General features: G+C 47.9%; 4 protein-coding genes across 4 annotated transcripts; 3 read left to right on the forward strand and 1 right to left on the reverse strand.

Annotated features, from left to right (window-relative positions):
- Positions 1-914: 914 nt before the first annotated feature.
- AFAP1L1 (actin filament associated protein 1 like 1) lies at positions 915-74,200 on the forward strand (the record flags this gene model as incomplete). Its single annotated transcript, XM_082651317.1, is given in 20 exon segments — positions 915-1,120; positions 1,122-1,201; positions 26,976-27,104; positions 28,136-28,219; positions 29,022-29,119; positions 29,773-29,881; positions 33,777-33,875; positions 34,554-34,765; positions 36,675-36,854; positions 38,796-38,888; positions 42,003-42,108; positions 42,354-42,506; positions 43,623-43,834; positions 45,694-45,839; positions 46,513-46,585; positions 48,163-48,274; positions 65,337-65,501; positions 67,917-68,095; positions 70,344-70,472; positions 72,462-74,200. Coding segments are annotated over 20 exon segments (2,589 nt in total). The 3' UTR covers positions 72,486-74,200.
- Positions 74,201-76,744: 2,544 nt separating this feature from the next.
- On the forward strand, positions 76,745-86,907 carry GRPEL2 (GrpE like 2, mitochondrial). Its single transcript, XM_082650021.1, has 4 exons — positions 76,745-76,830; positions 79,094-79,247; positions 80,199-80,280; positions 83,642-86,907. The coding sequence occupies exons 1-4, from the start codon at positions 76,754-76,756 to the stop codon at positions 84,004-84,006; spliced, it is 678 nt and encodes a 225-aa protein (XP_082506147.1). The 5' UTR covers positions 76,745-76,753; the 3' UTR covers positions 84,007-86,907.
- A 2,430-nt stretch (positions 86,908-89,337) lies between these two features.
- On the forward strand, positions 89,338-100,863 carry PCYOX1L (prenylcysteine oxidase 1 like). Its single transcript, XM_082651051.1, has 6 exons — positions 89,338-89,476; positions 92,975-93,181; positions 95,026-95,200; positions 96,913-97,124; positions 99,326-99,466; positions 99,934-100,863. The coding sequence occupies exons 1-6, from the start codon at positions 89,392-89,394 to the stop codon at positions 100,590-100,592; spliced, it is 1,479 nt and encodes a 492-aa protein (XP_082507177.1). The 5' UTR covers positions 89,338-89,391; the 3' UTR covers positions 100,593-100,863.
- Positions 100,864-105,252: 4,389 nt separating this feature from the next.
- Positions 105,253-109,364, reverse strand: IL17B (interleukin 17B; the record flags this gene model as incomplete). The annotated part of the gene is made up of 3 exons (XM_082651318.1): positions 109,329-109,364; positions 106,737-107,026; positions 105,253-105,484 (listed from the first exon to the last, which is right to left on the reverse strand). The coding sequence occupies exons 1-3, from the start codon at positions 109,347-109,349 to the stop codon at positions 105,253-105,255; spliced, it is 543 nt and encodes a 180-aa protein (XP_082507444.1). The 5' UTR covers positions 109,350-109,364.
- Positions 109,365-143,672: the final 34,308 nt, after the last annotated feature.

Raw genomic sequence — 143,672 nt, forward strand, 5'->3', positions numbered from 1 at the left:
GCAGGATGCTTTTTCCCAAGTCCTCCCTTGTGCCTTTGCACAAGATGGTCCCAATGCCAGAATGTTCTAAGTAAAGGAGTGGCCTAGCCAAAACTTCAAACTGTGACCTGGCCTATCTTGGGGAGGAGGAGTGTCTAGAAGGAGAACTAGGCCTGGACTTCACTTTATGAAGGGTCTTAAATTTAGACATTTCATATTATCTATAAACGGTTCGGACCTACTTTCACAGAGACACACTAATAGGATGAAAGATGTTGACATTCTTCATACAACTTTAAACTTAAATCCCATTCCTGACCACACTGGCCATAGCAATATTTTTTCTACATCCTGTAATTATTTTGGGAAGAGCACACGTAACATTGCACTGCATTTGTATGCTAAAAAAGTGTTCATTTCCACAATTTTTATCACTCCGTGTTGGCATTCTTCACGTTTTAGTGCACAGGGAACCTCGAAAGTTGGATGTGTCCCAAGCCATTGCCCACCTTTTAGCAATCCTCTCTTTCTCTCCTTTTCCTAGGTGGTTTTATTTTTTAAAGATCTTTATTACTTCACTCCTCTTTTACACCATTATTGACACTGTACCAGCATAGAGTTTGGTCCACTGTCTCGCACTAGAAGGTGCCCAGGAAAGACCTGTTTAATGGAGAAGATAAACCAAAAGCCAGGAAATGGGTGGCAGCTGCAGGCAAAGAGATTTTGATTCCACTGTTGAAAAACAGGTTCTAACAGTCTGTACAATCTGAAAATGGACCGGGCTGGGAAGTGCAGTAGTAAGCCCCTCGTCACTAGCGTAATGCAAGCAGAGCTGAACAACGCCTTGGTCTGGACTGGGGTGGGAAGCACGGGCGCGGGAACGAAAGAAAGCGTGTGAACTGGGATGTGGGTCCTCTAGCCCCTCACGGAGGGGCATGAGGACTTGCGAAAGGCAGGGCGTGGCGCGGAGCGTGTGCGGGACCAGGGACACCGCGGCCCAGGGGGCGAGGCGGGCTCCGGGTCTATTCCGGGAGCGGCGTGCAGGGGCAGGCGAGGGCGGGCGGAGGCGCTGGGCGAGCATCCTGTCGGGGGAGGGGACGCGCGGAGGGCGCTCCAGCGGGCGGGACTGGAGAGCGCCGCACGCCCGCAGCCGCCGGCCCCGCCGGAGGCACCGCGCCCTGCTCCGCGCGATCGATCGCTGGCGCCATGGACCGAAGCCGCGGTAAGAAGAAAAGTGGTGCCCACACTTGTTGCTTGGTGGGGAGGGGAAAACCGAACGATTTAGAGGCCAGAGAGGAGAAGGGAGAGACGGGCGGTGGAGCCGGGGTGAGAAGCGTGGGCGCGTGGGCGCGTGGAGCGGGTAGGGGGGGTCGAAGGCCGGGCGCTGTGGGTACAGGTGCCTCCTGGGCCAGGGCAGCTACGGGTCTGTTAGGGACTCGTGTGTTAGGGACTCGTCCCGGAGCTGAGTCGCCTCCTGTTTGTGAAACCAACGTTTTCATACACTTGGAGTCTTAACTTCATAACAGAATGCCCCACAGGATTCCTGAGGACGGCGAGCTCCTCTGACCCCATCCCACCTCCCCCCAACCCCCACCGAAAGTAAAATAGGGCTAACGAGTCACACTCTTGAAAACCGCCGGACATGTGAAGCCCCTACTGTTCGCACGCTGAGAAGCCCCAGGAGACGAAGTGTGCAGCTACCCAGGGTATCGGGAGGAGGAGCTGCAGGAGTGTGTGTGGGTGGCACATGGGTGTCCGAGCCCTGGCTCTGTTCCTGACAAGCTGTGTGACCTTAACCTACCCTTTTTCTCTCTGGGCTAGTGACGAGGTTAGACCACATGGTCTCTGAGACCCTTTTTTGCTTGGACTCTTTTTCAGGAGACGAGAGTATTTGATAAAGTTTCACAGACATGGTGGGGGCTTGTTGAAACTGCAATTGACAGGAGCAAAGAGAGGGCATTTATGGGGGGCATTCATTGGGGCCTGTGCTTAAGTAAAGGCCTGGACACCTCAATGGGCTCATGTCTGTAAAAAAGGTGGCCTGCTTGAACATGGGGGCAGTGTCAAAGGCTGACAACCAGAACACCAGTGTCATAACTTCCCACCTCTGGAATCCAAAGAGATCACAGGTGTGAATGCACTTGGTAAACTGGAGTGCTGTGCCAACATGAGAAGCATTATTATTCTTGTTATTATTATTATTATTAATGGAAAATTCCTCCCCTTCCCTACAATAATCTTACACCCTTCCTCCATCTGCCTGTTTGCTGTGCTAAGGCCTCCAAGGGGAAAAAAAGGAGTGGCCAGGGGTGTGGAAGCAATTAGGAAGGGCAGTGGGGGCAGGGATGAGAAGAAGAGCAGGTGTCGGGGTACCCTCCCTGCACCCCTGTTATGGGTAAAGCCAGAGTTCAGAGGGCTACAGGGGACCCCAGACTTCCAGGTCAAGGTGCTGGGGACAACTTCCCCACCCACCCCATCTCCAACACACAAAATGCTGCATCCACCCTCTATTAGGAGCTGGAAGGGCAGGCAAAAAATGGAGGGGGGCTTCTGTTTGGCTCTTTGGGGACCAAGGCTGTGATTTGTAAAGCAGTTCTCACCTGTTAACTGACTCCTGGACAAGTCTGCAAAGAGCAGACGCACTCGCCAGGGAGGAAAAAGAAAAGAGAGAAGAGGCACCGCTAATATTCCTCAGTCCCCCATCCCCATTTCCCACATTGTACATTTAAAGCAAAGAGCACTGCCCTTCACCGCATCACACCCCAAAAGTTGCCAAATACCACCCTGTCCCCAGTACAAAATCCCCATAACTAGCCTACCTGGAGCTGTGGAAAACAGACCACCCAGAGCTTTGACAGACCATGAGTGATAATAATTCACTCAGTTTAAAATGCTTAATAACTGATGCCTCACTCAAGAAGGCTGCTTCCAGACCACTCTTCCTAGGAAGCCAGACTTCCCGGGAATCTATTAGTACTCAGAATGCTCTAGGGCTCTGACCTTCTCCCCGCTACGGGCTTTCCTAGCCTACTTTCCTTCTCCTTCATAGCCCTTGTCACTATGTGCTATTACTCTAAGAGTTAGTTATCCGACTATGTGTTTGGTGTCGACCTACCCTGCCAGAATGTAAGCTTCCGGAAGGTTGGGAGTGGATCTGAGTAGTCACCCTGCTGACACCAATGCCTGGCACACAGTAGGAGCTCACTAACAGTGGTTCAAGTAGTTCATTAGTAATATGAAACACACTTTATAGTGTATCCCAAGTTGATTAATTGTAATGCTGATTTTTAAAAATACATACCACAAAATCCTCACATCAGAACAATTCTTTGTGACTTGCAAAGGCCTGCGCAAATGCGAGTGAAGTGGATGAGGCACACAGGACCAGGTCATGTGTCTAGATCCTCAGCTGTCTACCCTGAGAAACTACTGCAAACACTGTATGAATTAAAACTATATATGAACTATAATGCAAAATCTGTGTGGGTTTTTAAGATAAAATGTGAGAGACTTCACAGATCATTCCAGTGGAAATTCCTTCTTGTGCCCATATCCCCAGGAGGGTGTGAGCACTCTCTTCTTTTGCCAGGGAAATTTTAAGAAGCACAGGTCTCATTTCAGCCCCATACCGACCACGTGGGGAGTGGGACTGTCATGCCCAGGGAAGGAAACCACACTTCACTATTAATAACAGTAACAACTGAAATCATCAAGGTCTTATCATGAGCCAGGCAACATGCTCAGCTTTTTACATGGCTTCTCTTGGAAAAAGCGATGGGATGGGGCTATGACTAGGTACTGTCATTAATCCCTACCTCACAGGAAAGCAGGCTTGGCAGTGTATTAGTCAGCTAGGGCTGCCATAACAAAATACCACAGACTGGGTGGCTCAAACAACAAATTATATCCTTACAGTTCAGGAAGCTAGAAGTCCAAGATCAAGGTGCCATCTGGGTTGATTTCTGGTGAAGCCTCTCTTCTAGGCTTGTATATGGCTGCCTTCTCACTGTGTCCTCACATGGCCTCTTCCCTGTGCACAGAGAGAGAGAAAAAGAGAGAGAGATCTCTGGTGTCTCTTCCTCTTCTTGGAAGGGCATCAGTCCTGTTAGATTAGGGCCCACCTTTATGACCTCATTTAACCTTAATTACCTCCTTAAAGGTCCTATCTCCAAATGCAGTCACACTGGGGGTTAGGGCTTCAATGTATGGATTGGGGTGGGGGGGTGGGGGACACAATTCAGTCCGTAACAGCAGGATTAGATCACTGACTTTAACTTATACAGTCACTTGCCATGTGAGAGACAGAGCTGGGTTTGAACCAAAGTCCTGATCTTAAGCTTGCTGCTGGCTGCCTCTAGAGTAGGGCTTGGATGCCAAATCTTCCTGCTGCAGGTCCAGGCACCTCCATTACACCACAACTATACTGTTCAGATCTTCAGTAGCAATTACAGCATAGAAGCTCGTCATCAAAGTCAACTGACTTGAGAATGAAAACAAACCTGGGAAGTAGGATTTCTAGTCTAACAGGATATGTGTCTTCCCATGAGTAAAGCAGGATTCATATAGTAACAGACACAGAAACCACTTACATTATAATGAAATTCCTTCCAGCAGGACTTCCCAATTCATGAATATCATTCAAAGAGAATCAGCCATTGGTGAAGATACCACCTTCACTACAGACTAATGATTATGGCCACCACCTTCTACAGGACCAGTAACTTAACTCTTTATCTTCTAATGAGGATAAAATATGGACACTGATGATGTCTACTTCTTGGGGTTGTTATAAATATTAAGTATATGGAAAATACTTCAAATAATGCCTAGCATATGAGAACCAACAATAAATGCTGGCTATTGTAATAATTACAGTCTTTTGTTAATCAGATTCAACATAATAAAATTCTATTGGCCCCAAGCTGGTCTGACTCTGAGGACACTTTTTGAGTCCCTACTCCTTTTTAAGAACTGGGCTAGACAACTCTGTATACAACTCAAAGACAGGGACCACGTCATAATTTCTGTATCCGTGGAGCTCCTTCATGGTGCGTGTCTCTCGGAAATCCATCTCTGACGTGCAATAACTGAACCATTTGATGAGAGTTTCTGAGTGACTGACAAAATATTAATATATAAGGCCAATGTGTCTATTTTCTCTTATTTATTCTATTTATTCCTGCCTGCTGACTATGGTTGTGTCTTTTTGCTTTTGTGAACTTTCTAGTCTTCTCGAGTTCTTTGCTTTAAAGCCTTTGGTCTAAATTTTCTCTAATTTTTAATACACCTTCTTAATGTCCAAGGTTGTATCTGATATGCCTAGCTCATATGAAACAATCAATTTCCCCAAATTTCCTTTCCTTTCTACTTTACAACTAGTTCTTTTTCAACTAGTTGCATTCAACCCAAGATGGGAGTTTCTTCTGCTGAATTATATTCTCTGGGAGATCATATTGTCTCCTGGGCAACTCAAGACATAATCTGAAGCTCTGCTTTTCATTAAGTGATATTTTTATTATTTAAGAGATGCTAGAAGAACCTACTCGTGTCTTGCCTTTGTTGGACCAGCTTTGAAATCTATATTACGGAAGCCACATCTTCCCTATCTGTGGCTTCCATTGGCCAAGTAGCCCATAGCCATTCCTATGATGAGCTCCCATCCATGACTCATTGCCCAACATCTGTCCCCAAGGCTGTGAATTCCCATACCTCTTCCCTGACATCTGAGTTCATTCTCTACTCCTATCAATTACTGTTCTTCCAAAAGGAACATGCACCCATATTCATGTTTTCCCTCCAAACATGTTCCATAAGGTCATCTTTGTCGGCCTGGAGACTCAGTAGAGCTGAGTCATTCAGAGAATGGACAAATTTAGGCTTTGACCACGACTTCCTAGCTGTATGATCTTGTATGAATTGGATAAATTACTTAATTTCTCTGAATGTCAGTTTCATTTCATTTGGAGTGTCATGGGAAAAGATAATGCATGTAAGGTAGCACTTAGGAAACATTCAGTAGATGATAGATGTTACATTTATCAAATATAATTACTTGGATTTTAGCCACACTCTGCAATGGTTGTATGTATAGGATTTAACCTTACTCTCTTCCCTGAAGAGGCTTCTGCTGGCACTAGACATCACTTCCACTGCCTTGTCCCACACAGGGTTTATTCTGCCTCTCCCTCAACTATCAGTTTCAAACCCCACTTCTCACATGGGTGAGTACCCTGCCGAGTAAGTTCTTCCCTCTCCACTCTCTGCCAAGAGCCTATCATTATTTCATTCTGATGTTTGGTTCGGAAAAACAACCCTGTTTTTGGATACCATTAGCTTCTCATACCCTTCTTACCCTTCTGCAAAAACCTTGCAATTGAACAGAAAAATAAAACCCCACTACCATACACACCAACAGCAGCTTCCTGTTTCTTCCCACACACTTCTTTCCCTCCCTGCAGTCTCACTTCCAGTCACACCTTCTGCTGAAAGCCCACATCTAAGGGTCACAAACGGCTTCCATTTTGTCTAATTTTTCACCCTTCCCAGTCCCATCTTCTGGGCCTCTCTGTAGCTCTGACCCTCTACGCTTTTCTAAATGGATTCTCCTATTTGCAAAGATGGAGAAAGCATGAATTTTGCAATCTGATAAACCTAGGTTAACCACTGCTCCATCCCTCTGCCAGAAGGCTTTTCTGCCTCTCCTTCTCCCACCTCCAATCCCACTGTTATAGGTGCTCATAGCCTCTGGGCTTCTCTTGCCCTAAGGCAAGTGACCCAACTAAGTCTTATTCTGCTAGTCTGAAAAGCAGGAATAATGACACCCAAAATTGGGAGACTGCAATGTGGTAATATTTGCCCAGCACCCAGCACCTGGCCCATGATAAGTGCTTACTAACTGTTATTTCCCATCTTTTCTCTAGCTCACTTTTTCTTCTTTGATGGCTCTTGCCCCTCTCTCTCCACCACCTCAGCCCTCTCTCTAAACTCACACCTGTAGACAACCAAGCCCCATTATGACATCTACTCTTAATGTCCATTTTCAGCCATGAGTTGAGCTCCACTCTCCTGCACTGGCTCCTGCCTGTGGAAGTTTCCATTTGGAAGTCAACTCAACCTCCAAGTGACCCAATTTTGAACTCATCTTATTCACCACCAAATCAGATCACCCTTCCTGTTTCTCTTTTTCTGTTAACAACACAATCACGTGAGGAGCTATTGAAGGAAATGGGGCTGTTTGTGAATAAGACTAAATTTGAAGGGGGTACATGAGATCAGTTCTCAAACTAGCTGTCCTGTAGAAGAGGTAATAGAAAGACTCTCCAGAAGGCTATACAAGAGGTTAAACACAGACCAACTGGGGCACAATCTGGGAGAAGCATACAAATGAAAAGAGCTATTCAATGACAGAGTAGGAGGTACCCAGGAACATAATGAAGCAGAGGCTGAGTGGCCACAGATCAGGGAGCCCCAGAGTGGCTCCTATCACAGTAATAGGGATCACAGTAATATATAAGTTAAAACAACTGTCACTCAATTCAAGAGGTTTCTATAGGCATGACCCTTTTGCAAACTATAGAGAACAGGACTTGTAGGAGTATATACTTCAACCTGAAGCATTCATCTTTTTTTTTTTTTGCGGTACGCGGGCCTCTCACTGTTGTGGCCTCTCCCGTTGCGGAGCACAGGCTCCGGACGCGCAGGCTCAGCGGCCATGGCTCACGGGCCCAGCCGCTTCGCGGCATGTGGGATCTTCCCGGACCGGGGCACGAACCCATGTCCCCTGCATCGGCAGGCGGACTCTCAACCACTACGCCACCAGGGAAGCCCTGAAGCATTCATCTTTTATTCAAATGTGCAATATATCATAGCTTTTAATGGGACTTACGAATTATCTATGCTTGTGGATAGAATTTGGGAAGAAGAGGATGCAATTAAAGACAGTTACTTAAAGCTGTAGATCTGATTGTACTTAACCTCTTTAACGGTTTCTCATTGTTCTTAAGATATAGACTACAGTCCTGGTGGTGGCCCTCAAGGACCCACCCTGCCTGTCACCAACTCACTTTGGGCCCCTGCCCATCTCTTACTATGGGCTCTCCTCACACTGGCCTTTGTACCTTCACCAGGTTAACTCCTTCCTGCTCATCCTTAGTGATCTGCTCAAACATTACTTCCTCAAGACAATCTTTCCCTGTCTCCCAAGCTACATCCCCCATTACAGGTAACCCTAGCACTCTGTACATCTCATTGGTTACCATCTTTGCAGTTATGATTAATTATGGTAATGAATTAGCTGTTAATGTGAGCTCTGTGAGGGCAGGGTCCTTCTTACCTCGTTCACATTTCTTTTCCTAGCACCCAATGTAGTAATTTGCATGTAGTATATTCGCAAAACATGTCTGTTGAGATGATGAATAAATAAAAGAAAAAATACAAAATTCACAGAGTAGAGCTGGATACGGCCACTTTCAGCTCCAGGATTTTCCATTTCAATGATTCCTATTTTGGGGACAGAAACACAGACTTCGTCATTATTCATCGTTTCCTTTGCTTTCATCGTTTTTGCAATCACACCCCTAATTCTGTGGACTGTTACTGAAAAACGTATTCTGGATGGCTTCTTCTCCTATATCCTGTCATCTCCTACAGGAGCTTCCTGTTTCTACTCTTGCATGTCTAACCTCCCTTCAGGACCACTCTCTATTGTCTAAAGCAGTGGTTCTCGAATCCAGCTGGGCCCAGAATCATCTCCTAGGGAGCCTACTGAAACTATACCCCCAGAGGTCTGATCAGTGGGTCTGGAGTGAGGTTTGGGAATGTGTACTTCTTGCAAAGCTTCAGGTGAGTCTGATATGCTCACTGTTCTAGTGCACTGGTTTATCATAACCCTTGTCCTTGCTCAAACACCTTGCTTGATTCCATTACTTGCTCTAGCACTGCCTTTCACACTTTTCAACCAAGTGAAACTCTAGGGTTTGGGTCTGTTACCCAAAGTGTCTTCCAAAAGCTTGAAATGTCTCATTTGATCTAAAGTCAAACAAATTTCTATTATCGTCCATAACATAACTGAACAAACACCCCCAAAAAATCTTTGTGCAGTGGACTTCCAGAGACACACTGTATTTTTCTCGGGGTTTCTTCCCTAACCCCACCCTGCCCTCTGCCATGGACTCCCAGGGTCTGTGAACTCTAGCCTGAGAAGACAAACCTCCAATAAATGTGCCAGCACACAGGGCCAGCTGGGGAATGGATCTGGACACAGAAGCAGAAATCCCACATCCTAGCGCTGGCTCAGCCACTCACTTCTGCAATATCAGTACATACATTTTTATAAAGCTTTTAAGTTCTAGAAACCTTTTCACATTCATCAGTCGTGTCCATTTCCACGTAGTGTCAGCGGTGTTGATCACGGAGTTCTTCCTTTGGAGCTTGGGCAACCTCTGGTAATCATGCATGCTCTCACTCGGCAGTCGTCCACAGGGGGGTCACTCTGGGCCAGAAGGAACCTGTGTAATAGCAGGGATATTCAAACAGAGAATTGACCACTAAAATCCTTTCTCTGGAACCCTTTCAGCCTTGAGTTTCTCTTCTTTTCTTAACTCTGGCAAAAGCCTTGTGAAGGGGTCAGCTGAGACATTCTCCCCATTGGACAGATGTAAAAACTGAGGTTCAAAAAGATGACTCTGCTATTCCCTCTCCCTGAAAGAGACCACCCAGCATCATCTCCATGAAAACTACCTGCCACATCCTCCCTCGACCTTCCCACTGACTTTGGGTTAGCACCACGCTCCTCAGTCTCAGCTTTTAGAAGACTGTATTGTACTAACTTAAATGCCTCCTCTGTGTGTATATGAACCTGTGCTCTGAGACTGTCTCTACATCTCAGTTCCAGTGCCTAGCACATAGAAGATGTTTAATAATAGCCAACTGAGCGCTCACCATGAGTCAGGCAGTTTACATATGGACATTGAGCCATTTAATTCTCTCAACAATCATGAAGTTGGTGCAGTTTGACTTTCATGTACATAAAATATGCCATTAATTTTACTGGGGGAGAAATGCCATCCAAAAATGTTGCCAGCAGTTGTGAGTGGACAGTGTCTGTACAGAGTACAGCTTTTATTTTCTAAAATCACGGCTAGGACATGTATATCAATTATAAAGATATAAATACAACTTGGTATTAAAAATTTTGTAGTTTATGGCAAAATCTGGTTCTGTGATAGACTAATAAGTACAGTTCTTGTGAAGGCATGTTTGTGGCCCATGTCAGTGTGTGAATGCATAGGTAATTTGAAGTTTTGGATACATTTGTGATATTTATCTTCCCTGAGCCCTGCAGTCTCACCACCACCACCTCCCAACAGAATTCGATGGGAATATTCATCATGACTTTGACATCTGATGCATTTTAAGTTTATTTACTGTAATTTATTTTCAGCACCTACTTTAAAATGTGTTGTATATGTATTTTTTAAAATATCGCCATTTTACAGATGAAGAAACTGAGGCTTAGGTCGATTTATTCACTCAGCCCTGCCCACCTCCAAACGTAAATTCTTTACCATTGCTTCTCCAGTGGAGAGGGGCATTCCCAGGTCAATTATGTGAAGGACTTGCCAGATAAGCCACAAGGACTTACTAGGTAAAGATTTCAAGGTGGGAAGCATGGGAGGGAAAGGGGATCTAAACAATTCCAGGATAGACACCCTCCATCAATGAATGGTATGGCCAGGCAGCTGGTGTGAGATTTTTGTTTCTTACCCTTTACACTCTTCCCACTGTGGCCCTTGGAGTTTTGGTGTTTAGAATTCAAGAAACACTCATCCTCCTGGAACTGGCAAAGAGCCTGCCCCAGGAGGGCCCAGGCAGGGTTTGTCCTCCATCTAAAATTCCACTTGGGGAATCCCAGCCACACCCCAAGTGGGAGTGGAGAGGCAGAGCCTGCCAGGCCTGATTCTTCTCCCTGCACAGCTGTCAGGCTGCAGAGGGGGCAGAATGTGGCACCACATTGCAGTCATTCCAGCTCTGGGGAATTTACCGACAGCACGTCCCACAGGAGGCAAGCTCAGAGGCTTTTTATAGCCCTCTAAGAACCTAGGAGAAAACTGATATCCTGAGAGGGAGAAGTGGGGCACATGTCTTTTCCAGGCACCATTCCCTCAACCATGTAATCTCAGATGCCCACAATCCAAATCAGGGTAAGGGTCATGGCTAAGTGAGCAGTGTGGAGTGGTGGAAGCATGCTCGCTGTCCGGGGGACGGGGGTTCCAACCAAATCCAGTTCCTTGAATCCCCTCCTTGGGCTTCAATTTCTTCACCTGTCAGGCTGAAGTATTTATTATAGCCCAGGTATCAGCACACCTCAGCTGGTAGACCAAATCCAGTCCACCACGTCTTTTTTTTTTTTTTTTAAATATTTATTTATTTGGCCATGCCAGGTCTTAGTTGTGGCATGCAGGATCTTTTAGTTGCAGCATGTGGGATCTAGTTCCCTGAACAGGGATCGAACCCCGGGCCCCCTGCACTGGGAGTGAAGAGTCTTACCCACTGGACCATCAGGGAAGTCCCACACCACGTCTTTTTTAAATAAAGTTTTATTGGCACACAGCCATGGGCATTCATTATGTATTGTCTATGGCTGCTTTCTTGCTATTGAGTGCAACAGAGGCCCCGCCCACATGTGGCCTGAAAAGCCTAAAGTAGCTACTATCTGGTCCTTTACACAAAAAGCTTGCCAACCCCTTGATTAAACTGCAGTGAGTCTGGGAGTGTCTGTGGTGAGAAGGATTCTGAGGGTGTGTCCAGGCTGAGAAATGAAGCACTGCCCTTAGATCATACAAGAGTATATATTCAAGACTAATGTTGGAAAGACCCCAGAATGCCATTTACCAGTGTTTTTCAAACTACTTTTTGCAAACAAAATCTTAAGCAAAGACTTGCTCTGGGGGAAGTGGGAATGAAAATACTGAGTACAGTCCATTCCATCTTCCTACTCCCAAGGCAGCCCCTAAAGAAGCCTCCCAGATCCCAAAGCTCCATCTGAAGAACATTTGAAAACCGCCTATCTAACCTTATGCCTCTCACTTTACAACTGGGAAAACTGAGGCTCAAGCGGCGGTGTCTTGCCTAAGATCACATGATGGACTCCTAGTCAGCTTTCCCCAGAACCACTAACATGGTCATGAGGTGTCAGCAGAGCATGGACATAGATCTGCTGGGGAGAAAACCTGTCTACTGGCCTTGGGGGCCTCAGGGCTGCCATTGGTGTATGATTGGTCTGCCATGCCCTTGTTGACCCAGCAACCCCCAGGGGTTCAGGGCTGGGACATGGCTGACACCTGCCCATGCTTCACAGTGATTTAGTCAAGGCTTGGAGCCTTCTTTTTGAGACCACCAGAATCAAAAGAAAAAAATCAAAATTGAATTGGATCATATTTTAAAAAATATTTCATTGATACCAAGACATATTTTTAAAATCAGAACGTATCTTAAATTTGATATATTAATTTGTTCATTTTTCTGATTTTTTTTTCAAAAAGCTATTATTTAGCAGATAAAATATCTTTAAATCAGTGAAATCTTAGAACGGAGAAATTATGATAATTTATACTAGGCTTTCTTTTGAAGATGGAATCAGATTTATTCATTTGTAGAATAAATATTTATTCTTCCTGCTCATTCTTGTTGAAGGGTTTGCAAAGAGCAGATCCAGCTGATATGAAACCAAGGGGGATTTTATTTTAGCTTTACTTGAACCAAGAAGAAAAATGATCTAGGAGTGTGCTGGGAAGCTGGAGGGACCAATCGCATTTCCTCACCTCCAGCCAGCAATCAGCTGTAGCTCTAAGGAGTAACAGAGGGGAAGCGTAGGGTCCCTGCACCTCCAAATCTCCTAGTGAGGCAGAGAAACTAAGACTGTCACCAATTCCTGTGACATGAGGTCATATCTGGCCAGTGTCCATCAAACAGAATAAATAAAGGCCCAGAAGACTCAAGGGACACTTTCTAGCCAGGAACCTCAGAAACACTGGGGGAACAGCATTCCAGGTGGAGAAAATGGCAGAGTAGAAAGAAGAGAGGCACAGAAGCCATGCTCAGGGCACAAAATGGTCAGCATGCTTACAGCCCAGAGAAGCAGGTAGAGGTAAAATGGAGCCTCAAGTAGGGCCTTATCATCCAGGTCCATAACTGAGAGTGTGATTGGTAACTAATAATAGAGGCAGCATGATGTGGGAGCTGAGTGCACTGGCTGCAGTGTCAGGTTGCCAGGGTTTGAATCCCAGCTCTACTTCTTCCACTTAATCCCAAGTCTCAGTTTCTTCAACTAAAAATGGAGATAACAATCTCCTGTCTACTATGGGGAATAATTGGATTTGTGCAAGAAAAGCACTCAGCATGCAGGAAGCATACAATTAAAAAAAAAAGTTAATGCTTAAACTACAGGTCTACAAATGATCGCCTTTCTTAAAAAATCAGAATGGATTCCAAGTTCTCTCTCTGATGCTTTCCCTTTCACTTCTTGCCTGCCCATCCTGGGAAGGGATGGAATTACAGAGGGAATGATGATAAACCACAGCGAGTACAGGGAGCATGTGAAGATCTTTCATCATCTGAGTCACAAAGGAAACTGGTGTCTGGGCCCTGGGGAGCTATTGACAAGGTACAAGCAAGAGGGGGTTATGCTGTATTGCCATTTGGGGGCAATGAAAGCTCACATCAGAGTAGAAAGGGAGAGATTGAAGAGAAGAGACCAGTTAGGAACTACAGCAAATACTGCAGGTGAGCAGCAAATTGTGTAAGATTAACTCACCTTCAAGTTTAAGTTAAGAACAGGGAAACATAAAACTTCACACTCTGTCCATTTTCAAATAGAGTTAAGTGTATAGAATTGTTGATCTAATGGGAGAGCAAAGGAGACATCTGTCTGGGGTTCTTTAAGACTCAAGACATTCTTTCCCAGGACCTTCAACCATCATTTTCTTGATCCCACCCCCAGCCCTAGAGGCAGGAATCACCCTAGGCATCTCCCAAAGCCTGCCCGGGGTGGCTGGGCTCTCTGTGGGCTGCATTCACAGGGACCTGGCCCAGAACATAATCCAAGGTTACCACTGGAAGGCTTTTGCAGGCAAGGCGAAGGAAGGAAGAGAGGGAAGAGGGTGGACCTTCCACCTGGGCAGCAGTCAGGGTGGCCATTCTGAGCCTAACATTTAGCCTCCCATCTAGAATGTCTAGACTAACCTCTGGGTAATGCCTGAATCCCCTGTGATTACTAGCAACAGCAACAACATTAATAGTAATAACCAACCTTTGCAAAAGGTTTCATATGTGCTTGGCACAGAGCTTAACACTTTTCATACATTATCTCCCTTTCTGCTCACCACAACCTTCTGACATGACTGCTCTCCTTACCTCTGCTTCACAGATGAGAAAACTGACGTCACCTGCCTCAGGTCGCTGGGCTAGGGAGGACAAATCCCAGGTGTGATTCTGCATGTTTCTCACCCCAGTCACCCAGTGTCACAGTTACCCACTGACTAACACACCCCCACATTCCTGCCAAGGCACCGTCTACCTGGGCTTAGCCCACCTGGCTCTCTTCTTAGTTCAGAATTCTGGAGAGTTCCTATATACAGTGAACCTAATAATATGGTCTTAAGCAGCCACCACTGTTCCAGGACCGCCCTCCAGAGCCCCAGAGAACAAGTCTGCCCCACCTTCCCTCTTCCCCCATCCCCATGAGCCCTTCTGCTCTTGGAGATGGTTGTCATAGACAGGATTAATAGCCCCCTCCTTCATCTGTGGTTGTTCCTCTGAATTCAGGCTGTTAGTTAATCCCTCTGCAGTGCACCTGCTGTGTGCCCATTACGGTACTGGGCACTGGGCAGCGGTGGCAGATATTAAATCAGGCATCATCTCTACTCTCACTGTTCACACTTTAATGGAGGAAGATGAACAAATTGTCTGCTCTGGAGGCTATAACAGGGTGACCTTACCTGTGCAGGAAGGCAGGACGGGCCTCCTGGAGGAAGTGGCCTCTAAACCAATTGTCAAAACATAAGTGGGCACTCTCGGGGGAGTAGGGGAGATTTTAAATAATAACAATAGTCAATTCTGTATGTGTCAGGAACTGTTCTAAACAGTCCATATAACACCTCACTGGATCTTCATGGCAGCCCTGTAAGGTGTAGGTATTGTTATTATCCCCATTATGCAGATGAGGTGACACAGAGAAGTGAAGTAATTTGCCCAGGGACACACAGCTAATAGGGGATAGTGGTTGGAGAACAAGCCATGCAGAGGAAACACCACAAGCAAAGAGTAATGGGGTAGGGCCTCAGATATTGAAAATAGGTAAGAAATAGTAAAAAAAAAAAAAAAAAAAAAGTAATATTTTTTTAAACTCCATTGAACAGAACAAAGATAAATACATACTCCGTTCCCATTAGTGCAGCCTGAGGCCTCTACTGACGATTTTCTGATTCTTGAATCACACTAAGACTTCTGTGGGCTGATTGTCAACCTAATCCTTGCCTTTCTGAATAGGGATGCTGTTCAGTCTCATCTCTTGAATCCTACACAGGTTATTTTTGTTTGACTGGTGGGGAGGGGAGCAGATGGCACATAGATCATTAATCACAATGTACTGATTTACAAAACTTCAGTTTACAGAGTGCTGTCACTTTTCACAGACATTGTAAGATTTGAGTCTCACAACAGGCCTGAGAGGTAGATAGGGCAGTTACCATCACCCCACTTCAATGTTGAGGAAATTGAGGCTCAGAGGCATGAGGCAACTTGCCCAAGGCCACACAGCCAGTAAGTGTGGAGCTGGACCTTGAGCCCAGGGCTTTTGGCTCTAGTTCCTGTGCTTTCTCCTCTACACCAAAACACAGCATACAGTGGGGGCCAGAAAGATGCAAACCTGGCACCTATGACCTCCAGCAAGTTCTTTAGACTCTCTAGGGCTCAGAGTTTCTTGTCAGTAAAACTGTGATAAGAAGAGCTCCTACCACGTGGGGTTGTTGCAAAGATTAAATGACGTAATAGGCACAGAGTGTTAGTCATGGAGAATCTTCCCGCAGTGGAATATCATATAGCACAATGAATGAACACAGTGACAGGCAATGCTATGGATAAACCTTAGCAGTATCATGGTAAAGAAAAAAGTCACAAAAGATTACCTACAGCATTATGCCCTTTTAATAAAGTTTAAAGCAACTAAAATTTTGTATGGGTATATCTAGTTGCAATCTACAAGGGAAAGCAAGGATGTGTTGAATACAGCATTCAGGATGGCAGTTAGGTTGGAGGGGGAAGCAGAAGCATGGGATCATAGTTAGATGTATGATATCATCTGGATTCAGGCTTTTGCTTTGCATGGTAGATTTGTGGGTACTTACTACATTAGCAAAAATAACTGATTACATAAATAAATAACTAAATAAAAGTGGAGCATGCATGGACCAATGATGAGTGTCTCATGAAGCAAGGATTAGGATTAACCCAAGTTTTGTCCACATGAAGTCCTAATTTATAAAAAGAAATAAAAGTGGTAGGCCCAGAGCCCAGATTGTAAGAAGTGTTCAATAAATGTTCACTGCCATCCTTGGATATCTTTATTATTATGTGCATTATTTGCAAACCCCTAGCCAGACATCTTCAATGTCTGTCCCAGGCTATTGGTGAGATGGGTCCTCAAACTCAAACTTCTCAGAAGCAGAAAGCCCAGCCCCATCTAGGCTTCAGACCAGGCACCCATCCTAGGAATGGGCACCAGTGGGGAATGGTTGTGAGGGACTCACTGCTGGTTCCATCAAGCTTTGGAGGTAGGGAACCTCTGTTAGAAGAAGGCGGCAAGAAGGAATTATGATGCAGCAACTGGACGTTTAGGCCTTAGACTTAGGTCTAGGTTTGAATCTTGGTTCTGCTTGCCATGTGCCTTTAGACAAACAACTGTGCCTCTCTGAGCCTCATTTGGTTCATGTGTAAAACAGAGGGTGAAGAACAGCAACTACCTCACAGGGCCATTATGAGAATTAAATGAAGCAGTCCATGCAAAATGCTTAGCATAACATCTGGAACATCACTTAAGAGCTCAAAAACACGACCTGCCTTTATCGTTGGGTATCCCAGGCCACTCCTTTTAGTAAAGGAGATGATAGGGACTGCCGCAAATGGAAACAGCTGCCATCTTGTGTGTGAGGCCTGAGCATGTGTGTCACAGTTTTCCACTTCCTCCTGGAACCATTTCCTTTGTGAGCTAAACAGGGAGGAATCTGCACACAAAGGAACAATTCTGGGAGAGCCCAGTCCCACAGCCAAAAGTTATTTCCTCGGAAGTCGGTGGCTTGCCCCACCCCCTCCTGTCTGGAAATGTCTTGATGAGAGGGAGCTACCGCTTCCCTGGCCGCCCAGGGCTGAGAAACAAGGTGTCCAGAACGAGAGGTGTCCTGGTGGATGACAAGACCTGGGCAGAGCTGCTGCTCAAAAGGCCATTAAGATGCAGGGTGTTTCCCTGAGCCTGTCACCCTGGCCTGACTCCCAGGAAGTGAGTCACCCCAAAACATCCCCACAACCTGCTTCCCCACTGACCTGCAACCTCCCTGACCTCTTGCCTCCCTGTCTTCCTGAAACGAGTACATCAGAGAATTGTGCTACAGAGGAACGTGTCCATCCCCAGTAAAAATCCCTACGGTTTACAAACTCTTACCCCACCATTCCCCGTTTCCCCTCCCACAAACCTGCACGTGGGGATTCTAAATCCCTTCTTAACAGAAGAGGAAAATGATGCTCAGAGGGGCTGACTTACCCCAGATTCCACACTAGCAAGTAGGAGGAGTCAGAACCCAAACCAGATACTCTCCTACCAAATCCCAAATCTTCCACTCTTCTTTACCACTTCCCTCAGGATTTGGGTTTCTCTCCCAGGGAGTCAAACTGTACTATTTTCTTCAGCATGAACGATATTCAGTTTCCTGCATAAGCTGTAATTAACACACACAAAAGCCTTTCAAGGTGACCTCGCCACCCCCTCTGCCTCCCTCACACAGGAGCTATATTTAACTCCTGGAAAGCAGTCAGCACAAGGCAGTGGCTTTGCAGCTGGGTTTCTTTGCTGCTCCTTTTTCATTCTTTTCCAGCCCACATGAACCATGGTCTTCCCTGTATGCTCGGGACAACAGGAAGTGTTTGTTTTAGTGATCAACAATGCTAGTCCAACCAGTGAGGTCCCCTCCAACGTCCTGCCCACTGTTTGGCCTTCATTTGGACTCAGAGAAGTGCTTGTAAATTCAGAGGAAGGAAGTGAAATATCTCCATGGCCCCAGATGGGTAGATCTGCAGTAACTTGGAAGAGACTGTGGGCAGGGGAAGGAGAGATTTCTGTACCCACGAAGTGAAGGGGCAATTCCACCAGCCTCACCTGTGTGACTGGGGGCCTCTCTGCAGAGTTAACTCAGGGCTTAACATAGATGGAAGCAGCATCCTGAAGGAGCACTGGGAGAGGCATCTCTAAGTAGCCTCAGTAGTCTTCCCATTCTGCACTCCTCAGTTCCCACACCTGTAAGAATTATGGATTTCATTAATAATTAAATTATGTAAATAACACATGTAAATCTCTTAAAGCAAGGTATGACATATAATAGTAAAGGAAGAGTAATGCAAATACCTAATATTTATTCAGTACTTACTATGTGCCAGACACTGTTTAAGGCCCATTCTCACGTACTAGGGCCCATTCCCACTGCTGAGGTAGATATGCTCGTAGGTCACCAACGATGTGCATCGGGTGGTTATATACGTGTCCCAAAGGTGCACACCTAGAAAATGGGGAACAAGACTTGAACTCAAGTAGTTCATATATTAATGTTAATTATTATCATTTATTTGTTAGGGTTAAAATCCACCAATTACAAAATACCCATCAGTAAACCAACTGGCAGCCATATTCACACAAGGGATACAAGTTCAACCAAATAGGGTTTGAGGAGCTTAGCCACGTGAGAAATTGGGCTTCTGCTCCCTTTTGTACCCTGGGGCTTTTTGTTACCTGTGGGTTTTTTTGGTTTTTTTCGAGCATCTTCTTACTATCCTGAGTCACTATGAGGACAGACATGGTTTTAAAATCACATTAACTAGCTGTTAGACTTTATCAAGTCTTCGGAAAACTTTGCTTCAAGAATTCACTCATTCCACAAATACTTAAGCACTTATTCTGTGTCAGCCACCAGAAAACGCTGGCACTATTCCTACCCTCAAGGAGTTAAGGCTCAAGTGGCAGAAACTGACGTTAATCAGAGAAATACATACTTAAATACAGCCATCCTTTGGTATCTGCAGGGAACTGGTTCCAGGACTCTCGCAGCTACCAAAATCCTGGGATGCTCAAGTCCCTCACAGTCAGTCCCATGGGTCCTGCATCCATGGGTTTTGCATCCAGGGATCCGGAGGACCAGTGAAAAGTATAACATTTCACCATGATAAGTACCACAGGGAGAGTGATGCTATGTCAACATAAAATAGAGGGAATGTATGTGGTCAAGAGGACAGGGAAGGTTTCCATGAGGAAGTCATGAGTGAGTAGAGGACTGAAGGGGGCCATTACTGGTTAGCAGAAGGGAATTCTGACAGGAAGAGGGAACAGCATATGCAAAGACCTGGGGTTAAGAGGCTGAGGAACATAGCATAAAGCAGCCTGGAGGGAGGTCTGTCTGGAAGGGCCTGCAGGGTTGGAAGCCACAGAAAAGGCTCCTCTTTCCTTCCTTCCTCCTACCCAACTATTGAGACCACACACTGCTTTCCTTTCCAAGGTGAGTTACCGCCCCAGTGCTATAATAGGTCATACCTCATTAATGTGCTAGCTTGTTTAAACAGTATACTAAAAGTCATCTCTAAAATCATTATCAAAAATTTTTTAAGTAATGCACTGGTTCTTTCTCCAGGTAAGGAGCCCTTATGAGATGGAAACTGGGTTATTTTGCGGTTGGGAAATGAGAAAGGAAATTTGAGTGAACCAAAAGGAAAATTGCATATCCTTCATAAAACCATATTCTGACAACTCTTCCTATTTCCATTTTTAAATCATGCTGGTTGCATTTTCTCTGACTTTGATAACAAAGAAGGATGAGTTATCTTTGTCCTAAAGAGGCTTGTCAAGTAGTGAAATGGGGAAAAGAGAAATTGGTTTCCTCCTACTGCTTTGCATTTAATGAAATTGTAACTTGCGGGCTTCCCTGGTGGCGCAGTGGTTGAGAGTCCACCTGCCGATGCAGGGGACACGGGTTCGTGCTCTGGTCCGGGAAGATCCCACATGCCGCGGAGCGGCTGGGCCCGTGAGCCATGGCCGATGAAGCTGTGCTCCACAATGGGAGAGGCCACAACAGTGAGAGGCCCATGTACCGCAAAAAAAAAAAAAAAAATTGTAACTTGCAAGCTGTTTCCAAGAATTTTTGTGAATTCCAGAGACTAAAAGGTGCCCAGGAATGAGATCACAAGTCAAAGTGCCCACAGGCTAGCTTGGTAGGAGCCCAAACAGGGTTTATTATTTTTGTGGTTTGCTGAAGATGAATTATTCACTTGACTTTTGTCATGGAAATTAGACTTATTACCTTTGAGATCTCGCAATAAATCTGACCTTCCCTGCACTAGAACCCATACTGGCTGTGATGAAGGCCTTTTGCTTAAAGGTTTCACTTAGGCGGCACCAGGGATGCGATCCTGAGAACAAGTGGCAGTGCTTTTTGTCTATGGCTTAAATTTCTGCTCTCTACCACCTCATGTTGATTTCACTTAGGTGGGGAGGGTGGGGGAGCAGAGAGAAAACTGATCTTAGTCTTAAGCTGGGTATTCACCAGGAACAATACGCACAGAGTGGTCTAATCTTAGATATATTTTTAAGTAGGTTTCTAATTTTATTTGGCAAACTTTTTTGCATCCCAGAGAACAACTATCACCCCGCTTGGGTTTCTGTCTATCCCAGTTGGTAAAAGAGTGAAGACTTATAAACAGTGATTAGACCATTTCTTCCTGGTTTTTCCTCACTGGAATTCACTGTACCTCCCTAAGGCTCAACTAAACTAAACAAGATCCGTGAAATGTATTCATGGTTCTAAATAAAATCTAGTCATAACAGGCAGCCCTGTCCTGATGCCCTTATCTGCCCGCAGAGAGCAGAGATGACCTGGACCAGGAGCAAAGGTGGGAGGGAGGTGGGGTAGGAATTGGTGAAGGAGATTTTTCCTGACTGGGGACAGCAGGGACAGGATTCTGGGTTGCATTATTGCCCCTCCAACTGAAAGATGCTGTCCCTCCACGTGGCATGGAGGGGGCCCCTGGGATGGGAGCACTCTGAGGAAGAGGGCCCTACCACCTCCAACCACCATAACCACCTGTGCTCAGTGTCAGGCCCAGGGCTGAGAACAGTCCACGTGGTGGGGCTTATAGAGTCCCACCACGTGTCCTCTTGCCCCAGGAACCCCCCTCCCTTGTGCCTAGCACCACACCTGAATCTGCTGGGGGATTACATACAAATGAAGGGAACACGGTTGAGTGCGCTGAGCACCATATGTATCTTTTTATTTCACCTCTCCAGTGACCATGTGCAGCAGCTACTGTTTTACCCCCACTGTTTACAGATGAAGAACTGGACGCTAAGGAAAGTTAAGATATTTCCCCACAGCGGAAAATGGCAGAGCTGGGAGGGGGACCCGGATTGTGCACAGCCTGTGCTCTCAGCCACTCTTCTGTGACTTATCTAAGCATCAAGCCTAGGGTAAATTTAACACTAGATACTCATTTTCAATTAGTTGCGTGACCGTCGCTAAGTCAAATAACCTCTTGAACCCTCACTTTCCACATCTTTAAAATTAGAGGATTGGACTAGGTCATCAAAATACTGTGTTCAACGAATAGATGCTTGTTGGGCATCTACTATGATTGAAACACAGATTAAGACGTGCCCTCGTAAAGTCTGTTACAACAACTATAGCAAATCTGTCGCTAAATACTATCTGGTCAATACTCCGGAGTTTGCATAGTTCTGGGGAATATTAGGAAGCAGCAACAAGAATAATACGGCCTCGTTGATGAGTGCTTGCTCCAGGCACAGCACCAAACAGAGTACTTTACAAGCATGACCTTACCTAGTTCTCCCAGCCTAGGAGATTGGGATCCTATTCTCACTTTACAGATGAGAAAACCATGGCTCAGACTTCTCTAATGTGCCCATCTTTGTTTAGCTCGGAAATGGCAGCACAAGAGTTCCAATTCACAGAGGTCTCACCCCAAAGCCCTAATCACTGTGCTCTTCTAAGCAAGACTCCACGTTCCAGCTAGTTGCAATCTTCTGTAGGGGCTCTTATTCCCACCTTGACTCTCAGTTATTTCAGAAGGGGATAGCTAATGATAATTTTTTAAGGAATGAGGGAGGTCTTCCCACATTCTTTATGTTCACAGACATGCCCTCTAGTATGTTTTCTGGTGGAGTATTTTTCACAGGTTGAACCTTGGAATCACCTGGAGGACTCATTAAAATGCAGATTCCTGGGTCCCAGTACAGGGCCTACTGAATCAGACTCTCAGATAGGAGGTCCAGGAATCTGCACTTCCAGCAAACCCCCTGGGAGAGGGTATGACCATTTGTCATAAGCATTACATCATTATATGCACATGATTTCTCTCCAAATTAAATTCTTTGGTGGTTTAAATCCCTGTGGTTTGAATTCTCTGGTGTTAAAGATGAAGAAGCCATCAAAGGCACATCTGTATTCACCACACCTGAAAGCTAGCTGGAGAGTTCTGTATTGTCTTTAAAGAGTGGAGCGCTGGCTGGAAGCTTTCTTTTAACCATGATGTATAAGTTTCTCCCTGGGATGACATTCCGCTGGTAAGTCGGGTATAAGCTTTGAGTCAATTGTTTTTCTTCTCTGAGATCTACACACTTAGGGCTCTAAAATTCAATGGGCCCAGTGGAGAAAGGCCCACTGAGCAGGATTTCAGCCCCACAATAAGGGTCTCTAATCTATCCAGTGAGAGGACCTCCAGGTCAGGAGCCCCAGTGAAGTCATGACCCAGCTCAGCAGGCAGGCTTTGAGGGACCACCCGCCTCCTCCCTGTTCCACCTGGCCTCCCCTTCTCTGAGCCCAAGTCCTCTGCTGGAGGATTCAGGCACAGGGGTGCAAGCTTTGAAGTCAGAGAGCCTGGCCTTACAGCTTACTGGCTGGGTGACCTCACTTCTCTAAGCCTCCGTTTCCTCCCGCTTAGAACATAGAGAGACTTGTGTGGTTTGTGAGGATTAAATGAGATAATGTGCATTAACTGCCCAGCACAATGGTAACTGCTCAGCTCAAGGAAGGATTCTTGCCCATTAATGCTACAAGCTGAGCTTTCTCCCAGGGCTCACACTCCCTCTGCCAACTGTACTTTAGAATCGCTATGTAACTCTCCTGCCGCCACCTGCTGCCTGCCAATTCCCAGGCTGCAGAAACCAGTGCCACTAGGACCAGGCAGCTCCTGAGTCCCCATGTGCTTCTCCCAGATTACTCAGCTCCCTCCTTTGCTCTGTGTGGACTTTTGTGATCACAACTCGGTTAAATGAAAAACACTTAGAAGTCAAGGGCCCATGTCAGGAATCCCACCAAGGACCAGGAAAAACAACAACAAAGAAAGGTGTTACAAAGCTTGGGTACTAAGACTCATGTTTTTAAATGCAGAGAACTCAATCAGAAACTAATTGTTCTTACTTTAGAAGCAGGAGAGCTTTTAGAAGCCACAATGTTGCCCACAAGGCACTTGCTGATAGCAGCAAGAAATCCTTGGAACCTCACAGTCAAAGAAAAGAAATAAAGGAAGGGCAGCAGGGAGGGAGGGAGGGAAAGACAGACAGACAGACTGACTGATGTAAGGAATACAAAAAGCTCAGCAATCTGAGGTCATTTATTGAAGGACAGCAATCCTCAGAAAGTTGTGGCTGGGGATAGGGATGCTTTGGGGGGTCCCCAAGGTCAAACCTACTTTTATATGGTACTAAGACCTTATATGCCCTCTTCACTCTCATTGTCTTACGGGTACACAGTAGAGTTTTCCAAAGGTTATATGATGTGTGATGATGTGGTAGCTCTGAAGGTTAATGGAATGTGTGACTATATACTTTTGTGTTTTAAGTTTTTCTCAGTTTTAAGTGTTAATAAGCTCAATACTGATAGATATAACCCCAACAAAACAAAAGCTCTTTGGGGGTCTTCAATAATTGTTAAAAGTGTAAAGGAACTCTGAGGCCAGAAAGTTTCAGAGCCACTGGTTAGAGAGATAAATGGCAACTGCATTCTATAGCCTTGACACTTGTAAATGATAGCAGGGCAGCGTCATGGATTTTCAAACATGAACCATGGCTGCAGGCCACAAGAAAGCTCCCATGGTTACCCTCTGGTGCCTTCCTTACTAGCATTTTCCACAGCCTCCCTGGTGAGTAATTACGAGAGAGAGAGACAGAGAGAGAGAGAGAGAATGCCACTGGAACAATATCTTACTCATTTTCTAATTCCCCCAAGTGGCCAGACTGGCACATAATTAGAGTAAATCAGGACATATTTTGGAATACAGTTAACTGACTTTTGGTGTGTCTGTTGGTGCCAGAGAGGTTTGTGTTTCCATTTGAAAAGATTTCCTCCAAAACAGATAAAACTTGGCTAAAATGATTTTAAATGATTTCCTACTTCAAAGAGAGAGCTCTGTCCCTCCAGAACCCTCGCCCAGTGGCACTGCAGGAGCTCCGACCCTGGAGGGAGCAGGGCCTCGAGGCCCCTCACGTGGGCTCTGGAGTGAGGCCTAGAGGTGTACAACACAGCAGCTCCAGGAATCACACAAACTTGGGATCAGCCTGGCTCCTCCTCTTTCAAGCTGTGCAACTGTCCCGCGGCTTCCCTCAGCCTCAAAGTCATCTCCTAGAAAACAGGTGTCCCAGTAGGACCTATTCACAGGCGTGTAGGGGGGATGAGATGAAACATGGTGTGGAAAGCCCATACCTCAGGGCCCAGAGGTAGAGAGAGCCCACAAGTTGGTAGCTGTATCAGCCTTGAGCTCATTTCCATCAAATTTGAGGTGATGTTGGAAATGGCACAGAGAGATTACGACATCACATTTTTCCAACAAGTGCCACTCTCTGTACATAAAATTTCTATTTTTTAAAAAAGTCCTAGTGTGGTCATCTCTCCATTCCCTCTCTCACCTAACATACATAGAGCACCCACTCTGAGCAGGCCCCATACTAGATGCTAAGAAAGCTGAGATTCATAGTACCGTTCACACTTGCCAGAGCCTCACGGCCTCTCCCTCTTCCTGAGGGAGACAGATATTCACATCTTACAGCACAGATCAGCATGGCAGATACTATAATGACAGTAATCATAGCTGACTTGCGGTAAGATTTACTATGTTGGGGGCAAGGCAGTTTCCACACATGGCAATATTAATCCTCACAGCAACCCTATGAGGTGGTGCTGTTATTTCATTCCCTTACAGAGAGGGAAACTGAGTCATAGGTTAAGTAACTTGCCAAAGGTCCACAGCTGATGAATAATGGAGCCTGAACGTGAACCCAGGAAATCTGGCTCCAGGACTGATTCTCTTATGCACCATGTTACAGCCCCTCTTACACATCCAGACCTGTAGCTGCAAGTCAGAGTCTCACCATTTCCTCAGGGGGGCCCTGGTGGGGAGAAGCACGTGGAGTTGGGAGTCAAGAGACTGGGGCTTAAATCTTGGCTCTTCCGCTTGTCTGTGTAACTTCAAGCAAGTTACTTATCTTCTCTGAACCTCCGTTTCTTCACCTAAAAAATGGGCATTATCATCGGACCAATCTCAAAACTTGGTAGGATCCTATAAAATACTGCAAAGCGATCTAGTGCCATGGTTTAAAGTATAGAGTGAGGGAACCAGATTCAGTTGAAGCTTTGCTGGCTGTGTGGCGCTGGAGAAGTTGTTTAAACTCTCTGAGCCGTAGCTGAATCCTCCATATAATGGAGATAATAAAATGTACGCTATGAGATTTAAATAAGACAATAAGTATGAAAGGACTTAGCACAGTTCGCAATACTTATTCAACACACGTCAGCTCATATTATTAGGCACAAGTGATTGGCAAGTTGCAAAGGAGGACAATACTACTACTGTAAAGAAGTTGGTCTTCAGCTCTAAGGCAAACCAAGTCCCAAGATACTGCTTTGGGACAGGGAGACATTGATGACATCATGGTCTTGGCATGCTCCAGTCTTTTTAAAGGACTCTGTGCGCTAAGATTTTGCAGCTCTGTGTGGTCTCAGACCAGCATCATCAGTTTTAGCTGGGAGCTTGTCAGCAATGCAGAATCTCAGGCCCCACACCAGACCTCCTGAGTCAGAATCTGCATTTTGAAAAGATCCCCTGGTAATTCCTATATACACTTAAGTTTGAGAAACACTGGTGTAGCATGGAAAAAAGAAGAGCAACAAGAGTTTTTGGCCAGGGGTGGGAAGGGTTAATGTTTAGTTTGGCTCCTGTCAAGCCACCGGAAACAGAAGGTTCCAGAGATTGAAGGGTATGGACTGATGGGACAGGAAGGCTTCCTTCCTGCCTTGTGTCCTGGACAGCCAGGGCTCCTGCCTGGGACCTGCACTGACCCTCGAGCTGCAGTGAGGAAGGACCCCTAGGCCTGCAAAGCAGAGGGCAGGCTGGGACAAAGAGAGGGCTAAGTGCCTCCGCTCAGGCTACCTGGGAAGTTCAGTCCTCAGGCCAAGCCCAGAATGAGGTCTGAGGCAGAGTGGGGAGGCCGGAAAAACGTCACAGTTAACTGAGCAGAGCTCTCCCCAGGGAGGCTGGTGGCCAGCGCTGGGACAGCTGTGTGAGGGCCTCTGAGGTCTCCCTGTTGCCCTGGGCCCCGTCCTCTGGGTCCTGGAGGGTGGGGGCGGGCCCAGATCCTGGACACAGAGCCATGACCATGCTCCATGGGCCTTCCTCCTCAGTGCTGGAGCAGCTGCTCCCCGAGCTCACAGGGCTGCTCAGCCTCCTGGACCATGAGTACCTCAGCGACACCACCCTGGAGAAGAAGATGGCTGTGGCCTCCATCCTGCAGAGCCTGCAGCCCCTCCCAGGTCAGCCATCAGCACTCCACACAGAGCTCCTCCAGAGCCCTCAGTAACTCCCCATGGCCTGCTGGCAGGAGGAAGCCTAAACTGCACAGCATGGCATTCACCTCTCTTCATGGTTTAGCCAGCGTCCCCATCCACTCCAGCCCTTCTCCACCACAGCCCTGACTGTGCTCTTTGTCCTCCTCCATCCCCAGCGCTCTACAAACTCACATAACACACATGCCACGCACACTCGTGTACACACTACTACCACACTCACACACAAAAAACATGCTCTCACGTAGACCTCACATAGTAACAAACACACATCACACACAACACACCCCACACGTTCTCTCACATGCAACACACTCACATACTCATCACATACACATCACACGCTCCTACACTCAGATGCACACTCACACACTCCCTCATTTTTATAAGCTGCGTACCTGCCCCCCATCTCTACTCATGCCTCTGCCTCTATTCCCCACAGTCTCTCTGCCTCACTGTGTGCTCAGCAGCAAAGCCTCCTCATCTGCTCCAGCCTTTTCCCCAACCCCAAGTGAGCCCAGGAAATGATATGTGTACATCAAGAGCTCAGGAAACTCTAATGAGCTGTATCGTGTCCCGCAGGGTTGAAGGGGTCTGAGTGACATGGGGGGAAGTCACCACTGGGTGACACTGAGCCTCACTTCCCAGCGACAAAAGGGGTCAATGTCATCGGCCACCCTCACAGGACTGTTGGAGGATGAAAGGGGCAGCAGTTTGCCGACTGTCCCCAAAGCAGCCCCTCTACTCTGTTCTCTATACTGGGCTCTGGGCATCCTTTCACTTGGAGAAGGAGATCCTCAATAGCAATGTAAAAAGGGAAACAAAGTTTGAAAGCAGGGAAATGATTTAGGCTATGCACATGCTTCGCAACCTGAGTGCTGTGTCCTGTGTGGGATAGAAGTCCAAGTGGGCAGGGTGAGCTGGCCGTCCTCAGCATCAGCAGCGGTCCCGGGCCCCCTCCCTCCTCACTGAGGGCCTGCTCTCCTCCTTCCTCACAGCCAAAGAAGTCTCCTACCTGTATGTGAACACAGCGGACCTCCATTCCGGGCCCAGCTTTGTGGAGTCCCTCTTTGAAGAATTTGGTAAGCAGCCCTCTCCTGACCTCTGCTGGAAGCCGTCCTTTCCCCCACGTGCGTGTCCACTGCCCCAGTCTCTGGAACGGTCCCCGGATTGGGCGGGAAAATACCTGCATCTGGGCCTGGCTCTAACATTACAACATTGAGTCACTTTGGGCAAGTCCCTTTGCCTTTCTGGGCCCTGCCAGGTTTGAAAATCTAGACAAATCCATACAGTTATGGGAGATCATCCCTGAGATTTGAGGAAAGGTAGGGATGAATGTGCAGTCCAAAGAAGGCTGGCACATAGGGCGTTGTCTCGTCTGCTGCTAACATCCGTCTTAGTAGCTACCTGGTCTGTGAGTTGAGTGGTCCCACAGCTCAGCAGTAAATGGAGCTGTGAGGACTAGCAGAGGCGCCAAGGGTGTGGGAGCAGCTGAGCAGTGCTGCGTGCAGGGTGTGTGTGATCCCAGATCTATCCTGAGGGAAGACAGCACTGTTCAACACAGGGAGAAAGCTATGGGTCAGATGAGAGGACTTACAGACTGACAGACTTTGGGAAAACACTATGCTTTCATTACATAACCCTTGAAAGTTTCCAAAGCACTGTACCAAACAGTATTATCCCATTTGATCCTCTCAATAACACTGGGAGCTAGACAAGGCAGGGATCATTGTGACCACTTTACAGATAAGAGGGATGAAGTCGCTTGACCAGGGTCACTAATGGAGGAGGTGGTGGAGCTTCCTGACCCCAAATCTAGCCCTCTTCTCACTCTGCCATGTTCATCCTCCACTTTCTCTGTCCCAATGGCCTGACCCTTCATAGACTGTGACCTGAGTGACCTTCGAGACATGACAGAGGACGATGGGGAGTCCTGCAAAGAAGCCACCCCTGAGCCAGCCAAGAGCCCACCTCTGAGACACGTGAGTTCTTACACTCTCAGGCCCTCTGTTCCTCTGGAGGAGGTAAGGGAAGCTCTCCCTGCTAATGCTGGGGACCCTCCTGGGGGTCTCTCTCTTCAGTGTGGTGGTCAAGGGCAGAAAAAGCACTGTGAGAACATTTCAATGACTCATGACATGCTCACTGTGCCCGTGCCAAGCAGAGATAATGCGGTAAACTGACCTGTCCCTTCAGGCCCAAAGGACGTCCCCACCCCAACCTCCGATTTCAGTACCACAGGAAGAGTAATGGGGAAAGCTCTGGGTCACAAGATGGGTGGCCTCTGCCCTCCTCCCTTCTGCTGTGTGGCATATCACTTCCTGTCTCTGAGCCTGAGTTTTCCAGCTACAAAAATGAAGGTCTAGATCATATCTAGGGTTCCTACCCTTTGGTGCCATGGAATTAGGACAAGGGACCCAAATCACATCAAACATTGTCTGTCAACTGCATAATTCACTATCATCATCACCATAAACGGTACCAATTGTTGACCACTCATTACGTCCTTTCATATTCAGAGACTGCATCCTGCCTTCTAGGAGCTCCCTGTCCCCCAGCCTCTTCCCTGTCACTCTGCCTGCTCCCCTCTGCTCTCCTGGCCTTCTGGGTTTCACACACCTCCTTTGTCCTCCTTCAGGCAGCCGACTTGCCTCCACCGCTCCCCAAAAGGCCTCCACCTGAGGAATACTATGAGGAGGCCCTTCCCCTGGGGCCTGGCAAGTCCCCCGAGTATATCAGCTCCCACAGTAAGTTCTTGTCACTGAGGGCTGGGGCGTGCGGAGGAGAAGGCTCATCTCCTGAAGCTCCTGTGTGTCCTGCTGGGGCTGCAGCTCCAAGCCTGGCACCATTCAGCCATGCCCCACCTACTGAGGAGGAGCTACCAGAGCACCTGGCTTCTCCAGTGACAGCCTGGGTGGGCCGGTAGGCATGGCCTGGGGGTTAGGGGCTTGGGTTCTAGTCCCAGTTCTATGTGACCTTGGACAACCCCTTCCCCTCTCTGGGCCTCTGTTCCCCTACCCTTAAAATAAGAAAGAGAGGCTAGATACACACATATAAATGCACTAGGACGGAAGTCCACAGATGAGTGCTACTGGCTTGAGTATAGGGACTTAACATTACATACAAGAAACTCTATTATGATTTTTGGATGACGCAGCATGTGGAGTTGAACCTATAAGATGTTTGTGTGTTGTTATTCCTATCATTCAGCAGCACAGTGGACTATTCTCCAACCACCAAAAAATACATAAGATAGGTCTGTCTGTGCTGATCAGAAATGAATCCCAAGATATATATTGGAAAAAAATCAAAGAGAATACTGCATATAACAAGATCACATTTGTTTTTAAATAGGGTACTCACATGCACATGCATTTAACAGTTCTTCTAGGATATGCAAGAAACTCTTAACAGTATTTTCCTATAGGAAATGAATAGAAATCTGGGTGAAAGGGAACGTATTATCCCCTTCATACTCTTCTGTACTGATTGTGCTTTTCACCATGTTGTGGTAAATACACATAACATAAAATTGACCACTCCAACCATTTTAAAGTGTCCAGTCAGTGGCATTTACTGCATTCACAGTGCTGTGCGGCCATCACCACTATCTAGTTCCCAAACATTTTCATCACTCCAGAAGGAAACCCCATACCCAATAAGCAGTCACTTTCTGTTCCTCTCTCAACCAATGTTTTCTGTCTCTATGGATTTGCCTAATCTGAATATTTCATTTAAATAGAATCACACAATATGTGGCCTTTTATGTCTGGATTATTTTATTTAGCATAGTGTTTTCAAGGTTCATCCATGTCATTGCATGTATCAGTACTTCCTTTTTATGGACAAATAATATTCCATAGTATGGATATACCACATTTTGTTTATCATCTGTCAGCTGATGGACATTTGGGTGTTTCCACCTTTAGGCTATTATGGTATATTATTTTTATGATTAATAAACTAGTTCAAACAAAACTACTGAAATGGTGGGGTTGGACCAGGTGATCAATGCCCCTCCTTCAGCCTTGATAGTCTTGGGTCTATGTCACTGCCAGCAGCTGTTTATGTGAAGCAGGTGACTTTATTTTATCCACTTGAGGACAGGGAAGAAGGAGGGGATGAAGTGCTGCTGGGCCCTGAATCCCAGGACCAGCCCCTCAGCTGAGCGAGGCTCCTCCCCCTCCCCAGAGAGCTCAGATGGGGCAGAGAAGCTGCCTCCTGGAGCAGCAGGGATCCTGGGGCAGGAGGGTAGGGAGTGCCTCAGGAAAGGCCAGGGACCTTATCCAGGGAGAGGGCACCAAGCCCGACAGGAAATATCCTTCCTCTCGCACAGGGTCCAGCCTACCAGGTGTCCAAGTGCTATGACCCTGGTGCTCCCTCCCTCTTCCCCCTCGCACCTCCTCCTTCCCCACCCCCACCTCTGGCCTGAGCACCCCAGGCCACCTCACAGGGATGTCACCAGCATCTGAGACCTCAGAATGCCTCCTGGGAAAAGCAAGCTCTGAGCCTCACTTGGGAGATACAATTGGGTGTCCCAGTCACTGGGAATTTGAGTGCTGCCGTCCTCAAGAAACAGATGGACAGCATGGGCTGAGAGCCCAGAGCAGCGGTCTGAGGAACAGGTGGTGTGAGAGCAAGTTGGTCTGAAAGGAGGAAGGCTTCCTGGAGGAGAGGATGTGCACCTGTCCCCCGAGCTGGCAACCTCAGTTCGGATCCAGGCTCTATCACTAGCAAAATGTGTGGCTTCAGTTTCTTCATCTGTGAAGTGGGTCTGATACACACCTTCCTGCATTGTGGGAATCAAAAGAGATGATGAATATAATGATATCTAGTATTTGCCTAGGATGTTCTGTGTGCCAGGCATTGTGCTGAGAGTTCATATGCATCATATCACTAATCCAAGGTCAGAACTGTTCATGTCGATTTATAGGTAAAGAATCTGAAACGCAGAGAAACTGTTTTCTTTCCAAGGTCACTCAGTAAATGATGGAGATAGATTTGAACTCAAATCTGATTAACCCCAAAGCACATGCCCTTAATCCACTGAGCTTCAAAGTATGCTCCAGAGACCATCTGTATGAAAATAATCTTGTTTTTAAAAAGTCTGATTCCTTGGAGTTCCATATATTTTCTCTTTTTACATATGTTTAGAACTATGCTATTAAATAGTTTTTTTCCTTAGTGCAGATTCCTCAGCTCAGCCCACATCAGTGAATCCGAATCTCTGGGGATACAGTCCAGGGATCTGCATTTTAAAAAGACCCCCAGTGAATGTAAATTGGTGCAGCCACTATGGAAAAAATATGGAGGTTCCTCAAAAAACTAAAAATAGAGTTACCATATGATCTAGCAATCCCACTCTTGGGCATATATCTGGAGAAAACTCTGATTCGAAAAGATAACATGTACCCCCAATATTCATAGCAGCACTATTTACAATAGCCAAGACATGGAAGCAACCTAAACGTCCATCAACGGATGAATGGGTAATGAAGATGTGAGATAGAGAGATAGACAGATAGATAGATAGATTTGTATATATACACACAATGAAATAATAGCCATAAAAAGAATGAAATAATGCCATTTGCAGCAACGTGGATGGACCTAGAGATTATCATACTAAGTGAAGTCAGAGAAAGACAAATACCATATGATTTCACTTATATGTGGCATCTAAAATATGATACAAATGAACTTATTTACAAAACAGATACAGACTCAGACATAGAAAACAAACCTATGGTTACCAAAGGGGAAAGGTGGGGGGGGGATAAATTAGGAGTTTGGGATTAACAGATACAAGCTACTATATACAAAATAGACAACCAGCATAGGGAACTATAATCAATATCTTGTAATAAACTATAATGGAAAAGAAAAATAAATAAATAAAAAGACCCCCGGTAATTGTGATACAGAATACAATTTGGGATAACCTCACTCCTATACTGCACATTCCCATGAATGGGAAAGTGAAAGTTCAGCATCAGCAGCTGTTGTGTTATTGTATGTATTCACCATTTTATGTGTTATTAGTATCTCCTCTAGTCCAGTTCCTCCTCTGTAGTCACAGCAATTTAGAAGGAGAGGAGGGGGTGGATGTATTAAGAAGTGAGCGGAGGGGCTGAAGTGGAAGAAGATGAGACAAAGGCAGAATAGAAAGGGGGTCTGGGCCCAGGTGCTGGGACACCACTCCCTGCAGTGCAGGGACCAGAACTGTGACTGAGACACACACCCACACACACCAATGCTCTGGGCTCAGAGGAGAGGGGCTGACCACTCTCTGCCTGGGAAGGTCAAAGGAAAGATCTTCGAGCTGGGTTTTAGAGGGTGAGGAATGCTCTAGCAGTTGCTAAGAGGGCACAGAGAATAGCATGAACATAAGCCTGGAAGTGTGACAGGGCCCAGCAAGGCAGTTCTTGGTGACAGGAGCACAGGGGGCAGGTGTGGCACTAGAGCAGATGAGATGCAGAGACGAGGCCCCACACCCTGGCCGGGGAGTGACGACAAGAAGCTCTACTCCCTCTTCCCTCCCTCTTCCCTGAGGAGGGCATGGTGTCCACGATCTTCCCCAGCCCTGGCGCCTGGAGTCTGCCTGCATTTCTCCAAGTACTGCTCTTTCTGCCAACCCCACAGACGACTGCAGCCCAGCCCACTCGATTGTGGACAGCTACTACGAGGATGCAGACAGCAGCTACCCCGCGACCAGGATGAATGGGGAGCTGAAGAACTCTTGTAAGTACCAGGTGGATGTTCAGTCCAATTCCGTCCTCACGAAGAGCAGGCCTTGACCTGACGTTGGCATGCCCGTGCCTACCACCCCGTCACCTCCCTGGGGTCGCCACAGAGGCCTCAAAGCCCTTGTTCTCAGAGACCCTGGGAATCAGTGGGAAGACTGCTGGCATGGGAGTCAGGAGCCCCAGACCAAGCCCTTGCCCTGACTCTTGGTGACTGATCTTAGGTGAGTGATTTATTCTCTCTGAGCCTCCAGATTCCTCTGTATAAAATGGGGACTTGCTGGGTGCCATGAAAATGACCTGAGACTAGATGCAAAGATGATGGGTAAAGACAAAAGCTGATGTTTATTGAGGCCTCACTGAGTGCCAGAAACTCGGCTAAACACTCTATATTTGTTGCTGTTCACAATAGCCCAGTGAGGTAGGTATTATTCATTATTATTGATGAGGAAACTGAAGCTCTGAGAGATGAAGTCACTGAGAACACAAAGCAAGTAGTAAATCTGTAAGACACAGTGCCCATGCGGGGGCTTAGTCATTACCAACATCACACCTCACACCTACCCCTTCACAGCCCCGGGGCCCCAGAGCAGGGATGCCTGCAGAGGGGTAAGAAGGTGCCCCCGCCCCACCCGGTGACAGCACAGGGACGGGTCCTTTCCCGTGGCTCCTGCAGACAATGACTCTGACGCCATGAGCAGCTCCTACGAGTCCTATGATGAGGAGGAGGAGGAAGGGAAAGGGCCGCAGCCCACACACCACTGGCCTTCAGAGGAGGCCTCCATGCACCTGGTGAGGGACTGCAGGATATGTGCCTTCCTGCTACGGAAAAAGCGCTTCGGGCAGTGGGCCAAGCAGCTGACCGTCATCAAGGAGGACCAGCTCCTGGTGAGTGGCCACAGACGAGTGCCTCTCGGCCTCACGTGGACTTGCATGTGCCTGTGCGTGTGTCTGTGTATCTGTGTGCATTCAGGCATGTCTGCCTCGGTTCCTCTAGGTTTGCTTTGTGCACAGAGGCTCAAAGCCCGGTGCTTCTGAGATCAGGGCTCTCCCACCCGAGAAGAATTAAAAGACAAAACAAAACCTGAAGACCTAATAAAGACTTTATCAAGTTTTGTTTTGCCAGACATGAATTTTTTATCACTTTAAAACAATGTTTATCATTTTTCATTATGCAAGTAAATGTATTTATTTATAAAGCCAGAAGAAAATAAAAAATGATTTTTTTAAAAAAACCCACCTAACCCTGTTGACCAAGAGCTAACCACAGTTAGATTTTGATGTATAAACTTCCACCCTCATTTCCATACATCTGTTTTTTCTAAAACTGAGCCCATGTAATACTTGTTATTATATAACTTGCTTTTTTAAACTTTTTTTTTAATTCACCATCTCTCATCACTAGCATTTCATAAAAGAAATCTACCTTTACTTCCAAAGTATAAGGATGGACATAATTTCAGGAAAAAAAAATGAGATAGGTTGTTTACCTATTGGCAAGTCTTACCGAACATACATACATTTGAAACATGACCTTTTCTCACGCTGCAGCAGTGAAAAGCTCATCCCAGGCCAGAACCAGGCCAAGAATCATGACTTACTTCTTTCCACACCTTATGCCTTCTATCTTTTTCTTGACTTAGTGTACTGCCTAGGACCTCCAGTACAATGTAAATAGAAGTGGTGAGAGCAGGCATTCTTGCCTCAATCCAGATCTCGAAGGAAAGTTCAATAATTCACCATCAAAGCTGACGTTTGCCATGGGTTTTTTGTAGGTGTTCCTTATTATCACATTAAGCAAGTTCTCCTCTAAGAGTCTGCGAAGAGTTTATGTTACAAATGGGTGCAGAATTTTTTTTTTTTTTTTTTTTGCGGTATGTGGGCTTCTCACTGTTGTGGCTTCTCCCGTTGCGGAGCACAGGCTCCGGATGCGCAGGCTCAGCAACCATGGCTCACGGGCCTAGCTGCTCCGCAGCATGTGGGATCTTCCCGGACCGGGGCATGAACCCGTGTCCCCTGCATCAGCAGGCGGACTCTCAACCACTGCGCCACCAGGGAAGCCCGGGTGCAGAATTTTATCAAATATTTTTTCTGCTTCTATTAGGATATATGATTTTTCTCCTTTTTTCTGTTAATATGATGAATTATACAGTTAGTTTTTGAATGATAACCCACTCTTGCACTCCTAGAATAAACCCCACTTGGTCTCTATGCAATACGTTTTTATGTGTGTCTGGATTCTATATGCTAATATTTTGTTTTAGTTTTTACAATTATGTTACGAGAGAGATTAGCCTATGATTTCCTTTTTTGTAATGTCATTGTCAGGTGCTGGTATCAAGGTAATGTTAGCCTCATAATAAGAATTGGGAAGTGAGAATCATTATTGATAAACTATTGACTTCCCAAGCCCAACCCTCCATCTCTGCTAGAATTCTCTCCCCTACATTTCTGTCATGTAGCCCATTAATAGCAGGGAGCTGGCTTCCTCCCAAGACAGCCTGTTTCTTCTCTGGTTCTTTAGACTAAAACGGTCTTCCTAGTATTGTGCTAAAATCTGCCTCTTCCTAAATAGGTAGTTGTGACCCCTGGGACCGCTCAGTGGCCCTTGAGATCTGGAGATTGCCCAAATATGCCCCTCCCAGGCTTCTCCTCTCTGTGGTGAACAGCCCCTGTCTTCATGCAGTGCCCACAGCTGGACTGGGTGGGGAGGTCTCTGTGGGGTAGGTTGAGTTTCCCTGTCTCCTCCCTCTACTCTCCGCTCCAGGAGGCCCTAACCCCTTCTATTCCTGTCCAGTGTTACAAAAGCTCCAAGGACCGGCAGCCACATCTGAGGCTAGCGCTGGATGTCTGCAATGTCATCTACGTGCCCAAGGACAGCCGGCACAAGAGGCACGAGCTGCGCTTCTCCCAGGGAGCTACCGAAGTCCTGGTGCTGGCACTGCAGAGCCGGGAGCAGGCCGAGGAGTGGCTGAAGGTACAGGGGGGCTGTGCCTTCGCCTACCCCCACTCCCTCCTTCCTTCCTCTCTTCCCCGGACCCAGCCCTCAATGGAGTGGGCCCCTGTCACTGGAAGAACAGGCCTTGCTCAGGGGAGAGGGGGTCAGTGCCCTTCACATAAAGCTAGGGCTTTATGTGGAAATGGGCTTCGGACATCTCCAGGAGACAGACCTCAGGCTGGAGACCTGTGTTCCTTCTAGTTATTTGAATCCCCTTTCTAACACGCCTACTGTGGGTTTATCCTACCTGCAACTGTACATCTCCAGGAATGAGGAGCTTAATACCTACAAAGGAAGTTGATTTTATCATTAGACAAGCTAATCCTTTTTCTTCTTTTAATAATGGAGAAATTCTGTCTTACCTTAGGTGAAACGTGCATACTTATCACATCCACCTATGACCCAGCCTCTGCATCTTGCAGCTACACAACAATTTGAGTTACCATGTACTGAGCACTTACTTTGTGCCATGCATTGTGCTAAGAGCTTTATACACATGACTTCATTTACTATTCACAGTGGGACTAATATTGTTCCCATTTTACAGATGAGGAAACTGAGGCACAAAGAGCTTCTGTGACTCACCCAAGGTCAACCACCAAGTGGTTCGGGCAAGGATTAGAAGCAAATAAGGAAACCTACTCCAAAAGCGACAGGCAGGGTGGCATACTGATGACAAGGGAGGACTTGGGTGCCACACAGACTTGAGTTCAAGTCCCAGACCTAAGTGGCATTTACTGGCTGTGTGATCTTCTGCAAAGGACTTTGCTTCCCTGTGCCTCAGTTTCTTCCTCTATAAAATGGTTCTTGTAAGGATTCTAGAGAGTACTTGATATAAGGCCTGCCAGGCAGTAAGTACTGAGTAACTGCCAGTGACTACTCTGCAGTGATGGTGAAGCCCTCACCCCCAGGCCCTTACAGCAGCTCTCCCCTCCTCTGATCTTCCTGCTGGAACAAAGAAACCAAACCCCTCCTTCCCTCCCTCCCCATCCTCCCTTCCTTCCTGTGATAACCAGCTCTCCCACTGGGATGTTTACTGTTTCTCATTACTGCCTTTGTCTCAGGAGGGGAAGGAAGAGAGAGAACCTGCATGCTGGGGTGGGGGTGGGGGAGAGTGCTCTGTCCTCAAGGGGCTGGTTGGGTCAGAAGAAGAAGCCCTAGACCTAGAGTTAGGAGGCCTGCCTTCCACGCCAGTTAGCCCAGAGGATAGGGCAGGCAGCCATGGCTTCACCTCTCAGAGCCTCATCATCCTTATCTGTAATTTGGGGATCAAGGTGCCCCTGCCCCACAAGGCTGCTGTGGGAATACAATGGGATAATCCACGCAAAGCCACCTGACAGATGAGCAGCAAGTGGTCTGTTATTGTTTCATGGTCTGGATGCTTGTGCTGCATGGCCTCAGGTGAATGCCTTGGAGTCTCAGTTTCCACATCTTTGAAATGGAGAGAATAACCCTGGCTGCCCTGCAGGTTGTTGTAAAGTTCCAACATGTCACAGAAGTGAGTCCTCATGCCTGCGCAGGGCATCCTGGTTCACATGGCCCTTCACACCCATCATCTCACTGGTCCTCACACACCCAAGGACGTAATAAGCAGAGGACCACTAATATCCCCATGTTACAGATGGGGAAACTAAGGCCCAGAGCGGGGAAATTGCTTTCCCAAGGCCACGCAACTAATTAGTAATGGCACCAGGTCTAAAAGCCAAGCCTCTGGGCCCAATTCAAGGGACAGACAAAGAAGAAAGCCTGTTCAGATCCTGACGTGCCCCACAAATGGGGCAGGAGGCCACATCAACCCATCTCTTCCACCCAGTGATCCCAGCTGCTCTGCCTGATGGCCCTGACCAACAGACCCCATTCTTGCTTTTGCCTCCACAGGGTCCCTGCCCACCTGCTCACAGATGTGTGTCCTCTCCACAGGTCATCCGAGAGGTCAGCAAGTCCGTTGGGGGTGCTGAGGGGGCAGATGTGCCCAGATCCCCAGTCCTCCTGTGCAAGGTGGACCTGGACAAGGTACCTCTGTCTTCTCAAGGTTCCCTCTGGGCCAGGCAGTGGGGATTCCACACGGGCTCTGCCCCAGGGGACTCGCAGGCTGGTGGTAAAGCCAGGCATTGACAGTAGGCATTCAATAAATGTCTACTGAATTCATGAATGAATGAATGCCCGTGTCCAAGGTGCAGTACAAGCCTGAGGAGGGAGTGACTACCCTGCCAGGACAGGAAGAGGTCACGTTGGAACTGAGCCATGCAAACTAAATTGAAATTAGTCAGAGAAGGAGTGTGCCCCACTGGCACATAAGTGAAACGGTTGTTTCATAGTCTGTGAGGCCAATGGCAAACATATGCTAATGCCTATGCTTCACCAGGTGCTGTGGGTGATCAAGGGACTCCACCTCAAATCCTAAGGGGAGAGTTAAGACTCCCATACAGGGCTTCCCTGGTGGCACAGTGGTTGAGAGTCCGCCTGCCGATGCAGGGGACACGGGTTCATGCCCCGGTCCGGGAAGATCCCACATGCCGCGGAGCGGCTGGGCCCGTGAGCCATGGCCGCTGAGCCTGCGCGTCCGGAGCCTGTGCTCCGCAACGGGAGAGGCCACAGCAGTGAGAGGCCCGCGTACTGCAAAAAAAAAAAAAAAAAAAAAAAAAGACTCCCATACATGGGTCTCACATGACATAATAAAGGCTAGCATTATAGAAAATATGACTGTGTGGCCAGGACTGTCCTAAATGCTTTACGTGCATTACCTAATTTAATTTCTACAGCAACTCTGATAAACTACATTTTCAGAAGAGGAAGCCAAGGCACAGAGAGGTTTGCCCAAAGTCACATATAGTTAATAAGGAACAGAGCTAATTGATTTACACACCACCAGCCTGCCTCTCAAGGGGAGCTTCCTGAGCTCCACTGGACGAGTAGTTAGCATCTGCCGTGCATTGGGTACTGTGCTAGGCACTGGGTGCAGTCCTAACAGTAACAGACACACCCCCTGCCCTCCCAGCAAGGGGTTCAGACATGAATCCAATCACATAGACTTAGAAATGCCAAGCTGTGTAAGCGCCAGGGAGGAAAAGTACCAGGTACCCTGGGAGCACATGACAGGGGCTGATCTTGTCTCAGGGTCAAGAAAGGCTTTCCTGAGGGAGCACAATACAGAGAAGGGTGAAAAATTAGTGAGGAGGGGGAGGGAAAAGGCATTCCAAGCAGGGAGAACAGGCCCTGGAGGAGGAAGAAGCATGGATGGAAAGAGGCCAGTGTGGATGGGTTCGGAGAGAAGGGGAACGTGTCAACTCTATTCGACTGTCCTGGAAAGACGTAGTGAGGGGAAAAGGGCTCATGCTGGCTGGAGGGGCAAGAGGGGTTAGGGAGGTTGGGCACCTATGTTGAGCCTTAAAGAATGGGCAAGACTCTGCCCCACTGGGGCAGAGGTGGACCAAGGGACAGGGGCTGCAAGGGAAGGGAGCAGCAGAAGCAAAGGTGGGGTCAGCAGAGTCATTAGGAGAGGAAGGGTGGAGGGCTCACTCGGCCTTTGCCATTAGTGGAGGCTGAAGGAAAGCAGTGTTGAGGACGTGCGTGTGCGTGTATGAGTGTGAAAGAGTGTGTGTGTGTGTGTGTGAAAGAATGTGTGTGTGAGTGTGAAAGAGAGAGTGTGTGTGGACACACACCTGCAGCTGCATGCTGTGGTGCAGTTCAGAGGATGGGTAGAGGGGAGGAAGAGGCAAGCCTGTAGAGATGGGCTCTCCTGTGGCTGAGTGTACAGGGGGAGGGTAGCTAAAATGTTTAGCGTGGTATTGTTGGAGAAGAGTGGGAGTGAGGACGTGGTATAGGTGGCTCTGTCTCTCCATGGATTCCTGTGATTGAGGTGTCATCATCATTAAGTCAATTACAAAGTGCTCACAGTGTTTCTTTGTATTTGCTTTCTATCTTGATGAAAAACTTACCATCTGTACACCATCACAGAATAGAACCATAACTTCTGTCTCACAATTTACAGGGGTGATTCTTTATACTTGACAGTTCTAACCAATTTCTGACAGTTGCCATTTTTCCAGCCTTTGGAAATTGGGGGGAGTACATGGCCTCTCTTATCTCTCCCTGCTTTCTAGTACTATGCTTACAGCAAAGCATCCCTGAGCCTGGTCTGGGGTATCCTTGGCAGGAAAGGTTTAGGGGCCTCAGAGCTCTGTAAGTCCACCTTTTTAAGTTGATGGGTGTCATTTTAGTCTTGTCCTGAGTCTGGCTGGCATAATTTGGCTTCTTAAAGTGAGATGGCCGCATACCACACAGGTGTTAGAAATGATACAGTCTGTTGGCCTCACAGTTTCACTTGGGCCAGTTCCCTGGTACCTCACAGCAGCCCACTGAAAGGGTTGTAATTCAAGTGAGAAGCCTTGGGGAGATGAAAGGATTTTCCCACATTCCCACAGCTAAGTAGAGACTTCATTTCTTCCAAGGTCCATCTGACTACTCTGCACCACTCCGTAATAGGAATGAATGAATGACTGGTCCAGAGTTGGCATAATGAGTAAAAATTAATGTTGGCTGACAATGAAGTTGTTACCATGCTGTGTATGTGCGTCTTTACCATCCTCTCATCCAAGCTAGAATTGTAATGGACTCCTTTCTCATCACCACTCACATTTACTGGTCACCAAGTCCTGTCATAACTATTTTGAAAATGCCAACTCATGTCTTTTTCTCCATCCTCACTGTCGCTTGGTTCATCCCCCTATCAAGTCTCAGCTTGCCCAGGATGACACTCTAAGTGCCTCTTTTGCTTCCAGTCTTGCCCCCCTCTTATCCACCCCCATGATGCCGCTGGGGGCAGCTTCCAAAACCAACTCCATTAGTGTCCCACTTAAATACCTTCTCAGCTCCCCATCTACCAAATGTAGTCCAAACTCCTAGGACATTAATCTCACTCCGTTATATTGAATTCCTCACTCCCCAGATAGACTGTGAGTAACTGGAAGACACAACCATCCTAAGTCATCGTTGTCCTCCTCGTACCAGTACGGTATCAAGCACACGACAGTTGCTGACAAATATCTGTTAGCTAATCCTCACGTACAGGGGTCAGGGGGAGACTGAACCAACAAAGGAGAACTTTCTAAGTGTGCCCTCTGATAGGGGGCTGTCTGTGTCCCTCCCCAGAGGCTGTCCCAAGAGAAGCAGACCTCGGATTCCGACAGCATGGGCCTGAGCGACAACTGTTCCACCCTTGGCCGCGAACACGGTAGGAGCCTCTGGGGGCTCAGGCGGGAAAATGCTAGAGCTGGGAGAGGGCTTGCCACAAGCACACAGTGCAGAGCAGGTCTTGACCACTCTGGAGACCTAGGTGATGTGACCTGGCCTATCCATACCTGGAGCTGTAGGCCAAGCCCTCTGTGCAGGCTGAAAGGTTGGGGGGAAGGGCTAGGGGCGGGTGGATCTGGGACTTGGGGCTCCCTCCCTTCCCCTAACCCACCTCCATGGCAACAGGCAAAGGGAAGAAGAGCAGCCTGTCAGAGCTGAAGGGTTCAATGAGCAGGGTTGCGGGCCGCAAGATCACCCGTATCATCAGCTTCTCTAAGAAGAAGGCACTGGCCGATGACCTGCAGACATCCTCTACCGAGGAAGAGGTTCCATGCTGTGGTGGGTACCGGGCATGGGGAGGTGAATTCAGACCCTGTTGATGAGGGCTCCTGGGGCCAAGCCAGGAGACCCTCCAGGCCTAACCTACCTCACTCCCAAGGCAGAGGACAGAATCCTCCTACTGGGAGGCTAACCCCCACTCCATCAATAATCCATGCCCTTCCATCACTTCTCCTCCATGAAGCCCTGACGCCTAACAGAAGGAAAAGCCAACTGGCTCTATTTCTATTCTCCCTGTGACCTTAGTGTCAATCACTGCCCACCTCTGGGCCTCAGCTTCCTCTACTATGACAAGAGGAGAGTATCTTACTTCCCAGTACATAATATGCCAGGTGTTTAAGTTACGGCCCAGTCTTACAAGGATATTTCTTGCTTAAAAATGTTTAAGTACTTTTCATTAGAAATGCATTCAGTGTGAGTTAAAAGGAGTTTGGAAGGAAAAAAACATATTGTCTATCTAAATGCAGTTTTCCATGTACCGGAATCCAATAGAAAATCATGTATTTTAGATAAACAGTAATATTCCGCTAACCTGGAAAGAATATTATAAAAGCACATGGCTATAAAGAAATATTTTGTAAGTGGATCAGGACATGTTATGGTAAAAAATAAGTTAAAATCTAAAACGTTGAGGGAATTCTAAACTCGTCAGCCATCAGCCTGTCCCTTACAAGTTTTATAATTCTTTATCTTGGCTAGATGTTTTTGTTCCCACATGCTGCCACCAGGTGTCAGCATCACCCATTATTTTCTGTCTTCAATGAGAGTTTTGACATTTTAGTAGGAAAGGCAAGAGGAAGAGTTGTATCTTTTATTCATTCTGTATGGTAGTTCTGTCCTTTTCAACAAGCTTGGTATAGTCTAAAGGCTGTGCGTGTATGTACAAATATGATTATCAGTCCCCATTTCATAGATAACAAACTGAAACTCAGAGACAGAAGAGGATGCCTGAGGTCACAGACCACGAGTGAGCTGATCCGGGACCCAGAAGGCCTTCTTTCCAGCTAGAAGACAAGGGTTATCCAAGTGCTCTGTCCCCGGGGTGTAGACCCACGCACCCTGACTTGTATCCTCCAGGGCTGTTAGGAGGTCACACCACTGGTCTCCCCCTCCCAGGTTACCTGAATGTGCTGGTGAACCATGGCTGGAAGGAACGCTGGTGCCGCCTAAAGTGCAACACCTTGTATTTCCATAAGGACCGCACGGACCTGCGGACCCACGTGAATGCTATCACCCTCCACGGTTGTGAGGTGGCCCCAAGCTTTGGGCCCAGACACCCATTTGCCTTCAGGATCCTGCGCAACCGGCAGGAGGTCGCCATCTTGGAGGTGAGAGGAGAAAATTCAGGTGGGCCTTGGTGGTAGGAGGTGAGAGGAGCTCTGGCCTGGACTTTGGCTTTTGTCCACAGTACCTTGCTACTGACATTATAGGGACTAAAGAAGAGGGAAAGTAAGCCAGCTGTTGCCAAGTAACCACAGAGTTGCTGGTTAAACTATAGAACACCCACTTAAATTTGAATTTCAGATAAACAACAAATAATTCTTTTTAATAGAAGTACATCCCATATTTGGGACATACCTATACTAAAAAATGATTCACTGTTTATCTGAATCTCGAATTTAACAGAGAATTCTGCATTTTTATTTGTTAAATCTGGCAACCCTAGACCCAAGGTTTGTTTATTCTGCCTTAGAAATATAATCCCAAACCTGAAAGGCGTTTAGTCTGATCTAACTCCAATCTGATTCTGGAATCCTCTCTAAAATTTACTTCCCACCAGTGACTGTTCGCCTCAGATAAACCACTGCCCTTCAAAGTAGCTTGCTCCTCCCACCAAGCAACTAAATTTTTACGAAGATTTTCTCCATATTGAGTTGCAATCCTAAGCTCTGTGAAGGCAGTGACCACACCTGTTCTGCATACTTTTGTTTTTCCAGAACCCACCATGATGTCCAGCGCATACTAAGGGCTCAATTAAGAGCTGTTGAACAAATGGCTGAATGACAATGCGATTTCATTTCACCCATTCATTTTTCATACCTACCCACCGGCACCAGCCCTCCTCTCAGGGGTCACCCAGAATATGCTGACTCTCTTTTTACATGTCAATCCTTCAGCTATTTAGAATTTAAAATATTAACTGGGAGGAAAACTTAAACAACTACCCCCTCACATTACAGATAAGAAAACTGAGGCCAGGGTAGGCATGTGCCTCATCCAAAGCTCCACAGAGGATCAATGGCCTCTAGTCTTTTCCTAGAACTAAGACCCAGCCTCTTGGTCTTGTTTTCTTTGCCCAGTACCCACTGCCTGTGTCAGTTCTTAAATTTCAGGAAATATTGACTCTGTAAGTCACTTTTACTTTTGATAGTTTGAGATGGGTCTCTTATTTCTCTTCAGTTAAACAAAGAGCTTTCTGGCAAAAAGTGTGCTTTTTAAATTCAAATTCAGTATTTGTGTGCTAACTTGATTTTATAATGATGCTCTTTAAATAAGAACATAAGTAGGGCTTCCCTGGTGGCGCAGTGGTTGAGAGTCCGCCTGCCGATGCGGGGGACACGGGTTCGTGCCCCGGTCCGGGAAGATCCCACATGCCGCGGAGCGGCTGGGCCCGTGAGCCATGGCCGCTGAGCCTGTGCGTCCGGAGCCTGTGCTCCGCAATGGGAGAGGCCACAACAGAGAGAGGCCCGCGTAGCACAAAAAAAAAAAAAAAAACATAAGTATATGTTTAGTTGACCAGCAACTTCTTGGAGATTTTCCTGTATACAGTACTATATATAATTGGCATTTATAATACAAGAAAAAAATTTGATTGGGTTATGTGATAAATAGCCTCCTCATTTAATAAAAAGCAAATATTAAAAAAAAATTCAGAGAACACCTGAATTTTGTTTTCATATCCAAATGGTCAGAAAGGCTCTGAGGATAGTGAGTGAGGTTATGTGTCTTAGAGAGGTAGTCAGGGAGGGCTTCTCTGAGGAGGTAGCCTTAGAGCAAAGACCTGAATAGAGGGAAGGTGGGAGCCACTTGGGTTTCTGGATGTGTGTTCTAGTCTTGCTCCTCTTGGATCCCTAAGTATTGGGTACGTAACAGATACTATATGAATATGGGTTTGGCTGAAGTGAGCAGGTAGCCAGAGGCTCTGATGGTGCCAAAGTGAACCCAGCTTGTGCCTCCTCTCCCTCAGGCAAGCTGCTCCGAGGACATGGGCCGCTGGCTCGGGCTGCTGCTGGTGGAGATGGGCTCCAAAGTCACTCCCGAAGCGCTGCATTATGACTACGTGGATGTGGAGACCTTAACCAGCATCGTCAGTGCAGGGCGCAACTCCTTCCTGTGAGGGCCAGCACCCCATGGCCCACAGCCATGCGCAACCTTTCCTATCTCAGCTCCCTCTCAGAGGCGGAGTCCAGCTTTGGGAATGGGAGGGGAGGGAGGAAGGGCTGAGAAAGGCTGCTTCCTTGGGAAGTCAGAGTGGGTGCCTTCCTCTTCTAGCAGGCAGGAGTGAGCTGGTTAAAGGAGGTAGCCCAGGGTCAGGGGACACTGTGGACGGAATGAGCCAGAAAGGAGAACCTTTTTTGTACAGTGGCCTGCGCTCTGCTCTCATGCCATGGAAACTTAGCGTCCCCATACCCTTGAGCTTCTGGGCGGGCACAGGGCTGGTGTGCAGAGTTTGGCATTAAAAGTACCATATTCAAGTCACGGTTCTATCACGACCAACAGCTTGGGCTGGTTGCTTGCCAGCCTGGATCCTCTGTTTTCTCGCTTATAAAATGGAGGTGATGAATCACCTGCTTCCTGAGTTGTTATGAGAATCCCATGGGTCCCTGCCTATAAAGCTCTTAACACATCAATGTCCTAGTGCTGCCTGGCATGGTTGCTATCACTAACTTTCTGACCTCCATTAAAAGGTGCTGCCAGAATCAAATGAGAGAATGGACAGGAAAGCACTGTAAGCTGCATAAGTATCATTGTCACCACCATCATCATCAGTCCTTGTATTTTCTAGATATGCAAGATCCTGCCAGGATCAGTGGCCTGAGCCCCAAGTCTATGATGATGTTCCTTATGAAAAGATGCAGGTACGGTCCCTTGGGACTTCGGGGAACATGGCAAAAGCCACTTATTAGCTCTCCCTCACTACTCCTTTTTTCCTTTGCCTCAGAGAGATCATTTTCGTTTAACCAGCAGCTAGAAGGCGGGGGAGAGGGGACCTTCTTACGACAGACCATGGCTCAGGGGAAAGAATCTCTGGAACAGGAGACTGAGCAGTACAGTGGAAAGATACCCTGACCAGGAAGAAGAAAGCGCTCTGCATCTATAAAGCACTGCTCCAGTCTGAGCAAGGTGTTGGACTGTCCACCCCTGTTTACTGCTCTGTGAATTGACTGATTCAGTAGTGTCTCAGGGGGATGATAACTGGGTGGCTGCCCCCAGAGGCCTTTACCTGGTGGCACCCACAGTCTAGGCTTCCGCTCCCAGGACACTCTCCCTGTCTTGCTCACTAAACCAAGGAGATGCCAGCTTATTAATTTACAGTGAGGCCTCTGTAGCCATTACTTGACCCATACTGCTCCGCAGCACGCCCTGTGGCTTCTCCTGCCACGGGAGAGCCAGAGGATGACATGATGACATTCTGATCAGACAGTGGTTGGTGGGTCAGGCCTCACAGCTAGAGGAGAGAGAGAGGGAATCAAGCTTCCAAGGAAAGCAGATGTGTTTGCGGGCCAGGACCCCTGCCTTGGACAGTGCTGGATGACACTCTGAGCTCTCACCTCTAGGACTCCCTTTGCTACTAGAAACTTCTCCAGCCATCCTTCTGTCTATATGGTCTTTTTCAGACTCATATGAACCATTAGATGCAGCTTGAGACTGTTCTCAGCTGCAGAGTTTAGTAGCAAGACAGCTTAGTGCTTAAGGACATGAACCTTGCACTCAGGGCTGAGTCCAAGTTACCTTGGGCTTCATTTCTCTGGTCCTCACTTCCTGGCTCCACATAAATATGATAAAAGCTACCTGATAGGACTATTGCAAAAACTAAATGAAATGCTTTATGGAAAAAACTTAGCACAGTACCTGGACATTGGAAGGTCTTATACAGAGGAGTAAATAGTACTGTTTTTATCAACAGCAGTATTGTATGACATTATTATCATATTCCACTCATGGTTTCCTGAGCTTTGACAAGATTTTGAGTGTTCTCACGACTCTTCATGCAAAAATGTATAGCCAGTCTATTAAGTTATGTCAGTTCTACCATTGGCTGATCTCATCTATGACTTTTTTTTTAACCTAAGACTTTATATTAGCAATTTGGAAAACTTGAAGGATTCGTCCAAATGATGTGAGGACAAAAATATCTATGATAAATCAAATATGGTCACCCACAGTCTTTTGAGACTTCCTAATTTTCCTCTCAGCAGAAATTCCAGTTTAGGGTTGCCTTCTGCTGCCCCCCACAGGAAGGTATGAGGATCAAGTAATACACTGCTAGTGCAAGTGGTTTATAAACTGTTGAGGGCTGCACACATCTAAAACTGTAAGGCCAAGATCTCAGAGGTCATGTAGTACTCAGCCACTGAGCGCGCACCAGAAAGCACCTACACTGAGGATTCTGAGCCCACCCACACTTTACCTTCTCCTTCCATCTCTCACCCAGGATGAGGAGCCTGAGCGTCCCTCTGGAGCCCAGATCAAGCGCCATGCCTCCACCTGCAGTGAGAAGTCCCATCGGGCAGACCCACAGGTCAAAGTCAAGCGCCACGCCTCCAGTGAGTTCTGTGTGCAAGGGAAGAAGGGAGGGAAATAGTCCGGGACAGGGGCGGGGTCGGGGGGGTGTCTCAAAATCAGATCCTTGCTGGGGTCACGCGGGTAAATAAGTGAAGAGAGGTATAAGAAAATACTCTAAGAAAAATAACAGCACAAGCAGAGTGATAAAGGGCAGCTAGCAGGTGGCCTCAGAGGGGAAACAACAGAGAATGGGTTGGGGGAGACTGAAGGAAACTGCAGTGCTCAGATCCCAGCTCTAGGGGCCGCTACTACTTAGCTCCAGCCAAGGCCCCCATGCAGCAATGCCAGCCCAGATTTGCCAATTATTCAAAAGAGACCAGAAATCTACTTATTTTTTAATATAAGCAACGATTGAAAACTTTTAACACTACATAAAGCCATATATATATGGCTTACGTCTGTGTCCCAGCCCAAGCTCTGCCTAGCACGCCATAGGAGCTTGCTGAATTGCCTGATCGCCACACTGCACAATAATGACTAACTATGCCAGACAACTCTATGTAAGTTCTCTATGATTCCCAACATTAATCTCTACTCCTGTATGATTTATCTTTATGAGCAAGCCAGCTTCCTGTAGGACAGCATGTCCTGAGTCTTTTATTTGTTGTTTTTACTTTCTTCTCTCGTACTTGAACAAAGTCAAGTTCTAGTCTTTGCTTTTTGAAGATTTATTTTTTAAAATACTTTTCTTTATGATAGCTCCATTTCATTAGCGTAGATAATCTCTTCTGGGAGTCAGGAGACCTATATTCCATTCCTCACTTGGTCACTAAATTACTGTGTAACTTTGGAAAAGTCCCCTCCCCTCTCCAGAGAGTTTCCCCTCTGAGCAATTAGAGGTTTGTTGTGTAGCATTCCTTATACTGTATGATCAGAGACACTAGAAATACAGGGCCTTATGAAATGCCCATTTCAAGATGGGAAACTAAATTGAAATAAGCATGTAAGATTGAAGAAATCATAAAACATAAAAAAAAAAACCCAAAAGCGAAGATAACAAAAAACAGACTCTTTCTTCAAATTAAATCTTACATTGAAGCCCAGTTTATAAGAGAGAGAGAAAAGTGGAGGTGCTTTGCCTGGAGTCTGGAGGCCCACTTGGCCTCTCCTTTGCCCCACATGGTAGCCTGTTACCCATCACTATGAAATCATAGGGCTCCTTGCAGACAGTTGGAAACTATGGATCTAGTCCAAAAATGTTTTTCAGATGAAGGAACTGAAGAACATAAGAGAAAGGTCTTACCCAAGATCATGTATTAACTACCTACTGCTACATAACAAATTACCCAAAACTTCATAGCTCAAAACCTAAGTGTGTGTTATGTCAGTGTTCTGTGGGTCAGGAATCCCGGGGCAGCTTAGTTAGGTAGTTCTAAATTGGGGTCTCTTGTGAGGTCACAGTCAAGACGTCAGCTGGTCATTTGAAGTCATCTGAAGGCTTGACACGCTGGAGGATCTGCTCCCAAGATGGTTGATTTGTATGCCTGGCAAGTTTGGGCTGGCTTTTGGAAGGAGGCCTCAGTTCCTTGCCAGGAGGACCCCACCATTGGGCTGCTTGTCCTCATGACAAGACAGCTGGCTTCCCCCAGAGCAAGTGACCCAGGAAGGAGGTACAGGGCAGAAGCTGCAATGTTTTTGTGAACTAGCTTTTGTGATAATTTCTGCCATATCCTAATGGTTACACAGGTCAGCTTATCTAGTGTGGGAAGGGACTGCAAAAGGCCACAAATATGAGAAAACAAAAATCGTGGGAAATGAGGGCATTACTGAGAAAAATGGTGCCATGAGAAGCTCCACAGACCCTTTCCCCAGAAAACAACCAAAACTGGTAAAGATTGCTAAATCAGGGCTTCCCTGGTGATGCAGTGGTTAAGAATCCGCCTGCCAATGCAGGGAACACCGGTGCAAGCCCTGGTCTGGGAAGATCCCACATGCCACGGAGCAACTAAGCCCATGCACCACAGCTACTGAGCCTGCACTCTAGAGCCCGTGAGCCACAACTACTGAGCCCACGTGCCACAACTACTGAAGCCCGCGTGCCTAGAGCCCGTGCTCTGCAACAAGAGAAGCCACCAAAATATGAAGCCCACGCACTGCAAGGAAGAGTAGCCCCCGCTCACCGCAACTAGAGAAAGCCCGTGTGCAGCAACAAAGACCCAACACTGCCATAAATAAATTAATTAATTAATTTTTAAAAAAAGATTGCTAAATCAATCATCTGAAGTCTCTAGAAATTGTCCTAAGGGCATATGGCAAATGAAGATTTATTCTAGAAAATTTACTAAATCTCAGTAAAATCAGTGAGAGTTTGTGGCATTTGAGCCACCACCTTCTCCTTTACCCTTTTCCCAGCTCAGTGTAACAAAATCTCCAGATGTGGACAAGAAAAAAAGGCTCTCTCTCCTCTAGCTCCCAGTCAAGAGCTGCAGTATCTCCCCAATAAGAGCAGGTAACGAGCATTTCTCATCACCCCTAGCTATGTGCTACAGACACTAGATCCCAAGTGAGTGCAGCCCAGAAGTAGGGTGCTCCCTTTCTCTACCCAGACCCCACTCATAGAGCAGAGGCTCTACTGCAGGTTGGGCAGGCCAAAGATGTGGGGGCCCTGACTGCCCTCACCCCAGCTCACTCATAATGCAGGGGTTCCACACTAGGAGAGGAAAGCTAAGAAGACCAGAGGTTACAGTCGCTACCCAGCACCCTGCTCACAAAACAGAGATGTCACTCAAAGAGAAGCAGGCCACTGTTCCCACCCCTAGATTCAGAAGAGTGACTCAGAGATTTTGCCCAAGGTGAAAGGCAGGTCATAAAAACAGTGAACTCCAAAGCTCCCCTTCAAAAGAACTGACTTTAGTGGAAACAGAGTGTGGAGCAAATGATGACACAGAGCATTGTCAAAAACAATAAAGCAGGGACTTCCCTGGTGGTCCAGTGGTAAAGAATCCTCCTTCCAATGCAGGGGATGTGGGTTCGATCCCTGGTCGGTGAACTAAGTTTCCACATGCCGCAGGGCAACTAAGCCCGTGCACCACAACTATTGAGCTCGCATGCCTCAACAAGAGAGCCCACATGCGCAAACTACAGAGCCCACGCGCTCTGGAGCCCTCACGCCATAACTAGAGAAAGAAAACCCGCACACCACAACTGGAGAGAAGCCCGAGCACCACAACAAAGAGACCACTCACTGTAACAAAAAGATCCCACATGCCTCAACGAAGACGCCATGTGCTGCAACTAAGACCTGATGCAGCAAAAAAAAAAAAAGGAAAATAAATAAATTCAATAAATAAATAAATATTTTTTAAAAAATAGAGCAATCAGCTGAAAATTAGTGGAGCCTAACAGCTGGGTGTGATCCCTAAGGCTGTACCCATTCAGGATCAACATCAGAGGCTTCATGCTGCAGGGAGAAATGTACTTCACTAAAAGAGCCAACTAAGTCACTAAACAAATAAACAATCTGGTGGGGGTAGGGGTCAGTATACCTAGAGATGCTACAATATATTATATAAAATGTCCAATTTTTTAAAAAAATTATGAAACATGCAAAGAAACAGGAAAGTGTGACCCATACAGAGGGAAAAAGGCAGGCAACAGAAACTGTCTATGAGAGAACCCACATGTGGAATTTAACAAAGATTTCAAAGCGTCCTTTGTAAATATGTTCAAAGAACTAAGGGAAACCATGCTTAAAGAAGTAAAGGGGGCTTCCCTGGTGGCACAGTGGTTAAGCATCTGCCTGCCAATGCAGGGGACACAGGTTTGAGCCCTGGTCCAGGAAGATCCCACATGCCATGGAGCAACTAAGCCTGCGTGCCACAACTACTGAGCCTGTGCTCTAGAGCCTGCAAGCCACAACTGCTGAGCCCACGTGCTACAACTACTGAAGCCCGTGCTCCTAGAGCCTGTGCTCCACAACAAGAGAAGCCACCACAATGAGAAGCCCACGCACCGCAACAAAGAGTAGTCCCCTCTCGCCGCAACTAGAGAAAGCCCGTGCACAGCAACAAAGACCCAACGCAGCCAAAAATAAATAAAAATAAATAAATTTATTAACAAAAAAAGAAGTAAAGGAAGAAATTGGAGAGTACAAAGTAAAACTGTCACTGTTTGCAGATAACAAGACACCACCAAAAAACTTCTAGAGCACATCAGTGAATTTGGTAAAGTTGCAAGATACAAAATTAATATAGAGGAATCTGTTGCACTTCTATACGCTAACATAGAACTATCAGAGAGAGAAATTAAGAATAAAAATCCCATTTACAATCACATTTAAAAAGAATAAAATACCTAGGAATAAATCTCTTTTTTTAAACTTAGATAGGTTTTTTGGGGTTTTTTTTTTGGCCATACCATGTGGTTTGTGGGATCTCAGTTCCCCAACCAGGGATTGAACCCAGGCTGCAGCAGTGAAAGCCAAGAATCCTAACCACTAGACCACCAGGGATCTCCCAGAATAAATCTAATTAAGGAGATAAAGACCTATACTCAGAAAACTATAAAACACTGTTGAAAGAAACTGAAGACAACACAAAGAGATGAAAAGATATACCAGGCTCGTGGATTAGAAGAATTAATTTTGTTAAAATGACCATATTACCCAAGACAATCTACAGATTCAATGCAATCCCTATTAAAATACCAATTGCATTTTTCACAGAACTAGAAAAAATAATTCTAAAATTTGTATGAAAACACAAAGATGCCAAAGAACCAAAACAATCTTGAGGAAGAAGAACAAAGCTGGAGATATCATGCTATCTGATTTCAAACTATACTATAAAGCTACAGCAATCAAAACAGCATGGGAATGGCACAAAAACAGACATAGAGATCAACAAAACAGAACAGAGAGCCTAGAAATGAACACACACTTATATGGGCAATTAATCTATGGCAAAGGAGAGAAGGAAATACAATGGGGAAAAGACAGTGTCTTCAATAAACAGTGTTGGGAAAACCTGAAAATCACATGTGAAAGAATCAAACTGGACTACTTTCTCAAACCATATACAAAAATAAACTCAAAATGCATTAAAGACTTAAATGTAAGACCTCAAACCATAAAACTTCTAGATGAAAACATAAGCACTCACTGTTTGACATTGGTCTTAGCAATATTTTTGGATATGTCTCCTTAGGTGAGGGAAACAAAAGCAAAAATAAACAAACAGGACTACATCAAACTAAAAAGCTTTTGCACAGTGAAGGAAACTATCAACAAAACAAAAAGGCCACTGACTGAATAAGATAAAATATTTGCAAATAGTATATCCAATAACAGATTAATATACAAAATATACAAAGAACTCATACAATTCAACATCAAAAAAATAAACAATCTAATTAAAAAATAGGTATAGGACTATAGACATTTTTCCAAAGAAGTCATACAGATGGCCAAAAGGCACATGAAAAGATGCTCAACATCACTAATCATCAGGGAAATACAATTCAAAATCACAATGAGATATCACCTCACACCTGTCAAAACTGCTATTATCAAAAAGACAACAAATAACAAGTGTTGGTGAGGATATGGAGAAAAGGAAACTCTTGTGCACTGTTGATGGGAATGCAAATTGGTGCAGCCCCTATGGAAAACAGTATGGAGATTCCTCAAAAGATTAAAAATAGAACTGACATATGATCCAGCAATTCCACTTCTGAGTATGTATCCAAAGAAAATGAAAACACCAATTAGAAAAGATATATGCACTCCTATGTTTATTGCAGCATTATTTACAACAACCAAGATATGGAAGGAACTTAAATACCCATCAAAAATGAATGGATAGAAGCCCTGCCCCCATTGTCCCAGGAATGCGTGGATAGCAGCCACCCCTAGGAGACCCATAAGCAGGCGCCAAGAGCTGCCCCCACTGTCCCTGGAGCACACAGATAACAGCCACCCCTAGGATACCTATGAGCAGATGCCAAGCCCTGCCCCCACTGTCCTGGGAATGCATGGACAGCAGCCTGTAAGAGACCTGCCCCCGCTATCCCAGGAGACTGCAAAGGCCACGGTACCTGCACACACCATATCAAAGTGATAACTGCCAGCACATGCTGAGGAAAGAGGCAGCAAGCATACAAACTAAAAGCAGCCCCTCGATTCCGGAAAAGATTGCGGAGTAGAGGGACTTGAGCTCACCTCCTCTCACAAAAACACCAAAATCACAACTAACTGCTGAACAACCATCAACAAAAAAGATTGGAACCTATCAAAAAGCATATTTTACATCCAAAGACAAAGAAGAAGCCACAGTGAGATGGTAGGAGTGGCGCTTTCATGACATAATCAAATCCCATACCCACCAGGTGGGCGACCCACAAACTGGACGATATTTATATCGCAGAGGTTCTCCCACAAGAGTGAGAGTCGTGAGCCCCACGTCTGCCTCCCCAGCCTGAGGGTCTGGCTTCGGGAGGAGGAATCCCCAGAGCATTTGGCTTTGAAGGCCAGCGGGGCTTGAGTGCCGGAGTGCCACAGGACTGGGGGAAACAGAGACTCCACTCTTGGAGAGCACATACAAGGTTTCTCATACACTGGGACAAAGAACAAAGCAGTAACTCCATAAGAGCTGCGGCTGGACCTACCTACGAGTGTTGGAGGGTCTCCCGGGGAGGCAGGGGTCGGCTGTAGATCAATGAGGGCGCAAGGACACTGGTGGCAGAGGACCCAGAGAATATTTTGGCTTGAGCCCTCCCAGAGGTTGCCATTTTAGCATCAAGACCTGGCCCTACCTAACAGCCCACAGGTTCCAGTGCTGGAATGCCTCAGCCCAAACAACCAGCAGGATAGGAACACAGCACACAGCAGGATAGGAACACCCATCAGCACACAGGCTGCCTAAAGCCATACTGAGCTCACAGCCACCTCTAAACACATCCCTTGACATGGTCATGCCCACCAGAGGGACAAGACCCATCTCCACCAACAAGTGGGCAGGAACCAGTCCCTCCCACCAGGAAGCCTGTACAAGCCTCAGGACCCAGGTCACCGGCCACAGGCAGACACCAGAAGCAAGAGGATCTATGCTCCTGCAGCTAGTGGAAAGGAGACCACAAACCCAGAAAGTCAGAAAAAAATGAGATGGCAGAGAAATATGTTCCAGACAAAGGAACAAGATAAAAACCCAAAAGAGGGACTTCCCTGGGGGTCCAGTGGTTAAGAATCCATCTTGCAATGCAGGGGATGCCGGTTTGATCCCTGGTTGGGGAACTAAGATCCTACATGCCGCAGGGCAACTAAGCCCTCATGCCACAACAAGAGAGCCCATGTGTCGCAACTACAGAGCCCACACACTCTGGAGCCTGTGCACCACAACTAGAGAGAAGCCTGTGTGCCACAACTAGAAAGAAGCCTGTGAGCTGCAACAAAAGATCCCACGTGCCGCAGCTAAGACCCAATGCAGCCAATAAATGAATAAATAAATAATAAATATTAAAAAAAAAGAAGAAAAACTAAGTGAAGTGGAGATAGGTAACCTATCTGAAAAAGAATTTAAAGTAATGATAGTAAAGATAATCCAAGATCTCAGAAAAAGAATGGAGGCACAGACTGAGAAGATACAAGAGATGTTCAACAAAGAGCTAGAAATTTAAAGAACAAACAGGGACTTCCCTGGTGGCACAGCGGATAAGACTCCATGCTCCCAATGCAGGGGTCCCGGGTTCAATCCCTGGTCAGGGAACTAGATCCCACATGCATGCAGCAACTCAGAGTTCACATGCCACAACTAAGGAGCCCGCATGCCACAACTAAGGAGCCCACCTGCCGCAACTAAGACCCTGTACAACCAAATACATAAATAAATATTTAAAAAAATAAAAATAAAAAATAATGAACAAACAGAGATGAACAATACAATAACTGGAATGAAAAATACAGTAGAAGGAATCAATAGCAGAATAATTGAGGCAGAAGAACGAATAAGTGAGCTGGGAGACAGAATGGTGGAAATCACTGCTGTGGAACAAAATAAAGAAAAAAGAATGAAAAGGAATGAGGACAGTCTCAGAGATCTCTGGGACAACATTAAACGCATGAACATTCACATTACAGGGGTCCCAGAAAGAGAAGAGAGAGAGAAAGGGCCTGAGGAAATAATTGAAGAGATTATAGCTGAAAACTTACCTAAAGTGAGAAAGGAACAACCCACTAAGTCCAAGAAGCACAGAGACTCCCATACAAGATAAACTCAAGGAGGAGCATGCTAAGACACATATTAATCAAACTGCCAAAAATTAAAGACAAAGAAAAAATATTGGGAATTCCCTGGCAGTCCAGTGGTTAGCACTCAGTGCTTTCACTGCCGTGGCCTGACTTTGATCCCTCATTGGGAAACTAAGGTCCCACAAGCTGCGTGGTGCAGCCAAAAAAAAAGATAAACAAAATTGATAAAGCTTTAGCCAGACTCATCAAGAAAAAAAGGGAGAAGACTCAAATCAATAAAATTAGAAATGAAAAAGAAGTTACAACTGACACAACAGAAATACAAAGGATCATAAAAGACTACCAAAAACAACTACATGCCAATAAAATGGACAACCTAGAAGAAATGGACAAATTCTTAGAAAGATATAACCTTCCAAGACTGAACCAGGAAGAAGCAGAAAATATGAACAGACCAATCACAAGTATTGAAATCGAACCTGTGATTTAAAAACATACAACAAACAAAAGCCCAGGACCAGACTTTACAGGTGAATTCTATCAAACATTTAGAGAAGAGTTACCACCTATCCTTCTAAAACTATTCCCAAAAATTGCAGAGGAAGGAACACTCCCAAGCTCATTCTATGAGGCCACCATCACCCTGATACCAAAACCACACAAAGATACCACAAAAAAAAAGAAAATTACAGGCTAATACCATGATGAACCGAGACGCAAAAATAGTCAACAAAACTGGCAAACCGAATTCAACAATAGATTACAAGGATCATACACCATGATCTGGACTTTCCTGGTGGTGCAGTGGTTAAGAATCCACCTGCCAATGCAGGGGACATGGGTTTGAGCCTTGGTCTGGGAAGATCCCACATGCCGTGCAGCAACTAAGCCCATGTGCCACAACTACTGAGCCTACACTCTAGAGCCCGCAAGCCACAACTACTGAGTCCACATGCCACAACTAATGAAGCCTGCACACCTGGAGCCCGTGCTCCTCAACAAGAGAGGCCACAAGCCCCTGCTCGCCATAACTGGAGAGGGCCCGTGTGCAGCAATGAAGACCCAACACAGCCAAAAATAAAAAGATAAATAAATTTATTTTTTTAAAAAAAAGGATCATACACCACGATCAAGTGGAATTTATCGCAGGCATGCAAGCGTTCTTCAATATCCACAAGTCAATCAATGTGATACACCACATTAACAAACTGAAGAATAAAAACCATATGATCATCTCAATAGATGCAGAAAGAGCTTTTGACAAAAATCCAACAACCATTTATGATAAACACCCTCCAGAAAGTAGGCGTAGAGGGAACTTACCTCAACATAATAAAGGCCATATATGACAAGCCCACAGCTAACATCATCCTCAATGGTGAAAAGCTGAAAGCATTCCCTCTAAGATCAGGAACAAGGCAAGGATGTCCACTCTCGCCACTTTTCTTCAACATAGTTTTGGAAGTCCTAGCCACAGCAATCAGAGAAGAAAAAGAAATAAAAGGAATCCAAGTTGGAAAAGAATAAGTAAAGCTGTCACTGTTTGCAGATGACATGATACTATACACAGAGAATCCTAAAGACGCTACCAGAAAACTACTAGAGCTCAGCAGTGAATTTGGTAAAGTTGCAGGATACAAAATTAATACACAGAAATCTCTTGCGTTTCTATACACTAACAATGAAAGATCAGAAAGAGAAATTAAGGAAACGATCCCATTTACCATCACATCAAAAAGAATAAAATAACTAGGAATAAACCTACCTAAGGAGACAAAAGACCTGTACTCTGAAAACTATGAGATGCTGATGAAAGAAATCAAAGATGACACAAACAGTTGGAAAGATATACCATGTACTTGAATTCGAAGAATCAATAATGTCAAAATGACTATATTACCCAAGGCAATCTACAGACTCAATGCAATCCCTATCAAATTACCAATGGCATTTTTCACAGAACTGGAAAAAAAATTTTTTTTAATTAGTATGGAAACACAAAAGACCCCGAATAGCCAAAACCAAGCTAAAAAAACAGACCTGGAGGACTCACGCTCCCTCACTTCAGACTATGCTACAAAGCTACAGTCATCAAAACGGTATGGTACTGGCACAAAAACAGAAATATAGATTAATGGAACAGGGTAGAAAGCCCAAAAATAATCCCACGTATCTATGGCCAACTAATCTATGACAAAGGAAGCAAGACTATAAAATGGAGGAAAGACGGTCTCTTCAATAAATGGTGCTGGGAAAACTGCACAGCTACATGTAAAAAAATGAAATTAGAACATTCTTTAAAAACACACACAAAATTAAACTCAAATTGGATTAAAGATCTAAATGTAAGACTAGATACTATAAAACTCTTAGAGGAAAACATAGGCAGAACACTCTATGACATAAATCGCAGCAATATCTTTTTGGATCCATCTCCTAGAGTAATGAAAATAAAAACAAAAATAAACAAATGGGACTTAAATAAACTTAAAAGCTTTTGCACAGCAAAGGAAACCATAAACAAAACAAAAAGACAACCCACAGAGTGGGAGAAAATATTTGCAAACAATGTGACCGACAAGGGATTAGTCTCCAAAATTTACAAACAGCTCATGCGGCTCAATATCAAAAAAACAAACAACCGTATCCAAAAATGGGCAGAAGGCCTAAATAGACATTTCTCCAAAGAAGATATACAGATTGCCAACAAACACATGAAAGGATGCTCAACATCACTAATCATTAGAGAAATGCAAATCAAAACTACAATGAGTTATCACCTCACACCAGTCACCTGGTGTGGCCAGAATGGCCATCATCAAAAAATGGCCATCATCAAAAAATCTACAAACAATAAATGCTGGAGAGGGTGATGGCCATCATCAGAATGGCCATCATCAAAAAATCTACAAACAATAAATGCTGGAGAGGTTGTGGAGAAAAGGGAACCCTCTTGCACTGTTGGTGGGAATGTAAATTGATACAGCCACTATGCAGAACAGTATGGAGGTTCCTTAAAAAACTAAAAATGAAATTACCATGTGATCCAGCAATCCCCCATGACTCCCACAAAGAGTCATGTACCACAATGTTCATTGCAGCACTATTTACAATAGCCAGGACACTGAAGCAACCTAAGTGTCCATCAACAGATGAATGGATAAAGAAGATGTGGCACATATACACAATGGAATATTACTCAGCCATAAAAAGAAACAAAATTGAGTTATTTATAGTGAGGTGGGTGGACCTAGAATCTGTCATACAGAGTGAAGTAAGTCAGAAAGAGAAAAATACCATATGCTAACACATATATATATGGAATCTAAAAAAAAAAAATGGCTCTGAAGAACCTAGGGGCAGGACAGGAATAAAGATGCAGACATAGAGAATGGACTTGAGGACATGGGGAGGGAGAAGGGTAAGCTGAGATGAAGTGAGAGAGTGGCATTGACATATATACACTACCAAATGTAAAATAGATAGCTAGTGGGAAGCAGCCACATGGCGCAGGGAGATCAGCTCGGTACTTTGTGACCACCTAGAGGGGTGGGATAGGGAGGGTGGGATAGGGAGGGTGAGAGGGAGACGCAAGAGGGAGGAGATATGGGGATATATGTATATGTACAGCTGATTCACTTTGTTATAGAGCATCAACTAACACAACAATGTAAATCAATTATACTCCAATAAAAATGTTTTTAAAAAAAAGGGCAAAATGACCTAAAGAGACATTTCTCCAAAGAAGATATACAGGTGGCCAAGAGGCACATGAAATTATGCTCAACATCGCTAATTATTAGACAAATGCAAATCAAAACTACAATGAGGTATCACCTCACACCGGTCAGAATGGCCATCATCAAAATGTCTACAAACAATGAATGCTGGAGAGGGTGTGGAGAAAAAGGAACCCTCGTACACTGTTGCGGGGAATGTAAATTGGTACAGCCACTATGAAGAACAGTATGGAGTTTCCTTAAAAAATGACATATAGAACTACCATGTAATCCAGCAATCCCACTCCTGGGTATATATCTGGAGAAAACCATAATTCAAAAAGATACATGGGGCTTCCCTGGTGGTGCAGTGGTTGAGAGTCCGCCTGCCGATGCAGGGCACGCGGGTTCATGCCCCAGTCCGGGAAGATCCCATATGCCACAGAGCGGCTGGGCCCATGAGCCATGGCTGCTGAGCCTGCGTGTCTGGAGCCTGTGCTCCGCAACGGGAGAAGCCACAGCAGTGAGAGGCCCGTGTACTGCAAAAAAAAAAAAAAAAAAAAAAGATACATGCACCCCAATGTTCAGTGCAGCACTATTTACAACAGCCAAGACATGGAAGCAACCTAAATGTCCATTGACAGAGGAATGGATACAAAAGATGCAGTACATATACACAATGGAATATTACTCGGCCATAAAAAAGAATGAAATAATGCCATTTGCAGCAACATGGATGGATCTAGAGATTATCATACTGGGTGAATTAAGTCAGACAAAGACAAATATCATATGATATCACTCATATGTGGAATCTAATTTTTTAAAAATGATACAAATAAACTTATCTACAAAACAGAAACAGACTTACAGATAACAAAAAGCAAACTTATGGTTACCAAAGGGAAAATGTGGTGGGCGAGGTGGGGGGGAATCAGGAGCTTGGGATTAACATAGACACACTACTATATATAAGACAGATAACCAACAAGGACCAACTGTACAGCACAGGGAACTCTACTCAATATTCTGTGATAATCTATATGAGAAAAGAATCTGAAAAAGAATTAATATATGTATATGTATAACTGAATGACTTTGCCATACACCTGAAACTAATACAACATTGTAAATCAAATATACCCCAATAAAATTTAAAAACAAACAAACAAAAATGAATGGATAAAAAGATATGACATATACATATACTGTGAAATATTACTCAGCCATTAAAAAGAATGAAATCTGCCATCTGCAACAACATGGATGGCCTTAGAGGGTATTATGCTAAATGAAATAAGAGAGAGAAAGACAAATACATATGATTTCACTTGTATGTGGAATATAAAAAACAAAACAAACAAACATAACAGAAACAGAGTCAGAGATACAGAGAACAAACAGGTGGTTGTCAAAGGGGAGGAAAATGGGGGGAGGAGAAAGATGAGGGAGATTAAGAGGCACAAACTTCCTGCTATAAAATAAATGACTCATGGGTATGAAATGAGTGCAGGAAATACAGTCAATAATTATATAATATCTTTGTATGGTGACAGACAGTAACTATACTTATCATGGTGATCTTTTTTTTTTTTTTTTTTTTTTGGTAGTACGCGGGCCTCTCACTGTCGTGGCCTCTCCCATTGCGGAGCACAGGCTCCGGACACACAGGCTCAGCGGCCATGGCTCACGGGCCCAGCCACTCCGCGGCATGTGGGATTTTCCCAGACTGGGGCACGAACCCGTGTCCCCTGCATCGGCAGGCAGACTCTCAACCACTGCGCCACCAGGGAAGCCCATGGCAATCATTTTTAAATGTACAGAAATATCAAATCACTATGAGGTATACCAGGTATACCACTATGAGGTATACCAGGTATACCATTATAACATATAATATGGTAGGTCAAATACAGTTCAAAAACAAACTTATAGGAAGAGAGATCAGATTTGTGGTTACCAGAGGCAGGGGTTACAGAGAGGGAAACTGGATGAAGGTAGTCAAAGGGTACAATCTTCCAGTTACAAGATAAATACCAGGGATGCAATACACAACATGACAAATATAATTAACACTGTTGTACATAATATATGAAAGTGAAAAGAGTAAATTCTACGAGTTCTCATCACAAGGAAAAAATTTTTTTTCTATTTCTTTAATTTTGCATCTATACAAGATAATGGATGTTCACTAAACTTACTGTGGTAATCATTTTATGATGTATGTAGGTCAAATCATTATGCAGTACACCTTAAACTTACACAGTGCTATATGTCAATTATGATTTCAATAAAACTGAGAGAAAAAAAAATCTGAGAAATGTCACCGCCAAGAGGAGCCTAAGGAAATACAATGACTAAATGTAATGTAGTAGCTCTGCAACAGAAAAAGGACATTAGGTAAAATCTAAGTAAATCTAATGAACTTTAGTTAAAAAAAAACGAAAGGAAAGGAAGATGACAATGTCCTATCAAATGGCTCAAGGGTACATTTGAACTGGCAAAAGAATCAGTAAACCTGAAGATAGATCGACAGAGATTATGCATTCCAAATAACAGAGAGAAAAGAGAACAAAGAAAAATGAACAGAGCCTCAAAGAAATATGAGGCACCATTAAGTGCACTAACATATGCATAAAGGGAGCATCAGAAGGAGAAAAGAAAGAGAAAGGAGCATAAAAAATATTAAAAGAAATAATGGCTGAAAAGTTGCCAAATTTATTGAAATCATTAATTTATATATCCAGGGAGCTCAGTGAAGTTCCAGTAGGATAAAGGCAAAGAGATCCAAGAAAGACACATCATGCTCAAAATGCTAAAGTCAAAGACAAGAAGAAAATCTTGAAAGCAGAAGAGAAAATCAACTGATCACTTACAAAGGATCCCAATAACATTAATAGCTGACTTCTCATCAGACACAATGGAAGGTTTGCCCCTAACATCACCTGGACTATTATTCACCAATAAAAAGGAATGAAGTACTGATACATACTACAACATTTATGTATTAGTTACATTACTAACTTGGACACTAAATATTCCTTTTTTCCTTCATTATGGAGGCCCAGATTTTTCTGGAAGGTGCTTGGGCAGTTCTGTTTTATCACTAATACTGTAAGACCCACAGAATTGTAGCTCCTTAAAACTTACCGATTAGAAACAATCTAGTTTGCCTCTTTACCACCATTTGAGTGACTCAAGCATTACAGGGTTGGGTATGAAGTAAGCTGCTCTCTGTGGTGCTGACACATCAAGGTGGACCAGGGTGATGGCTCCCAAAGCTGAGTCTACTTGCTGGTTTAGTCCCGAAGGAAGTTTTTACTCATCTGCAATGAAATGAGAAAAATAAGCACAGTGCATAAAGTTTTTCATAAAGTTAATGGTATTCAGTATAAACAACTACTTTATTGTACATTTGTGTCCAACTCAGGATGTTAAAATATTATTTTAACCCAGAAAATAAATAGAAAATAGTGGGAATAACAATATTGGTAGTTTTAAGGTCCTTACCTGATACAACATAATGGTGACAACCCTTTGTTGGTATCCCTATTTATTTTACCAGTCTATAAAATCCAAAAGTCTGAGAGCCAACTCCCTTGGGATGCCATTGTGTAACTGGGAAATATGGGGAGCCATGCGTCCCCTTCTCTGTCCTCCATGCTTTATTTATAATGAGGCTTGAATTGCAGGGTAGTTGTAGGAGGAACTGATTTTTGCATACGTCATGGGTGACCACTGCAATCCCTACAGAGCTGGAGAGACAAGACCCCCAATTATCAGCAAACCATGGGAATCGCTCCACACCCCACCTACAAAGGACTATGTGTGGCTGTCTGTAGCATAAAAATATAAATAAAACTTTCACTGAGAGGTTGGACTACGACCTTGCCCAAGCTAAGGTAGTATTGCATAGCATGGACCCTGGAGTTAGACAGACATGAGTTCAAACCTGGGCTCTTCCATAATTAGCAGTGAGACCTAACCTCTTTGTGCCTCAGTTTCCCAACAATAAAGTAGAGCTAATAATAGTGAGTTTTGTGAGGATTAAATACAAATGCATATAAATAGCATAGTATATAGTAAATGGTCAATAAATTTTTGCCATAATAATTTGTAGCTATTGTCCACCATAGTGTAGAGCCTACAGTAGACTATGAGGTCCCTCTCTCCCCCCACCCATTTCTCAGTAATAAAATGGGCAATGCCTGACTTTAGCTGCAGTTCTCAATTCTCTGTAGATGAGTTACACGTAGCTGTTTCTTTATCTTATATGTACCAAGAGTTAACTATAAAAATGCCCTTTTAAAACCAAAGTGTGGGACTTCCCTGGTGGTGCAGTGGTTAAGAATCCGCCTGCCAATGCAGGGGACATGGTTCTAGCCCTGGTCCAGGAAGATCCCACATGCCGTGGAGCAACTAAGCCCATGCGCCACAACTACTGAGCCTGCGGTCTAGAGCCCACAAGCCACAACTACTGAAGCCCGCACACCTAGAGCCCATGCTCTGCAACAAGAGAAGACACCGCGATGAGAAGCCAGAGCACTGCAACAGAGTAGCCCCTGTTCACCATAAATAAAGCCCACGCACAGCAACGAAGACCCAATGCAGCCAAAAATAAATAAATAAAATAAATTTATTTAAAAAAATTCTAAAACCGAAGTGTGTATGCATCACAAAATTTGTTTTACATTATTATTATTATCTAACATTTACTAAGCACTATTTGCCAGGTACTATACTAAGTACTTTTCATGAATTACCTCTTTTAAACCTTATCACAATGCCAAGAGGTAAATTTGATTGATACCCACATTTACAAGTGAGGAAAGTAAAGCCTAGGGGGAAGGCACAAAAACACCACATTCACTTTGCCTGATGTCACACAACCAGTAAAGGGCAAAAGAAAACACAGACCTTGATTTGTCCGGTCCTAAAGCCCTTACTCCTCATCTCTTTGCACTACTGCCTCCGTTTGGCTCCTTGTTTCCTCTCCTTCACATTAAATATATCCAGGGGGTATAGACCTAAATATTCCCATTTTATAGACAGACAGACTGAGGCTGAGAGAGAAGCTAACACCACCCAAGTACTCTCACCAGAGCTCAGAATTGAGGGCCTTTTCCTGCTTCATCTCTGCAGGTGCCCATCAATATAAGTACGGTAAGAACCGAGCTGAGGAGGATGCCAGGAGGTACCTGGTAGAAAAAGAAAAGCTGGAGAAAGAGAAAGAGACAATCCGGACAGAGCTGATGACACTGCGGCAGGAAAAGAGGGAACTAAAGGAAGCCATTCGGAACAGCCCAGGTATCTATGTGGGTGTGGTCCTGAGCACAAGGGGGTCTCATCCTTGACACCTCCCCTGGCATCTGCCACCTGGTTTCTTACCAGGAACAGGTGGGCTTCTCCTCCCCTTTCTCCTCCTCCCTCCCCTCCCCCTCCTCCTCCCTCCTCCTCCCCCTCCTCCTCCCTCCTCCTCCCCCTCCTCCTCCTCCTCATCATCATCTCTCCTGACTAATGGAAGTGCCACTGATTTAATAACTGCTTTTAGAGTGAGAAGATGAAGAAGCGTACAAATGTGTACACTTAAAGTGGTAAAATGAGATCTGATTTTAGAAATGCTAAAATGTGAAAAACAGAGTGTGCCTTAGAATCATGGACGAGATATTCTGAACCTCACATTAACTCATTCATTCACAGATATGCACTGAGCACCCAAATGTGTGATACATTGGTTCACATACTGGGAATAATGGATGGTGACACTTTACCAGGATCTTCTTCTGAAATCCAGGACCGTGGCCTCTGCAGGCTCTGCATGACCTGGGCTCCTCTGCACCCCACTTTCTGCTGTGTTTCTGTTGAATTCTCGCTATAGCTGCAGTTCAGCACACTTTCAGACTGAGGTTTCTGAACATGCTGGAGGGAACAGAGGTCCTGTCCTTATAAAGAATACATCCAAGGTCGCATAGCCCCATGAGAATCTGATGGAACCTATGGACCCTTTCCTAACAGAGAAAACCCCCACAGATCACAATGTTGCAAATAATATCAGGAGCTCCTGTGCCCCCAGAGTCATAGATTGCCTAGGAGTCCACGAGCCTCAGGTTGAGAAGTTCTGGCTTAAAGACTTGCTCTGTGTGGCTAGGAACCAGAATCAATGGGAAGAAGGCACATAAAGGCAGTTTGGTTTCTGGGCTTCCCCGGTGGCTCAGTGGTTAAGAATCCACCTGCCAATGCAGGGGACACGGGTTCGAGCCCTGGTCTGGGAAGATCCCGCATGCCGTGGAGCAACTAAGCCCGTGTGCCACGATTACTGAGCCTGCGCGCCATAACTACTGAGCCCGCGTGCCACAACTACTGAAGCCTGTGCACCTAGAGCCCATGCTCCACAACAAGAGAAGTCATTGCAATAAGAAGACTGCGCACCACGATAAAGAGTAGCCCCCGCTCGTCACAACTAGAGAAAGTCTGTGTGCAGCTATGAAGACCCAACGCAGCCAAAAATAGATAAAATAAAATTTTTTAAATTATTTTTTAAAAAAAGGCAGTTTGGTTTCAATATAAAGAACTTCCTAAGAGTCAGAATAGGGTTTGGAGCAGGTCAACTTGACAGTCCAAACTTGTCCTGCTCAGTTTTTTTCTACAGCATATCAGTTTTTGACATCTTAGATTATTATATTTATTACATTGTTTTCTCTCCCTCCCCCTCTCTCTGTCTCTCTCTCTCACACACACACACACACAATTGTAAGTTCAATAAGGGCAAAGATCTTTGCCTGTTTTGTTCACTGATATATCCCAAGGGCACAGAACTGTGCCCAGTACCTTGCAAGCACTCAATAACTATTAACTGAATGAATGAATGAACGAATGAACAAATGAATGAAAAGAACAACCATTACTAGAAAACCCTCCAGTGCAGCCTCCTCAGGACAAACAATGGAACTAATCTTTAAACGTGGTAAGATCCAAAACAGCTCTTGGCACAAAGAAGGTCCTAATATAGGTTTGTTGGCTTAAACTGAATAAGCAGCAAAATCCTAGCAGGAACTTGTGATCAATGTAAAGCCTGTCTTACGATTCTTGGTTACAAGTAAGAGAAACCAAAGTGAAACTGGCTTAGAAATGAAAAGAAAAATGTAATTGGAAACTTAAGTGATCAGATATACCAAGGTCCAGGGACTTAAATGATGTCACCAGGAAACATATTTCTCTAATTCTTGCTTCTGCCTTCCCCTACATTGGTTTCATTCTCTGCCCCTCATGGTGGTATAAAGGCTACACAGCTCTAGCCATCACCGAATCCGTGCAGCCACTCCAGCAGAGAGGCTTCTCTTCCCAATAGCCCCCATAAACACCTTGGGATTCACTTTGATTGAACCAGCTTTGATCCCTCAACCAACCACTGTGACCAAAAAATGAGATATAATTAAGGGCCAGGTCTAAGTTATGTGCCAATCCCCTGAACTAGGAGTGAAGTCAGCCCCAGCCGAACTACAGGGAATGAGAGGAGAATGGGGAAATGGGTATCGGGCAGATAAAAACCACACACCCCTGCATGGAGCTGGAATCCCAGGTCCAAAGTCCATCCCTTAACAAGGAGTGAGGCCTGGAAAGGCCCTCTGGGAAGGCAGACTAGGGCCTGAGGCCCTGCCAAACTCCCTGATGCTTCTGGCCAAACCAGGCTCAGCTATTTCTCATAGATGTCTTTGGACACAGGGGCAAAGTTAAAAGGTCTGGAAGAGGCCTTGGCCACCCTGGAAGCTCAGTGTCGGGCGAAGGAAGAGGGCCGTATTGACCTGGAGCTGCGGCTGGTGGCTGTGAAGGAGCGCTTGCAGCAGTCCCTGGCAGGGGGCCCAGCCCTGGGACTCTGCGTGAACAGCAAGAACAAGAGCGGGGTGAGTCTACTCCCTTTTGCACCAGGGGCAGCTGCTCCTCAATACCCTCATATGCTACAGATCTTCATGATCATTCTTTGGGGGTAGGAGTTATGCTTATCTACAAATGAGAAAGCTGAGGCCCTAAGAGGAGAGGAAACATGCCATAAGTGGCACAGCTACGAAAGAGACTCTTGGAGCAAGTTCTCTGGCCTGTGTTCTCTCCACTGAAGCACTACTATTTGACTTTTTATACTGAATGTGATCTTAGAAGTGGCCTGGGGGTTATTGATAATAATAATATACTATACTGAATAACAAAATTGTATTGCTCAAGGTTGTTATTCTTTTTTTTTTTTTTTTTTTTTTTTTTTTTGCGGTACGCGGGCCTCTCACTGTTGTGGTCTTTCCCATTGCGGAGCACAGGCTCCGGACGCACAGGCTCAGCGGCCATGGCTCACGGGCCCAGCCGCTCCGCAGCATGTGGGATCCTCCCAGACCGGGGCACAAACCCGCGTCCCCTGCATCGCCAGGCGGACTCTCAACCACTGCGCCACCAGGGAAGCCCCAAGTTTGTTATTCTTATTCAAGTACAGGTTAAGATGCTGTACTGGCCGATTGTACCATAGGCCAGTACAGCATCTTAACCTGTATGATGTCACACAATCTTCGCAGCAGTCCTATGAGGTAGTACTATGTGTATTCACCCCATATGACAGACAAGGAAACTAAGGTTCAGATGTTGCATTATGTGCTCAAGGTCACTCAGTTAAGTGGGAGACAGGATCCCAAACCCAGGAAGTCTGACTCCAGAGCCTTGCTTTAGCCACCAGGCACATGCCCTCTCCTAGGATCCCCAGTGTACCAGTCCCTGTTCTCAGGGCTTTGAATCCATTATCTCTAATGCTCCCAGCAACCATCACCTTGAATGGGATGTCCTCAGGGAGAACTTCACGGACCTCAGTCTGTATCAGTGTCTCAACCTCAGCATTACTGCCAATAATTTTTTGTAGGACTGTCATGTGCATTGTAAGGTATTTAGTAGCATCCCTAGCCTCTACCCACTTGATGCCAGTAGCTCCATGCCCAGTTATGACGACCAAAAGTGTCTCCAGAAATTGCCAAATGTCCGCTGGGAGGACAAAATTGCCCCCATTTGGGAACCACTGGTCTAACCTAACAGTCCCATCTGTTATTCTGCCTCACAGCACTTAACCACAATTTGTGTGTGAATATATGTATATGTATACATGTATATATAGTATATTCATGTCCTTACATTCTGTCTCCCCCACTAGATTGTATTTTTATTAAGAACTGGACTATGTCTGTTTTGTTTATCATTATAGCTCTAGTCCTTCAGAATCTGAAAAATAGTAGAAGTACAATAAATGTTTGTCAAATGAATAAACGTTATACCTGCTTTTACACAAGGAAATGGAGGCTCAGAGAGATGAAATAACTGGTCTGATAAGTGTGAGTTGTCATTGGGAACAGTATTCCTATTGCTGTCCTAGGTCAGGCCACACCTCATGACTCTAAAGCCAGAGCAGTTTCTTCCACTCCTACACTTCTACTCCCAGGGGCATTTCCAACCTCATTTACAGAAGAAGGGCTTAGGGGCTAGGGACAAAACAACTTCCCAGAGTCACAGAGAGCTGGTGGAGGAGTAGAAGTGGTTCCCTCATCCCAGCTGCTTCCTCCCACCAGCATGCCCTGATGTTCACATTCCACAGGGCTTTTCTCTCCACTTTTGATCCTTGTGATGGCCTTTGGAGACAGAGAGTCTTCTCGAAATTCCCTAGAGGCTCAGCCATTAGTATGTCACACTCAAGGAACTACATCCAGCAAGGTACTAAGCGATCACCTGGAAAATATGAGTAAAGGCAGTGTAGAAAATGTGAAGGAATACAGGAGAGAGGTTGAGACAGGACTGTGGGATTTGAATCCCAACTGTCTCACTCACCAGCCTTATGGCCTTGAGCAGCGACTTGACCTTCTCATTTTCCTTATCTGTAAAATGGGACATAATAATAGTACATGCTTTATAGGATTGAAAAGGCTAGATGAGCTAACCTGGTCCATAGTGAGGGTTCAGTAATTTTAATTTTAGTAATTTTAGTCATTATCTTTATTCCAAGGCCCTCAAGTATCTTTTACCCCTCACCCTGTTTGATGCTGACATGTTTGCATAGTGCCTTCTTGGCAGGCTGGGTGTAAGTAGTGAGCACTAGACCTCACCTATGTAACTATTTCTTGTCATCAACAGGAAACTGCAAATAAACCCCAGAACAATGCCCCAGAGCAACCTCTCCCTGTCAATTGTGTTTCTGAACTGCGGAAGAGGAGCCCATCCATTGTAACCTCCAACCAAGGAAGAGTGCTACAAAAAGCCAAGGTACAGCCATAGATCAGCTAATCAAAATTCAGAGATCTGGAAGCTTCCTTTCTATGGAACCCCACCAAGAACTAAAAAGTCAGCTAGTGAGAAAGGCAGAGAACTGCCAATATATCCATGCAGTAAAACTCATGAACTTTGCTCAGAGGGCAAGACCTTCAAATCTCCTTCAGAACCTACTTATTCTTTCTTAACACATAGTTCTAACAAGCTTTGGTTTCTGAGCCTACAATATGTTTTGAGACATGAAAGGCCCCATTTTGTAGGTGAGGAAACTAAGTGAAGGGACTTGCCCAAGGTTATGCAGGGCATCAATGAGAGAGCTGGGATGCAAAGCCATCTCTTCGAAGTCCATAGCTCACTCCATGATACTGGTCCACAGTACTATCTCTGAAACTTCTGTTTCAGAACTTCTTGAATTTTAGAAAGGTAATATGGTGCATATACTATATATGATGAAAAACCCCAAGTTCTCAGGAGGTACTCTGTAAGCAAACACGTTGATAATTCTATAGCAAGACACATGAATATTCACATCACATTGAATAAATAGGTTACAAACAGCCTCATATCAGTTCAGGTCAGGTTTTGCCACTAAATGAGTTTGTGCCAAAACACTTAAAAAATGTTTTGGTTTCAGAGCTCTCTGGAATTCAGAATTACAGATAAGAAAGTGTAGACCTGAAAAACAAATACCTGAGCATTAGGACATGAGATTAGAGAAGTAACCAGCCGAAGGCCAGATCATCTAGATCAGACATCAGCAAACTTTTTCTGGAAAGGGCCAGACAGTAAATATTTGCAGCTTTGTGGACACATGGTCTCTTTCACAAGTCACCTCTGCCATCATAGCAAGAAAGTAGCCACAGACAATATGTAAACGAATGATTAACATGGCTGTGTCCCAATAAAACTTTGTTCATGGACACTGAGATTTGAATTTCATATAAATTTCAGGTGTCATAAAAAACTATTCTTTTTTTAAAAAAAAAAACACATTTAAAATCTGAAAAGTCATAGCTGGTGGGTCATACAGAAACATGTAGTGAGCCAGATTTGGCCCATGAGCCATAGTTTGCTTCTCCTTGATCCTTGTAGGCCATTGGAAGAACTTTGGATTTTGTTCTAACATAATGGAAAGTCACTGGCAAATTCTGACCAAGGAATTTTTAGATATGAATTACATTTTTAAAAGATCATTCTGACTACTATGTTGAGAATGGATGAGGGGGTAAGAAAGATCAGTTAGAAGAAGTAACCTTGATGAGAGATTAGAAAGGTTTAGTGGAGGTGATAGTAACTAGCTGGCTTTGGAGGTAGAGCAGAAGGATTTGCTGATGAGGATGTGGAGGATGAGGAAAAGAAAGAAATCAAGGATGACCCCTAGGTCACTGCCCTGAGCAACTGCAGTCAAGGTGGTGAAGACGTGAGAGGGGCAGGTTGGGAATGGAGAATCCTCCCACCAAGAATTTTCTAACCACCATCTTCTGCCCTGGTTCACCCCATCCCCTCCAGGGCTGGCTGGAAATGCCATGGATTTTTTAATAGGTAAAAAGCCATTCACTGCTGGCCCTGACTTCAGTATTCATCTCGGGTGAACTCCTAGACAGCCCTGGGAGAACGAACAGAGCCCTGTGGGTTGCCTGCCCTCACCCTTCCTTACCAAGCTGCTTTGGCCTGTCTCCCATCAGTCTCCTACCGCAACCAAGGTGCTGTGGAAAAGCACTGATGCAGTCCCCACTCCCCAACTTCTTCTGGGCCCCAGTTTTCTTGTCTGAGAAAGACAAACTGTAGTGTTTGAACCCCCTTAGAGATGAGACCCAGCATGGAGAAATGACTTACCCAAGGCCAAAGAAAGGGAGTGGGACTAGGACCCATGACTCTGTGATCTGGCCATGGAGATCTTTACATAACAGTGGTATGTTTTTATCCTGCAGGTTACACTAGAATATTTAACAAACTGATACTTCCTGTCTTTCTGTACTTCAGGAATGGGAAATGAAGAAGACCTAGAAAGAGGATGAGGATTTCATCCAAAGGAGATAACACCTTGTCCATCCAAGGCAGAAATGCTTTTTTCACAAAGAGACATCAGAAGACTGGAAGTAGCCCACACTCTCTGGGGCACCCAAAAGACCAGCCTTTATTGTCTGCATGATTATAGGGGACATGGGGAGGGAAGAAGGAGGAGAGAAGAGGGAAATGGAGGGCATCCTTATAACTTTACAGAGGGTGAAAATAGGGGTGGAGGGAGACAGAAATCTGCACAGTCGTAAAGGTTTTGTTAAATGTCTTTGCCTTCCCTTCTAAAGAAGAAATGAAAGCACATGTGAATAAGCCATTCCATCCCATTCTCAGCATCCCATTCCCAGTCCTCAGGAAAAAGGAAAGCAGTGCTGAGGCATCGGTGGTACAGTATAAAGGGACAGGACTTGATCAGATGATATCTGATCAAGGCAAGATAAATAGGCTGAAAAATCAATAGTTATCCCTAACTTGCATGAAGTGAACAAAAACTACAGAGATCATATAAATTCTACAATCATTCCTCATGATTATAGAATCCTCATGATGCAGAAACTAGAATCCCTGATTTGAGTGTTTACAAATCAGAGATCTGGCAAAGAGGGGTTCAGCAGCTGACATACTTTAAGCTCACAGTGCTACTCAGTGACAAGAGCATGGATTTCTAATGTCCACAGGATATTGCAGGCATTGTAGGATGGGGTCATTTGCTATCAATCAAATCCCCTACCTAATTTATATGGCACTCAGGCTCTGGGAGCTATGGCTAGAAATCCAGGTGACACTCCTTGTCTTTAACCTTACCTTGCACTTGGAGGCCCACCAGTCTGCCCTTTCATACCTGCTATCAAGTAAAACTATCATGGAGAACCAAGAGGATGGTGGCTTATTTCTGCCACAGGGGTGCTAAACTTTTCACAGACACTTGATAGTTTTATAGGGGAGCAAGGACCTCAAGTCCCAGGCAGTCTCCTAACTGCGCCACTCACTACTTTCTCAACACTGTAGGCACTTTATAGGTCTTTACCACCTTTCCCTCCAATAAAGATAAAACCATTTAACTGAATAAGCTTAGAGGTTAGCTCAAGAGGAAAGAAGAGAAATCCCAGAATAACCTCTGGACACTTTGCTAGAGGCTACACACACTTTTCTTAACTAAGACTTTACATACTTGAGCCTCACCCAAACTTTATCACCCTCTGAGGTAGCTAGAGACCAAAGCAAGTAAAATAACCTGACCAAAAGCACCTGGCTGCCAGAGGCAGAACTTAAGACTTAGGACTAATGAGCCTGGATCCAGACAAGGCTGCTTGAGCCCTGCCTCTGCCACTTACCAGCTGTGACTTTGAACTCTCTGATTGCTTTCCTTACCTGTGAAAACCATGTTAACAATTGTACTCTTCTCCCGAGAATACTGGGGGAAAACCAGGTTAACAACTATACTTTCCTCCCAAGACTACTGGGGGAATTCAATGAGTTGATACACAGGAAACATCTTGTACAGCATCCAAGAATAGGAAATGTTCAGCCATAGTGGTTCTTCTTATTAGCTAGATAAGAAACACCTGACTCAAAATCCCGTGTCCTTTCCACTGAAGAAGAAATGACTTTCATGTGGTTATTATGACCACCAAAAGCTAAAAGGCAACCAATCTATAACTAACAGCTTTCATCCAGATGCCACCTGAGTGTCTTCAGTAACAAAGGAGTTCACATAATCTGAATTGTCAATGTTCTTTTTTAAAATGTGGGTCCTGGAATGGCACCCAAAAATCCAACTGTGTCTGCAGTGTGTCACATTCTTTCTTATGCGGTTATTTTGAGGTTAAGTGTCTTTTGCCATCAATACATCTTGGCTCTTTGAGAGGGGGTACCCTAGGAAATTAATAATTAACATTTATTGAGCACTCACCACACATCAGACGCTGTTAGCCATGACTGGCTACACAGGCATACAACCTGTGCAGTCAACCCCACACCTAGCAGGGCCCTGTGCTTGGTTTATTGCTCTGCTGTTACTCTCTCAGTAATTTTGAACAAGGGGCTCCACACTTTCCTTTTGCCTTTTATGTAGCCGATCCTGGTGCTAACTACTTACTTTTCTAGGTATTATCCCTTTAATCTTTACTAAAACCCTGTGAGATAGGTTCTATTAACCCAGTTTTCATAGTTCAGGAAATGGAAGCCCAGAGAGGTTAGGTAACTTGCTAAAGCCCACAATCAGGAAGTGGGAGAGCCGGCACCTGAATACATGAAGTCTGACCCTAAAACTCCCCTCCTCTTAGTTCCAAGGCTCTATTTCACTCATGTCTCCCCCTCCTCTTGCACTGCAGTATTCAGAAGCACACAGTCACTTAATAGATGAATAAGTGGATGCAGCACATTTGGTGTAACTTAGCTAAGAGAAGTGTTAACAAAATGGCTAAAACATGGATGCCAGGTCTGGTTTGGTTGTTTTTTCAAAGTGTAGGGTCATGGTTCTAAAGTGGACTTGAAGTTCCATCCTCCCCAACACTGCAAAGTGTTTGGACTATCAGATTTCTAGTATCACTGGATCCTCAGTGGGGGTCTTTGAGCAGGTTCACCAACCTCTCTGGGCCTTAGTTTTCTCATATGTAAAAGAGGATCATAATCCCTCCTTAAACCATGCTGTTCTTTTCCTGGGGCCAAAAGGAAACAGAAGGTTGCTGGTTACAACACATTTGAGCTAGGCCCTGGATAGAATATAAGGATGCAGAAGACGCTAGCTTTGTCCTTATGGAACTCACGGACAGGCAGAGAAAAAATATGACCCAAATAGCTACCGTACAAGTAAGCCATCCTGTGGTGAAGATTCAGAATGTTGAAGGCACACTTCCCATCCCTTAAAAAATTTTTTTTTGACATTAGGGACTATCCAGTGACTAGTCTGGCAACTCCAAGTGCCCTCAACCCCAATCACCAGTCCGTTCTCACAACCTGTCAGTTTTCCATACTAAATCTCTCTAAAATTCATCCACTTCTTCCTATCTCCACTGGCACCATCCAACTTCATTAATTCATTCAACAAATGCTGGAACATCTACTATGTGCACCTACTGTACTCGATGTCAGAAATCACAGCTGTGAACAACACAAACTCTCATGAAGCTCATACTCTAGTTGAGAAAACGAACAAAATCCAGCAAAAGTGCTGGAGACAACTAAAACAGTAGCAACCTTAGATAAAGTGGTTACAAAGGTCTCTCCTGTGAGAAGACCCCAGGACAGAATACAACCCTTCTGTGCACGCACCAGTCCAAACAGCTTGTCTCCCCACCTCTGGGACCCAATCTCCTCACAGCAGTCAGTGACCCATTAAACACGTAAAGGCATCGTAACATGTTCCCCTTGCAGTCAGAGTAAAACTCAAGTTCATTAGACAAAAAAAAAAAACTTGACCTACATTAGGGCACTGTTCCACTCTGTTCATTAAGCATGAACAGGCAAGAAAAAAAAATCTCTGCCCTAATGCAACTGACACGTCAGTGAGGGGAAATGAGAAAATACACATTTTAAAACACAGTAAGTCGGGGGGAAAGGGGGAACTGGAGAAAAAAAAGCAGGGAAGAGTGATGGGAGATGAGAGTCAGGCTTCGACTTTTTTAATTCCTCAAGTGCTCTGGCCCTGCCTAACCACCGTCTTGTGTTGCTCCCCCGCTTCCTCAAGTACTTCAGTGCCTTACTCGCAATACCCCTCTTGACTTTGCAGATGCTGTTTCCCTCTACCTGAACCAGCTGCCTCTTCTTTTCATCTACTCATTATTCTGCTTTCAGTTCAAAAGTTATTTCCTTTGGGAAAACGCCCCACACTCGGCCATATCGTACTCTAGGCTTCCGCAGCACCAAGCCCCTCACCTTTAAACACCGGTCATATTTTGACTTTATAGGGCGTTAGCAATTGTCTGTTGTGCATAACTTCATGTTAGCTCCTTGAGGGTACAGCTGTTATTCCCTTTGGTCGCCGCGAATTCCGCGCGTAGCACGGAGCCCACTCCCTTGTGACAGGAAACCAACCTACTCGCCGAATACGCAGGGGGCCGGAAGGGTTGCGTTTCGTCTGAAGACCGGGTAGGAAACGGCGCAGGGACAACCCGACTAACAGCGTTCCCATCCGGGGCCCTGAGAGAGAAAACCCTCCCGCGAAGGCTGCCGGGAAGCGTGGTTTTTGAAGCGAGCGTATCTCGTCACTTGGGGCAAGTGCGCGTGCGCAGCCTCAGTCAGCCGAGGTGGGGAACATGGCCGTGAGGTTCCTGTGGGCGGTCCGGCGGCGGATGCAGCCCCTCCTGGCCTCGAGTGGCGCGTCAGATGGCAGGTAAGCGAGGCAGGCCGGGGATCCGGGACGTGAGGACGATGCAGGAGAAGCGATCCGGAGGGGCGATTTTAGGCTGGAGGGCGAGAGGACCTACCAAGCCTCTCGGCCGCTACGACTGGGCGCTCACGGCCCCATCTTACAGAGAGGGAAACTGAGGTCTACAGCCTTGCCTTCTTGCCGGGCCGAGGAAGGTGGAAAGATCCGAGGTCACGCCCTCGGAGGTGAGAACTGTTATTCAGCCCGAGCGTCGATTGAATTGGGGATGTACCCTTCCCATCCCCTTCTCGACAGCTTTGGTGTCTGCGGGTAATTTGGGATTCTCTCCCAACACCCTGTGTGATCGTATCTGAGCTTCACTTTACCTATTGGTAAAAGGAGGCCGTTGGACTTGGTCTTTACAAACGGCCCTTCCACCTGCCTTCGGGAGTTTGAAGTTCCGGTTGCTACTTTTATCCATCAGTTGCGACTTTTACTGATCATTTATCAGTATGATAAGAATAAAAAAAATATTTTTATTCTTCCGTTTAATTGAGGAAACTGAGGTTTAGAAAAGTTGAGTAACGTCTCCGAACTTAAATACTCATGAAGTGGTGGAACCCAGACCGGAAACCAGTCAGGGCTGTATAGAATCGGCCCTTTAAAATTAGTGACCAATGTTACTTATTCTTAGAGACTATTCCCCGTTGACAGTTTATTTATCGGAAAGAATAAAAATTGCTGATGATCAGGTTGGATCTCTGAAAAGTAAATTAAATTACGGTGAAATCCAGAAATTTTGCATAACTATCTGTCACCTTTTTAACACACCTGACCCAGCACTCGGGTGAGAGGTTGAATTCCGGGTTTCAAGCTTTTTTTTTTTCTTTCCTAGTCTTTTTGACAGTTTGTGGTGTAGGGAAGTGATCAGAAGGAAAATGTTAGCTTCTAATAAAATTTCCCCGACTCCAGTTCTGAAACAGTAGCAATTGAATGGATGCACCGCAACTCCCTCTTTCTCACGACTTGGGCCCTGGCCGTGTGCCCTTTCAACTGGCCCTGAGGGTATCTTGACCTCCTTTCAATTGGATAAGTGTAGTTTGTTAGCAATTTAGGAGGAAGGATCTGTTTCACCCTGTGTGATGTGTCCCAGATCTGTGGTGACCAATTTTCGAAATAAAAATGTGTAATCTTGTGTAATCTGACATCAGATCATAATAACTGAATTCAGGACTGGCCTGGAAGATAAAAGTAATCTTGCCCACACCCTTATACTGATGGTTCCCTCTTCCCTTTCTTGAAGTAAACTCCTTTACCCCCTTTAAGCCTTTGCTTAGATTTCACCTCAGTGGCCACTTTTCAATATATACCAGTTTAAATAAATAAACTATTTGTTTTAAAGACCTTTTGCGCTCACAGATTTCTTGATGGTTTTACTTCATATTAAGTTATGATGATCCAGGAGGTGTAATGGAAACTTCCTTGAACAGGGGTCTCAGAACTGCTACAATCCAAGATCTGCAAACTAGCCCCACTCTAAACTTTTTATGTGAACTGAACTATATGTCTATATGATCTGTTTTATTCACCTGTATATAGTTCACAGTCCACAACATATAGTAAATGTTTTATAAGTTTTTGATTGACTTGATTTTACATATAGGTGAGCTCCCAACTCATTTTCTCTTAGTGTAGGTTCTCTTCCATAAAAGCCTTGCTTTTACTTAGAGCTTGTGATCAAGATGGCTTTAGAATTCCAGGCCTCACTCCAATTCGATAAGGTACCTTTACTGGGCTTAATTTTCCCCACCTATAAAATGAGGGATTGAACCTGAACTGTACGGCTCTTTGTTTTGAATTCTCGCTTCTGATATTGCCCTGCTGGTTCTAGGTATTATAATTTCGTTTTCTCTTGCTGACTTTTGTGTCCCCACTTCCAGCTATTTCTACTGCCTGATGCTCAGTATCCTGATTCAACAATACTAACTATGTAATCTTGGGCAAGTCATAAGCCTCTCTGAGCTTTGGTTTTCTCATCTATAAAATAGGGATGATGATAGTATTTATCTCACATGTTGTAAGATGAAAAGATGATTTAAGTAAAACCCTGTCAACTCTGTCTGGCATTTAGCAAGCACATTATAAGTGTTTGTATTGTTAATGAGACTGAAAGCACTTTGTCTAGAGAGAGTCAATCTGGGAAACATTCCAGCCTCTGAACCTGGTTATAACTTCAGCTGTTTGTGACGGCATTTCTTCATAATGCACCACCTCCCTCCCACTTTAGGGGATGGCTGCATCCTTTCAGCACTGCCACCCAGAGAACCGCTGGTGAAGACTGCAATTCTGAGGACCCTCCTGATGAACTTGGGCCCTCTCTTGCAGAACGAGCCTTAAAGCTAAAAGCTGTTAAACTGGAGAAGGAAGTCCAGGATTTAACAGTGGGTAGATTTTATATTATCTGTTCATATATTCTGTAACATATATCATATTTTCTATTATCTGTTTATATTATCTATATGCACATCTTTTCTCTGATTTAAATATCCACGTAAAGTTTTTTAAGTTAGTTTTTAAACTGTTTCTTCTAATTAGCTCTTTACCCCTCTTGCTAGATATACTAGGCAAAATAATCTGTACTAGTTCAAAAACATTACTGACTACGGATACTCATCTCTTTTCAGTTCCCTGGTGTCACAGTACTTAGATACCTGATATTTTGGTAGCTTCAAAGGAGGTACAGTGCCTGGCATGTAGTACACACTCAATTAATATTTGTTGAATGAGTGAAGTCATTTATCATTGTATTCTGCCAATCAGACTACCTCTGGCTTACTGTGCCAGTACTAGACTGACAGACTTTGAGAAAGAGAAATAATTAGAGTAATTCCAAAGCAGGACCGCCCAAAAATGGTAAGGGGTTTGGAAAGTGTGTCTTGTGAGAGGAATGAAAGGAACCAGGGATTATAAAAATGAAAGAAGAAAAGACTAAAGAGGCTAAATAATGGGCTTAAATTGATGACATATTTTTAAAACTTACTCGGCTATCCTAGAGTTCAGTTCAACAAAAGAAAGTTGAAGAGTGGCAGTGTTGCCTGAAGGTGAAAAAGAAAGCTTTTTCTCAAGATAATGAGCTTGAAAACAGTTGTTCTGTGTTCAAACTGGCAGCCTAAATGACAGCCTATCAGGGCCGCTATAAAGAGAGATTCCTGCTATGACTGGGAATTTGGAGTAGCTGATCTAAGATTCCTACACAACTCGTGTTGTTGTTGTTGTTGTTGTTTTAATAAAAATCTATACCAAGGGTGAAATTTGTAAAGTAAGCAAAAAGTTTCTTTTCCACCAGTAGGCATTTGTTTTCTTATCATTTTGACTTTGCTTTTGATGCTCAGGTGAGATACCAGAGAGCTATAGCTGATGGTGAAAATATAAGAAGGCGAACCCAGAGATGTGTAGAAGATGCCAAGATATTTGGTGAGAGGTTTATTAATAATAAAAATACCTTTTAGTTTAAGGGCACTTACTAGCAGTTGTGCACACTGAACTTAGCAAAAGACACATCTGGGTCCTTAACCAATCCTGCCCTTCCTCTATCCCCCTAGGCTTTCTGCTCTGCTTATTGGGAATGTTGTCAAGTGAACCATTTGCTAAAGTAATATTTGCCTTTATTTTCACCTGACATTTGTTATTTTATTTTTCAAGCATGTACAGTTAACATTCTAGTGCCTATACAGGCAATTCGGTTTAACTCATTAATGAACAAGTGAATCATTAAGATGTTCAGAAGAGAATCCAAAGAGCAGACACATAGGCAATCATAAATGCTGAGATTTGCTTCACATAAGCAAAATTGGTCCATAACCATAGTTCAATAATCAACTGTATCTCCACCAGACAGTTTTCACAACTATAGACAAAAATCATTTGCATTACTGTCAGTGTTCTACAGCTTGCTGAGTTATAACTCGAAGGTTCAGACCACATGGAATCAGATAACCCTGAAAGCTGTGCTAGATTGAATCTATTTTTTCACTGATGGCATTGAATAATCTTTTTGGTCCATTTCAAAGTCGTTCAGAAATTTTTTCCTAAATGCACCACTTCTTGTTCCAAATCTGTTCACGAAAATGTTAATTGAATAACGGATTCAAGAGTAAAGGGCAAATCTGTGATTACTTGCTCTACTCACAGTTTAATATGGAGCATTATACTTTGACTACACATAGAATGGAGTGCTTGAGGGGCCCTTGGATTGCATCTAGTCCAGTCTCCTCTTATAGGCAAGCTAGAAAAAGTTATTTGACAACAGGTGTAGATATGAATCCATTGATTCCTGATCCCTAATCTATTATTCTTTCCCTTATATCACACTCCTTCCTGTTCTCTGGATTTTATCCGCTATTTGTACAGGGGATTCACTTCATTCCTGTCCTGTCCAACCCTAGTCCTTTGGCTTAGCCTTCTGCTTTTCGTTCAGTGCTGTAGATACCATGTTTCAAGACTTTGAGTAAATTCTAACCCCCAAATTGTATTCCTGAATAGCTAAATACTGACCCCCCAATTGTGTTCCTGATATTTCATCCAAGTTTTAGTCTCATATTTCCAGCTATCAGGGCTCAGTGGCCAAGTCTGCCACCTGTTAGTCCATAAATACAGTTCTGAATTTCATCAGAAAAAATTTGTGGAAATTTATTTTCTCTTTTGTTAAATAATCACCTACATAAGATGCTTGATTTTGCCTCTTGTCCCACAAAACGTAAAATACGTACTATATGGCCCTTTAGAGAAAAAGTCTGCTGACCTCTAACCACAGGGAATTTTTGTAGCAAATAGAACAATTGTGATAAGGGAAAGACTTCCTGCCTGCTTGCGGGGAGCAGGGTGAGTTGGCTTACCACAAGTCAAGCTTCGATGCTTTAGGAACTGGCTTATGTCAGTTTCCTCAAGAATTAATAAGGTTCTCAGGAACAAATACATATTATATAAACTCAAAAGAATTTGGTAATCTAATTTGTTAATTTATAGAGAAAAATGTGTCAAGCAAAACATGAAGATTGCTCAGTGAGCATGGAAGTAGAAAAAAAGAAGAAAGCTTTCATTGTCATTAAATTAACATACAGCATAGCATGACGACTATCCTCCTTCCAGGGACAGTCTTGTCTCCGTAACCCATTTTCTCTTAAACAGGTCACAGAGATCCCTTTTTTCCCTCTAAGAAATGTTGCGGACACCAACCATCTATTGAAGTAACACAGTAATAGGAATAGGATCAGAGACTGAACCCCTCACTGTACAGACAAGAGAACCTAGGCTTCTGTTTACCCAAATTCATACAGCTTTACTGACTAGAAGACAGAACTTTTTGTACCATGGCAGTGTACAAATCAGTCCAGCAGCTTACAGCTTTCAAATTCAATTTGAGTATTTGTCTTCCTTTGTATAGCCAGGGAAAGCCTTTGATGTCCCTGATTGATCTTTATCAGACAGTCTTTCCTCTTGGATGGAATTCCAAATTTTATCAGTATACTTTTCAAGGCTTTAGCTAATCTCTTCTACCTTTTCAGCTGATGTCATTAACAGCCATTAATATATATGGCTCCCATCCCTCATAGTGATGGGAGAGGTATCTTGTGGAACTCACCAAGTCTAGTTCTCTGAAAAGGCCTGCTGCTTTCACTCTTTCCTCTCCATTGCCTCCTCTCCTACTCCAGGCCATATTATACCAAGATTACTTCAGTCGGCTCTCTTCCATTTCTTATGATATCTTTTCTTCTCACCCATCTGTGATGCCCCCAGCACCCCACATAAATTGTGTATGTTACTAGACAATTTGACTCCTCTTCCACTTGTTTTGCTCAAGAAGCTATAATGGATTTCTATTACCCAGAAGTTAAAGGTAGAATTTTTGCCTCTCTGTCAGTCATTCCTTCCCATCCAGGCAGTACATACCTGGGAAATCTCTCCTCTGTCATCATCTCTTTTATTGGCTGCCTGCTTTGACACAGGGCCTTAAACCTGTCACTGGACCAAAGCTAGATCAACAAAGTCCTTCGCCCCTCACCAGCTCCTACCAGGGCCTTTGTGTTACCATAGGTATCTGTGATGATGATGTTCCTTATCATTTCTGTAAGAAGAATGAAGAATGCAGCATTGGGAGTAATGAGATTTCTCAACAACTGAGTTCACTTTTATAAAGTTTATGTGACTCTAAAAAGATTAGACAAGCTTGGTGGCCTGTCTTCAGCAAGTGTATATAACTTCATAGTAGGCATTAAGAGACTTACCTCATCTGTGGAGTATATTTTTTTCCTGTTCCTATTTAGCTAATCCTCAAGAATAAACCACTCTTTGACTCCTCCTTAGCACAGTCTTGTCTACTATTCTTTTATTATTCCCCCATCAATGAAATACTAGTGTCTTGTTCCTATTGAGAATGTATGCCTTTCCACAAATGAGACAGTCGGGAATTTTCAAAATATTCATAACTTAGTACTAAAGGTGAATAGCAACAAACATACAAGAAGCATATAAGTCAAGTTTTTAAAGGACAGGTTTCTGAACCTTTTGTATATAGTCTCACCTAGTTCTTGGGTTCTAACCATCTTCCCCGTTTCCCAGAATACTTCCTAGTCATATGCCTTCCAAGAGAAATGCTGGCTCATCAGTAGGGTTTCAGGGGTAATCATTGGTGATGATCCCTGAATCCTTTGTGGCAATCTTTGCATTTCCTGGGGTACCTAGTATACCAGCCAGCTCTCTGAGCCTTCCCCAAACTGCACCCTCAAGAGCAGAGGGGTTTCCTCACAAACAGTAAGAGTATTTGGTTTCTCTGTAGGAATTCAGAGTTTCTGTAAGGATTTGGTGGAGGTGGCAGACATTTTGGAGAAGACTACAGAGTGTATTTCTGAAGAAACAGAGCCTGGAGACCAGAAGCTCACTCTGGAGAAGATCTTCCGAGGCTTGTCACTTTTAGAAACAAAGCTGAAAAGCGTGTTTGCCAAACATGGCCTGGAGAAGATGACACCCATTGGTGACAAATATGACCCTCATGAGCATGAACTCATCTGTCATGTGCCGGCTGGTGTTGGGGTGCAGCCTGGCACTGTGGCATTAGTAAGGCAGGATGGCTACAAGCTTCATGGCCGCACCATTAGACTTGCCCAGGTGGAAGTGGCAGTGGAGTCTCAGAGAAGACTATGAATGGGCCCAGAGGAACTGAACGTTCTCCCGGAGTGCAGTCACCTGTGATTCCTTTATTTATTAAACTAGGTTTGTATTGTACATGAGGTACTTCATGTGATCTGTTTTGGATTTAGTCATATTGGCTTTATTTCTAAGATACTCTTTTGATTTAATGTGACCTGTTTGGTCTCATCAGAAGTCTTGCCATTGGGCATTTGAACAATGTGACAAGTGTTCCTGTGGCCTTATCAAAATACGTTTAAGAAAATTATTTTTAAATTGGTACTCTGATGACTTTCAATCCAAAATTTTTTTTAAAGGTGGAAATGAGTATATGTTTATGTATTTTCAACTAAATGTTCCTTACTAATGGTCCCTATAAAAGGAATTATATAGAATCTTGTATTTGTGGGAAAAGGAGATGGTAGGGATTGGTTTAACATTTGGGTGCTAATGATAAAGCTTTATAGTTGTATGAATTTAAATCATTTCGGTTGATTTTTATGCACGTAGATTTTCAGGACTTCCCGTTTTTATTTTATTTTTCTTTTAGCCATCTTTTGTCCTTGTAGTTCCTGCCAGATAGACTTCATATTCACACTCATTGTCCCTTTTCAAATCCCATTTACAAGGCTAATGGCCCAGGCAAGACTTGGAAGGCAGAGACTGGCAAGAAATCAAGATACCAGGTCCCTTTCAAGCAAGTATGGCCAAGAAACCTTGTGCTTTCTTTGTTGAGTTCTCTTCAATTTATTTTCAGCCTCCTCCCTAGGTATATAATCATTTCAGGGAAATTGAGGCAGCACCAACAGCTAAAGACCTAAATTGGTCTATATAGGTAATTTACCCACAACTTCTCTTTCCACCAGCCCTTAAATCTTCTGCCACTTTGTCAGATTTACCTTATGATCCTTTATTAGATTACGTGGGGAGGTGGTCAGGACAAAAAAATGTTAGGTTCCCATGATTCCTCATTAGTTATGCTAGGTTTGGGGTGTTTTTTTGGGGGGGGTGGGGTACTCACAATTCACTACCTCTCTTACATTGACAAGCATTATTTCCTAGTTTTTGTGTCTGTCTTATGTCACATGTGTAAACATCTAGCTCCCCTTTTATGTACTGACCTCCTAGAGTTAATGAGCCTATGTGTATATTTTTTATTTCAGTCTTGCTTATAGATAGTGTTCTGTAAAAAATTTATTCAATAAATGAGTTAGTGAAAGAATGAGATATATATATAGATAGATATCTATATATCTATATATATATCAATTGGACATTAGAAAGGAGGTCATATGGTTATTTTAGTGTTAGAAGCAGCCTTCATGGTGATCTAATCTCACCCCTTCAGCTTCTTCTGAAGTATGAAAACATAGTCCTTTTAGGACTAGACTCAAAGAAAAAAAAATCTCTAAAACTAGTAAACTAAATTTTAGTGAGAACATAAGAAACAACTAGATATTAACTTCAGTCATTTAAGATTCAACAGTTCTATAAGAAACATGCAAATATGTCCCCAGCAGAGAATTAAATGTTGTTAGGTGTCCAGATTGCCCAGGTTTAGGTTTAAGTTACTTACACATAAAATAAATCCATTCCTACTAGAACTCTATGACCCCATTCTGTGGGGTGGTGAAAGTTATCCTCTTAGACATCATAGATAGTTCTAGCATACTACACAAGCATGTATCAACAAAGCATCCCCCAATGGGTCCTACCACCTCCACCAGATTTAGACACTTAAACAAATACATGCTTCTAAGATGCAAGCAAAAGACTGTTGGTGAGATTTTAAAACCAGAACCTCTTTTGTCATTCCACTAAGTACATACTGTAAATATAATGAGCAGTCAGATTTCACAATAGGAATTTGTCTTTTTTTGCCTTCATTCCTTTGAGATTAACAAATAGTGACGACAAGAAAATGAGCCAATTATGATTTCCTTTGTGTTCTTGGATCACTAGCTATCATTACCAGTGAATTAGAATAACCATAATTTTAGGTGTGGAATGTTCTGATTACTTGAAGAGTTTTTATTCCTTGCAACCTCCTGTTTTAGCAAGTAGACTGAGAATAATTTTAGATTCTTCTACTATTCAGTAGTTTTGCAGACTTAAAAGTATAAATTTAGAAGATGGAGCTATAACAGTGAGAATCTCAAAATGCTGAAGGGCTTTCACGAGCCAGTGCAGCATAATAGAGCGTAGTAGGCTTAGTAGGCATCAACTTGAACATAATTCCCAGCCTAGTCACTTCACTCTTCTGAGCCTGCTTCCACGTTTGTAAAATGGTTATAATTCTCAAAATATTGTGAGGATTAAGCGAAATGTGCAAATTGCCTATTACAGTAGGCCCTCAAATATTTATTTTTATTGCCTTTTATTATACACATTGTTTTTCGTATGTTTTTATAGTTGCCTAAAGTCTAGGGGAAGGGAAAGACTGGTTAAGTGGTGCTTGACTATAAAAAAAAATGGTAAGCTAATCAACCACAGTGAACTTATTTTCCTTTTAGCTTCTGTTTTTTGTGTTTGTCTGTTTTAGCCATAACAAGGAAATCTACATTTTTAGACTGGAGAAATAAAATTGTTTCAGTGCCCTTAATTGTTTTCATCTTGATGGTAAAGTAAAAAGACGTCATTGGCTTGCCGATGATATGTGTAAGGAAGCTTTGACTCATTTGAAGAGGGATCTTGATGCTTTAGTACGCGGATTTTACGAATCTTTTGTGGATTTTCCTCACTGCCATAAAGGAATTATTCAGTTTGATACTGATATAAGCTTGTGGTGCTCTTTCATGGCAAAGGATTTAATAAGTGAAGAAGGGTTCTTAAACACTAAAGCAAAATCAAATAAGGAAGGCTAAGGATGAAATATAATCTTCAGAAACAACTTTAATAAAACCTTAATTGAAATAACTGTGTTTCACGTGTTTAGTGTCTTTGTCTGCCAGATTCATATTGTGTATTGACGTGGTCACTTCACTAATTGCTGACCCACCTTATTGACACTCAGTGGAGGTACCAGCAGCCCAGTCAAGTGGATGCAGTGTGTGCATTCCACACCTTGCCTTGGTGTTGAAGTCTTGTCTGTTCTTCTGCCTCCTTGACTTGCTTCCTTCTGATTTCTATGTATTTTTTAGATCTGGACTCCTGTTTCTGCCTTCCTCTCTGGCACTGCCTTTTCTTGTGCTCGCTTCTTGGTTCTAATTGTCTTACCTGCTTTAATCATTTTCACTTGAACTGCAGGACTTCTGACCATCCTCTCAACCAGATTACTGGCATGTGGCTTACTGCTTCCATAAGCCCTTCCCAACCTTTGCCTGGCTTTTCCTTTACCTCTGCTTCTCCACTGGCTTCCACATACCCAGCCTCCTGGCTAAGTGCCCCTCTTTGGAACCAGCCTTTCCTGTAGTTTTGGCCTTGCATTTTCATCATTCTTCCAGTCTTGTCTGCATACCCTGGCTCCATAATCCATTGTTCCTCATACTCGCAGTGCTAGCTTGTAAGTATATTCTTATTCCTGTCCACTCAGACTTTGTCCACATTCTCAAATTCACTGGAGGTTTTCAAACACGACTCCAAAATCTCCTTGAATCTGGACCAATAGAATATAGGGAAGTGACACTGCTGGTTTCTGACCCAAACCTTCCTGTCTCTGGATGCTCACTCTTGATACAGCCACCAAACCAAAGAGTGAGCTCAAGTAGCCTGTGGAGTGGAATTGAGGGCCATGGCTGAGCTTTCAACTGACAGCCAGCAGCATCCTGCCAGCCACCTCAGTGAGCCACTTTGAAAGTGGACTCTCCAGTCCCCAGTGGAGCAGCCCCACCTGACATAACATGGAACACAAATGAGCTGATCTCACTGATCCCTGCCCAAAGTGCAGATTTATGGGCAAAATAAATGATTGTTACTTTTAACCACTAAGTTTTGGGGTGGTTTGTTATGCAGCAATAAATAACTGAGTCACCCAGCCTCACTCCCAGTCAAACTACTAGTTTTGCACCTCGGCCACCAGAATTATGCCTCCTTGCTTTTCCTCTTAAACAGCCTTTTTGAACTTGTCCTACAACTTTGATACACATCATCGATGTGTTGTAGGATTGGAAGAACTTCCTAACAGAAGAAAATACAGCTCTAGAATCTAGAGTTACCGAAGACCCTAAAATTAAAAGCAAAGTAGAGTCAAGTTGAGTTTTAAAGTTAATATGATTTTACCCAATTAAAATACTGCAAGAATTATATTGTTAGCACATAAGAGAACATGGCACAAAGTGATGGTGAATGCTTGTTTTAAAAGATAATTTAAGGGAATACCTTGAGTCTGGAAATGAACTTAAAAGGTTTTCCATTCTAACACAAATATTGCCAAAAAGTTTTTCTTTTTAATATGAGAAATGCATGTTTATTCATCTACTGCTTTACTAGTAATCTAGATTGGCCCTGTTAAGACTCACAGAGCTGGTTGGAAACTCAGATCTATGCCCTTTTACTATTCTCCGAGTCCCTTCCATTTCTTCTGAGCCATAATCTGACTGAATAAACATGAATTTTCCTTATTTTATCCTGAAACTCATCCCCAATTTTATTTTCTGCTAGAGGAAATCTGTCCTTCATAGTGTGGTAAACTAGCCACAGTGAGCTGCTCTTGTTTTCTGAGAGGGTGAAAATGGGAGCTTATCCCTTCCTTCCTACCTTTCCTCCCCTATGAAAGGAGAGTGGATGAAACTCTTACCTTTTGTTTTTAAGTAGAAGGCAGAGACATAAACTGTATGTCAGAACTGCAAATACACGTAGTAACTAACAGCAGTCTTGAAAGCATCTGGCCTTGTTTCAGCATACGCTGAAACAAGTAGCGTCTAGCCATCCCGACTGCATGACTGGTCAGCAATTTCCAGCACTTGCAGACACTGCCAAGTGATTTCACATCCCCTATCTCACGTGATTGCCACAACCACCTAGAAAGGCAGAGCAGGGAAACAGAACGAGACACAGACAAGGCACGCTACAGAGCCACTAACGCTCAGAGGTTGGATTGGAACCGAGATCGTCAAAGCTTCAATTCTTTCCCTGCCGTCAATCCCCCCGGAGCTGGGCCCTGGTCCTGAAGCCGAGCGCTCGAAACGCGCACACCTGCGCCGGAGCAGGACGAGCCAGCCAATGAGGAAACCGAATCCAGGAGGCGGGACGGAGAAGCTGCCAATGACAGAGCCTGGCCCCAGAGAGATGCGGCTAATGAGGGCCTCCTGCCGGAGAGGGAAGGCTGATTGTCCAATGAGAGGCTGCGACCAGCGAGGCTGGAAGGCGGAACAGCCAGTGAGGCGCCGGGCTGGGGCGGAGAGCCCAGCGCCAACCCGCGACTGCCCGAGTACCAGCGTGCTGCCCCAGTCGCTGCCCGCCATGGCCCGCGCTGCCCGGCTCTTGGCCTCGCTGGCCGCCCTCCTCGCCGCTGCCGCTACAGGCGATGCCCGGCCCAGCAAAATCGGTGCGGGAAGGACCGGGTGGGGTGCTGATCTGGGGACGGCTGCGAGGGAAAAGGGTTGTGAGCCGGGAGTCTCTGGATGGGGGAAGGGGAAGGCAGCCGGGCGAGGGAGGGGTCCTCGAGAGAGGAGCTGGGTGGAGAAGAGCCGAGGCACTGCGACTGGGCGAGGAAGGGGACCGCAGTAGGCAAGGTGCTGATGGCGTGGGCTTGTGTCCAGGGCTACCTGGAGCGGAAAAGAGGCTTGGGGCAGGACTGGTCACCGATCTTACCGGAAGGTCCAGGGTCACTGAGCATCTGCCGTGGATCTGGCTCTTTGCCAGGTGCCCCCAGGACAGAGATTCTGGCCTCTCTGGTTGACGTCATCACACAGGTTTATTGAGGGTCGTCTATGTAGCAGGCACAGTGCTCCACAGTTCTGTGTGGAGAAGAGACTGCACAATACAAGGAAGTTAGTGCTAAGGCTGAGAAAGCACTGTGAATTCAGAGGAGGGGCGCTTCACCCCAGTCTTTGTGGGCTCTGGGAGGTCTTCGTAGAAGTAACATCTAAGCCAAAACCTCATGGAGGGTAGGAGGCAGTTCTAGGGGAGACAGAACCCATGGTAAGTCCTCTGGGGATAGATTTGCTGAATGACAAAGTGGGGAATTTTCAACAGCAGTCTTCTTACTTATTTGCTTTCTTTTGAAATTTTCAAACATAGACCAAAGTTGAAAGAATTGTACAGTGATCACCTGTATACCCAGCATCTAGATTCTGCCATTAAGAAACTGCTACTATATTTGCTTTATCACATACCTATCACATGTGCATTAATCCATGTTACATTTTAATGCATTTCAAAATAAATTGCAGACATCATGACATTTTGCTAAATACTTCATCATGTATATAATTGACTAGAATTCCATATTTGTTTACACTTTTTACCTCTTAACATTTGTCATTTTAACTCTACGTGAATCAAAGTTTTTCAAGTCCCTCGTATATAAAATTCCCATAGGAAGAGATGCTGGGCTTCTGGTGTGAAGGAGAAGGAGTCCCTAATCCACTAGGCTGCCCTCTGTGCGCTCTAGGTGGCAGGGAGGGATGCCCCATGGGAGCACCACGGACTTAATAGGGCCAGTGCAGTGCTAAGGTTTGGATTACCAAACCACAGCTCAGGCCATAAAGGGTTAAGACAGGCTGAAGCATGCCAGAAATCAGTTTGGGACTGAACATTTAGGGTTTTCAGAGGAAAGAGAAGCCTGAGAGCTGGAGTGGCCAGAGAAGGCCTAATGGAGGAGGTGGATTTGGAGCCGGAAGAATTAGGCAGGCAATGTCTTGAGATGCAGGGCCTCTCCCATCTCTTGGGAAAGGGCAGCAGAGCAGGACATTTCTCACTGAACAGTGAAGAAGGGGCAGGGCCTCCTCACAGCTCTACCATTTCTGGCAACGCAGAACTTGCTGCCTTCCTCATTCCAGCCAGCCCTACCCACCTCACCCCAGGCATCATCAAGGCAGGCTACGTGGCAATGCCATGCTGTCTTGTAGCTTTCCTGATTGTCCTCAGCCCTCTGACAAGAGCCTCTGTCTGTCCGTGGTGGTTTGGACTCTACCCACAATGGGAACGAGGAGCTTCCTGTTAAGATGGCTTAATCCTCAGGCTGCTGCATGATCAAATCTGAACACCTCGGTGTGGCACTGGACCCTTTTTCTTTTAATTTTATTTATTTATTTATTTATTTTTGGCTGTGTTGGGTCTTCATTGCTGTGCACGGGCTTTCTCTAGTTGCAGCGAGCGGGGGCTACTCTTTGTTGCTGTGCGCGGGCTTCTCATTTCTGTGGCTTCTCTTGTTGTGGAGCACAGGCTCTAGGCGTGCGGGCTTCAGCAGTTGTGGCTCGTGGGCTTCAGTAGTTGTGGCACATGGGCTCTAGAGCACAGGCTCAGTAGTTGTGGCGCACAGGCTTAGTTGCTCCGCGGCATGTGGGATCTTCCCGGACCAGGGCTCGAACCCGTGTCCCCTGCATTGGCAGGCGGATTCTTAACCACGGCGCCACCAGGGAAGCCCACATTGGACCCTTTAAACTCCCCCGTAGTTCCACATGTGACCATGCTGTTCTCTCTGCAGAGAATGTGTTTCTGCTCACTGGCAAAGCCTATTGTGCTCCAGGGTCGTTGCTTCCCTGTGAAGCCTGGGGCCCACACCCTCAGGCAGAATTCACTGCTTCCTCAGGATTCTCTGGAATCCTGCTGTTGCACTTGGTCACACGTTGTCATTGCTAATAGTGCATGAGTCTGTCCACCCGCTCCCCGCCTATGCTCAGGGGGACAGGAGCTCTCCCTGTTTGATTCATCCTATGTCCAGCACATCTTACCACAGACCAGAGAGTGGGTGTCAGTTTGTGGGTGTTGAATGAGCTGACTCTCAATGAGGTGAGGTCTTCTGCTTCCCTGTAGTCCTTGGGCAGCTTCCAGGCCTTGTGATAACAGTTTCTCTGGGGGGGGGGGGTAATTTGGGGCTTGGTCGAAAATGGAAGTGGTAGGGAGCACATTGGTTTAAAACGTTAAGGGCATTCTTGGAAGTGGCTTTGTAAACACTGAGAAGAAGGAAGTAGTTTGTTCTTTCAAGATGCAACAAATAGTGAGCTCTACTGCCTGCCAGGATCTGGGGACATAGGGACCTGCCCTCAGACCTTAACAGATCATTTGAGTATAGTGTGCCATGGACTAGGCCAGGGTAAGGAGAGTGCTGTGGGACTATGCAGGAGGGACACTTGTCTGAGGCGGGTCAGGCAAGCCAGCTAAAAACTACATATAAGGGCCACAGAGGTCAGTGAGGCAAAGGGTGACAGAGCATTTCTGACAAAGGAAGCAGTGAGGGCAAAGGCACAGACATGAGAGAGCAAAGTCCCATGCTCCACAGCAAAAGAAGTCAAGACAGACAAGAAGGTGGAGTGTTGCAAGGGTGAGGCAGGGAATGGAATAAGTAAATGGAGCCCAGATCATAAAGAACCGTGTATTTTTGCCTTCTTGACAGGAGCCTGTGGTCTTAGGGACCAACATGGGTCTAGTAAGGACAAATCACACCAGCTTTATCTCATTCTCTTTTTGAGTAGGTTACAAGACTGTCAGATGAGACGAAAGCTGTGTCTTAGATATGTGGTGGGCAAAAATTGTGGGCAGCATGGCCATCCATTTCAGTAGTTTCATACCTGCTTTACTGTCCTCTCAGTGCTATGGAATGATTACTATCTGTTTGGTCAGTGGTTCCTAGCAGCACCTCAGAGCCCTGTCCAATGAAACGCTTTTCTCAGTGACTTGGATGAGACTATTGATGGTATATGAACCAAGTTTGCAACTAACAGGAAGGCAGGAGGCTGCAGATTTCCTTTTTGAGATGTTAAAAGCCTATGAGATGCAAATACCTGGGAACCACCGGCCCAGGAGGCTGAGAAGGCGTGACCCGCAGTCTCACGCCCATGCTCTGTCTCTCCCCACGCCTGCCTCCCGGGCCTGCTGACAGCCGTGGTTGGAGCCGGAATTGGGGGCTCTGCCGTGGCCCATTTCCTCCAACAGCACTTCGGCCCCCGGGTGCAGATCGACGTGTTTGAGAAGGGGACCGTGGGCGGCCGCCTGGCCACCATCTCGGTCAACAAGCAGCACTACGAGAGCGGCGCCGCCTCCTTCCACTCCCTGAGCCTCCACATGCAGGGCTTCGTCAAGCAGCTGGGTGAGTGCGCCGTCCTGGGGCTGGCGGCAGCCCTCGGGCCCTTCCCAGATTACCCTGATGGTCAAGGCCGGAAGGTCATATAGCCCAATCTCCTCGTTTTACAGATGGAGCAGCTGAGACCAGAGAGGGGAAGGAACTTGCCTGAGGTTACACAGTGAGTTAGTTGCAGAGCCGGGATTAGAACTCAGGTTTGACCTCTCCCCCAGGCCAGTTTCTTTCCCTTTCAATTTGCTGCTTCTCAATAATCATAATCATAATGGCTTCCACATGGTGTATGCTTGCCAAGTACCTGGCATCCTTCTAGGTGATACATAGGCATTACCTCCAATCCTCCCTACCAGCCTGCAAGATGGGTATTGTATCTCCTCCCAAGGAAACTGAGGCTCAGAAAGCATATACACCTCGGCTAAGTCTCTGCAGCTAATAAGTGAGAGAACTGAGATTCAACCGCAGCAGCATCTGTCAAAACCACAAATACGGGGCTTCCCTGGTGGCGCAGTGGTTAAGAATCCACCTGCCAGTGCAGGGGACACGGGTTCGATCCCTGGTCCGGGAAGATCCCACATGCCACGGAGCAACTAAGCCCGTGTGCCACAACTACTGAGCCTGTGCTCTAGAGCCCACGAGCCACAACTAGTGGAGCCTGTGTGCCTAGAGCCCGTGCTCCGCCACAAGAGAAGCCACCGCAATGAGAAGCCTGCACACCGCAACGAAGAGTAGCCTCCACTCGCTGCAACTAGAGAAAAGCCCACGCGCCGCAACTAGAGAAGGCCCACGCACAGCAACAAAGACCCAGCTCAGCCAAAACTAAATTAATTAATTAAGTTAAAAAAAAATACATATACGGTTGGATGCAGAAATTCCATTTCTCAGAAGTGATCCTGTAGGTGTACCCGCAGATGTTCAGAGTGGCAGGCACACGAGGTTGTTCATTATAGCATTGTAATAGCAAAAAGTTGAAAATATCCCACCCACCCACCCACTGGGATCTGAGATTAAACAAAGTATTGTTTAAGTACACAGCCGACTGTTCAGCAGCCAGAGTGAGGAAGTCCTGTAGGCCCACGTATAGAACAGTCTCCAAGATACATATGTCAATAAGGTGCAGACCAGTGTATATAGTATGTGGGGGTGAGGGGAGGGATAACTCAGAGATATGTACACATTTATAAGTGTTTGCACAAAATATCTCTAGAAGGATGCTGCAGGAATATACTTACTGGTTGCCTCTGGGTAGGGGAACTTCGTGGCTTTGGGACAGGAATAGGAGGGAAAGAAAGAAAAACCCGTGACTTAGGGCAGGTCCTCTAATCGCTCAGCCTCACTTTCCACATCTTTACCTGGGGTTGCTAACACCTGTTCTGCCTCTCCCGAGGCTGTGAGAAGATGAAGTGAGATACGAAGACCCAGTGCTCTGTAAGTTGTAGAGTGCAGGCAGTTGCCAGGAGCTGTGATTCCTTCCATGTGGCCTTGGTGCCCAGGGCTGCCATCTCAGAGCAGGCCCTGTTGGCTGTCAGCCCCTGGATGGTCCAGGATGACGTCTGAATTTCCCTCACTCGTGGCTGAGTGGATCCCTGTTGGAAAAAAATATAAAATGGTACATTAGTTTAATTTTCATTTCTTTGTTGACTAGCCAGGCCAGATATCTCCCCAGTGTATTGTGTACTGTTCTTAGACAAGCAGCACAGATGCACAAACCGTAGTGTTCATATTCCCTTTGATGGAGCCGATCCATGTGCATCCTTCAGGACGGCCCCTGAATCTAAGCCTCAGGAATCGCTAGGTTCCCCCGGGGCGGGGGGTGCTCCGAAGGGGACCTGAGGGCCTCCTCCTTGTCTCCTCAGGGCTGCGGCACCGGCGCGAAGTGGGAGGGAGGAGTGCCATCTTCAACGGGGAGGACTTTGTGCTGGAGGAGACTGACTGGTACCTGCTGAACCTCTTCCGCCTCTGGTGGCACTACGGCATCAGCTTCCTGAGACTGCAGATGTGGGTGGAGGAGGTCATGGAGAAGTTCATGAGGTAGGGCTGGGTGGGGTGTGGGGAGGGCATTCTAGAAGGAGAGAGGAATAGAGGTGCCGCAGGAACCAACATGACTGTACACTGTCCAAAAGGAAAAGGTACTTGCCGGGTGTGAGAATTCCGCCCAGGCTCCGAGCACGCCCGGCGTGGGCAAGGTGCTTGCTTAGTGCAGCGGTAGTTGGTCTCTCGCGTTGTCACCCTGGCATCCTCTTTCCCTCAGCTAAAAGCATGGGTTGCAAACTCAGCCACCTTCAAGGGCCCACCTGGGGTATGAATAAGTAAAGCAGTTGGGTGGAAGGGAAGGCTAGGGGGTGAGGGGCCCTGAAGAGCCAGGCCCCCCTCTGAAGGGGCGGCCGCTCTCTGCTCGAGCCACTGGTGGCCATGGGGGAATGCCATCTTCCAGTGTTTCAGAAGAAGCTGGAAATCCAGTTATATGTGAAATCTCCCAGTTTTTCAGTGTGCACAACCAATTCATCTTATAAGGCAAATGAAACATATCTGTCAGCCACAGGCAGCCTGTGGGCCACCATTTACAAACTCTTCTGTCCCCCAGTCCCACCATGAACAAACAGCTTTCTTTACCACCTGTCTCCTCCTTGGGTCCTGGACCCCTCTCCATCAACTCCAAATAACGAGGACAAGTGGGCTGTTGTCACCCTGTCCACCTCTCGTAATCCGCTCACTCACCAGGCGAGTATGCAGCTCTCCCCCACAGTCCTTCCTGAAGGTTCTCCCTGTTTCCTGGCCCAGGTGCAGAGGCTGCAGCATCAGACCCTCAGTCGTGGTCTCTAGGCCTCCTTCCTGGTTGCTGGCGCTTCTCCGCCCTTCCCACTCCTGTAACTATGCTTTTCACGGCCCTTCTTCCTTATATTCTCCGGGTGCCCCCAAAGCCATGTCTTCACTCCTCTTTCCTCTTTCTTATATTTTTCTCCCTTGTCAATTTCATCTAAACCCTCAGGGCCAAGTTCTCCTTTTTGTGGGAGACAGCCTCTACCTGTCGGCCCCCAGTTTCCCCTTAAGTTCCAGACCCACTAACTAATCAGTTTCTAACTGCTTTGTGGATACCCCCATCTGGGTGTCACGTCCATAACCAAACTCAACAGGTTGACAGAGCAGCCCAAGCAGAGGCAACTTTTTCAAAGGCCAGCCATCCAAAAGTCCATCAGCAGATTGTTCCAGGCAAATGCCAGCCCCTGAGATGGGGGGAGTTGTGGGAGAACAAGCCATTATCGAGGGGGTGAGTGGGAGGCCTGCTGGACCGAGCCGGACAGCTTTGACATAAGGCAGTTGCCATCGGGTCTGATGTGGTCCTAGAAGCCACTTCGGGCAGAGCCGAAGTTGCTGGAGAGGGGATGTGTCAGTGGGGGCGGGCATAGCCCACTGCTTGGCAGTCCCAGCTGAGTGAGAAGAGGGCTGTGACCTCAGGCAGGGAGTGGCTTGAGAGGTGACATGTTTGTCATTCAGCAGAGCCACGATGTGAAGCCAGGTCTGGTGGGATTCCAGAGTATTTGCCCTTCCCTCTGGGCTGTCCCTCTAAGTGAGACAGGCCGACTACAACCAGCGAATAGGCCATTACCAGCCTCCTCTCCCACCCACTGCATGGAGAGGAGGCGCGGGTCCCTGCTGGGCCCCCCCAGGTGCAGTGACCCAGCAGCAGGTGGCCAGCTGAAAGGCCTTTCTGCACAAGGGCTCTGGCTCCACTTGTCTCCCAGGATCTATAAGTACCAGGCTCACGGTTACGCCTTCTCGGGTGTGGAGGAACTGCTCTACTCGCTGGGGGAATCCGCCTTTGTCAACATGACCCAGCGCTCCGTGGCCGAGTCCCTGCTCCAGGTGGGCGTCACACAGCGCTTTATCGATGATGTCGTCTCCGCTGTCCTGCGGGCCAGCTACGGCCAGTCAGCAGCGATGCCTGCCTTTGCCGGTGAGCCTCCAGCCCTCGGCCTGCCCACCTGCCCTTCCCTGGCCCTCCCTGTAATAACCTCACATTTACCCGGCTCAGTACAGTTGCCTAGCCAACACTGCCCCCTCTGATTCTGGCATCTATCCTCCAAGCTGTCAGGAGATGGTATTCATCCCACTTCACAGATGGTGAAAGGGAGGCTCAGCTCTCAGGTCCTGTGTGTTTTTACCACTCCTGTTTGGATCGGTTTCAGGAGCTGTCCCGTTGAGGCCTCTGGGCCCCTGGGTATTTATCTGTTAGAGCACCGCATCTTCCCAGCTTATTACTGGGGCAGGTGGGCACATGTACCACCCACCATCCTCTAGCACAGGCCACAGATCTGCCCGAGAGTCATCAGGGCATGTCTTCCCCAAGGCATGATGACCATTCTGGGCCTTGAAAGATGCTGTAGGATTTTGCTGGGGTGGTGGAGGGGCAGAGAGCGGCAATCAAGGCTGAGGAGCTACACGGGCACTCAGTGGCCTGCTTGGCTGTGTCCTCCTCTCCCCCTCCTACCATGGAAGGCCCAGGCTCGGTCCTTTGTCCTCTTCTGCTCTCAACTACTTAGCCTCCCTTGGTGAGCTCAGCCAGTTTCAAGACTTTAAATTCCACCCACCTGACTCCCAAATATGACCTCCAGCCCAGACCTCTCTCCAAAAATGCAGGCTCATGTGTCAGCTGCCACCCTTGTGTCTGCACTGGAAGGGCTAATGGGCGTCTCAGACTCAGCATGTCCAAACCTGAGCTTCTGATCTTTCCCCTCGAGCCCCTGCCCCTCCCAGCGTCTGCCCAGCTTGGCTGGTAATTACTCCTTTCCATTGCTCCAGCCAAAACCTTGAATCATTTCTTTCTCTCATATCCTTTATGTCATATGTCAGGAAATCCCATCTGCTCTACCTTCCACGTATACCCAGAATCTGAGAGCTTCCTACTACCGCCTCGTCCTTGGTCTAAGCCACCAACATCCCTCAGCAGGATTACTGCAGCTCTCCTACCATGTACCCCACCCCCTGGCCCCCCAAGCTCAATGCATCAGCCAGATGATCCTTTTAAAACAAAAGACAGATCCTGACAGGCCTGCATGTAAAACTATAATGGCTCCCACTTACCTTCAAGGAAAACCCAAAGTCCTTCTAGTGGCCTGCAGGGCCCTACATGGTCTAGGCCTCACCACCTCACCACTCCCTCACCCCAAACCAGCCACTCTGGCCTCCCTGCCGTGTCTCCAACGTCCCAGGCGCACTCACACCTTGAGGTTTTTGTGTGGCCAGCCCTCTGCGTGGAGCATTCTTCCCTGAGACACAATCATGGTAAACTCTCGCTCTCCCATGTCTTTGTGAAGATGTTGCCTTTTCATTGAAGCTGCCCCTACCCCTCCTGCCCTGCAGGTATCATCTTCTAGCAGACTGCTTGATCGACTTATTTGATCTCCTCCCACTAGAAGGCAGGCTTTCCAATGGGAACCTCTGTCTCCTTCGTTTACTGACGTATCCTTACAATAGTGCCGACCATCATAGGCACTCAGCCCATTTTTGCTGAATAAATGAATGAAAAGGTTTATGATGAACAAGCACCTCCCATATGCCCAGGATACTATTCCTCTGGCTCTTGGCACAGCTAGCTCCTTCCCACCCTTCAGGTCCTGCCTTGTTTCACCTCAGCGAGACTACCCTGCTCACTCTGCCGGTATCCTGTATGTATCCTTCAAGATATAATTCACATACCACACAGTTCACCCATTTAAAGTGTAGGATTCAGTGGCTTTCAGTATATTCACAGAGTTGTGCCTCCATTACCACAATCAATTGTAGAACATTTTCACTGCCCAAAAGAAACCCCACACCTATAGCCATCAGTTCCCCAACATCCCCCAGCCTTCCAGCCCTAGGCAACCACGAATCTGCTCTGTGTTGCTATGGATTTGCTCAATCTGGGCAGTCTGTGTAAGCAGAATCATACAATCTGTGGTCTTTTATAGTGGCTCTTGCACTGAGCCTAATGTTTTTACTTCGCAACATTGTGAATTTTGTTGCAGTTATTTGTGCGTGTCGTCTCTCCGCGCCCAGGGTTGGGAGGAGTCTTGGCCTGGGAGAGAGGCCCCGGTAGGACGGTGCTGGACTCTCCAGCCCACCGCGCAGTGGTTCTGAGAACCCACTGGCCGCCCTCCCTCCCCCTTTGCCCAGGAGCCATGTCGCTAGCCGGGGCCCAAGGCAGCCTGTGGTCTGTGGAGGGAGGCAACAAGCTGGTTTGTTCCGGTCTGCTGAAGCTCACCAAGGCCAACGTGATCCACGCCACGGTCACCACTGTGACCCTGCAGCAAACAGGTGAGTAGACAGAGCAGGGGCCATGGCCACTCCATTCCTAAACAGTGAACACTTCCACCTCCTCTGTCCCTAAAGCCCTGGTTTATGACCTGCTGGGGAGTGGTTCCCAGCACTGCCGAGTGACACCAGAGGGCACTGTTGCCCCGATTCAAATGTCAGAGCCAGAAAGCAGAGACTTGCATTAATCTCGTCCCATTCATTTGACCACTGAGGACTTTGAGCCACAGCCTTGCCCACGTTCCCCCAGCTAGTCAGAGGCAGAGCCAGAGAAAGAGCTCGGGTTTCCTGACTCCAGTCCAGGGCTCACCCTGCAGCCACACCAGCACGGAAAGACTGGGACCCAGCAGCTGGAAAGCCCAGCTGCACCCATTGAGGGTCTCGTCCCCTCAGTGCAGGGCCCCAGATGGCAGGTAAGTGGGGAGAAGCTGAGAAAGAAGCGGGCTTTTGTGCTCTCTTCCCTCTCCTAGAGGGGAAACCCTTGTACCATGTCAAGTATGAGAATGAGGTGGGCACAGGCTCTGATTACTACGACATAGTGGTCATCGCCACCCCCCTGCACCTGGACAACAGCAGTACCATCACCTTTGAAGGCTTCGACCCACCCATCGATGTCGTCCAGGGCTCCTTCCAGCCCACCGTCATCTCCTTGGTCCATGGCTACCTCAACTCTTCCTACTTCGGCTTCCCCGACCCTAAGCTTTTCCCCTTTGCCAGCATCCTCACCACAGACTTCCCCAGCTTCTTCTGCGCCCTGGACAACATGTGTCCCGTCAACGTCTCGGCCAGCTTCCGGCGGAAGCAGCCTCAGGAGGCCGCCGTGTGGCGAGTCCGGTCCCCCCAGCCCCTCCTTCGCTCCCAGCTGAAGACCCTCTTTCGCTCCTACTACTCAGTGCAGACGGCCGAGTGGCAGGCCCACCCCGTCCACGGCCCCCGCAGCCCCCTCCCGCGGTTCGTGCTGCACGACCAGCTCTTCCTCCTCAACGCCCTGGAGTGGGCGGCCAGCTCCGTGGAGGTGACGGCAGTGGCTGCCAAGAACGTGGCCCTGCTGGCTTTCAACCGCTGGTACCAGGACCTAGACAAGATTGACCAGAAGGATTTGATGCACAAGGTAAAGACGGAACTGTGAGGGCTCCGGGGAGAGCTGGAAACGTCCAGCCCCCGCTCAAGACGGATCCCCCCCCCCACGCAGCGGCCAAGGTTTTACAAGCCACACTCACCCACAGAGCCCTTCTCTGACCCCTCGTGTGTGGAGGGTCTTTTCTCTCCATTGTGGGTCCTGGTGACCAACTCTCTGCCTCTCCATCTTAAGGATTTTCACAGTGTTGCTTCTTTTGAAGGGGGAGAGTAAGAGCGGGGGAAGGACATTCAAGCCAATGTATTCATTTATTTATTTTTTCTAAGAAGAAATAAAAATCCATCTTAAGCTGCTTCTGATTTGGTTTTCGAACTAGGAGACAGTGATAACTATGGGAGGGAATATAAGGCAGAGAACTCTGAATCCAATTTCCTTATTGTTTTCCCCTGCCTACTCCCAACATGTACCTGAGGCAACACTTACAATGAAACATATGTAACCAGATGGTTACAAATAGAGGGAAGATGAGAAAACATGAGACAGGATTAAAGCTCCTACTTAACTGTAGGCTTGCTAGATGCAAGGTACCTAGTTAAGAACTTAATAGACACCATCCAAGCCTCTAGAAAACACTGCATATTGGAGGAGATGACTGTGGTAGGATACAAGGAAGAAACGGTTACCCCAGCAGAGCTGGCAGTATAGCTCCGAGCTTCCTGGTAACCAGTGGGAAAAGGGAAACATAGCAGGCCAAAGGAAGAGGAAAGCTTTTCCTTGGCACCTGGAAGAAGTGACCATTCTGTCCCTTAAGCAAGAGTTGAGGAGTAATACCGTGGATCTGTCTTATAAGAAAACAAGTTCCCAGCTGGTGGAGGGCAGTCCTGCCTCACCCCCAAGCACTCACCCCAGAAGAGGAAGGGGAGAAAAGAAGGTGCTGAGATGGAGTTCTTCGGAGGTTGGATGCCCAAGTCGCATCCAGACCTGCTAAATCTGGCTCGGGGGAGGGCCCAGATCCCCAGGATGACACGACACTGCCAAATGACATTGACATTGTGAACTCCCAGCAGGAACAGCCCCAGCAGTCATCCAGCTAACTTCCCTCCTTTGGTAGGGATGGAGATAAAAAGTCCAAAGTGAGGAAAGAATTTGCCCAGAGTCTCTGGATGAGTTCATAGAACGGAGCTTAAATCTTGAATGTCTCAAAAATTAATTGAATTCCGTATGGGGCAAAATACCCTTCAAGGAGGCAGAGGCCCAAACTGCCTCTGAAGTTGTTTTTACTATGCGGAAGTGATGGTAGTAAAAGAGATGGTACCTTTGAAGTGCAAGTAGTGTGCACTCATTGGTCACAGGAAATATGAGGCTGACACATCAGTAAGAATGCTTTTGGTTGCAGTAGTAGAAAACCAAATTCAAACTAGCTTAAGCAATAAAAGGGTCTTATTGGTTATCATAAAACGCCAGGTACAGGGCAGGCATCGAGCACTGTGGAATGCCAGCGTGGCCTTCACTTCTCTCATGGTCAGAGATGGCCATCAGAGGGTCTTCTCCCATGGCCCCTGAAGCAAAGTCTGGGCTCTGGGCCAAACTGGGCCCCTACTGAACCAATTCCTGTGGCCAAGTGAATGCCACATGCTGATTGGCTTAGGATTCAGCTACTGCACCAGTGCCTGGGACACAGGCGATAAGATTAAACCAATTGGCTTAGAACAGTCAAGTCTCACCCCCGGGGCAGAGGTGGTCTCCAAACTCTAAGATCAGAGGGGTAGAAAGGGTGTTGGAGAGCAGTACACTGACAACCAGATTCAGGAGGGGGCTGTGCCCTCCCCTTCCTCTCAGGTCCAATGAAATCAGTATGTAATGACTTCTTACAGTATGTCACGGCCTGTGTTTGAAATAAAGATGCTATGGGCTGTCATGCTGTAACCGATGATCGCTGGTATTGGGCCAGAGGACCAAGGCCAGTACCAGACTTGTCCCTAATAACACCCGTCCCTCGCATCCCTAAGGATGTGTGCACAGAAGAGGCAAACCAGGGCAGATACACTTGATCCTCAGCCTGGCTGCAGTGGAGCTGGCTGGTCCTTCAGAAACTTCCTTTATCTGGGTAGGCAGGCCTGAACAGCTCAGACCAAAAGCAGGCCAAAATGCCTACGCTGCCTGCTTCCACAAGTCCAAACCTGAGAGCTGGATCCCACCGCCTCTCTGCCTACAAGGAAAGGCCAGAGATTCCTGAAGGCATCAGAAGGGAGCATGGGAACCAGCAGGAAGCCTTGGCACCAGGGCCACCCTAGCCTTCTCAGGCCAGGAAAGAAGCCCCCAAGGGCCCACAGCTCTCTGGGAGAAGACAGAGCACTTGCAAAGACAGAGAGAGCTCTATGATCTGCCAAACAAAACAGGAAAGAGACCACACCACCTCAGTCGTCCCGGGTGCAACACAGTAGACTTTTAACGCTTCACCCCTAGACTCCACACCTAGAGCAGGTGAGCCAAGCAAAATTTCAGCACTTTGTGGGGAGGAGGGCTGTGGAGGGTAGAGTTTGAGGTGGGTGAGGAATAGTGAGGGAGAGAGGAATGCCTTGCTCCTGACCCACCTTTGAAGGAGCCACAGGGAAAGCTAAGGGCAGAGCGTGGGCTCCCTCTAGAGGCTTCTGTGCATGTATGCATTCATTCATTCACCAAGCCCTGCCACCCCTATTTTGCACCGGGCACTTGCTAGGTGTTGCACATGCAACACTGAAGGAGTTAAATGAGGCCTCTGTTCTCACGGAGTGGGAGGTTCTCACCAGACAGTGGAAAACATGAAATCCACTTAGAGCAAATGAGGTTCTGGGGTAGTGTAGACCTGCCTCTCCAAAGGTCCTGAACTCCCTGCTGCTGCCTTTAAACCACGGAACTGGGAAGGGCCAGCTGCCAGCCCAAGCTCACTAGGCCAAGCTCCTAAGTCACAGAATAATAAAACCAGAAAAGACACTGGAGATCCCTAAATCCCACCTGCTCGTTTCACAGATGAGAAAACCGAAGCCCAGAAAGAGGAAAAGGCAAGATCCGCATAAAACTAACGGGCATTTGTTGAGCATCTGTGTGTGTCTGATGCTCTGGTAGGAGGAGGACAGCCAGAACCACCCAGATGAGGAGCTTCCCCACCCGATCCCTATGCCCTGGGCACCCGGGGGGCTCCCAGGCCCTTACCCCACAAAAAGGCCTTGGAGGCCATGGTCCCTTGTGTTCAGCTGAAGTCTTAAGGCCTGGAGAGCAGGCTGCAGGGGCTTCAGAGAAGAGCAACCCCCCAGGGAGGAGAAGCGGCTGCTGAAGGCATCCGCACGCGCTGGCACATGAAGTCTACTTTCCATGTGTCTGGAACCAGGCCGAAGCTTCCTGGGGTAATTTTAACCAGTATCCACTCTAGAACAATACCAAAAAAGGTAAGTTACTTGCCAGCCCAGACAGGCACATACCAAACCACTGCCCTTTCACGAATTAGACCCTGAAAACATTCAGAACTAAAGCTGCTTCAGGCACTGAAGTTAGAGCAGCCGAGCAAAGTATTCCTGTGCTGGCTGTTGGCCCTTACCCTCAGAAAATAGCCGGAGCCCCTCAGCTGTCTTCGGAGAGGGAAGGTATTTTTAGCCCCTAGAACAGCTGACTTAGGATTTGCTGCAGGAGCTAGGAGGGCAGGGGAGGATTGAATTGCAAGGGGCTAATGGGAGAGGGGGTTGGAATTAGCATCCAGGGGTCAGGAGCCAGCAGGGGCTTTAGGGCAAGTCAGTCCACGCTGCCTTTTTGATCAGCAAAGGGTCTTGGTATAAGCCAGTAGTTCTCAAAGCGTGGTCCCCATACCAGCAGCGTCAGCATCACCTGGGAACCACTGCGTTAGAAAGGCGAAGTCTCAGCCCCCCGCCTCCAACCTACTGACTCAGAACCGCTGTGTGTGGGGCCCAGCAATCTGTATTTAAACAAGCCCTTCGGGGGATTCCAGTGCTAGCTATAGTTTGAGAACCACTGATAGAGCAAACCATCTAACCAGATCCCCTTGTGGATAAGGCTGGATGAAAGAATGATCTTCATTAATGTTCTCAACTCTTGAGTGTTTGTTCAAAGCCAGGAGTCTCCAGCCCAGAAAGACATACCCACATGAAAATTTAGGTGCTCACTGGCCCAGGTTAAAAACCCCTGCTCTTTGGCAACCTGAAGGCTCTTCTCTGGATCTAGCTCTGACATGCAGAGAATCTGAGTTGAAAGAGACTATGTACAACATCGACTCTACCCAAAGGAGGAATCCGCTCCACAATACTCTTGAGAGGCTCAGCCTTAGCTGGACCCTTCCAGAGACAGGGAGCTCACTGCTTCTAAAGGGCCTCTTTGCAATGGCCCTTGACTTAACTGGGGAGAATCAACTCTTGTTCATTCCTAGATAGGTTTATACCAACCAAGCTCCAATAACGTGGCTGAAATATAGGCTTATAAACCCAAATTAAAGAAAGTAACTGTCCTAAATGGTAGACATGAAATGCAATATTTTTGTAATAACCCATCTCAGCGCTGGAGAACACTGGGTGATGGAAAAATCCTCCTTCACATTGATCGAAATCTACCTCCCACCCGGTTTTGGCTTCAGAGCCACAAGGAGCAAACCCAAAGTCTTGCTTTCCAAAAGACAGCCTTTACTTTTCATTGCCTTGCTCGGCACGGGGGTGCAGGGAGGGCTGTCTCAGAAGATGCAGGTGCAGCCCACGGCGATGGTCTCCATGACTGCGCGCTGGCGGCAGGGCCCGGTGCGTGGCGGCAGCGGGCAGAGGCGACGACGCACAGGCACCTGGCTGAACACGGGCACGCTCACCATGCTGCGGTCCTCCTGCATGGTGAAGGGGTTCACGCAGCCCAGACATAGGCACCGTGCCTCCGGCAGGTCTGCAGGAATGCGGCTAGGGTCATGGTTGATGCTGCGGGAAGGCAAGAGAGAGCACAAGGCAGAAGGATGGTTGTGGTAAAGACAAATTAGTGCCCACCCCCGATGCCCCTGCCATTCCTAACCCAGGTTTTGATCGCACAGCAAGACCGTGCCGTGCTGGAGGAAAGGCAGTGGGCTTGCGGACCTGCAGCATCAGCATCACCTGGGAGCTTGTTAGAAATGCAGAATCTCTCCCTACCCCAGACCTCCTGAATCAGAACTTGCATACTCTTAAGATCCCCAAGAAAGTCATGGGCACAGTAAAGTAGAAGCCCAGCTTCGGAGGAGCTTTATGGACCCTTCCAGTTGCCACATTCCAGGTATGGGAGCCACTAGCGACATGTGGCTGTTTGAGCTTAAAATAATCAAAATTAGCTCCCCAGTCACACTAGCCACATGCCAAGTGCTTAGTAGTTCCATGAGGCTAGTGGCTACCATATTGGACTTTACACTGTCACAGAAAGCTCTATTGAACATGCTCTTCTAGAGTCTCAGGACATAAGGTGTGTGGCTAAACATCTTTGGCCTGGGTTCATGAGTGAGGACCCTTCAGGGTCAGTCCTTTGCTTCATTATTTATTCTCCACATATACACATGGCCCCTTCTGTGCGCCCAGGGGGTGTGCTGGGAAGTGGAGCTACAACCAAGTTAAGACACCACTCGTGTCCCCTAGGGGCAGCAGGTCTTGATTCCCAAGCCCAGCTGTGTATCCTAACCATGTGGAGATGTAGATAATGCCACTTGCTGGGCCTCATCCCTGGAGATTTTGATTGAATGGGGCATGAGAATCCTTAGATGATTCTGATGCAGGCACTGGGATGGTCCCAGTCTAGCGTGAGACACAGATGTGCACGCAGCCAACTCAGTACTGCCTGGAAGTGCTGTAACTAGAGGTGTGTACAAGACACTCGGAGCTGGAGGACGTGACATTTGGGGAAGGCCTTGCAGGCCCTTCACTGGAGACTTGGAGAACACAACGGCAGTGCCCTGCATGGATATCTCATTTAATAACAAGCCTATGAAGTAGATATTATTATCACCTCCACTTATAGTTGAGGAATCTGAGCCTCAGAGAGGCTAAGCAACTTGCCCAAAGCCACACAGCCAGTAAAAGGCAGAGCCAGGATGCAAACCCAGGCCTCCAAATCCAAGGTCTTAGCTCCTACAATGACAGGGAGAGTGGGCGAGGCATCCCCTCCAGCCCCCAACACACAGCTTACCCACTGCTGCCCAGCCTGGCCTACCTGTAGCCCCAGGGCGACAGGCTCCTCTTGTTGGACAGCCACAGCTGCAGGTTGACCTCACACTTCCTCCTGGCCGGCTCGGAGCTGTTCCTCAGCTGGGCCACCATCTCCCCCAGGTTCCTCTCATATTCCTCCATGCGGGCATATGGCTTTGCCTGGGACACGAGGTCCAGCGGCACCTGGTGAGGCCCAGGGGCCAGGGTCCCAGGCCGCCCTTGCCCCTTCCTCTTGCCTTTGGGGTTCCTGGGCTGGCCCAGCCCCAGGAAGATGGAGATGGTGAGAAGGAATAGCTGAGGAGGAAGGCCACAGGTCAAAGGTGGGAGAGCCAGGTCTCCCTCTGGGCTAAGATTTGGGGCCCAAGGAAGGGGAAAGGAAGAGGCAAGGCCTCTAGCGGGGCCACCCTCACCTGTCATGCCCTGGCCTGGTCCCACCAGCCCACCACATGTGTACAGATGCATGTATGCACCACGCTCATCGCTAAGTCCTGATGCACCTCTTAAGAATCTCCCCAGGGCTTCCCTGGTGGCGCAGTGGATGAGAGTCCGCCTGCCAATGCAGGGGACACGGGTTCATGCCCCGGTCCGGGAAGATCCCACATGCCGCGGAGCGGCTGGGCCCGTGAGCCATGGCCGCTGAGCCTGCGCGTCTGGAGCCTGTGCTCCGCAACGGGAGAGGCCACAACAGTGAGAGGCCCACGTACCGCAAAAAAAAAAAAAAAAAAAAAAAAATTTCCCCAGCCATCCACTTCACTATCTGTACCACCAGCCTCCCCTTCTTGGACAGCTCAACCAGCCTCCTACCTGGTACCCCACATCCTCCCCTGTCTCCTTCCAATCAATTCTCCACACCCTGGCCAAGGATGGGTGTTTGAAATGCAAACCTATTAACATCACCTGCCCAGGCCAGACCTCTGCTGAGTTCTCCTCCCTCAAATCACTCCTGGCTGCCCCTCACACCCGTGCTTCAGCCTCGGACCTTCTCGCAAACCTTCCTCTCCCCATGCTCCTTTCTGCACAAGGACCTTGCACAGGCTGTTCCCTGCAGAGTCCTGCCTCTCACCCTTCAGGTCTTGGCTCCAGTGCCACTTCCTTAGGGAGGCCTCTGTGGACCTTCTTGGGCTCTCAACACCTGATGCCTCTTGCGTGACTGTAGCCTTACGGTGCATACATGTGATTCTTTCATATGTTGGGCCCACACCAAGCACAGGCTCCATGAGGGCCAGCATCGTATCCGTTCCCACACACTGCCTCGTCCCCTGTGTCTGCACGGTACTGGGCACTTAGGTATTCAGTAAACATTTGCTGAGTGAATGAATGCCTGTCACCATCCCTGCCCATCTGTCGCTTACAGTCTGGCAAGGAAAACAGACGGCGAACAAGAAAACGTGCACCTAAGCCTCGCTAGCAGCAGTGTGTGGATGGGACCACACAGCGTGTGGTTAGAGAAGAGCAGGGCCACCCGCTTAGCCTTGTGGCAGTGGGGTGGACTTGCAAAGACTTTCTGGGGAGGGGGCGTGTCTGGTGAGGTTTGAAGGATAAGACAGAGGCAGATATGGGCAGAGGGAGCCTAAAAATTGTATGGGGTGGGGGAAGGAAAGTGTGAAACGAAGTTTCAGTTGGTTAAGAGCTTTGCTGAAAGGAGGCTGAAAGAAGCGGCTGGGAGATGCAGCTGGGGAGGTGGGCAGGTCATGGCCAAGGATCCCTGTTGGCCTCCATGACAGCTTTGCTCCCCTCGTCCACACCCGGACCCTCTGCCTGCCTGACCCCTTGTCCACCCTCACCCGACCATCCACATCTGGGAGCATCAGGAAAGCCTCTCACTCACACGGCAGAGGACCTGGGAGCCCAGCAGAACACAGACTCCTCAGGAAGCCGAGAGAGAAGGGCCAGGACTTGGGTGAGGGCCAGGGCTGGTCAGAAGGGAGGACCCTCTAGGGGGAATTTCATCTCCTCGTTGAATCTAGCCAGGCTCCCACCTGCCCTGTATCCCTCACCCTACCACCCACACGGCCCGTGCCAATCTACCCAGCCAGTCTTGACCCTTAGAAACAAGTTCCGGCAGAGCCCCTCTCGGCAGAACCATTTCTTGGCACAAAATCCATGACAGATTCAAGTGGCTGAATTCTTCCATTTTGGTCCTAGATTCTGCTGCAGAAAAATGTCTCCCTAACAATAGGCTTTCTCATCGGAGCTTCTCACATGGCGTTCTTAAACTCTGGCTCTCCCTTTATAGATGGGAAACAGAGAAACAGAAGGACTTGCCCAGGGTCACACAGCCTGGATCTCAGGACCCAGAGGCTCTTTGGAAAAACCCCGATAACGGAGATGGCCAAGATCTCCCCAGATGCCTTTGGCCTGAAAGGGCTTCAGTGTCATGGGGCTGAGCGCAGCTCAGGAGCCGAGCTACTGGCCATGGCTGCAGCCTCTGAGACCCGTCTCTGTTTCCTTCGTGTCCTGGGGGAGAGGACAGAGGGAGAACTCACCTCTGCAGATTCCAAGCCAAACAGAGGCTGCTATTAATCAATAGAGAAGAAGTAACGAAACATTCAGGCCCTAAAAAGGGATGGGGGTGGAGTGGTGAATCGTCACGTACCAGGTTGTGTGGCCAGTCCATCCTGCGAGCCAGGCGATCGGCCTGCAGCTGCCACCCGCCTGGAACCCCAGATGCCTCCGCCAGGAGAATGGCAGCAACAGGACGGCGCGAAGCAATTATAGCTCGTCAGGGGGTTGCCGGGGGAGTGGGTGGGTGGGCTCGTCATCGCCTGGGAGCCTTGGGCCCCCAGCTGGCTGGGCCTGGCGCAGTGGCAGGCGGTGAGGGCCGTGGGGGCAGGCCAGGAGCTGGGACGAGGTGCCCAGGGGCTGTTGACTGAGGGACAATGCCCTGTGTGTCTGATGGGGCTCTGGCGGGTGGTACCTCCGCCTGTGGCCTGCGGCCGGCCGCCCAGCCAGCACCCACAGGGCCGCCTGAGACAATCAGCTTCGTTAGTTTGGGGGATGGCAAGGGGGCAAGGGTGGAGGAGGGACAGGCTGTCCGTTGGTCAGGAGAGCAAATGTTCTCAGAGAGAGCTAGCCAGGAGTGGGACACAGGCCCCATCTCCCAGGGAAACAGCCTCAGGCACTCCGGCCTCAGCCAGCCTCAGGTGAGCTCCGTGGCCCCAGTACGCTGGTAGTTCACAGGAGGGGAAACTGGGGCCAGGGTGAAGAAAGGACTTGTCTCGGATTATACAATGAGTGAGAGATGACAGAGCTGGGGTTCGTATCTGGTCCCCATGTGGGGCTTTATCCACCACCCCACTCTGTTTTTCTTGGCATATTTTCTGCACAATTCTGGCCTGCTATGAACATGTTTCTGAATCTGTGTGCTCTCACGCAGGCCAAGTCACGGGTTCGTGAGGACTTCACGGCCGGTTGTCCTGGCCTTCCGGATGCAACGCCGCCCCTCGTGTAGAGAAGGTCTCCACTCCAAGGGCCTGCCCCTGTGTGGCTGCTTGTGACTTCCATTCTCTCTCAGCCTCAGTTTCCTTCTCTGTAAAATGGGAGTCGTACCCAGGAATCGACAGTGGCCTGGCCCATCTCTCCCTGAAATCTTTCTGAGTCTCAGTGCCCCCATCTCTAGGATGGGGATGTCATAGTAGCCACCTCTCGGGGCTGCCACGAGGAGTAAGGGAAAGAACCCATGTTAAACAACTGGCACAGTGCCACGTAGTATGTGCTCAATAAACACAGCTGTTTATTATGAATGTTATCATTATAAAATAATTGTATAATTGTTACTGGGAACGTTAGCATCAGAGCAAAGCACGGTTCTCATTGCTCAGCCAACTCTCCTTTCTATCCCCTCGGGCCCACCCTCATGGCTGAGAGACTTCTGGGCTTCACAGGCTCTGGCCACAATTTCATGAGCTCAGGTGACCCCAGGGTCTACACATCCTGGAATCATGGGCTGAACGGACCAGCGCTGCTGGTCTGGATCTCTCCCCTTGAGTGAGCAGCCCAGCTGAATGTGAGCGAGCAAGCCCCCCCCCCCCGCCCCGCCGGCATCCGGGGGATGGAGGAGGGGGTGGAAGGGGGTGTGAAGAGGACAGGGGAGGGACACCGTGAACAGGCATCCAGGACTGCACCGTCCTACTCAGGGCCACTCTTGGCCATTTACAGGAATCACCAAGGGAAGAACGCAGGGTGCAAGGCGCTCCTGAATGTCACAAGATTAATCTGTCCGGGGCAGGTTTCCACAGCATAACTGAGAAGCTGGCTGAGGCTCGAGCTCATGAGAGATACCACCATATTTGGTCAAATACTAGACAGGGCTCTATTCTACCACTGGAAACTCCAGAGGGAGGGGGACTCTGAAAATACTTCCTCAAGTAACAAGGCCCCCAGTCCCACCCCAGGCTGTCCCAGCCCCACCACCACTGTCCTTTGAACAAGTGAAACAGCCAGCACGAGGGGGCGAAGGATGGGGGCAACCTGGCTGTAACCTGTGCAGCCTCCTTGCTGTCCCTCTGCTGCTGCTGCCGGTGGGGTCCAACAGACACGCAGCTGGGGGGGACACATCCCTGCATCCACAGAACGGTGGAGAAATTAAAAGATGGGGATTGGGCTGCTAGGGGGTTCCTCTGCTTCTCAGGACCCCTGAAAGCATCACACTCTCCTTACCTGCTGGCGACACACACTGCTGGCTTCCGTCTCCCGAAGACAGGACTTGGCCGCCTCAGCTTCCAAATTCACGTAGATTCCAGGGTCCTGGGCCCAGAGTTCTGATGGGGCGGGCCCAGGAATTTGCACCTTAACAAGGCCCCAGTCTGGGAGCTATAGGGGTCCTCACCCATCCCCTAGCTCATTCCCTGCCCCACCGCCATTCTACCACAAGGAGACCAAGGCCCAGGGAGGGACGGGTCTTACCCAAGCTCACACAGCATGTGGGTGCAAGGCGGGGTAAGGCTGGTCTGAGCACAATTCAGTCTTCTAATTCTTACTAGTTTTCTCCAAACTTTATACATACAGCTCTGGGCTGGGCTAGGCCTCTTGGCTGCTTATGTGGGAACCTAGGAGCCAGGCCAGTCCCTCTGGGAGTCCCAGAGCTCCCTCAATGTGGAGGGGGATCTGTGTGTACCCAAGCAGGTACAGTGGGGAGTCAAGGATGGGCCCAGGGACCATCACTGGGTTTCCCATTCCTGGGCCATCTCAGGCCAGGAAGGAGGCCCATTCTTCCAGCCTTGGTTTATAGAAACCACTGAGAGGTCATCAGCCCTGAAGGATATCCTGAGGGTGAACCCTGGCCAACCACGTAGAGACCCTACCCCTCAGGTCAGAGCCAGGCCTGAGGGAGGCATGGGCACTTGGGCTTCAGGGGTCTCTGCCCCACAGCAGAGTTGGGGTCCTTAGGTCTTTTCTCACAGAAGGTGGTCAACACAGGGGAATGAGGAAAGGGGTGGATGGGCTGGAGGGTGAGTGTCAGGGAATGGTCGTACTCAGAGCCACCAGGTCCGTGAGCTGCCGCCCAGCTAGGAGCAGTTCTGTACTCACCACCAGGTGGCGCCACCAGAAAGCCAGACACCTCCAAGGAGCAGGCAAACCCTGGCAGAACTTCCGTGCCAGCCACCCCTTTTCCCTAGAATGGACCCTGGGCTGAAAACGAGGGAACCAGGTAAGTAAAAGTCCTTTGCCTGCCCCCGGCTGCCCAAGTAACCCTACTGTTGATGAGGACCAGTGTCCGGGACACCTTCCACATCAGATCAGGAACAGCACGACCAGCCAAGAGTGAGGGGGCAGAGGTGGGGAGGGTTGGGGGCTTCTGTCTGCTGTGTCAGTGATTCCCTTCACTTGGAGCACCTACCACGTGCTAGGCCCTAAGCATCTGGCACCTGGACACCGTAATTTTCAGAAAGAAACAATTAGCAATAATAGCTGTTGTACAATTCTACTTACTGACCACCAGGCACTGTGCTAAGTCCTTCATGTGCATTGTTTTATTAAATCCTTCCAACCACCTTGTGGTGGGGTCCTAATTTTATCCCAAATCTATGGATGGGGAAACTGAGGCTCAGAGAGCCCAAAGTCACAGAGCATTCAAAGCAAGTTTGTCTGATTCCTGCACGTGCTGTTCCCTGCTGTGCGGGAAGGAGAGGAGCATCCCAGCCAGGAAGGAGGCAGGAATGTCCAGGAAGGAGGCAGCTGATCATCAAGGAGGATCTGTGCTTGCCTCAACCTCACCCTGACATCTTCAAACCAGATCCTGCATGTCAGGGAGGTCACTGAGCCCAAGCCCAAACTAGAGTCCTCCAAGAGGATCTGAGAGCTCCCAGGGTGTGGGCATGGTACCCAGCAATGTTCCTGGCACACAGTAGGCATTCACTAAATACTTGATGCATTGAATCAAAACAGCCGTATGTATGTGATACAGGGTGATAATGCTGGGATGGAGCATGGGAGCCCAGAGCAGCGGGGACCTGGAGGAGGAGGTGCAGCTCAGGAGGTAAGAGTTCAGACTCCAGAGGTTGACAGACCTGAGTTTTAATCCTGCCTCTGCCAATTCAGAGCTGTGTGACCTTGGGAAAGTTACTTGACTTCTCTGAGCCTTAGTTTCTTCTGCACAGTGGAGATAATCGTAACTTGGCTCTCAGTGGATGGTCGTTGGGACCAAAGACAATGCATGTTAAAGCACTTAGCAGAGCGCTTGACAAAAGTAAGCCCTCAATTAGTGGCAGCTGCAATTGTTACTATGAGTATTAAAAATAACTTTTGAGTTGGGCCTTCGAAAGGATGCTTCTAGAGTGTTCCTAGGTAGGAGGTGGGGAAAAGGATAGAACCAGCAGAAGAACGTAGAGGTTCCTGTTCCCAGTGGGCCCACCCTGGAGCCTCGGCTGGGCCAGGAAGGCCTGCGGGATTCGGTGTAGAGATTTGCCCAAGTGGACCCAGTAAGGTCGGGGAGGCAGGAGGAGACTAGCAGGCGCCTCTACTGCTATATGGAGGGGGGCTGTGGCCAGGAGGGCGCATCCTCCACTGGAGGTCTTGGCTCTCCTGCCGCACTGCCCACCCCACCCCACCCCCACCCCCTTGGGGTAGGAGTCCTTCTCCCAGGCCCATATTTGCACAAATGCCTCCCTCACTGCTCACTCCAGAGCCCCAGCCAAGAGGCACTATTTTAAGCTCCCTGGATGGGAACGCTGTTGGTGGGAACAGACCCAGCCAGAGAGCTCCCAGTTCTCAAAAAGGGCAAGGCCTGGGTGAATGGGCGGCCACTGGATGTGCAGAGGGTCCGCCGCATCCACATGACCCTCTGCCCAGGCCAGGCGCCAACACCTCCTCCCCCAGGGGAGCAGTCAAGGAAATGCGAGTTGAGGAGGACTGCAATGGGTGGGCTTGTGCTCTGGGGCTGGGTGTCCGAGGCCTCCCTGCCACCCAGCATCCAGCCTCGAGAACACCAAGTTTGTGTCTCTGGGTCGCGGATTGACGCTGGGGAATATCTTGTGTAGGAACCTCTTCTAAAGCATCTTTGCTAGACACGTCCAGTGTAGGGAGATCATTCATCTCTGAGGATGCACATCCCGCTTTTTAAAGCTCTCGATGTTGAACATAATAATAATAATGATACAAGTTTTCTCTTTCGTTATGCTACAGTGCCCTCCTATCATGCACTATGGTGTAGAGGGAGACTGCAGACTTCAGAAGTGATGCTTGGACACGTGCTCTGCCCCTTCTAATGTGGCCACATCCATTCTTCCTAACTTCAATGAGCCTCAGTTTCCTCCTAGGGTTGTTAAAGTGGCCTTATCATAAAAATTATGATTTTCCTGGCATACAAAGGTACTTAAGATTTGGCCAGTTTGGGCTGCTTTTATTGTAATGTGGTTGGTTTGTGTGTGACTGTGTTTGTTGTACGGTGTTTTTGTGTTACGTGTGCTATTTTTGCTTTTGGATTGTGAAAAACCAGTATAGGCTAATATATAAAGCACACACTCTGAACTAAAGCAACTGAACCCCAGCCCCTCCACAAAACTGCTGGGTCACCTTGGGCAGGTGGCCTAACTTTTCTGAGCCTATGTGTCCTCCTCGAGAGGAAGGAGAATTTAATGGGATAATGCACATAAAGCACCTGGCACAGTGTGGGCTCAGGGAATGGCCCTGCTATTATCTCATTGTACACATTATTCTTAGCTGTGCTCAATCAGCTCACACTGAACAATTCTAGAACAACTTTTTTCGAACACTTTCCAGCTGCCAGAGTGCCAGTAATAGAATGGACTGCCCTGAGCTCCCCATTAGCCAAGGTGTTTTAGCAGAGGCCAGAAGACCAGCTGTGAGGGAGATGCAAAAAGAAGAGAGAGTTGAGCTTGGCGAGCTTCGAAAGTTCCCTTCCAGCCCTGAGAGGTTGAATCTTACGTCCAAGGCCTCAGGCCCCATGTGGGGCTGTCCTGCCTGCCTCTACTTGCCCAGACCTAGACAGGAAGGAGCCCAAGGGGGCCCGTGAGGGATGTGGAATAAACAGCCTGTCCCCAGGGCAGATGGAGGCGCCGGGCCCCCTGCCCACCAACACATCCTCCCCTCAGTCCCGGGGGATGTTTATACTCTGGTCAGAGTTTACAGGACGTCTGAACTTACAAGATCCAGAGTTCTGATCTTCCCCCACAAGCTGTCAGCCCCTCCTCTTGCTGGGTGGGTCTGCATCTATTTTGGGTGGGAAGCCCCGTCCTCCAGCGGAAGCAGGAAAAGGGTACAACATGAGAAATGTTCTCTTCAGACCCCCAGAGCCCAGACCCCGGAGGAAGAAGAGCTTGTGCTGTGGAGGATGAGGGGAAAAGGGGGTGGTGTCTCCTGGCTGTTTATGGGAGAGGAGTCCTGGGAGGGGGGACACTTCCCCTGCAGCTTGGGTTCAAAGGCCTGCTCCCGCAACACAGCTAATAACGGATGGTACTTACCAAAGGCTGACTTACATATTGGCTTCAGCTATTGGCTCAGATAGCGCTGTTTTTATTGTGCTGGTTTTGGTGTATATCTGCGTGACTGCGAATTTGCGGCTACGGTCTTGCACGTGCATGTTTTGTTTTACTGGTTTTTTTTTGAAGAGTCACCAGGTGGAAGCTTCTTGCAGGCAGCGGACATGCCTTATTCACACGTGCTTCTCAGCGCCTGGCTCAGGAGCCTGGGCCCCCACTGCGACCAGAGCAGGACCTGTGGAGAGAACAAAGAAACCCTGAGGCTACTCACTTGGGGGACAGGCAGCGACTCCAAGACGCATCACCTCACATGTCAGCAAGGAGCCCTTATGGCCACAGCCAAGGCCTCCATCCCCACCCTGCCTCCCCCACTGGAAAACAGCCTCTTTAAAAACTTACAGGCTCTTAGAGCTGCAGTGAACCTCAACCCAGGCCTCCCTGCAGAAGCTTGTCTCTGGCCTGAACCTGTTGGGAGACAATATTGAGAAGCTGCCCCAGGTGGTGGTTTAAATATCTTGTCTGAGAGGCTCTGTAAGTTTCTAGGAGCTGTGGTCTTCAAAGTAGGGGCAATGAAGAGCCTTGGGAGGTCTTGAGAAGGGTTTATTCCCTTCATTTATCAAATACAGGGACTTCCCTGGTGGTCCAGTGGTTACAAAGCCACGTACCAATGCAGGGGACATGGGTTCAATCCCTGGTCGGGGAACTAAGATCCCACATGCCACAGAGCAACTAAGCCCGTGCGCCACAACTACTGAGCCTGCGCTCTAGAGCCCGCGAGCCACAACTACTGAAACCTGTACACCCTAGAGCCTGCATGCTGCAACTACTGAGCCCACGTGCCGCAACTACTGAAGCCCGTGAGCTTAGGGCCCGTGCTCCGCAACAGGAGGAGCCACCGCAATGAGAAGCACGCACACCGCAACCAAGAGTAGCCCCCGCTCACCGCAACTAGAGAAAGTCCATGTGCAGCAACGAAGACCCAATGCAGCCAAAAAGATTAATTTTTTTAAAAAAGTGTTTTTTTAATTAAAAAAAACAAAACATTTTCTGAGCTCATGTTCTTACAGAGGATGGTGGAGGTAACAGTACCAACATTTTAGGACCAGCCTGTGACTTAGGGCTCTTGCTGGGCCCCTCTCCTCTCAGTCCCCTGTACCCCCTGTATCCGTGGGAACTCCCTCATTTCCTGGGAAGCCCATGACCTCAGCCCTCGGGGCATGTGGAGGAAGGTACAATGTCTCCAGAATGTGAAATCTTGCCAAATTTCCATTGGAAGGTCGGTTCTCATAAATATTGTATATTTGTGGAGAAGGAGGAAGAAGTGGCTAGCATGGAATCTGACCATTTCCAAAGTCTGGTTCCCAACAAAGAAGCCTCGATCATCGTTCTACTGTTAGAAGACAGAGTCAAGGTTTCTGGCCCTGGGAGACAGAGGTGGTCCAGCCCTAGGACCCAGGCAGATGCTGCAAGTAGTTGCCTAGTGTTAACAGTGATATCCCTCTTACACTCATGCACTCTACAGTTTACAAAGCACATTTATATCCGTGACTTTATTTACTCCCGGCATCAATCCCACGTGAATATCAGATTTTCACAGAAGACAAAATTGAGGCTCAGGGAAGGGAAATAACCTGCCCATATTCATATAGTGAGGAAAAGGGGGCAGAGCTTGAGATGAAAGGCTGGGCCTCTGAGACCACTCTTGACCCCAACCCCACCCTAACCTTTTTCCCAGTTAGGGAATGAGCATTGGAAGTAGGCCATGGTTAGAAGTGGGCACCCTGTCATTAGGCAGTGGACACAGAGCCAAAGGCCAACCAAATCATTTCTGATATGGCCTGGCTGTGCTCTACGGACAAACTTACATTAGAGGGAAATGTGTCTGGCGAGAGGGCTCAGTGCGCAAGGGATATGTTTTCTGAGTCAGCTCTGGAGAAAGTTCAAGGGTCGGGGTGACCCCAATCTCCCTCTCCACCAGCAGTGTGCTCTTGGAAAAAACTGGAACTGTTTGGCTCTTCAATCAAGCAATCACATAGCTATGTCCATAATTTTTTGTCTTCCATATTGGGATTCCTTTGCATTCTACCTCATTATCTCAACCACAGAGCCAGCTCTGACTCTGTCATTCCAGAATCACTTACAAATCTTGTTTTTTAGACCAATTCTCAGAATCACAGGCTCAGTGGGACCCTACAGATCATTTTGCTGGCGTCTCAGTGATAGCCCTATCACATGCTCCCAAGGTTCTTATTAGTCTCTACTTGTTTTAAATGTCTACCTCCCTGCTCCTTCCATCTGCTGACGACAAATTTCCTTTTGAGAATATAAAGAACAAAGCTTCTCCCTTTGCCTATGACAAGTAGTATCAGTCAGGATGGGCCAAGTTGTGCTGCATTAACAAACAATCCTCTTGGCGGCTTAGGCCAGCAAAGGCGTCTTTCTCACCTATATTACAAGTCCTGTGTAGGCCGCTATGCTCATCAGAATCACTCAACGACACAGAATGACAGAAGCTTTATCACGATACTTTCTTCCACAAGCACCATAATGGAATCAGAGGTATGTAGGCAGTGGATTTACAGCAGTCAATCATGGGTTCTGGAGTCTTAGCTCCAACCACTTATTTCCTTCAGGCAAATTCTTTCATCTAAAAAGATTGTCAGTTTTTTTATCTATAAAGTGAAGATCATGACAAAGTACCTACCTCACAGATTTTCTGTGAGGTTAACCAAAAGGATGAATGTAAACCCTTAGCCCAGAGTCTGGTTCATAGAAAGAATTCAATAAATGTCAGTTATTATGTATAATGTTAACATAGTATTATGTTAACTTAATAATGCCTACCATCTCCAGACAGAACAGTGCTCCTTTCCACTGTTCCTCATGTTGACCAGTTTGAATTCCTTCGAAGAGTTCTTTTTTTTTCTGCAAGTCATTTTCACATTATTTTTATGCATTTTATCTCATGAGAGAGGCCCTAAGCGTTCAGAGCTGAGGCACAAAAGGATACATCCGTGTGTCTTGCCAACCCCAAGCAATTTATCCAGTTCAAGATACATTACCAAGTCCTTCTGAGGAGTCCAGGGAAGGGAGGTCAAATCTGGAGAAGAATCCTGGCTTGAGATACAACCCTATGGTAGAGAGACACAGAAATCAAACTGTAGAATGTCAGAGTTGGAAGAGACATTTAGAACAAGCAAGTCTCATCATGTCTTCTCTTTTACAGATGGGGAAACACAAGTCCAGAGAGGGAAAGGGACTGCTACAATGTCACACAGCAATTCAGTGTCAGAGCTGGGGCCAGAGCCCACTTCCTTTAATCCCAATCTTGGGGCTTTCTGCACATCACGTAAGGAGATAACATTCTCTACCACTGGGTGAGGAGGGGGCAGATCTCTCAGAATTATGGCTTGTCCTCATTTCACAGAGTTGTACTCCGACAGAGTTGTAAAGTTAAGAACTTTATAAACATTACCTTATTAAGGCTTCTTGGAAACCCAAAGTCACAGCTCCTCTGGGTCATGGGACATGCGTTGAGCATCCAGTGAACAAACAAAGGGTAATGTTACATTTTTCACTTCGTTTAGGAAACCTGGCTTCTAATTATAGGATTTGTTTAACAGTGCCGGGGTGGTTTACGAAGGCCTGGAGTCAGCCTGCAGTCCTCAGGGCTGCTGAGGAGTGTCAGATGGGCAGACACGGATGGGGTGGGGGTGGGTAGCAGGGAGGGGACCTCAGCAGCAAAGGGGAGAGAGGGATGAGCAAAGTCAACTTAAGCTGAGGCCTGGAGGGGGCTATTAATTTTCCCTAATCCCATCAACCAGGTTGCTCCCATTTGGAAATTATCTCCAATAACCCCACCCTGTTACCATAAAGTTTCATATCTGGGCAGTGCATCAATTTGCTCTGTGGCAAGCAGGTGAGACAAGGACCACATAACTCTTGGGTTCTATGAACAACTGAGCCCCCTGCAATAGCAGTCAGGATTAGTGTCCCCCTCCCTGGGGAAAAATGGAATAGGAGCTGGCTTGATCTCCATGGTTATTTAAATAAATATATTTTAAGTAAGGTATTTTTTAAAATAAATCTTTATAAATTTTGTAAAGTACTATAATACGAATGTATTAGATGCCCTTAACACAAATAAAAAATAGAAATTAGAAGTAAAAATAGAAGTCTGTAATATTATATACAATAACTGTATATATAACTATAGTATAGACTATAACTCAGCCCCTTTAGTTAAGCTCATTACCTCAATGTAAATCAGGAAAAAATCAAAACCAGGAAACTACAATGAAGTAAGGCAAAATCACCCAAATCCCCACATTCTTGCAAATGGCTAACAGTGCATTTTCACGCACATGTGCAACCACACGCACACTCACACATGTTATAGGGTGTTCGTTGGCACCATTCAGGGTGCGATTACTGCAGCTCAATTGGTCCTCAGACTTCAAATGTTCAAGGCCCATATGCCTGTAAGGGCAGGAAGTCAGACCTGCAATGTAGCCACTCTCCCCAAGGTTCTTACCATCTTCCTCTTATGCACCCAGGGGTCCCCCTAGTCCTTACAGGTGTCTTGGGGGTGGGGTCAGTGTTGAGTCCCATCTGGTGCTATATCAGTGTGCTGACAATGATAGAAGGATATGAACGTCCAAGCAGAAGCTGGTCTTGGTGAGTCATATCCCAAACTGTGGGTCATGTTCACAACTCCCAAAGGGGCCACAGAGGTGAAAGCTAATATTCTCCCTAGACCAGGGAAGGGCTCCAAGCTAACCACCCAGGGCCCTTCAACAAGGGCGAACCTGTCCCACTTCCTATCAGCATTTGTATACCAGGGAGTCACAGAATTTTTGAGGGCTGTGCCACACCATTGTCCCTCCCCTACAACCACTTTTCCCTGGCAATCAGCACAAAAGGTTTGTTACATCCCTCTCCCTGCCTTTCCCAGAAATACTCCCTTCAGGCAGTTCATAATGACCTTCTGTCCTGATCTGTCCGTGCAGTGGACTAAAGGACAGACAAAACACAAACTTAACCTCCAGCAGGGCACCTTACTACATCCACAATTACCCCTACACACAGACACATCATTTATTTTGTTATGGTAAAAATATGCATAACATAAAACCGAACATTTTAACTATTTTTTTAATTAATTAATTTATTTGTTTTTATTTTTGGCTGCATTGGGTCTTCATTGCTGTGCGCGGGCTTTCTCTAGCTGCGGTGAGCGGGGGTTACTCTTCGTTGCGGCGTGCAGGCTTCTCGTTGTGGTGGCTTCTCTTGTTGCGGAACACGGGCTCTAGGCACGCAGGCTTCAGTAGCTGTGGCACATGGGCTCAGTAGTTGTGGCACACAGGCTTAGCTGCTCCGCGGCATGTGGGATCTACCCAGGCCAGGGCTCAAACCCGTGCCCCTTGCGTTGGCAGGCAGATTCTTAACCACTGTGCCACCAGGGAAGCCCCCATTTTAACTATTTTCAAGGGTACAATTAAGCTTTGAAAAATTGATTTGATGACAATTATAAGTACTTCTTCACTAATTGTCTCTTACTTACCTCTCAGAATCAAACTCTGTCAATGAAACAAAAACGTCTTATGCTCATCAAAGAAAACACATGGAGCTTGATTTTGTTTTTAATTCTTTTTTAAAAAGTAATTTTATTTATTTTTATTTTTGGCTGCGTTGGGTCTTCGTTGCTGTGCGCGGGCTTTCTCTGGTTGTGGCAAACGGGGGGCTACTCTTCATTGTGGTGTGCGGGCTTCTTATTGCAGTGGCTTCTCTTGTTGCGGAACATGGGCTCTAGATGCCCGGGCTTCAGTAGTTGTGGCACGCGGGCTCAGTAGTTGTGGCTCGCGGGCTCTAGAGCACAGTCTCAGTAGTTGTGGCGCACGGGCTTAGTTGCTCCGTGGCCTGTGGGATCTTCCCGGACCAGGGCTCGAACCCGTGTCCCCTGCATTGGCAGGCGGATTCTTAACCACTGCGCCGCCAGGGAAACCCTGGAGCTTGATTTTTTAACAGCACTTTTCAAATCATATGTTCCGAATGATCACCTCTGAGCTGTGCCTTTCGGGTCGAATTAGCACGAAGTCAGGGCTGGGGGTTAGGGACAGGTTGGAGGTGAGAACATGAAGTGTGAGATAAAGCTCATAGGACCTCAGGGCTGGAAGGGACTTGCCAAGTTGTCATCAGCCTGTTTGCATTCCTCTAGCATCATCACTTTACCAAGACAGCCCATCAGCCCATCTCATCCTTGAGTTAATCCACTGACTCAAAAAAGTCCTTCCTGCATAGCTCTAAACGCCACCTTCCTGAAGGTTCTAACCGTATCAGCTCAACCTCTTCATCGATCACCTGTAGAGGTGGAGCAGCTCTGCCCGGCCCCCTGAGTCTCCTGGTCTTCAGGACCCTCACCCTCCTGCTAGGGATTCCCTTGTCCCTGACTGCACACACCCTCTGAGGACACAGAACTCATCAAACACACTCTCATACCCAGCCCTTAACAAGAAGCTCCCCTCACCTCCTAAGATGTCTTATTCACACATACAAAGCCAGAGTCTCACTGACCTGTTTCCTCTGGGAGCAGAGGGATTTCACGGCTGCCTTGCCACAGTGTGGAAAGAAAAGCCACTTCACACAATGGTTAATAGACGTAAAGCACTAGTAACTCCCAGGAGAGGGCACGGGAGGAAAGAGAAATGGCTTCAAAAATGTTTGAGACAGATATATGGACACTGAGTCACATATGGCTGCCGTTTAGTCAGCCTTCTGAGACATTTTGGTGCCAGGACACCTCCCCTCCCAGGACCTGCCTGCAGGTTGCTTCTGTTCCTTGTTCTCGCCTCTGGTAACAGACCTTACGATAACGGAGACTGTTGGCTCACAGGGGTGGCCAACTCATGCTTGGCCAGGCACAGAGTTCTTGGGTGTTGAAATGGTGGGCCTTTCCATAACTCATACTGGTCACTTTTCTGTTTTCTTTTCTGTCTTGATGTAATATCTCTGATGCTACAGTAGCACAAGTAATAGAAGCATAACAAGTTTCACAGCCTCCAAAGTGGACTTTCCATAATTTCGATGGTTCCGTTGGGCTGGCTTTATCTTCACCCTGGGATCTGCTGGTGGTGCTTTGGAGTGTCAAACCAGAACACTGAACAGGAGCGGGGAGCGGGGGTTACAAGCCTTCCCTACCATGATCTTACAACCCAGGGGTGCGCTTGTGAATGGTATCCATCTTCTAGGTTCAGGAGGGAAGGGGATGACATGAATGGCAAGCCTGCTGTGTGCCAGGTGTGATGTCATAACCCTTAAAATAAATACCTGGCATTTACTGAGCACTTACTCTGGAGCTGTACAGGGCTAACCGCTTCGTAAGCATGGTCTCGCTTCGTCTTCACAGCAATCCTGGGAGGTGGGGGCCCTTTCTGGCCCCATTTTACAGAGGAGGAAAGTGAGGTTCACAGATGTTAAATACAGTTCCCATCCCCACTCCCCGTGGGAAGCAGCAGAGGCAGTACTGAGCACAGTCTGGCTCCATATTTGACCCATCCCCTAGGACTGCAGGGGCAACACCAAAAGGCAGGCCCTATGTTTCCCATTTCACAGAGGAGTAAAGTGAGGCTCAGAGCAGCAGTTGAAGAACTGTGCCCAGACCTCACAGCTAAGAAACAGCAAAGGCAGGAACAAACACACAGGCCTCCCGACAAGAGAATTCTTTCCTCAGAAGGAACAAAGTCAGGGTGAAGCTCCTCCTACTAGACTGGGAGCCTCTTAAGGTCAGGGACGGTGTAGGGTTCAGCACCCCACACCCCTGGAGCTGCCCCGTACAGGATGGTCTGAGGCCGCGTGCTGGAGGGAATCCTGCGCTGAGGGAGGGGAGAGAGAGGGAAGCAGTCCCATGTGGACCAGAGGTCCAGGGGACTGTGGATGAGAACGTGAATGAAGGTAGCTGGGGTCCAGCCAGCCTGGCCACAGAAGGGAAGCTCTGAGCAACAAGGCCACTGGGAGGAGCCCTCCTCCAGCCTCAGCGGCCACTCCTATGCCCACAGCCGCCGTCCACAGACATCTTCCCGGCTATCCCTCACAGGCACTGCAGGAGGCCTGGGGACTCATACCCTCCCCAGGGGGAGTTGTGCTCTCCACAATGAGCTAGACAACAAGCAAGTACATCAGTAGATATGTAAAATATAGGCACAGTCCTGGAGGGCAACAAGCAGGGACAGCAACAGAGAATAATGTGGCGGCCAAGTAAGCCTCTCCCAGAGGTGACTTTTCTTTATTTTTTTTTGAGGTACGTGGGCCTCTCACTGTTGTGGCCTCTCCCGTTGCGGAGCACAGGCTCTGGATGCACAGGCTCAGCGGCCATGGCTCACGGGCCCAGCCGCTCTGCGGCATGTGGGATCTTCCCGGACCGGGGCACGAACCTGTGTCCCCTGCATCGGCAGGCGGACTCTCAACCACTGTGCCACCAGGGAAGCCCCCAGAGGTGACTTTTGAGCTGAGACCAGAAGCAGGAGGAGAAGCCAGCTATGGGAAGCTCTGGGTAGAGGGCACATCTGGTGGAGAGGACTGCAACTGCAAAGGCCCAGAGGCATGAAAAAACACTAAGGACCCTATAGGAGGCCAACGTGGCCAGAGCATAATGAGAAAGGGCAAGAGACAGGCGTTTCTCAGGACTAGGACTTCAGGGGAAAGGGAGCCCCAGTGGTGAGTCCCTGGATTCCCTCTCCTGCCCCGTCGCAGCCCCCTGTGTGACAGGCGCAAGCCCTCTGGGGCCCCAGCCTTCTTTGCACAATGATGGGGTTGGCATCCAAGGGTCCCAGCTTTCTGGAGAGAGGATTTCCTTCCTCATGGTCCCCCATCCCCTGCCATTCCCACCACCTTCTGGACCCCAGGAGCCAGGACTGGCGTCTGCCCCGCTGGGGGTTCCCAGAAAAAAAATCTCAGAACTCCCACTCCCGTCCTGGGACACAGGGGCCAGGGAAGAGGGAGGAAATTCTCACACACAGCTTGCTCCCAGGGAGTTTGCTCATGTTCCCAGGCTGACAACTGGCAACCCTCAGAACTCCGGCCCCTACCCCCTTCCTCCCCCTCCTCTCCCTGCCTCCCGCTCTCCCCCGACCCCCCTTCTTCAGCTTAATGACTTCCACATGGGCCTCTGGCAGCTGGAGCCAAGCCTCCCAGCATTGTCTGAAATCTCCAAATTTAGAAGAAATATGAAAATTGTCAACCACTCCTTCCTTAGGGGGTAAAAGCAACAGTCGGCACCAGGGGCAGGTCAAGGCGAGGCGGTCACGTGGCAGGCGCCTGGGCCAATGGGGGCCCTCAGAGGACTCAGCACCCGCCTCGCCCCAACACCAGGCTCGCCTCTTCAGCTCATATAAGGTAAAAGGCAGAGGGGCCTTTGCAGCCAGGGAGCAGCGGGCAAGGGGCTAAGGGGAGGGGGGCCCAGTGCCAACTGTTTAAAAGTGCCCCTGTGGCAGTGGCAGTGGCAGTGAGGGGTGCCAAAGGCCCAGTCAAGTTAGTTGAGAAACCATCCCCGAAACGGGCTGGCCCACGTCTCCAGGCCACAAGGAGCCACACTTGGACCAGACCCCAGGAGAGGTAAGAACCAATGGCAAACAGGGGTCTGCGAGTCAATGGTGGGGTCGGAGGTGGGGGGGGGGGCGCGCTCTGTGGTATCCTCCCCGGGGGGATGCTGTGTCCAGGGGCTGGTCCTTGCTCTCCTGCTAACCCACTCTGGGCCTCAGTTTCCTCATCCGTGCAGGGGCTGAACCGGATGATCTCTAAGCGCCCATCCTGCTCTGACCGAGGTGCAGGATCTGTGGTCCTGTTGGCTTTGAGGACTCCTTGTGGCTGTGGTTAAAATGGGGGGGTGGGAGCAGCGGAAGGGGACAGCATCACTGTCCCACCGCCTGAGCGTCACCTGAGTCTGGGCCCGTCTTGCTGGCTTCGCGGTAGACAGTGCTTATTCCTTGTCTATGAGGTTTGATTTCTCAGCTCTAAGAGCCTGGGGCTCCTGGCAAGGAAAACTGTTTTCAAATAATGGTTTCAAGAAGCAAAGATGTTGGAGAAGCGATGTCAGCTCAGGTTCCAGCAGACAGGCAGAGAGGCAGGGAGGCCGGGGCTGGGACGCAGCCGTGGAAAGGGCACACTGGCTGGGGGCGCAGGCTCCAGCCTCAGCTCTGCCTCTCACTACCTGGCCCTGTGGCCTTGGGCAGATGCCCTACCCTCTCTGGGCTGCAGTTTCCCATCTGTACTGTGAGGCCATCGGACAACATGGTCTCCATGCAGGATGTGGCTTCTGAGCCCCGTTTGAGCCGAGAGGGCAGCTCATGTTGGGAAGTTTCCCCAGGAGGCCCTGAGCTGAGTCTGCCATTTGACAACAGGCTTAGAGGCCAAGCAGACCCAGAGCCGGGGGAGCTTTGGGAGGTTGAGCCTCGGGTGATAGAAGGGAGCTGTAGTGTCTGACTGCAGGCTTGGCCAAGGGAAGGGTCGGCTCACAGCCCTGAGACCTCAGGATGAGCCTGGCCCTGAGGCAGCCTCGGCTGGGGCTGGGGCTGGGGCTGGTCTCTAAATTCAGTGTACTAGGGGCTCAAGACCTTGGAAAGACGGGGACAGAAAAGACAGCAGAGCGGGTCAGGGGGATGAAGTGGTGGGGCCAGGGGACTCAGAGGAAGGCAGGGGACTTGCAGTGGGGAACGTGGGAGGCAGGGCTGGGTAGAGCAGAGGCCTGGGTCACAGCCGGCAGACGTGCAGGCAACGTGGCTCTTCTGCATATGCTGTGGCCACATCTGGGGCCCAGAATGGACACAGTCCTCCAGCACCAGCCTGCCCAGCACCCTCACCTCCCCACTTTTGGTTATGCAAGACCTGAGGCCATAAGAGTCCAAAAACAGACTCTGGAACCCAATCCAATTGCCTGGGTCCCATTCTGGCTTTTTTACTTACAAAACAAGTGACCCTGGGGAAGTCACTTGCCATCTCTGAGCCTCAGCTTCCTCCTCTATAGAATAGGTATGGTCTTGGTTCCGACCTCGCTTGGCTGTCATGAGGAGTGAGGGACACAGGTACCGAAGAGCAGGATAAACGGGGCTGATATTCATTACAATTAGGCCCTACTCCTCTTGTGAGGCAAGATGACCTTAGCTGTGTTTATAGGGAAGTGGGAATGAGACCCGGCCAGGGAGCACCCTGAGTTGCCTAAGAGAGAACAGGGTCTGGAAAGAGGCAGGACAGGTGAGTTCAGAGGTCAGAGGTTAAGGGGCACAGAAGAGGGGTCAGCTTGAGATGCTTAATGGGCTAGATGAAGTCTCCTTTCCTGCATTTATAGGGCATTTTGTGGGCAACGTGTCTCAAAGTGCGGTGTCTGAAGCACTGCATGCTCATCAACTGACAGGGAATCCTGAGTGGGGCCCAGGAAGCTCCATTACAAGCTCTCCAGGGAATCCTGAGCACATGGAGTTTTGAGAATACTGGGCTGTCAAGCAGCCTGGTACCCTCACAAACACAGCTGAGGTAACTGAACCCACAAAAAGAGAACACTGCTCTAGGTCACCTGGAGAGCTGATGGCAGAGCTGGAACAGAACAAGTCTCTGCCCAGCCCAGGCCTCTGTAAGGTGGTGCGGATAGGAGAATTACACTGTGATGATGACAGTACAGGCCTAAGACCTTTATACAAATTACTTCACTTAATCTTCAGAACAACCCTGTGAGGTAGGTACAACTATTATCCCCATTGTACGGATGAGGAAACTGAGGCACAGAGAGGTTAAGCAGCTTGCATAAGGTCACACAGCTCGTGAACTATTAAACCTGGACAGCGTATGTGTGCCGGCTGCCCCAGCTCCTCTGTCCCCAGGGGTCTCCTACCTCCTGCCTTGCTCCTTGGACACCACACCCCACAACTCCTAGGGACCTTCCAAAGTACCTCATGAATTTGTATGGGGGATTTCCCCCCTGCCAGGTACTTGGCTGAATCTCTTGCATTATCATTTAATCCTCCCAGGATTACCCTGAGGAAGGAATCAGCATCATTACATCATCCTAATTTATAGGGAAAGAAACCACTGGAGCTTACCCAAGGTCACATGGCTAGGAAGTGGCAGACGGGATTTGAACTCAGTCTACAAAATGCATGCTTGTAGCCTGCCCACCAGGGCACCTCTGAGCACAATGATGAGGGATCCCACTTCGTAGGGGAGACCAAGGCTAAACGGGTGACCACACCAGAGCTTGAACCCAAGTCTTCTAGTTCCAAGGCTATTGCTCTTCCTTGAGCCCCACCACTGCCCCAGGACAGAAAGGAGTTTGCTTGTCACTTGTCCCTAGGATCCACATGGCAGCTCCTGGGGCAAAGTTAGCCCTTTCCCAGGCTGGCTTGTTCCAGGGAAGAGCTGACACATATAGCCCCGAGGAATACCAGTTCCAGGCCTGGTGCCGCCACTGACCCTCGGGGCTGTGTCTGATTCCCTGTGTGAGCCTTGAGAGTTAGGGGAGGTGGCCTCTGAGGTCCTCCGCTCCAGGTTATGCCTGGGCCCTGCCTCAATAGTGATTTCCCAACTAAACAGTCCCTGGGACTCAGGGCCATGGGGTCGTGCAAAGAATTGTGATAAAGATTTTTTCCAATTATGGTTATTATGACCCTTTTTGTCCATATCTCCTGGGGCACATGAGCCAGAGTTTGTCTGGGGTTCATATCTAGAGAGGGACTGCTAGGTTCTGGCGTGCACACCTGTCAACCTCACAGGAAAGCAGATTATTTTCCAGAGTGGCCAAAGCACGTCACAACTTCCACCAGCAGAACGTGAGCACTCCCCTCCTTGACAACACTTGAAATTATCTGAATTCTTAAAGTATACATGTTACACATTTTACTCTGTTCTTATTGAATTTGTATAATTAAGAACGTAAGGAAGAAACAGAAATGCTGCAACACTACTGTCCACATGGGTATCTAGAAATTTGCCCTACATGCACCAAGTCGCAGGGTAGCCTGCAGGCCCTGGGGTGGGGATGGGCACAGCCTACGTGGCCCTCCCCCAGCCCAGCAGTATGCAGTGGCCACGGGCCAAGGAGAGGTTGCCTGTGATGGTCTGCAGGAATTCGGAGGAAAGAGCCCACAGTGTCTGCCACCTCCTAAAGGCCTGTCTAGACAGTCCTGGCCCCATGGGGCTTCACCACACATGGCGAGAGCCCGCAGAGGCCGGCTCCCTCCCCTCTTGCAAAAGAGGCTTGTTGGTGACAGTGCTTCACCACCAGAAACCTTTTCTCCAATTCAAAACAGAAATGCACAGCATGAGTCACCCACTCTCGTGGCCCATGGATCACCCACTCATCAGGCCCCTTTTCGTTTGGATGAGAAAACAGAGGCTGACTCTGGAGCCAGGGGCCTTTCCAGTATGGGCTGCATGAATCCTAGTGCCCAGGTGATGAGGGGACCAGGCGGGTCAGAGCACTGCTAGAGTGGGGCTAAGATGCAGCAGGCTGGTTGTTAAAGGTGCCAGAGGGGAGTCAGGCTGCCTGGGTTTGAATCCCAGATCTGCCTAATATCAGCTGTGTGACCTTGGGCATGATTAAGAGTACCTGCCTCGTTAGATTATTGCATTGTCTGGATTAAATGAGTTAAAACTCATGAGGTCCTTAGAACAGTGACTGACACATAGTAGGTACTGAATAAAAAATAACTGCCAAAAGGCAGTTTCTTTGCGGGGAGGAGGTGCCGTACTGGACCCCAACTCTACCTTCCACCTAGGGGGATAAGCTGCCCTTGCTCCTTCAGAAATAACAATCGTCATATATCAAGTCTTCCCAAGTGGCCAACGCTCCATCCAGCACTCTCTGAGGTAAATAACATTAACCCTCTGGGAACTCAGAGGCTCAGAGAGGTTTAGTCATTTGCCCAAAGTCACACAGCTTGTAAGAGGCTCAGCTGTGGCTCAAACCCAGGTCTGGATGACTCCAGAACCCATGCACATATACTCTAGCACTGCCCCCCTGAGTCTGTGAGCAAAAGCTACTTCTGGTTCTACCCGTCTAATAGGAAAATTCTTGGCATTTAGGAAGGGGGCCATTTGAAGCACGATGCCTCCTTCTAGATTAGGCATTGTTATGGTAAGATATAAACAGAGCCCCCCCAACTCCCATCCCCACGCCTGCTCAGGGGCAAAAATGCAGACAGTTCTCACCAGTGAGCACACCTTACTGTGGGCTGAGTACCCCTGGGGGCCTGTTCAGTCCTGGGCTGCCCTTGACTGTCACAGCTCATCAGTTATTTGAGGATGGGGTAGTCAGCTAGTCCATTTCTGGAAGAAGCAGCCTCACTCTTGCACATTCCCGAGAGCCCAAACCAGCCACAAGCATAGGTCACCTCCTCTAAGGTCCTCCTCGGACCCAAGCCATGCACCAAGGGAGATGGAAAACACACTGGGCCCTGCAAACTTAACAGGGACACTGCTCAGCTGCCACTAGCTTTTGCCCCATACCCTCCTCCTCCTTCAGAGAAACAGGGATGGGGTGAAGTGTTCAGAGGGAGGCCGCCGCCTAGGGAGGCCATCCGTAGTGGCCACGACACCACCCTGGCTGGGCTGCTGGGCTCAGAGGCCACTGGTCAGTCTGCCTGGAGCCTGCCGGACCTCAGACATGTCACCCAACAACCCCACTGAGTCTGAAGGCATCTGACGAGATAAGCTGAACAAGATGGGGAGAAAGGGAAAGAAACAGGCTAAGACTCTAGCCCTGGCTCTATAGCCAACAGAGAAGTAAGTTCATCAGTCCCTTTGGGCACTTCAGGCCGAGATGCTCCATGATTTGGGATGGAAGGAGGACAGCTCTGGTTATCCCACGTATGACAACGGATGCCCAGACTCTCAGGGAAGGAAAACCTGGGGTAGGGGTGGTCAGAGTAGCAGGGGCACACTTTGGATAGACCGAGAAGAGAGGAAAAGGCATTCCAGGTGGAGAGTTCTGTGTACGAAGGTAGGGAGGAGGAAAGACATTTTCAGGAGAAGAGCAAACAAGCCCACTTGGCTGTTTGAACCGAGAGCAGGTCGAGAAGTCCTGTAAGGTTTGAGGCTGGCAAAGTGGCAACAGCCTGGTTGCAGAATGGCTTTGATCGCCAGAAATCAAAGCCCCAGAAGATGGAAGAAGTGCTCCTTGACATCTGCCTCTGGGAGGGAAATCTGTACCCTCCCCCAAAACACCATCAGGCCAAGAGCCTCAGTGCAGGGAGAGAATTGGGAATTTGGGCATTGTTGACTCTGAGATGTCAAATAATGGGACAGGAGACCTTGGGGTGAGATTAGGAGGGGTAGTAAGGCTGAGGGCTGCAGCCATCAACTTTAAGATTTGAAGAGCTTTCTGGGGATCAGGAACTTGTTCTTTGTAGCCCAAAAGGACAGGGCTTGCAGCCCCAGAGAGGTAAAGGTCAGCGGGATATTCAGAAGGAGACTTCGATAGCCTGTCCAAAGAGAGACTAGGTGATTGGGAAGCAGTGAGCTTCCCATCACCAGAGGTATGCAAGTTTAGCAGGGACATTCTAGAGAGAAGTTCAGCATTAGAGGAGGTTGGGCCTCATGGCCTTTCCCACCACCAGCCTGGGACTTCACATCACAGCTTAGCTGCCCTGGGACAATCTTACAGGGTTGAGCCCCCCGGCTGCCTGGATGTCAGATTCCCAGCTAGGCATGACATCAGTTCTGCCCTGATTTCACACAGGGGCCTCTAGGGACCTCCCTCCCTCCCACTTCCTTCCACCCCTTCCATCCTTCCACTGCTGCATTCTGCCCTTCCCAGGGAGCACCAGGCCTGACCAGAGACACCTGGAGCCTGGTTGTGACACCAGGTCCCTGGGGGAATATTCCACCGAGCAGGAATGAGGCAGGGGGGCCAGCGTCCCGGGGAACCCTGTTCACATGCCCCACAGAGTCTGCATGGAAATTCCAGGAGGATCACAGGGAAGATTCCAGTTTAGAACAACATGCTTTATTTTTGTCCCCCTTTCTTTCCTGTTCCTCCTTTCCCCCAGCGGTGGGAGAGGTGGTCACAGGAAGCTGGAAGACCAAAGCAAGTGTCCTCATTGGGCAGAATCACAGGAAGACCAGTGTGGAGAGATGGGGGTGCTGGGAAGAGAAGGAAAGGACCCAGATGGGCCTGGGGAGGTGGACACCACATGGGAGAGCGTGGAGGGGAAGGCAAAGTCAAGGGGATAACGAAACCTGGGCAGGGTGGTGGGCGGTGGGCATGATCATCGATCAGACCAGCAGGCATTCCTGGACACCCAAGACTAGAGTTACATTAGCTCTGGGTTCAAGTTGGGGTTAGAGAGTCAGCCAAGTTTCCCAGAATAGACAGTGGATATCAGGATTGGAGCTTCCAAGAACCTTGGGCACTAGGTCCCGGCCTTAATGGACTGTAAAGCTACAGAGTACTACTAAATCCATCTCTTCACCCTGGTGATCCTGGTAGATGTTTAATAAACACTCCTGGTGTTGAAACTCATAACAACCAAGTCCTGTTAGAGCTGAAAGGGACCTTTAAGCTCATCAAAGCCACCTCCTCGTGTTACAGATGCAGGACCTGAGGCCAATGATGGGGAGAGACTTGCCCAAGATCAGACTGCCAGAGTGGCCACCCAGTCCTGTGCATCCTTCTTTGCCCCTTCCCTGCCTTCTAGATGGAGACTGTGGTGTGGTCCTTACAGCCAAAGGAGGGAGACAGAGAAGAGGCAGTTACCCTGCCAGGACATAACTGTCTCTAAGAGGTAGTCAGAGGATAATGGCGTATCTTCAGTTCTGGCAGCTCTGCCCAGGAAGGTGCTTTTCCTGGCCAGACATGGTCCCCAAAGTTGTCAGCTGCTGCAGATGGGAGGCCTCCTACAGAGGAAAGAGCTCAAGGCTGGGAGGGGAAGCCCTTGGTTCTTTTCCTGGCTCTGCCCCAATTCACCACATGACCTTAACTTGACCTGAGATGAGGTCCTCTCTGGCCTCAGTGTGCCCAGTGAGGGGCTGGACCCAACCAGCTTGGACAGTCAGAGATTTCATCCATAATCTGCCTCAGTCTCCTCCTCTCTTTCTCAGTCCATCTTAGCTTTTGCTTCAGAACAGGAAGTAGGTCAGGCACAGGAAGAAACAGCAGCCTGCAGATTCCCCTCTGACTGGGAGCGGCATCCTCTATGCCCCACCTTTGCTTTCCAGCCTTGGAATTCCCTGAGAGGCAAAAAGCTGGGAAGGCCCTTATGATCACTCCAGTGATCGATCTGAGATCAGAGAAGTTCCGCAGATTGCTCAAGGTCACACAGCAAGTCACATGTAAACTCCGAGTGGGCCTTAGGTCTCCTGACACTCAGACCACACTGTCCTCCAGAATAATGGGCATGTAAGCCATCCTCATGTGAACCTAGAGACTGACTTACCTTGACATTTCAAACCCCTACATGGGGAGCCCACAATCTCTGCCCCTCTCTGGGACTCAGTTTCTTCTATCAAACAGGGTGATGGGGTGGACCAGATGTCTCTAGGAGCCCTTGCACCCCAGGACCCCAGGGTTTTCCAGCGTGGCAACCTCAGCCCTTTCTGCACAGAGGGTGGGTCTACCTAGGCCAGGAAACCCCACCAAGTCACAGCCTCCATCCAGCCCTGTCCCACCCCAGACCCCGGGGCCAGGCTTCATCGAGAACTACAGGCTCCAGCCCAGCTCCCCTGGAGGATCTGGATTTTTCTTACCATAAAAGGGCAAGCGTGCCTCTCTCGGTCCCTGCTGCCAGCCCCACTGGGGGAAAGGCTGAGCTATTTTTAGAAAACTCAAGGGTTTGCTCCTGAACTCAAGATGGAGCCCATCTGAGCCCGCACCGGGGGAGCCCCCTCCCCATCTCCCTCACCCACCTTCCCTCAGTCTTCCTCCCTCTTCGCCCATTGCTGTCTCTTCCCTCCCTCCTCATCTCTCTGTCTTTGTCCTGTTCTCACTCTCACTCCATCAATCCCCCTTCCTTTTTTCTCTCCCTCTCCTCCCCTCTTTCTCCCCCCTCACTTCTCCCTTCGCCCCAAATCTCCTCAGTCAGCTCCCCTCCCTAACTTCCCTCCCTCAGATCTTGTTTTAGGTGGTTGGAAAAGTAACATATCTGCACCCCCCACACACACTCTTTTCTTAAACACTATTTACAACATAAATTCCAAACATCCGCCATCTGGTTCTAGGAAGGGCCAAAAGATATTTAGAAAAGGAAGTCATGATTATTCCATCTTCAAGCCAAAGGAACTCAAAGGCCCTTTTCTCTCCCGCCTTCCTCCCAGGGACCTTTGTTAAGATCTGACCGATTAGGATCCTTCCGTGAGTGGAAGGGGTCAGTCCCAGCTGGGCCTCTGACCAGCTGCATCACTTTGAGCTTGTTGCCTCTCCTCTCCGTGTCTCAGTTTCCTCATCCGAACAATGGGAACGCAACTAGGGTGCCTTCAGCACTAATGCTCTGAGACTGCATGTCCTGCTGCACAAAATCCCAAGGTGTGGGTCCCTGGGGCCTGCCTTGGGCTGGGCAGTGAGGGTGAGATGGGAACAAGGGGAGTGAGAGGCAGCAGGGGAGCTCCAGCCTTAACCCTTGATGCCCGGTGCCTTTCACTCCATGGAGAGCTATGCATTCCTTCATGCAGGGGGATGGGATGGAGTCAAACCATCCCCCTTTATCTGAGACTGTGGACACCATGGAGTCCAGTCTTCTCTCCACCACATCATGGTGAGGCCCAGAGAGGGGAAGGCACTTGTCTACAGTCACACAGCATGCCTACAGGAGACCGGGTCCCTAACCTGCTGCTCTTCCATCCAACACCTTCCAGAAGAAACCAACATTTGCATTACCCAGAAAGCATCACCCAGCCCAGCAAACTGGAACCCTGGGGGTCTCAGTTCTTTGCAAAGTGGACAGGACAGAAGGGAAAACTAACTCCTTTATCATGATAGTTTCTTCAAACAGACAGCATACAAGGGAGAAATGCTGTGAGAAGTCCCTTGTTTCCGGGGACGCCCATTGCCAGGGTGCACACAGCCTCCGCTTACACTGAAAATGCTCTCCCTACTCACAGCTCCCTTTCCATAAGGCCGCTTTCCATAATACACACTTGACAGAATGTCATGAGATGCTGACTCCGGCTGTCGCTCTGCAAAAAGGGTGCCATAAATAGTCTGGTCCTACAGGGGAGCCTGAAAAATGCATGCTGGGCTGCCCGGAGCCAATCGTGATCCCCACAGGCACGAACTAAGTGACCCTGAGGGACTGCTGTAACTCCTGAGAGCCTCGGTTTCCTCATCTGCAAAACAGGGTTAAGAGTGGTTCCTAACTCACAAGTGACTGTGAGGATAAAATAAGAAACCCCGTGTAAAAGAAGCACTTAGCAAGTGTGGAGCACATCGGAGGCATCCAGCGTGTTAGCTGTAACATGTATTGGCCATTGGTAGGATTACGGCATGTCCCGGTGTAAGCTGGGTAGCTGGGAGCTGTTACCACTGTCACTGTTATCCCAGTCTGTTCACATTGGAAGGTCAGGGTGATGGGGAGTCTTGGGGATCCTGGTCTCTAACCCCCACCCTCCCAGATACCGAGCTGCTCGAGGTTGGGCTTGGAATTGTAGGAACTGTAGGTCGCTGGCCGGGGTCTAGGCCCCTTTTCTCTCCCTCTCTTCCCTTCCTCCTGCATCATCTTGTGACAGCCTCAGACTGTGTTCCCAGGGCTTGCTCGAAAGTCCCCAGCAGCGACCTTCCCTGGGGAGGAAGTGGGGAGCGTGTGAGGCTGGTGAACTCAGCTGGGCTGTCAAGGGGGTGGGAGGGCGCTCTGGGAATGGAGACCCAGAGGAGCCGCACAACGGAGGGGGCATGGAAAGGGGCCCCACACGGCAGCTCCCACCCCAGCTTCCACATCTTCCCTAGATGCCTCTTCGGACCTTTGCCCTCATCCTTCCTGCTTCTCGTGCTCCCAAGCCTGTGCCTTTTGCTGTGGGCCCAGCCCCGTGCTCATAATGGAAGCTGCAGCCACTTATTGTGGACTTACAATGTGCAGCAACTGTGCTTGCACTTGACATCTACCTCGTTTGACCTTCACAAACAAGCCAAGGTTCAGAGAGGTGAAGCCACCAGCTCAAGATCACACAGCTAGAAAGTGCAAGGGCGGAGATTCAAACACATGTCTGCTGGACTCCAGGGCGGGTGTCTTCTCAGTTCTTCCCAAACATATGCTGGAAACCCTAGGGCCCTGGAGCCCAAGGAGAACACAAGCTATAGGACATGCACAAGGGTGAGAGAGCTGAGGAAGGGGAGCTGTGGGCAAAGAAGCCCCTCCAGAAAAAACCAGCGTAGGTGTGGGTGGGTGTGCTTGCATGGGGCCCCGACCTCAGCCATCTCCCACGGTAGTGCCATCTGGTTCCCAGATGTGGCCTCTCCCCAGCCCCTCGTATTTCTTGGAAACGAGCAAGGCCAGGAGAGGGAACAGGGGTTTTTGTGATGTCTGTGACGACGTGAGCTCCGTTTTGTGGTCATCCAGCCGACTGCTGCCCGAGCTCAGGAGACAGCTGGATTGAGCGTGAACAGCCCAGGGTTCAAGCTGGCCTCTGACACTCAGCAGGGGTTGACCGGGGTGCGTCGCAGAGCCTCTTTGAGCCTCAGTAAGCAAGGAAGCCATTCCTATCCCTGGCAGTGGTTTTGAGTGTGCCTTAAGTTACGGGAGGGAGCATTTTGCAGGCTGAAAGCCTCGTGCAGCTGGAAGTGGTCACAGGTGGCCCCAGGGCTGTCCCTTCAGTCTTGGTCACTGTGTGAACCCCGGATTTCCACCTACCCCTAAATAGCTCCTTTTCCACGTGCGAGGCTAGAGGTGGGGGCCAACGGTCAGCGGGGACTCTCGGCAATTTCCTTCCAGACCCATTCTTTTGCTGATGGGGTCTTGATGCGCTGGAAAGGGAAGGTGACCCCTCTTGCTCTTGGAGCCTAGAGCTCCTCTCTGAAAGCCAGGTAAGCATAGCAGAGATAATGGCAGCCTAGCGGCTGAAGGACAGACTCTCTGAGGCCTGGAAAATCTCAACAGCCTCAGCCTGAGGCTTCTAAGGGCCCAGCAACAGCCCAGGCTCATCCTCAAAGCCAGGAGCCCGGCAGCCCAGTCAGGACCAACAAAGGCCAGGGCTCTGGCCAAAGGGCACCCCAGCGTCCTCTGATAAGGGGTATCCTTGTTCCTTTCAGGCAAGGGCACTGGCTGGTGGGTGGCCGCCCCTGCAACCCTGACGCTGAAGGAGCAAACACCCCAGAGAGGGGCCTCCTGAAGACCTGAGGAGGGTAGGCGGCAGGGGCCCTGGACACAGACCTGTGAGTGCCACCCCACCTCCACTCACGGGCACCGACACCCCACCCTCCCCACCCCGCCGGCGATAAATTCCCCATCCCAGCCCTCAGGATGACCAAGAAACCAGGCCTCAGAACGGGAAGGGTTAAAGGAAGACCCTGCTGATTGACAGGGTGCCGGCAAGTCAGGGCTGTTGCGTCGGGATCGTAGGTGAAAAGAAATGGAACCAAAGAAGGGAAAACCCACCAGGAGCCAAGAATCCACCTCACGCCCTGCTCCCTACAAACCAGCAACGCAAAGCCTGCGTGCTCCCGAGAACAAAGGACTTGGGGGAGCTGTGGAGGATGGTGGTCATTTTCCCTGGAAAGGAGTAAATGGGGTCGGATTCTAGAAGCAGGGTGACCTGGGGCCGTGTCAGCCTCTGAACACAGAACCAGCCCTCGGGGCTTTGAGAGCGTCAGGCGTGTGCTCGGATGCACAGCGCTTGGAATACGGTGAAGCTCTAGAAACCGTGAGCAGTGGCTTTACCGTCCATCATATTCTTCCCACACTTACCAGCTGTTCGTGGAGCGGGCAGGGTGAGGGGCCAGCTCCATGAGACAGGTGGAGAAACTGAGGCCCAGGGAAGTGAAGGAGTTCCACTCAGAGTCACACAGACAGTCAAGGGCAGAGGGGGATTCTGGCACCAGATCTCCGGAGGATGGAAAAAGAGGAGGAAGATTTGGAAGTGAGCAGAGGAGGCAGGACTCGGACAAGGAGCTGACACGCCAAAGACAGCGGGCGCAGCCCAGGCTGCTTATATAACACAGCACACCTGTTAACCTCTGCACACCCCACACGTGTGTGCAAACGTGCGCCCCGGCACAGCGCACACACCTGGCCCTCATTCACTAGCAAATGAGCCTTGGAGACTGGGTCCAAACAAATTGCATTAGGAGGGCGGTAGGCGCCACCTCCCCCCGGCGCTGTCGGGCTCCAACACTGAGCAGGCCTGCAGATCTGCCAGCTGCGGTCTCTCGGCCACGCTGACAGGCCCTTCTCAGCCCCCTCCCCCCGCCCCTGGGCCCCAGGAAGGGGGCTGGGGTCCGAGAGAATGCCATGATGATGGATGGGCTGAGGGAGGTTCCAGGGCTAGCTCAAGAGCACACAGGATGTTCGTGCTTATGCAAGGCTCACTTCTGAGCTGTTCCCAGCAAACCAGCCCCACCTTCCCTCCCTCCCTCCCTCCCCTCCGGCAGCCTCTCCCACGGTCACTGCTGCCAGAGCCCTGAGCCCAGGCCCCGAGCAGATCTACCCCCCAACACTCAGCTGGGCTGAGCGGGAACTGGTCAGCTCAGGAGGCAACGGCCTGGGGCTGAGACACAGGTGGGCACTTTAGAGGGAAGAAGGAATTTGTGAACAGAAAGACAACACCATCATGTAAAGGTGGTGTCTCTGTGCTTTCTCATCCATTGTTTTGTTTAATCCTCCGAATGTGCCTGGAGTTAGGAGATTGTGCCCATAGTACAGAGGTGACTACTGAGGTTCATTCATTCAGTGATCCCACAGCTCCCCTTTCCTGAGCCCTGAGTCTGCACCAGGCCCGAACTGAATGACTTACAGCATCTGCCCACATTGCTTAACAGAACAGTCACCTTTGGGCTGGGTCATTGGGCACCGGGGCCCCCTAGTCTTCCAGGGGAGCATCTCCAGCAGAATCCCTTTTCCATATGGTATATGTGAGTTATTGAATATTATTACTAAGAGGAGCCTTAGCAATCAGCCCATTCAGAACACAGACCCTAAAGTCAGACAGCCCCAAGTTCAAATCCTGCCTTGCTCCCTTTTTAGCTGGATAGCTGTGGTCCAATTAACCTCTTGAAGCCTGTTTTCCCATCTGTAAAATGGGAATACAAAAGCTCCCACCTCATGGGGCTGACTGTGAGGATTAATTTGTGTTTTCCCTACCCTTAACTGACACAGGGAGAAACAGGGGCCTGGAGAGGGAAAGAGCTTGGCCAGGGTCACTTGTGAGTTGGGGGTTAAGTCAAGACCCGATGGATCCCTTTCTCCTACCCCCTTCCCCACTTATCCCAATAGAAATCCTCCCCACCTGCCTCACCCCAAGCAGCGCAGAGGCCATGACAGTTGGCCAGTTTGTGCAGGCAACCACAGGGACATGTCCTGGGTCCCACCCTCCACCTTCAGCCCTGCCCAAGCCTCTGCAGCACCAGAGTCCCAGGTGACCAGCGGTGGCCCCCAGCCCTCAGTGACAGTGGATGGTGGGGACACGCAGTGGCAGACTCCCAGCCCAGAGCAGCCTGGCCATATAAGGGAAGGAGCCAGGAAGGTCTCCTGGCTCAGGCCTGGCGAGAAAATCCAGACAGCCACTGTTTATTTTCTCCTTCCCAGCCTCCTGAGAGCTTCCAGACAGAAGACAGAGGTTCCCCCTCAGGCCAAGCGACATTTCCTGAAGACAGTGGGGAACAGGGAGGAAAAACCAGTCCATCATCCGGGAGCAGCACCCCTGGCTGTGGACAGGTAGCACCAGGTAAGATTCTGCCAGGTAAGATTGTGAGGCCACCTGTTCAACTGCCTCCTTTGACAGAAGGGGAAACAGGGCGACAGAGAGAAGCGCTTGTGATAAGGGATCACACCACTTGGGTGTCCCAAGTGGGACCCATCTCCTGACTGGGGACCCAGAGCAAGAAGGAGCCTCTCGTGGGGTAAGTGGAACAGGAGAGCTATGGACCCCCTTCTCAGTGAGACATCATCTGAAGGAGAAAAGCCAGCTCTGTCTGCCTCTCAGCAAGTAGGCAAGACTCAAGGGAAGAGTTCCTGGGGCCAGAGAGCCAGCAGAAGGACACCTTTCCTGCACCTCTGCCCTCCTCCCAGCCCAGCGGCAGAACCTCCTCCTCCAGGAAGCCCTCCCAGTTCCCCCAGGGAGGAGGAACCTAAGCCCTCAGCAGTCCTTTCTGGGCTCTCTCTTATGCCACTTGGGTCTGTCCCCTATTCAACTTGCCAAGGGCAATTTCCTTCCACTGACCAAGCTCCTCCAGGGTAAGGACCACATCAGATTCAGGCCTGTCTCCCCTCGGCACGTAGAAGATGCATTTGGTTTGCTGAACGGACAAGTGAAATGGTTAGATCCTGTCCCCAACCCTGATGAACTGGTAAATTGGTCAGGGGATGAGACATGGAGCATGGAGGTTAAAAATTACGGTCCTGAGGCAGCTGTTCTGATAGGAATCCCAGCTGGGCTCCTAGCTCCATGCCCTTGGAAAATCCCTTTCCCATGGAGCCTTGGGGATGCACGGGGATTAGCACAATTAAAACACTCAAGAAATGACCGTTCTTATTACCATCAGCATCACTATGATTTTTCTAGAGACAAAGGAAACAGAACTAGACAGCCTATAGCCATAGAGGATATAGAGGCAAATACCTTCCCCTGGTCAAAGGTCTCAACCTCTGTCCCTGTGTCAGAGTTTCCCACAGGAGCGTGGGACTGCCTCCCATCCACTTCCTGTTTCTACACCCAGGAGAGCTGCTATCTTTGTGGCAATATTCTGAGCCCAATGGGGTGTGCTGGAAATAGCCACCAATTCCCCTGGTTCAAGCCAGTCTGTGACCCGGGAACCGTCTCCTCCCCTTCCTGGCCCTCCATGTGGCGGTGATAAGGGTCCCCTGACCACTGCATGGCTGCTCTGCAGATTAAATGTGATGGGGCAGTTTTTCAAACGGCAGGCACTCAGATGCCCCCTTTTTAATTTTGGCCACATCTGCCAACAATCAAAATATTTTAAAATTTAAGAAGAGTCATTTTTAATACCTAAATATAAATGGGAAACTAAAATACTGTCCATAATTAGGAGATAATAAAGGTAAGAATAGAGACAGTAAAAATGCAACAGCGTTCTTACTCTCTCCTCTGGTACATAGCTTGCAAGCCCCTGGGCCTGAGGGAGATAAACAGGAGCCAGAAAAGTGTCAGAGACAGGATAGCACCAAACTGAGGCTCTCTCCCCCTGGGAAACAGAAGGACTGGAAGCAAACACAGGGAATAGCCTGAGTCACTGTGTCTTCCAGAGTTAGTGCCCAGGGGCTTCCCTGGTAGCGCAGTGGTTAAGAATCCGCCTGCCAACGCAGGGGACACGGATTCGAGACCTGGTCCGGGAAGATCCCACATGCCGCGGAGCAACTAAGGCTGTGCGCCACAACTACTGAGCCCACATGCCACAGCTACTGAAGTCTGCGCACCTAGAGCCCGTGCTCCGCAACAAGAGAAGCCACCACAATGAGAAGCCCGCACACCGCAACGAAGAGTAGCCCCCGCTAGCCGCAACTAGAGAAAGCCCGCACGCAGCAACGAAGACCCAGCACAGCCAAAAATAAATAAAAATAAAATAAATAAATGTATTAAAAAAAAACAAGAAACAAAGTTAGTGCTCAGGCCACGTACTCTACAAAATCGCCCGCTCTCTGTGCTGCGTTCGGAAGCCAAAGGTGGTCAGGTGAAAGAGCTTAGGAAACAGTCCGGCACAAAGGAATGCAGGGGTCTGGCCTAATCAGCTTGCTTCCCAGCAGCAAATGATCACTTTTTCGGGACGACCCTCCCTGGCTTCTTACTGAAATCTCCACGTTGGCCAGGGCGAGCGTTTCCTCTCCAAGAGCTAGTGGGAGCCGTCTGAGAGTGGAGTAGACGGGCTGTGGGCCGTTCAGGACCCCCAAGCTGGATCCTGATGTTGGAATCACTCCCCAGCCAAAAGCAGTTTGGAAAGAGTTCCTCCATGAGAATTCCATATTAGAGCGAGGCAGCTCTTTGGCTGGGAATACCTGAGGAAGGGGCTGTCCCCCTCAGCAGGCCAGCAGGCCTGACTTGCCCCAAGTGGCAGACCAGAGGAAAACACTCTGCAGATCAGGGCCTGCTTTCAGACTTCTGCCAGAGGCATATGAGACTATTATTGGAAGGAGGCGTGTGTGTTTTCCTGCTCTCTCCCACCCCCGAGCAAAGGCTGCTGGTTCCCTTCACCCTTCAGACATCCGGCACCAAGGCCACCCCAGTGGGCATCAGCAATGCAGGAGGGTCCTCTGGGGGTGCCCTGAGATCTCGGCGGGGCAGAAGAAATAGAGGCGAGGCTCCGCCTGCTCACTCAGAGGTTCCCACCCAAGCCAGGTCTTGAGAGGAAAATGAATTATCTATATGGTCATTCAATCATCCACTAAGTGGCATTCCCTGGGACCCATCATCATGTACAAAGGCCTCCACGAGGCGCAGGGATCCTCGCCATTAACAAATGTGGGTGCTGTCCTCAGGGAACTGGAGATCTAACCCAGTCAGACCCAGATGCAAAGAGCTCTGACACTGGAGAGAATGAGGTTGAAGAATACGATTCAGCCACTCTTACAACGCATATGAGGATCTACCATCACAAGTATGGTAAAGGATTAGAAAGAGAAAGAGGGCAGAAAGAGGGCAGAAGATGTGTGAGGACATGGACCAGGGTGTCCTGACGTCTGAGAAAGTCAGAGAGGGCTTCCCACAAGAAGTAGCCGTTTGGTCTCCTCTTCCACCAGGAGGAGACGGGCAGGGGCGCAAGAGGGAGCAGCATGGTAGCTGGGGGCCCCGAGGTGGTAGGCACAGGGCTCCTTGGAGGAATGGAAAAAGGGGGGCAGAGGCCCAAGAGGAAGTGGCCAGCTGGGCCAGATGGGTCAGGCCTTGTAGCCTTTTGTGAGGGTTTCAGAATTTAGCTAGAGGGCAGTGGGAGAGTTTTTAGCATTTTAAGCCTAGGAGAGATATGGGCATATTTGCATTTTGAGAAATCACTCTAGGAGGATGGCTGGGATGGATGGTTGGGAAGTCGGTGGGAGTAGAAGCAAGGAGGCCAGGTAGGAAGCTAAGACAAATGTTTGATGGTCTAAAATATAAAGTACCATGAATGTGCCGTTTGGCTGGGGTACACCAAGCATAAATGTGGGGTATGGGGTCAAAAGGTAGAACATTATATTGGATGGCTCCATTTACTGAAATGCCTAGATTAGCAGCTCTGTAGAGACAGACCTGCCCGGGGGCTAGGGGTGATGGGAGGTGGGTAGGAGGGGCTAAATGGTAAGAGGGTTCTTTTGGAATGATGAAACGTTCTGAAATCGATTGTGGCAATGGTTACACCACTTTGTGAATGTATTAAAAACCACTTCATTGTGCAATTTAAATAGGTGAATTATATTTCAATAAAACTGTTTAAAAAGAAAAGAAAAGGAAGGTTGAGGCTTGGTCCCAGAGGGCTCAAACGCCAGGCTGAGGACAGGAAACACATCTGTGGTAGTTACAGCAGCCTCTGGGGCAATAGCTGGATGGTGGAGCTGAGGCCCCTCTAATGCCCCTTCTCCTGTCTAGGGTGGACTCCCTGCCATCAGCCCCTGGTGCAGAGCAGCGTGGCACCCTGTCTCCCAGCCTGAGGTGCAGTGCTGCATCTCTGGTCAGTTGGGAGTCTGAGATGAAGCACTGTAGCTCGGGAAGGGAGAAGTTGTTCTGCGGCCGTTGCCTGGACATGGTAAGTGGTAGTGGTGCTTGCAGGCACCAGGAAGGACGGGAATGTTTCCACTCTCCATATGGTCAGCTGAGGAAGTTGCTGGACTCAAGTCATACCTGTGCCACTATCTGCTTCATGATTCTGGGCAAGGCCTGAATCTTCTGTGCACCCC

This window comes from Grampus griseus (assembly GCF_964374135.1).
Source record: "Grampus griseus genome assembly, chromosome: 3".
Taxonomy (NCBI): domain Eukaryota; kingdom Metazoa; phylum Chordata; class Mammalia; order Artiodactyla; family Delphinidae; genus Grampus; species Grampus griseus.

Coding starts and splice junctions, on each gene's coding strand:
- GRPEL2 (XM_082650021.1), top strand. CDS start 76,754: ATGGCCGTGAGGTTCCTGTGGGCGGTCCGGCGGCGGATGCAGCCCCTC. Junction 76,831..79,093: donor AGTGGCGCGTCAGATGGCAG/GTAAGCGAGGCA, acceptor CTCCCACTTTAG/GGGATGGCTGCATCCTTTCA. Junction 79,248..80,198: donor AGGAAGTCCAGGATTTAACA/GTGGGTAGATTT, acceptor TTTGATGCTCAG/GTGAGATACCAGAGAGCTAT.
- PCYOX1L (XM_082651051.1), top strand. CDS start 89,392: ATGGCCCGCGCTGCCCGGCTCTTGGCCTCGCTGGCCGCCCTCCTCGCC. Junction 93,182..95,025: donor GGGCTTCGTCAAGCAGCTGG/GTGAGTGCGCCG, acceptor TTGTCTCCTCAG/GGCTGCGGCACCGGCGCGAA. Junction 97,125..99,325: donor AGCGATGCCTGCCTTTGCCG/GTGAGCCTCCAG, acceptor CCCTTTGCCCAG/GAGCCATGTCGCTAGCCGGG.